The 108,367-nt window shown below is 33.8% G+C and overlaps 6 protein-coding genes and 1 pseudogene across 17 annotated transcripts; 4 read left to right on the top strand and 3 right to left on the bottom strand.

The window, feature by feature from the left end:
• Positions 1-6,177: 6,177 nt before the first annotated feature.
• On the top strand, positions 6,178-9,612 carry LOC148206621 (PCNA domain-containing protein). 2 transcript variants are annotated; one of them, XM_088104454.1, is made up of 7 exons: positions 6,178-6,502; positions 6,572-6,661; positions 6,747-6,901; positions 8,311-8,431; positions 8,747-8,866; positions 8,954-9,020; positions 9,116-9,433. In XM_088104454.1, the coding sequence occupies exons 1-7, from the start codon at positions 6,392-6,394 to the stop codon at positions 9,193-9,195; spliced, it is 744 nt and encodes a 247-aa protein (XP_087960580.1). In that variant the 5' UTR covers positions 6,178-6,391; the 3' UTR covers positions 9,196-9,433. The 2 variants fall into 2 exon arrangements, with proteins under 2 accessions (XP_087960580.1, XP_087960579.1); XM_088104453.1 differs by having other exon boundaries at positions 6,180-6,502; positions 8,950-9,020; positions 9,116-9,612.
• Positions 9,613-12,793: 3,181 nt separating this feature from the next.
• On the top strand, positions 12,794-26,010 carry LOC124841334 (lysine-specific demethylase JMJ13-like). Of its 2 annotated transcripts, none has more exons than XM_088104456.1 (11): positions 12,794-13,204; positions 14,640-14,988; positions 17,537-17,693; positions 17,780-17,999; positions 22,081-22,134; positions 22,212-22,291; positions 22,739-23,016; positions 23,145-23,540; positions 24,136-24,449; positions 24,601-24,879; positions 25,246-26,010. In XM_088104456.1, exons 2-11 carry the CDS (start codon positions 14,664-14,666, stop codon positions 25,567-25,569), a joined length of 2,427 nt encoding a protein of 808 aa, XP_087960582.1. In that variant the 5' UTR covers positions 12,794-13,204; positions 14,640-14,663; the 3' UTR covers positions 25,570-26,010. The 2 variants fall into 2 exon arrangements, with proteins under 2 accessions (XP_087960582.1, XP_087960581.1); XM_088104455.1 differs by having other exon boundaries at positions 12,796-13,204; positions 24,136-24,515.
• Positions 26,011-31,442: 5,432 nt separating this feature from the next.
• On the bottom strand, positions 31,443-36,669 carry LOC124841335 (putative transcription factor KAN2). 2 transcript variants are annotated; one of them, XM_088104457.1, is made up of 6 exons: positions 35,744-36,669; positions 35,501-35,577; positions 34,272-34,317; positions 33,948-34,107; positions 32,370-32,430; positions 31,443-31,984 (listed from the first exon to the last, which is right to left on the bottom strand). In XM_088104457.1, the coding sequence occupies exons 1-6, from the start codon at positions 36,276-36,278 to the stop codon at positions 31,862-31,864; spliced, it is 1,002 nt and encodes a 333-aa protein (XP_087960583.1). In that variant the 5' UTR covers positions 36,279-36,669; the 3' UTR covers positions 31,443-31,861. The 2 variants fall into 2 exon arrangements, with proteins under 2 accessions (XP_087960583.1, XP_047173542.2); XM_047317586.2 differs by having other exon boundaries at positions 32,370-32,433.
• A 14,441-nt stretch (positions 36,670-51,110) lies between these two features.
• Positions 51,111-80,063, top strand: LOC124839208 (uncharacterized). Of its 7 annotated transcripts, XM_088104461.1 has the most exons (25): positions 51,112-51,444; positions 51,526-51,559; positions 51,668-51,756; positions 53,077-53,160; positions 53,270-53,404; positions 53,483-53,551; positions 53,718-53,809; positions 53,883-54,000; positions 60,048-60,136; positions 60,579-60,708; positions 61,129-61,220; positions 61,293-61,410; positions 66,769-66,857; positions 67,265-67,388; positions 67,606-67,697; positions 67,772-67,889; positions 70,920-71,008; positions 71,228-71,336; positions 75,544-75,635; positions 75,707-75,824; positions 77,119-77,204; positions 77,633-77,717; positions 77,855-77,946; positions 78,260-78,339; positions 79,768-79,904. In XM_088104461.1, the coding sequence occupies exons 1-24, from the start codon at positions 51,415-51,417 to the stop codon at positions 78,288-78,290; spliced, it is 2,205 nt and encodes a 734-aa protein (XP_087960587.1). In that variant the 5' UTR covers positions 51,112-51,414; the 3' UTR covers positions 78,291-78,339; positions 79,768-79,904. The 7 variants fall into 7 exon arrangements, 6 of the variants coding, with proteins under 6 accessions (XP_087960587.1, XP_047170910.1, XP_047170911.1 ...); XM_047314954.2 differs by lacking the exon at positions 78,260-78,339 and having other exon boundaries at positions 51,114-51,444; positions 79,768-80,063; XM_047314955.2 differs by lacking the exon at positions 78,260-78,339 and having other exon boundaries at positions 51,114-51,444; positions 53,083-53,160; positions 79,768-80,063.
• On the bottom strand, positions 56,042-58,669 carry LOC148206622 (uncharacterized; annotated as a pseudogene).
• A 667-nt stretch (positions 80,064-80,730) lies between the features above and the next one.
• LOC124839211 (DNA binding protein) lies at positions 80,731-91,864 on the top strand. 3 transcript variants are annotated; one of them, XM_047314958.2, is made up of 14 exons: positions 80,731-80,896; positions 81,265-81,372; positions 81,491-81,625; positions 82,377-82,874; positions 83,174-83,321; positions 85,825-86,157; positions 86,322-86,789; positions 87,355-87,923; positions 88,101-88,186; positions 88,263-88,481; positions 88,974-89,102; positions 89,811-90,185; positions 90,478-90,593; positions 91,509-91,864. In XM_047314958.2, exons 1-14 carry the CDS (start codon positions 80,765-80,767, stop codon positions 91,616-91,618), a joined length of 3,426 nt encoding a protein of 1,141 aa, XP_047170914.1. In that variant the 5' UTR covers positions 80,731-80,764; the 3' UTR covers positions 91,619-91,864. The 3 variants fall into 3 exon arrangements, with proteins under 3 accessions (XP_047170914.1, XP_047170915.1, XP_047170917.1); XM_047314959.2 differs by having other exon boundaries at positions 85,918-86,157; XM_047314961.2 differs by lacking the exons at positions 90,478-90,593; positions 91,509-91,864 and having other exon boundaries at positions 88,974-89,043; positions 89,811-89,978.
• A 797-nt stretch (positions 91,865-92,661) lies between these two features.
• On the bottom strand, positions 92,662-103,555 carry LOC124839215 (DNA-directed RNA polymerase 1B, mitochondrial). The gene is made up of 19 exons (XM_047314965.2): positions 102,760-103,555; positions 102,367-102,606; positions 102,145-102,278; positions 101,985-102,051; positions 101,771-101,829; positions 101,415-101,532; positions 101,203-101,316; positions 100,417-100,548; positions 99,892-100,308; positions 99,057-99,107; positions 97,637-97,707; positions 97,327-97,411; positions 96,938-97,090; positions 96,769-96,843; positions 94,823-94,912; positions 94,642-94,689; positions 94,203-94,317; positions 94,000-94,103; positions 92,662-93,534 (listed from the first exon to the last, which is right to left on the bottom strand). The coding sequence occupies exons 1-19, from the start codon at positions 103,456-103,458 to the stop codon at positions 93,424-93,426; spliced, it is 2,883 nt and encodes a 960-aa protein (XP_047170921.2). The 5' UTR covers positions 103,459-103,555; the 3' UTR covers positions 92,662-93,423.
• Between the last annotated feature and the right edge of the window lie 4,812 nt (positions 103,556-108,367).

Here is a 108,367-nt window from a genome sequence, read left to right on the forward strand (position 1 = left end):
GACATTGTTAATGCCGAATTTGTTAGTGCAATTACATTTCATTTAATTAATTTGGACAATATGTTTATGGTTATTCGTACTTTATGGTGTGATATTTTATTTGTTGTTGTTGTTTGTCCCAATTATCCATGACGGGCATTGGTGGTGCTACGCTGTGAAGATTCCATCACTGCAAATGTTTGCCCTGGACTCTTTTGGGCACAAAAGAAAAGAACGACAAAAGATTGACAATGTCATTGTATGTGTAGTAATTGATGTTTACTTTGTAATTACAAATTTATAAGGGGAGTATGTTGTGTTCCAGGCACATAATCTTGCATTGCTTTTTGGACATTTGTTGAATTGTTCGGAAGACAAGAAACCATCATTGGAGGTACAACACTTGCATACTCCAATCCAACCAAACAAGTATGTTTGTAATGTTGATTTTTGTAAATATAATATTTTATTGTATAATTGATATGTTAAATATCATACTTACGTTGTTGGACTTGTTTTGTTGTAGATTTGATTGTGGAGTAATTGTTTTGAAAATTATGGAGTTGTGGGATGACATTGAGAAATATGAAAGAAACACAATGCCCAGTTACACAACTGTAAGCTGTAAAAATTTATATGTTCTGGATCTTTCATATAAATGTTGCATTTGATTCATGTTTTGTGCATTACTGTCTTTGCAGGAAGAACTACAACAAGTTAGGGAGCAATATGTTTGTCAATGGATTTTGGATGTGGACAACGTGCGAAGGAATCAAGTGTTGCAAGATTTAGGCATTTTGTAGAATGTTGGGGATTATTGATGAAAGAACACTTATTGTTACATTTCATATTTATGTATTGGTTGGACATGAAATTTGATTTCAGAAATTGTTGAGAAATATATTTGGCAGTTGAAATTCAGTTTGTTGTACTTAATTGACTTTCATCTGCAAAATGTTATACCCAAGTACCAATTTGGCCTTTTTGTGCAAAAAGTTATACCCAAGTACTCTCTTATTTAGCCTTTGGTACCAGTTGTGGTCCTGCACCTGGAGCGTTAGCCATTGTGCTTTCTGTGGCACGAATTTGTTAATGAATTCCTAAATAATTGTTTCCAAATTACTAATAAATAGATCAAATGAGCGAGAAGACACGAGGCACTCCAAATTGAGTGTGGTGTACCAAGTTGGCCTTTCTGTGCAAAAAGTTATACCCAAGTACCCACTTATTTAGCCTTTGGTACCAGTTCTGGTCCTGCACGTGGAGCGTTTCCAATTGTGCTTTGTGTGCCACGAATTTGTTAATGAATTCCTAAATAATTGTTTCCAAATTACTCAGAAATAGATTACATAAGCGAGAAGACATGAGCCACTCCAAATTGAGTGTGGTGTACCAAGTTGGCCTTTCTGTGCAAAAAGTTATACCCAAGTACCCACTTATTTAGCCTTTGGTACCAGTTCTGGTCCTGCACGTGGAGCGTTTCCAATTGTGCTTTGTGTGCCACGAATTTGTTAATGAATTCCTAAATAATTGTTTCCAAATTACTCAGAAATAGATCAAATGAGCGAGAAGACATGAGCCACTCCAAATTGAGTGTGGTGTACCAAGTTGGCCTTTCTGTGCAAAAAGTTATACCCAAGTACCCACTTATTTAGCCTTTGGTACCAGTTCTGGTCCTGCATGTGGAGCGTTTCCAATTGTGCTTTGTGTGCCACGAATTTGTTATTGAATTCCTAAATAATTGTTTCCAAATTACTCAGAAATAGATCAAATGAGCGAGAAGACATGAACCACTCCAAAATGAGTGTGGTGTACCAAGTTGGCCTTTCTGTGCAAAAAGTTATACCCGAGTACCCACTTATTTAGCCTTTGGTACCAGTTCTGGTCCTGCACGTGGAGCGTTTCCAATTGTTCTGTGTGTGCCACGAATTTGTTATTGAATTCCTAAATAATTGTTTCCAAATTACTCAGAAATAGATCAAATGAGCGAGAAGACATGAGCCACTCCAAAATGAGTGTGGTGTACCAAGTTGGCCTTTCTGTGCAAAAAGTTATACCCAAGTACCCACTTATTTAGTCTGTGGTACCAATTCTGGTCCTGCACCTGGAGCGTTAGCCATTGTGCTTTCTGTGGCACAAATTTGTTAATGAATTCCTAAATAATTGTTTCAAATTATTCAGAAATAGATCAAATGAGCGAGAAGACATGAGGCACTCCAAATTCAGTGTGGTGTACCAAGTTGGCCTTTCTGTGCAAAAAGTTATACGTAAGTACCCACTTATTTAGCCTTTGGTACCAATTCTTGTCCTGCACCTGGAGCGTTTCCAATTGTGCTTTCTGTGCCACTAATTTGGTAACAAATTCCTAAATACTATTATTTCAGGAAACAAGTAACCATGAGATAACGCAGGTCCATAATGTTCAGGAACTTCCAACTGAGGATATGTTTGAATCTCAATTCACCCAATCAGAATTCATGTCTTTATTGACATTCGGAGAATACATTGTTCACAATTATGACTTCTCACCAAATACTTATACACACCTTTAACCCATGCACTGTGGGAATAAACATCTTTTTTGGGGTATGTATGTTGTTCAATATTATGTGTGTCCTTTCATTCAAATAAATAACATAAATTTATAACTTGGTTACATTTTTTTTTCATGAATATGTACAATTAAATATAGTTTACATATAGTTCATTATTATAATATAATAATTTTAATATTTACCAATTACTGCTTACGGTAATAATTACTATTAACATTATGTTATTGACAAATGTGGCCATTTAATTTCTCATTGTTATTTCATTCGAAGCACCGTTTCACAATTTATTCAAACGTTACATTATAAATTATTTTTATTACTGATCAATGCTAATTAGTTTCGCCATCAATCGTTACATCCAATAATGTGAATGATATAAATTACTAGATTACTATTAATTTTTTGTTCTCTTTTGCTTGTGTATTAATAAATGTTCTCTTTTGCTTGTGTACACTACCTTTTTCATATACGGTTTGAACTTGTAATATTCACCATCATGTTGAAAATTATTATATTTTAACAAGGCTGGTAAATTATGAATAAATAACACAACCCAGGTCCCAAAATTATGTTAGAAATCAACAAATGCACCTAACAAAACACAAATGGGATCACCGTTCAATTAAGTGAGGACTAATGTTATTACTTTTGCTCACCACGGTTACCTGAGTTCAACATCGACTTAATCAATTTGTAATGTTCAGTTTGAACAATGATGCTGTATGACCAACAATATATTTCAATTTAATTTGTTTGTTATGATTTCCAGTGTAACAAAAATAATAACCAATTCCAAAACCTAATTTCTTTCAACAACCATGCCAAAAACTCCATAGTCATGCCTCAAATTCCCCATCAATACCATACAAACTTCATTTCAAATAACTTTATTTCATGTTCATCCCACTTCATTTGAACTCCCTGGTTCTGTCATAAACCATTACAGACAACTAAAATCAAATCATGACAATTCAAAAAAGGATTCCAATGTTTTCAAAATTCAAACAACTTTTTCAACAAGATTCCAAACATCATAACATTATCTAAAACTTAAATTCCTAATGTAATACAACTTATTCAAGTACTCATTGTTTTCTTCTACCACCTGTAGTATAAGGACTTCTTTTTACGACACTCTTAAGCCGTATTCGGGGTTGCGCTTTCATACGATCATACATTGTGCTTTGTTGCATTTCAAAACCACCTTCAAACACCGGTTTGCTGCTCATGTTGAACCGGTGTACTTTGACAACGATCTTCACTTCCCCACAACGGTTCTTCCACAAAATCTTCATTCTTATCTTCATTTTTTGCTTCAACCAACTTTCTTAAATAGTTAATACTACTTTGCATGTCCGCAATTACCCGTGTTTGTTCTTCTACAACAGAAATTAATTTTTCCTTATCTCCTCTATTTTGCTTCTTTAATGGAATACCAAATTTCTCACAAGCGTCTTTCACCATACCATAACAAAGCTCCTCTTTGGACACACCAACATCAATAACAGCCTGCAATGTCATTAACAATTTTTATTTCATAATAACACAACTCATAAATTACTTTGCAACAACACATTCGTCTAATCAACAACTACTCACTGATCCCTTTGCCAAAGCAGTTTTGATAAACTTATCCCCAATATTCATATCCATCCAGTTCAACAACCTTGGGAATTTTGTTACCCGTGTACTATAAATGGACTTCGATGTCACAAAATGGTGACAAAACCATACCTGCAAATTTTTAATCCATCAACAATGACAATAAAAATGATGAAAACAATAACGAATCATTGTCTTTGATTACCAATTACATAACAAACATGTACCTGCAACAGGTAAGCACATCCTTGAACATGAATATGGCTTTTGCTTGTTTCATTCTTCATTGTTGTTGAAACACTACACACACTTTCAACAAAGTACTGAAAAACTAAATTGCCCCAATTGTACTTAGCCACACACCCCAACTCCCAAACAAGGTCAAAAATAATTGGAAATACTACTCCACTTCAATTAGGAAGCAAGAACTCTGATATCCCTACCAATAATTGGAAATACTACCTCATTTGATTTACTTCTAAGTAATTTGGGAACAATTTCTTAACATTTTATTAACAAATTCATGCCACATAAAAAAACATTTTGTAAGACTCATGGTACAGGAACAGAACTGGTACCTACGGCAAATTAAGTAGGTACCTGGGTTGAAGTTTTTGCACAGCGAGGCCAACTACGTCCACCACACTAATTTTGGGGTGGCTTGTTTGTTTTCCCTCATTTGATCTACTTCTAAGTAATTTGGGAACAATTTCTTAACATTTTATTAACAAATTCGTGTCACATAAAAATACATTTTGTAAGACTCATGGTTCACCAACATAACTGGTACCAAAGCCGAATTAAGTGGGTAATTGGGTTCAAGTTTTTTCACAGCAAGGCCAACTAGGTCCACCACTCTCATTTTGGGGTGGCTTGTTTTTTTCACAACAAGGCCAACTAGGTCCATGACGACCAATCCAACAAAATTATAAAAACAATGTAAAATTAAGCAAACAACATCTATAAAAATCAATAACACTACAAAATGCAATAGACTTCAATTATATGTCAAATTGTAAAGGATAAACATGAAATGGACAACCACACACACAATATCATTAATTATATCAAAGGACCTTCTAAAATCCCAAGTCATCCCACCACATTTATTTCATCTAATAACTTATCAAATATCTAGATTACGGGTAAAGCACAAAAACTGAAATTTATTCCATAAATATATTCCCACTTTTTCCATAAACATTTTCAGTATCGTCAAAGGAATAATGTTTATGTTCTCATGTCCATAGTATCAATCACCACACAATTTATTTATCCAACAAATACTATTAACAAACCACCTCCATCATACATAAACAACATTCCACCGCCATCCAACAAGTCATATTTTTACAGCTTACAAACAACGTATCAAACATAACCAAAATCATCCACAAACAACATCATACATATATTAAAGCTTCATTCCACTGAAATAAAAAAAAAACGAACCTTGAGTGAACACAACGTGTGCCGGTTGGAAAACCCCTCTTTTTAGTCCGCCGGACCACTACCACTCCGACGACACTCTGGCGATGCTCCGGCGGCACTCCGACGGTGAATGCAAAGGTCCGACACAGGGAGGAAGCAGGTGGGACGAAGCGAGACTCAGAACGCGCCCCTAGTTCGCTGGGCCGGAGGGAAGACGACGTCGTCTTCGGTTCGTTCGCCAACGTCGGAGCTGCGACGGCTGTGAATCGGAACCGGCTGGAGGGATTCAATAGCTCCGAGACGGCCTTCAACGTTGTCCGGCGGCACTCCGGCATGCAGTCCGTCGGACCTATCTCTCTCTCGAACTCCCTTTCTCCAACTCTCTCGGCCTCTCTCTCTAGGTTAGACTTTCTCTCTCTCAACCTTCACGTTTCTCTCGTTCTTCCAAAATGAATTTCAAATTTGAAACGCCCCACTTCAAACCCCTGCCCACTCCCTTTCCACGTCATATTTCGTTTTACTTTTATTTTTCCACGTGGATCACTCTAAAGATTGTAAAAAGAGGTTATTCAAGTATCATTTTCCTAATTATATAGAATAAGATGATAACAAAATACCGAAACCCAGGTTTCTTTAGACAATGAAACTACCAAAATCAGGGGAAAGTTGAACAACAAAATCTTCTCCATGGCGTCGTTTACCACTGTAGCAAATTTCTACACTGAAACTGTGTGCTTCATAATTTAGGTTGTGACTTGCATTCAGTAGTAGTGAGTGGAGTTTGTAGCGGAAAGGGAAAGAAGGGTTTTGGGAAGGGAAGAAGAATGAGCCATTCGGACATGGAGGAGGAAGAGGCCCCAGACGTTATCTGTGAGCTCGAAAACGTTCAAGGCTTAGTAGACGCCCTCACCGCCGTTCGCTGGAAGCGCCACCAGGTGATAATTACCACCTTCTCTCCCACTCCTTCATTTTTTTTCAAACTCACTCCTTAACTGCCTTCCTAGGATGCTGTGTTGGAGTTGTCGGAACACGGCATCGTTTTGATCGTCGAAGAAAGCAGTTGCCTCCAAGCCAAGGTTTATCTCAAACGAGAGGTACCAATTTCTTCATTTGATTCCATTATTATTTATTGTTTTTTTTTCTCGCCATTTCAATGGAGTGTGTGTGGTGTATTTGCAGCTTTTCGTTCGCTACGATTACAAGTCACGAGGACGACCTCGTTTTGGAGTGAGTTTGGGACATTTCGTTGATTGCTTGAACGCCTTTTCACTTCCTGGTCAATCTAGCGTTATTCAGATTCAATATCCAGGTCCTGATATGCAGCTTCTTCTCAAGTGTGTAACTAACTATTCCCTTTCGTTTTTTTTTTCATTCATAATTTGGAATCAATCCTTGAAACTGTGGTGGTTGTTGTTAGCACTATTTCAATGGGTAGAAATGATAACATACATCAAAATGTACACGTTATCATGATTTAGCACATACATGGGTGGGAGAAGAAAGATTACTAAGTTTCTGGTGTAGTGAGAATAATAGTATACATCAATTCTTGTTCCAAGGCTCCTTATATCCCCTCCGACACACAAACAAAGAATGCTCTGCCTTTTTCACTTGTCACGCGCATGGCAACTGAACAAACTTCTATTTCTGCTTGCTATGTTAAATGACCTCGCTTGAAGAAAAGTAGCTAAGCCTCAATCACTGACCAACTTGAGGAATATTACTAACAAATCATGTCAGTGCATTCATGGAAGAAGATGATACAGCCCATTAGTTCTATTTCCTATACATCTCCATCTTGACTTGAATTCTGCCATGTCTTATTAGAACTTAATCCACATTTTACTAACTCCTAGCCAAGTTTTAACTTTCAAAAGCATCATGAATGGAATCATGGTATGTTTGGTGTAAATTTTTGTTTGCAACAAACGAGGCACTCGTGGGTCATGACCATTAGCTTATATATATAGTTAGACATAAGTTTAACCCTGCATAATTTTGAAGATTATAGTCAAGGAATGAGTGTAATTTAACCAGTTGGAATCGGAACAAATGATGAGAGTGATGATAGTTTATTGGGGACTGGAGTGGCATTGGAAAGTTGCCAGGTCATTTGTAGTCTGTGGCCACTAAGGCAGTTCCTACGCAAAAATTTGAAAATAGAAAGCAACCAAACAGAACTTTTGTTTCATTTTCATCCTAATCTTTCTAAAGCCTATCTTAGCAAACTCTGCTATTGTGCTAGTGAAAGATGCTTTAATTGCATCCTACGTGTAAGCAAACAGGTGTCTTGCCAATTAGGGTTTCTATTCTAAAATATGTAATAGTGACAAATCTTGGACGGAAAGGAATGTTGTGGTTAGTGTATGAGCCCCATCAGCATATAGTCCACACACAACACTCTGTTTTAAATATAGGTACGTAAGTCAAATCAGCAAGTTCGGTATGCCTATCAACTGTTGGTGACTGGGAAAAGATTTGGTTGGTTATGGAAATATTTGTGACAGAAAGGAATCTGAATTTAGTTATTGGACAAAAATGAATTCACATAATCAAAGGATAACTTCTACATTTCTTCTTTTTATAATTTTCTCTGTTAAGTATGAACTTCTGGTTGAATCTGTTATTCCATTATGTGATAGCCATAATGATGATTTATTCAATAAGATTCTTGATAGATCAATGAAACATTTTGTAGAGTTTTCTTGGCTTTTTCTTCAATATACTTTTTCCACTTCTTTAGATCTGTAGATTCGCTGGATGCCAGTATTTGTGCAGAGATCAGAACAAGGATTCCAGATACAGCTGCATGGAACTATAATTTTGAACCTGCAGGGGCCACCCCTTTAACCTTTACTGTTAAAGTATGCCATCAATTTCACACATCAAATTTACATCAAATTCAAATTCTGTTTCCACGATTTATTATCTTCTAAAATTGACTCATTTTTAACACTGGATTCATAAAATAAAAGTTGTTGCTTATGAATTCTGCTATGCAGTCCAATAAGTTGCTGCCAGTGAACCCTTTTATATGATGAGCATGTTTATGCTTTTGTCAACTCTGAATATATACTTCATGGAAAATACACGATTTCCTAAACTTGTCACTTGTGAAAAAAACATATTTCTTTTGTATAATTTTAACTAATATTCTGATTATTAATCTAAAAATCCAGTCTGCTGCACTAAAGGAAGCTATCGAGGATCTTGAATGGCCTGGGTCAAGCATCCAGATTATTCTAGAGCCAGATCCTCCTTCTGTTACATTAAGAGCCGAAGGACATGGAGACTTGCAGGTTTGCGTTTTTTTCACCTGGAATGATGAAATGCTGGTTGCTTCCAAATATTAAATGATCATATACATAGTTTTTTTTTTCAGATAGATTTCATGTATTATGTCAATTCTGAACTCTTGGCAGCATTTCAGTGTGATCATCGAACTTCTTTCAAGTACTATTTTTTCCCCTTTTTTATAACTATTGTTTGTATTAGTTGTCCTTTTTTGCAGTCAACTAATCTGTGATTACTTTGCATTTTATCAACAGGTACAAATATAAGTTCCTCAGAGCAACAACTTCTAACATGCCTAGCAGTGTTATTAAAGAAAATAGAGGAAGTAAGTTAAGCATTGGGAGAGGTGGAATGTTAAAAGTTCAGCATTTGGTTTCAATTGCCAAACCCTTACACACACATGTCGATGCAGTTGGCTATCAGCAACCAGGTAGAATAGCCCATATTGAATTCTATGTGAAACCAGAGGAAACTGAGGACTAAACGAATGATTATCACCTCATTGATTTTCATACACTTTTTCTAACGAAATCGAAAATTTATGACCGGATCCGTCAAATTTTCTATACAAATCATTATTGTCGCAGAAGGAAATAGTCTTCCTCTGGGAGCTCTTAAGAAAGTTGCAAAATGATTTGTTTTCACACTGTTTTTGTTCCTATTACGCGGTCTATTGAATGTAGTTTTGGCTAACAGAAGGTTTCAATAGGAATTCCATTTGTCTCCAATGGCCGAAGAAGTTGACACCGAACCACATGTACCGAATTTTAGTTCCTAAGCACACTTGCCTAAACCACTATCACCAAGAGAAGGGCCAATATTTGTTTCCATGTTTGTCCACATTTATTTATGCCAAATCCGTGGCTTGCATTGCTAAGATCAACCAAACTTCTCAAGCATGATATCACCAAATCATAATCATCGAACTGCCAATATAACCGGAAGTAATATTAGTATACATTCACATAAAAGAGGTAACATTCATAAGTTTTCATACCAATTATTCATAAAAAAAATACAACCAACATGTTCTGACAAAAATCGACAACTTTCAAGACTGCGTTTTATCTACATGGATGAACTAAAACACAGTATAATAAATAAGGCTTAAATATGCAATTGATCTTAAAAGTCACTTTTACTTTTATTTCTTCAAAATTTTCTATTGAATTTTAAAAATAGTTATTCTTTTTTTAACTCACATAGACATCATCACTAAAACAAATGGAGCAGCTTTCTAGTTCGCAATTTGTGAGGATTTTTTTTTTGTAATTTAATTTAATATGATATTTGGCGGTTTATAATTGTAAGAGAATAAAAAAAAGAGTGTAACCATCATAAGTGCATTGCAAAGCCACTATGGAGAACACCGAAAACTTTGTACATAGTCTCACTACTACTCAACTTTGCCAGAAAATCCGTAGTGGTCGTGAACCATTTTATTTGTTGTTATTAATTGACAAATTATGTATTTGATTGTATTTTGAGTTATCTTTTTTTTATGTGAAAAAGGGCAAAAAGGTTTAGCTAGATTTACATGTACTTATTTTTGGTAGAATATTTTGAAATTAGACATAGATTAAATTAGAGATAGCGGTGTTCATAACAATGGCAAATTTGGACATAAGTTTGGGATCAGTAGAAAGTAATGTTGAAATTAAATTAGTGAGAGAATATAAAATTTTTAGTGTACCTATAAAACCCAAAATTGTCTAATAATAATTAGTAAAACTCTAAATATTGTGTTTAGTTTTTATAGACACGGTATGAGTTGAGGAAATGATATGAATAATGTCCTAGGTATTCGGGATTCAAAATGTAAAATTTGAAATTTCAAAGAAACCTTGAGTGGGAATACTTCCATTTTAAAATCCACACATTACACCGGAGTCTCTTACATTTAAAGGGTTACCTCTTGAAGAATGCTTGCAAAATACATAGATTCTGTTGATTTCTAAATGTCAAACAAGACAATGCCCACACTATCAAAATTGGAAAAAGATCATGTTAGTTAAGGCATTTGGTGAAATGGATGTCTTGCTTTATGTCAACCCTTGTGTTAAGTCAAAGCATCCAAATATTTAGAATCATGACCTAACCCAAACTCCTTATTGGGTTAGTCCACCCAATACAAAAAAAATGTCACTTTAATGAAAGAAATATAATATTTAATTTAAGATGAATGTTAAGACCATTGTAGACTATTAGTGACGTTAGAAACCTTGGTCCATATATTTAAGTGGAAAAGGAAGGAGAGATAGAGTTTAAGTCAAATGAAGTTGTGTATGTGAGTATTATCTTAATTTATTTTTATTTTGATGAAAAATTCTTTTATAGATTGAGAATATATATATATATATATATATATATATATATATATATATATATATATATATATATATATATATATATATATATATGGATAATATTTAATTTTTTTAACTTTTTTTAATGTGAAATTTAATCATATTTAAATCTTATTTTTATGATGAATATATACATATTTATCTTACCTTTCACATTATCGTTTAAACTTATTTAAACTTTTTTTTATTTGATAACTTATTTTTAAGGTTCATATTTGATACTTTTGTTTTTTAGTATTATTTGACAGTGTTATTTAACACTTTTATTTAATATTTATATTATTTTAAATAAACATATATTTTTTAATATTAAATATTTGATAATATCATATTTTTTATATTAACTTTTATATTTTATAAAAAATATTTACTTAATATTTATAATAATAAAAGAAAAGGTGTGAATATAATCTTTATTTAATAATGATGAGACAAAAATTTCAAATTTTATATTTAATATATGAATGAGGATGGATTTTTATTTCAATTATGAAGATAGAAAGAAAAATTGATATTCATCTCTCGTGTATAAGAAAAACAAGTCAATAGAGTAAGAGAAAGAGTTAATATATATTTTTATTAATGACAGAAAAGTGCAGATTTAAGTTAGATATGAATGAGAGACTTGAAGACTTAGAGACTTGCTAGACATTACTGTGATTAATCATCGTATGAAAACAAAAAGGTTCTTAGATTATCTAGATGAATATGACATGGAAATTTGTCAACGGGGGCATGGATAAGCCTGTGTACTTCTCACAGGTCCTATGAATGAATATCAGCTTCATAAAATGTCTATGTAAGATTTTGTATTACATTATTTAACGAATGCTAATATATAATAAAACTATAACTTAAATAATCAATATTTATAAATTTTAATTATCAATACTAACGGACTAATTTAATAGCTAAAAGTAATTAATTTGTCACTCTATTCATTAAATCAATCTATTCTAACTAAAACAAATACTATCATTCCATTCAACCCATAGATAAATACAAGAAAAACTTAATTAAGTTAAATTGACCCATTTTATCATTTAATGAAAAAACATATGAAAATATAATCATGAAATAGTTAGTCAAATTATTAATATATGTACGTTGAAAATAAAATAAAATATATATGAATTATAAACTCGATTATACCCATTCACCATACAAAATATTTATTATTACAAGAGTCAAATCCTAAAAACTAACAAACTTCAAAGAATCTTATAACTTACACTTTAAGACACGGGTCGTTGAATGGTTCCATGCTAGCCTCGTGTCAACATAATATAGATTTTCCAAAATACCCTTCCGCGCGCCAATAAATGTCACGAATTATAACGGTAGTGCCGTGATGGTTCGCGTTTCAGCGTATTTCTTCAGAAACGCGTTTTGGACGGCAAATTGTTTGTTTGAACCGTACCAACCTTGCAACTACCGCTATGTGCTCACATTTATCGTCTGAGATTATTTAAATTAAGGAAAACCGTGATTAGTCAATATTATAATAATATTATATTATAATAAAACTATAAATTAATTGTCCCTCTCTTTTACTTTTTCGGTTTTCTGAGCATTCGCTGTTTCCTTTTCTCTCTTACCGACTGTTTTCTCTCATTCGCCTGAAAACCTCTTCACCGGCCGGAAAATTGATACTATTTCCGGCGATTTGTCGCCGCTAAGAGGAGGATTAATGTTGCCTCCTGATTGAGCTGGTTACATTATCTCACAATTTGCTAAGTTTGGTTGTAGAAGGCTTTGGATTTCTCGGAGACCTGGTTTATACCTTCTACTCGCCGTTTTGGGAGAATGTGGCGAGGCTGAATATCTTTCACGAGTCGGTCTTAGTCTCCAGGACGGTGATCTAGGGTTTGACTCGGCGATTTGGATTCGTGTTTGTTTCATTGTTTTTTTGTGTGAAGTTTTTCTTCCGAGTAAACGAAGACGGAGCGTTATAGGGAGCGACTTCGTAATGGACTGGTAGGTCGATCGTGCTTTCTGGACATTTCTTCTGTGTAATTTTGGTGTTTTGATCAACTACATTTATTCAAACTCTGTGATGTGCGTTTTGTTCTGGCTTGCCATTCAGATCCCGGGCATTGTTCCATCTCCGGAGGTTCGGTCTCGATTGATCGTGCTTTGTTTATGTTACCGTGAATATGATTTTTCCAGTATCACTTCGTAATTTGATTTTTCCTGTGTTTCTTTACATATACAGTACACTTCTTACCTTTTAATTTTTCTATTTGGTTAGAGATTCGGAACTCGTCTCTGAAATTTTTAAGGAAAATAAAAATAAGAGAAAGGGACTTATTTCTCCCCGCCTTTCTATAATAGGAATTTAGAGGATTATGTTCTGTCAAGGATTAATAGATTACTAATGTTTTTGTCTAGAAGTTCTTTTCTTCTTGGAATATCTTGTATTGGTTCATTGCATTCCATGAAGATGTTCGATACCACCTTTTGTTTATTTGGTTTATTTTAAGGTGGGGGGAATGATGATGTTGAGAAGAGGACACTGTTCGAATTTCAGCGCGTGCTTACGTTGAATTTTCATATATGTTTAATTAAAAAATAATTTTCTGTCAACCATATTTGGGGTTTCGCTTCGCGAAATTCCGATATAATTCAAATGCTTCTGTTTGACAAAATCTCCAAGTCGGCGTTGCGGTCATTCAGTCGGTGGGTCAATTTTTGTTGTCTTAACGGTTCGTACTTAAAGTTATGACTTCCGTTTGGCCCAGGGTGGAGTTCTGACGTAACTCTTTCATTCTATTTATGACTTTCATTGCCCCACAACACACAGAGGAGGCATCTAGTTGTTGACTCCTCAATGGTAATATGCCAGAGTGACATAGCACTCCCCGGGTCCATAGATTTTTTTTTTCTTTTCTTTTAAAATACATTTTTTTGTGGGGTCGGGTTGTTTTAACTTGTTGGATTTGGACACTTTTGAAGTGGAGAGGTATGCAAAGTAAGAAATTCAGTATGTATTGATTTGAATTAAAGTACCTCAGCACTAATCACTTTAAGTAAGGGTGGATGTACGTGTTTTCTCATCTTATAAATCTTTTCACTTCAAGAGGGTTAAAATCCTAACTTGTTTATGTTTTGAAGAACGTTCCTTTCTGTCTATTTGTCCAAGTAGACAGTTGATGCATCAGAAGTGGTTTATGCATTGACACCTCTTTTTGTTTATTGTTAAGTGAATTAAAGTGCAATGCTTTGTTTAGCTTATTTCACCTTACTTCAGACTTCCAGTGATGCTTTTATTGTTATATCTTTTGTCAGTCTATTGTGAGTAGATGAAACTCGTGAGTTTCACTTTGTTTCTATACTTGTGGTTTTTGTGCATACCGTATGTCCTATTTACTTACTGGCTGATCTGGCTGTTAAATGATGAAAACAATAATAGGTGGGAGGAAGAGTACGTGAATCTATGGAAGCTAGAAATGGGTTAGAATATTTGAAACAGAAAAGGCTTCAGCGAGCGAAATCTGCTACTGCCAGTGCCACAGCAACAAACATTGCTAACATGATGAACAGAAGTGGAGGAGATGCTCTTAGTACTTCTGCATCATATGGTATGAGGTTGCCTGGTGATGCAAGTAGCTTTTCCCGGCGGAAGGTGGATAAGTTTGACACAAGTGATCTGGCATGGACTGAGAAAATTCCAGAGTGTCCTGTGTATTATCCAACAAAGGAGGAATTTGATGATCCCTTGCTTTATTTACAAAGAATAGCTCCCGAAGCTTCTAAATATGGTATGAGTATGCCCTATTGAATCTATGATTTACTTTGTATTCAATTTAAGATTTTGAGTTGATATGGTTAACTAGGGTTCTTAGATGTATAAGACCGGCATTGCATTGCCTGTATCACTTCTTAAGCTGATGAGAACCTTCACCGTGATAAGTGATGAGGATAGTGTATATTCCAAACTAGCCATTTATACAGCAAAGTTATGGTCTTAGATGTCTTCATTTTTGAAGTTGATATTCTATCATCTATTTTAGTTTAACTATATTTTACACTGAAAGAATAATAAATTCTGATCAATTGGTTTTTATTAGTCAGTAATCATAAAACTCATTCTGTTCAAAAATAAAGGTAGAAACCGGATTTACCTTCACGAACGTGCGCATGAAGACCCTAGTTCATCTATCTTACAATTTTGTTTTCTCTTTTACCTGCTGCTAATGTTGAGCCCATTCTCCAAGGTTGCTTGCTGCATCCTTCACTTCTTTTATTGGTGCATAAACAAGAAGAAGATTTTAGTAATTAGGAAAAAGAAAGTTGAAGTTACATCTTAGAAATGAAAGTTCTTTCCTTGCATGCTATGTATCTAACTCATTGAGATGAGATAATAGAAAATATTAAGCTTTTTTCTTGTTTCTAGTAGAAGTCCTTAAGAACCCTATCTCAGCACCATACTTTGTTCTTGAGAGTGAAAGATTATGATCTTGTGACAAAATACCATCATGAAAGGTCTACGTGAAAATGGTGTAGAACAAATGGCGGTTGAATATTTGGACTGTGTTCGGAAATTTTCATCTTTGTTTCTTTAATAATGTATTAAGGTTATGCCTACCGACATTGGCGTACGGAGTTGAATGTTCCCCCTCTTAGGTTTTTGTTTACTTTGTTTCTTTTCCTCTCACACATGTTCATCTCCTATTTTGTAATTAATTCTTTTTTATATAAATAGTATATTAGTTGTATCATTCAATAGTACATTTGACTAGTGTGTTTTTATAAAAGTTTCAAATATGACAGTTTCTCATATATGGCAAGTTGAGCGAACTCACAGATGAAATCTACTTATGAGAAGTACAAGTGACATTTGCTAAATTTACATCAATTATGCCAAGATTTTGATTTTTGATTTTACAATTATCATTCTCCTTTTCAAAAGAGTAACATCATTTTCCAAATTTGTTTTTCTTTTCATTAATCATGAAACCTGAAAACCTTCTGTCTAATCCCATTGAACCAAATGCAATTTAAATTCATTTGCTATTCACCGAATCTTTGTTGAGAATCTAGATTCTCTAGGTTGGATTCTATGAAATAAATAATGCCATTGTCTTGTTGAACTACTGCTTTCTTTTCATTCTTGTCTTTGGTGGGTACTTCATTTTTCATATCCCTGTTTGTATCATTTTGGTTTTCCTTTTCTGAGCTTTCCATTTTGGTAAATGGTGGAGATATTCTTTCCCTATTTTTTTGTGAGAAATAACCTAAATTTTTTTATTGAGTATCAAGTACTTTAGCTTTTGTGATTTCCTCAGTGGTGTCGAATGAGTCTTTATTTCCTTCATGACCATAGTTTGGAAGCTATGCTATTCTTTTTTTTTTCTATCCTGCTGTTCACTTCGGTTGGAACACGTTATCTGAGTCCATCTCTTGTTTATAATTTCATGTATCTTTCCAATGAGGGCAACAGGAGAGATAATGGGGATGACTTTGGTTTCTTCTGTGCCTTGAGCTTTCAGCTACTCTTAAGCACTTCATTAATTTGCTAGAACGCTTCTCATTCGAGTGAGCGTACTAATTTCACATGCTAAAACTTCTGCTGCTAATATTACGGTTGATAATATAAGGTAAAGAGTGATTACATTTAAAGAATGTAATCTAGAGGTTCAGTCCAAAGAGGATATTTGAGGTAGTTGGGTGTCATTCAATCCTGAAAACTAACCTTTGCTTTTTCAAGCTAGAAGGTTGTGTTTGAATGTTACAGTGTGATTCAAATATATTCTTTTGTCTTAAAAATTGGAGTGCTTGAAGCCCAGTATTTAAACAGTGACCTGGTTTTCCTCGGAACCATGTTTGAGTATGGAATTCAAATATCATATTTTAAGTGGTAGCCTTTTCTGGGCTTTTTTGAAATCAAATACTTGAACATTATGAGGTGGAATAAAGGCTCTTTCAAAATTCAAAAGCTCGCTAGAGCCCAAATATTTGAATTCTTCATTGTATCCTTGAGAACCAAAGTTGTTTCCTTGAATACATGGTTTCAAAATATGTTAATTTTAGCTCAAAATACACTGATAGACTTTATTTCTTTGGGATTCAACAAGTTCATACAGTTGCCATATTTTGATTAGAAAGGTTACAAGTTCTTAATTCTGTAGCTCTTTATGAAGTGGTTGGTCTTGATCTCTAACCCTTACTTCAAGTTTATCATTTCACCATTGTTTAGATGTGGTTAAATCTTTTACATGACCATGCATCTTTGGAAATCAGACATTTGATTTATGAGGAACCTATTGAGTGATTGAATTGAAGCTTAACTCCATTTGAATCTGTCAGGCATATGCAAGATTATTTCACCTTTGAGTGCTTCTGTTCCTGCTGGGGTTGTTTTAATGAGGGAGCAAGCAGGGTTCAAGTTTACAACTAGAGTGCAGCCCCTTCGTCTTGCCGAATGGGATACCGAAGACAAAGTGGTGTTTTTCATGAGTGGGATGTCAGTTTTCTTTCTGCGTATGTCATTGTTCTACGTTTCATTATCTTTATCACATCTGGATTTTGATATGGTTGTAAATAATTCAGAGATTATACATTTCGTGATTTTGAAAAGATGGCAAACAAGTCTTTTGCACAAAGATATTGCAGTGCTGGATGTCTTCCTGCCTCATACTTGGAGAAAGAATTTTGGAGTGAAATTGGTTGTGGGAAGATGGAAACTGTTGAATATGCATGTGACGTTGATGGTAGTGCCTTTTCATCTTTGCCCACTGATCAACTTGGGAACAGCAAATGGAATTTGAAGGTTTTAATTCAACTAGTCTTTGTTTTTGTTTAAATGTTATGTTCCTTTCCTTGTTTACTTCTCATTTATTTTTTTACAGAAGACTAATTAGAACTAATAAAATGCTTTTCGTCCTTGCTTTAACTCGACGGCCTTGTGATAGCTCTTAATTGCTTTTTTCTCACTGAATCACAATCTAACAAAATATTTCCAATAAACATGGTTATCAAACTCTCAAGTTAACTCGTAAACTCGTATGAGTTTACGTACCCAGACCTGGCTTTCGAGTTAACTCGGAAGTAAACTCGGTAGAATTGACTGTGAAATCGGTAGGATCGTGTAGAATCACGAGTTTGGAGCGATTCTGCAAGCTTAAAAGTTATATATTTAATGAAATGCATCAAAATTAATGATAATAATCCAAGTATTTATGTTTTACAATATTTATTTTTATGAACAATATAACTATAAATTTTATTTATTTAAAGTTATATAATTTTGTAGACCTATTTGAACTAAGATATTATTTATATAATTTTTTTTATCTGAAGTAAACTCTTACGAGTTTTCGAGTTGAGTTTCTTCGACTCTCACGATGTAAACTCTCGAATTTGATAACCTTGCCAATAAATAAATGTAGTGTTTCTAGAAAAAGAAAATGTTTCTGATTTTCTTGTACATTTTACTGTAATCTATTTTTGTAAAATTCTGTTCTTAGAAAGTTTGTATCTGTTAATTCTGTCAGTTAATTGGCCACTGTTTCAGGTTGCTGAAATGGGAATGAATAGCATTTACTGACTTTATGGGCCATTAAGTCATTATGTATTATTTATTAGTTTTACCTTGGTTGCCTATCCTGGAAACAATGTACAATATGTAATGCGAGCCAGAGGAGTGCAATGTGGGAATAATAGGTTCTGGACAAGAAAAAGAAGAATTAAGAATTGAAATAAGGAATTTTTATTAAGAATTCATTCCTGATCCTCCTGGTCAATTTGGCAGCAGCATAAGGTTGGGAAAACAATAAAGGAAACTAACTTTACAGGGATTCCCAGAGCCCTGCATCCTCCAGCAACTAGGTTCTATGATACTCCAAAAATATGTGTCCCTCTCCTCTTTTAATCAGGGTTATGATTCCCTGCATCCCGCTTTTCTTTTTCCCTTTTATGCACCTTATAAATTTTGGGCCTTTGCTTCTTAGTAATACCCCTCTCTTACAGTCTCCTCCTCGTCCTCAAGGTGAAATTCTGGAAATGCTTCTTGTATTCTGGATGTTGGTTCCCAACTGTTCTCACACACTAGAATCTTCTTCCACTTTATCAAAATTTCCAATGATTCTCATGAACCTTCTCTGATGTTCAATACCGATTTTGTCTGACCCTCCAATGTTTGTTCCTCAATCAGCATAGCTGGAAGAGTTTGGGGTTGTACATGTGACTTCACTGATTGCTTTAATAAATAGACACAGAAAACTGGGTGAATTCAGCTGGATTTGGACAGCTGCAACCAGTAAGTCAGTTCTTTCTCCTATACTTTTTATTACCTGATAACAGCCATTGAAGCATGGACTCAGCTTCACATTGGGTCTCCTAGCCAAGAACTTCATTTTATAAGGCTGTAGCTTAAGATAAACCGAGTCTCCTTCCTTAAATGTAACATCTCTTCAGTGCTTTTTGGCATGTATCAAATTCTGGTCTTGGGTTTTTTCAAACTAACTTAACTGATCTAGCAATTTATCTCATTGCTGCACTAACGGATTTACTTCCTCAACCTTGGATGGATTGTAGTTCCCTTCAATAGTATTGGATATCAGTATAATTTGGATTGAACCAAAACCATGCCCAACTTAACCATTATGACCAATTATGACCATTTGTCCATCTGTTTGAGGATGATAAGCTGAGCTATATTTCAACTGTGTTCCTGCTCCTTTAAGCAACACCATGGAGTATCTGCTTAAGAAAACTTGATTCCGGCTTTAACTATAGAGGCAGGGAAACCATGCAGTTAGACTATTTCTGAGAAAAACAGCAGCCACTTTGCTAGCTGTAAGGATCAATGCTATGAGATGTGAGAACCAGAACAAGGATTGTTGTATGATGACAAAAGAAATACTTAAATTATAGGGTTATAGAAATGCAAATTGGGTTGGCTGTCCCATTGAGAGTAGACTAGATACTGTGTTGTCATTGGAGGGAACCTGGAAGGGCAAGAAACAAACTGTTGCCCGATCCAATGCAGAAATTGAATATAGATCTATGGCTTTAGCTAGTTTTGAACGTGTGTGGATTAAACAACTTTGAAGAGTTGAAATCCTGTAAAGTTGAGCAGATGAAGTTGTATTATGATGATTAGACAGCCCCAGTCACGTGTTCCGTGAAAGTACCAAACACGCCAATTGTCATTTTATCATGGCAAGCAACTTGCAAATATTGTTACGAAGTCCTGCAGAGGGCCTGAAATTAAGTTTATATATTTCAGGCTTAGTGCATACAATTTACATGCTCTACCGTGAGGTGAGTGTTAAAATGATCATTTCTATTGTATTTTACAACATTAATAAAGCTACTTTTTTGGTGTACGTACCTAGCCTAAGGATGAAGTGTTACAGGATATGACTTTCCCTTATAAGTTTAATCTTCCCTTTTTCATACACACACACACACACACATATATATATATATATATATACATATATATACATCAGCTTTGATATAACTCACTTATTCTTTAATCATGTCCTATTAGCTTGGTAACCGTATTAGCTTTTAATGAAAAGTAATGAACTTCAAAATCACACCCTATTAGCTTGGTAGCCCACTTATTTTCCTTTTCCCCTATTAATCTCATGATAGAAATTTAAGGCTCCTTCGATCAATAAGAATGATAAAGTGATGCCCAAAAGATAATGTCTCCACCTTTGGACAGCAAGTATAATAGCCATCATATCTTTCAACTTGCTCGATGTATTCCTTAACCAAACATGTTTGTTTCAGGCTCAACAAGCGTTCAAAAGGACTATGTATCATAGTGGGTTGAAATCTTTGAATCATCACTGTCTTGAGTGCTTCCCGAGAAGGATGAGTTACTAGACTCTCACCAACGGAGCCAACTTAGTGCCTTCCCTCCATAGCAAATAATACTACCTCCATCCTTTCTTCTTGGTTGACACTCAATTTTCAAATATTTCTCCAGGAGATGCAGCCACCCAAAAGCATCTTCCCCGTGAACATCGGAATCTGGTGTTTCTTCTACTTGTCTGGTCCTCCACTATCGGATGGGTCTTTTGACCAAACCCCCTCTGCTTCAGGATAGTCCTCCCTACGACCTTTATAATTCCTCTAATTTATCTTTCATCATCTACTTTATAACGTCAAGAATTCCATCCATCTTGAACCTTCCATCTTGCAATTCTTTGAGTTTCTTGCTCTTCCTGGGTAGCCGTGCTAACTTTTTGTAGGGAATTCTGTTGTGTTTCTGTTCTTGTCTTCGTTGTTATATTGTAATAGTGCTTCCTGAATTGGGAGTTGTGATACCAGGTGATTGGTTCTAGACGAGAAAAAGAAGAATTAAGAATAAAAATAAGGAATTTTTATTGAGAATTGATTGGTGATCCTCCTGGCCAATTTGGCAAGCTTTATAGGGATTTCAAGAGCCCTACACCCTTTCATCAGTAGGTTCCAAGAACACTCTAAAAAAACATATGTCCCCCTTCTCTCTTCTAATCCCCTATTTATAATGTTTTTAACTATCTATATCAGGGTTATGATTGCTGAATCTCTCCTTTTTCTTTTGTAAACCTTGTGACTTCTGGGCTTGGACCTCTCAGCAGCCTTTATAAAGAAGGTTGTATCCACTCCTTTTGAGCATTCATCTTGGGTTGCTTGGGTGATGAACATCCAAGCAATGCCCCCTGTTTACTATTGTAAAACTTTTTCAATTTGTCCATGTTGATGTAATTTTTTTGACACTTTTAGTGAGATTTTTATTTTATTTGTTGGAATATGATATGATTTTTTTCGTTGTTTTCTTTTTGGTAAATGTGATCTAGTAGTGTATTGTTGTTTAACTTGGTGAAGTACATTTTTTTCTATGATCTCAGAAATTTTCGTGGTTGCCCAAGTCTATTTTGCGGCTCTTGGAAACATCAATTCCGGTATAACAGTTATTTTCTTTGAATGACCAAACCCATGTCCATAGTTGTCAATAACGTATTTAGGGTCTTTATTCCAGGGAGTAACAGAACCCATGCTATACATTGGAATGCTGTTTAGCATGTTTGCTTGGCACGTGGAAGATCATTATTTATACAGGTAAATGTTGCTTACTACATAACATCATCACAGGCTTAATAATGCTAAGGGTCTTGCTAACCAGTGTCTTGAAGGGTGCTAGATAAGAGAGTAACAGGTAGAAATTAAAAAGACAAAAATTGGGCAACATGAAAGTAGGAAAGATTTGAAGGAGAAATCTGAATGATTTATTAATCTGATGATTACAAAATGGATGAAGTCACTCGTATATATAGCCTTTGTTACTTTTAATCCAGGAATTTCAAGAGGCAAAAAAATTTACAATTCTCAAGAGTTAAGAATCTAAAAATACTAATATTAAATTCTATTAATTGCAACAAGCATTTGGAAATCATGGTAATGGAGCATCAGTAACATTTTTATAAAAGCTTTATAGGTTTGAAAACTTTGGGCACTGGTTAGCATTTGCTGCATGTTTATTTAATCATATTTATATTGTTATGACAGCGTTAATTATCATCACTGTGGAGCATCAAAAACTTGGTATGGCATTCCAGGTCACGCAGCATTGGAATTTGAAAGGGTGGTGAGACAACACGTGTATACTAATGATATTTTGTCAACTGGTGGAGAAGATGGAGCCTTTGATGTTCTCCTGGGGAAAACAACTATGTTCCCACCAGATATTTTGTTGGAGCATGAAGTCCCTGTCTACAAGGCTGTTCAAAATCCAGGGGATTACGTAATAACTTTCCCGAGAGCATATCATGCTGGCTTTAGTCATGGTAAGATTTACTTGTATATATTCAGTACATTTTAGTTCCAAAGGATATGTTAAACTTGGGGTACCTACCCATAGTCCAACCCACTTATTGTATCAAATACATAATTTATATATTCCGTCAAATTTCAGGCTTCAACTGTGGAGAAGCAGTGAATTTTGCAATTGGTGATTGGTTTCCTTTAGGGGCTATTGCAAGTCAAAGATATGCACTTCTTCACAGAGATCCTTTGCTTCCCCATGAAGAACTTTTATGCAAAGAAGCAATGCTTCTGTATGCAACATTAAGACTTGAAGATTCAGACATTTTCCCCGAAGAGTTGTTATCTCGTGATTGTGTTAAGATTTCTTTTGTTAATTTGATGCGCTTTCAACATTGCGCTCGTTGGCTGTTAATGAAATCAAGGGCTTGTACAAGTGTTTCTTCACATTCTCAGGGTACAATTCTCTGTAGCCTCTGCAAACGGGACTGCTATGTAGCTTATGTTGACTGTGAATGTCACCTGCACCCAGTATGCCTTCGCCATGGTAAGCTTTTGTGAATGCTTTTTACTAATAGATCATTTGAGTTTTCTCAAGTTAGGTAATGAAGTGCTTGTTTGATATATCATTTTCAGTATAGGTTTAGAAACGAATGCATTACAGAGAAAGTTGGGCTGCAACCTAATAACCTATTGTTAAAAAATAGTAGAATTTTGGCTAGTTTGGACACGTGTGGAGAAGACCTGGAGACGACTTAGTCAGGAGATAGTAGATCAGATGTAGGGTAGCCGCATTGCTACAGGCAAAGAACTGAGAAAAATTATAGGTTAGACTGTCAAGAAAGATTGTAAGGTCAATGATTTTTTTAAAAACCACAATTTATGATTAAACTCTATTGTATTTAATTTATTTAGTCGACCCTATGTAGGTGGAAAGGTTTGGTTGTATATATTTTTGGTTGTTAAATAACTAGTCAATTCCTCATTCCATATATTGTTCATAATAAGATAAGCATTATATTTTTTTTTCTTCTTGGGGTTAAATATGTAATGAAGTGACTTTTCAATTTGATTAAAATATGCACAACTTGTTTAGTGATGGAATTTTCGTGTTTTTAATGTCTTTAAATGTGATAATCTAGATGTAGAATTTCTTGACTTCACCTGTGGGACCAAGCGCACACTTTATCTTAGGGAAGATACTCCAGACATGGAAGCTGCGGCCAAGAGATTTGAGCAGGAAGATGGAATTTTGAAAGAGATACTTAAGGAGATGAAAAGTGAAAAAAATATCTATTCATGCCCTTTGTCGAACATGTTCCAGATGGCTGAGGCTAATGGATATACACCGTATTGTGAGATGAAATTTGATTCTATTGCTAATTTTTGTACCACCTCAAAGCTGTCAACAAACAATCAAGAGCATATGCGAAGTCAATTTGTTTCAAGACCTGAGGTATCTTCTGCTTCATCTACGCTATGTTCTCTTTCCAAACCTCCTGAGATCTCTGCTTCCAATATCGTAAGTTACTGTCTATGGATTTAAGATATTATCATTTGCATACTCCTGCATCAGGAGTCATTTTTTCTCTGTATCCTTATTGCAGGATGAGGTGAATGCTAACTTTAAATTAGGCAGTCCTGATTGTGAAGAGAATTGTGAAAGAATATCCAATGATACTTCTGAGTCTTTTCAATCCTCTCTTCAGTATGAATGCCCTAATAAATCTATGGGTAATGTGCGTAGATTAGAGAAGAAGCTTATTGTGGATAACAAGAGTGACGATTCTGATTCAGGGATTTTTAGGGTTAAGCGCCCTTCTTCTCTTAAGGCAGAGAGGAGAAATATAAGAGGTGCTACGTTTTCAACAAATTCTGGACAGCAGGTATTGTTACATATTTGAACTATTTCTAAAAATGAGTTTTAGATATGTATTGTCAGTCTATAAGTTTTTATAATGTCAACCAATAAAAAATCATGGTATTTCGTTAGTGAATGATTCTGTTGTTTATTCTAATAATTGTGCAGACCAATTGAGTACATTACCTAAATGTAAAATAATTGTGACACAAGGATTTATGTGAATTTGTTTAGTATAAATATGTTAAAGATTGAGTGGTCTAGTCCCAATATCTTGTGCAGATAAGATCTAGCCAAGAATTTAACCTTTCCGGGTTTCAGCATTCTCTATATTTCTTTCGCACGAATGCAATTTCCATGATGACATATAGTACTGTATGTATATGAGCAGGAACTCAAACAATTGAAGAAAGACCTTCACGAAGGAAGGAGTGTGCCACAAGTAGATATGAGAAAAAGAAAGGAAAGGAGTTACAAATATAGTGACGGTGTTAGTCATAAGGTTAATAATGGCAAAATTTCCTCGAGGGACAAATTTGCAAGGGGAAATAGCATTCCCGTATCCGTAAGATATAAGAAGCGAAGTAATGGGGAAGTTAATAGACGACGACATCATTGCCGGACAGATAGGTTGCTGCATTCCATAGAGGTTGCTCCAAAGCGCCTTAAAGCTCGAGACCCTTCATTTATGGGGATAAACAGCAGATTGAATTGAGTTTTTAAGTTGTTGGCTGTGATTAATGGAGAACCATCTACAGTATTACTTTCTAACTTCATTAAAGCTAAATGGGCTTTCTAACAACAGGCAAAATCCTGGAAGCAATGGTAAAATAGTTAACCAAATAGAGAAGAATACATATTCTTTGTGCAGGCCTGACATTTGGCAATCTGCATGACAAGGTGATCTTTGGGTTCTCAGGTCAAGGTTTTTCCAGCTTTGGTGGAGATCTAGAGCATAGAAGTAAATGTAAATGATCATTTTTTTTTCTGATGAGTCGTTTAGGTCAATTTAGGGACTCTGCTCCCCCCCTCCCCCATTGTTTTCTCAATTCAGGTCATTAGCCTCTTGCCGTTGTCCACGTTCATTCATTCTTTTTGTAGCCTTGTACCTAGGACTACTGGAATAAACTTCAGAGAAATTCTTCATTTCTTCTAATTCGTGTTCTTTTCTTTTTTATGGTTTCGCCCATTATGGTTTCGACGATTAGGATACTTTTAATGTTAGTTTTTGTGATCTTAGTAAGAGGAAGTCGTCATAAATATTGATTACACTTTAATTTCTCATTATGTCAGTTCTATATCATTTGTTACAAGACCTTTATCACACTTGAAAAGGAGAGGAAATGGAAAGAAGTTATAGTGATTCGGCGAATAAGCTTACGACATTTGTGATCTATTTGAACTTGATTCTTTAAGAGGGTAAAGACTTATATCTTGGTGTATGTCATGAGTTACACACTTTCTCTCACAAAAATGAATGCAATTTTTGAAGTTTAAAATAATTGATTTTTAATCCTAATGATTCAGAGACTTATTAATGTTTAAATTGAAAAATGTTGTTCATTATATCAATTTAAATATTGTAACATCAAATTGCCTATAAACTTAATTACTAATGAAATCACTCTAAATGTAAATTTTTTCCATTCTTATTTATTATAATTATGAAGTGTTTGATATTAACTTTCTCCTTTTGACATAATAAGAAAGTCATACATAAATTGATTGAAAGTCAAGTAAAAACAAATTATATTTTCTTAAACTTACAAAGTAATAATTAAATAACTAAATAAAACAAAAACTGTCTATTTAAATCCCACACATACAATCAAAGGATAGATTTGTTTCACATTTTACTCCTTTTCTTTTTATGTTTATGTCATTACAATTTTGCGATTTTTTTTTTGTTTATAATGGTGACTATAATAAGAAAAATATTAACTTGCAACTTTTAACATATTATAATTAACCAAATAAATTTAATTACAATTTTTAAATTGGTGTACTGAACTGAACCATATAACTTTAATATTTTGGGACAATATCTCTGAATTGAATTTGAAAGATTTGATATAGTTGTTGTTATTAGAAATTAACTATATTTGATAATTACATGCAAATAAATTGTATTTTATAAATATATGCATTAGTCAGTATAATAAGAGATAATTAATTGTATTTCATAATTACATGCAAATTAATTTAATTTTGTAAGGACATGCTTTAGTTAATATAGTAGAAGAGGATCATAATTAATTATGGTTGTGGGTGAAGGCATAATCTTTAAAGCCATGCGTATTTCATAAAATCCTCTCAAATGTTTATATAACCTGATATATTAATCTAAACAAACAAATGTCATAAAATTAAAATAAAAATTAATTTTGATAAAAAAAAGTGACATAAAAATATTTTAGTACATATATTTTTTAATTATATAAGTTATCTTAAATTTTTAATCACTCTGCTTTATTTTATTTTAATTTAATATTAGTGATATTTATTTTTTTTTAAAGAATAAATATTAATAAGATAAATTAATGTTATATTGAATTTTGTGAGATGTTATCAACAAAAGAAATGTAAACATTATTTTTAATTATATAAATTAATTAATTTATAATTAACTATTTTAAAATATAAATCATACACATTTTTATTAAAATGAAACTAAAAGTGTTTTTGTAATTTATTATATTACCTTTTTTTTTATCACACTAATAAAATCTACTTCTGACTTTTCACTTATTTTCATTTATTTTTTACTCACTTTTGTTTAATCAAAACATTATTTTGTGAACTCTCTCAGCTCGTTCCCTTCCCTTCCCACTGACTGAGTCCAAACAAACAAAAAGTTTGATAGCATGCATGATAATTTACATAATTCAAGTTTAAGCTTTAATGAAACAGGAGGGAATTATTCCAGTGTAAATATATAAATTACTAAGAAAATATACCATGATTATAAAAAAAAAGTTAGTGTCTATTAAAGCGCTAGTATTTTTTAAATCATTAACAAATAATAAGTGAATTATATATTGTTATGATAGTCATAATTTCATAAATAAAATTAAACTTCTTCACTTTTATTTTATCAGTTAAAACTATTATTATCTCTAGTAGTACTTAATGCAGATTTTTCTTCATTTACCACGAAAAACGATAATATCTCTTTTCTTTTTTTTTCTTTTGTTTGGTACACTCATTTTGTCTTTTATTTAGGTTCACATCTCCTTTCTTCTTACTTTCTTCCTACTCAATTTGTTCTTTTTCTTTAGTTAGCCCCTAAATCCTAGACTCTAAATTCTTGTTTATGTTTAGCTACTTATGTCACACAGTGATCACCTATATTATTAATACCCTTATGCATGGTTGGGTTGTTATCCACATTGATGTTATACTCATGTTCTTATTCAAGCATGCTCTCTTCACCTATTTTAGTGCATTTTAAAAAGAGCTTGTCTTTTTTTGTATTAATTGATGTTATTATTATTTTTGGCATTATTTCAACTATGTTCAATTATTGGACAATGTATTTTGTATTTTGTATTTTGTATAATTGTATAATTGTACAACACATTAGGTTGGATGACTTGAAAATTTATTTATTTTATTTACATACACATTCTTGCCAATTGTAATTATCCCTCAACGTAGTTAATGATATATATATATATATATATATATATATATATATATATATATATATATATATATATATATATATAATGGTTTATTGTTTCTGGTTTTGAGATCCTCTTATTCTTGGTTGCTTAATTAGAAATAGAGGAACTAAAATGAAACAATTATTAAAAAATTCAAAAGGGTAAATAAACTATGATTATTGAAATAATCATAGTCTATAAATGATAATAGGCCATAACTATTGAGAGAATCATAATGTACAAGTGAAAATAGATTACAATTATTAGAAGAACTGTAATCTAACCGTGATAATAGACCATAGTTCCAAGCATAATCTAAAAAACTTGTTTTACACTAAAATATAGACTACGATTTTATAACCATCAAGTAAGTAGTAAAATAATAGTAATTTTTAGCCTTGTAACGATGATTCTTCATTTTTTTTCTTAACCTAACAAATAAAAGTGATTTACTTATCATAATGATCATATTATATATTTTAAAAAATAAATAATGGAAACTAAGAATAGCTCAATACTTGATTTTTTATATGTTACAAATATAATTTTACAATGGAATATAACATAATCTTTACGTGTTATTTGTTGAAGATGACATTTTATATTCCTTTCATATAGTCAGACCTTTTTTAAATGCATAACCTTGGAGTAGGCTGACTACATTATCCAAGAAATGCACAAAAAAATATGTGGCTATCACTTTGGGACACGAACAATGACGACCTAAATCCTCAAAGTCAGATAGATTTGGCCTACAATGGAAGTAGATTGTGCTGCTTACATTCGAAGATGTAAGACTTGTCAAAAGCACGAGAATTTGGTTCATAACCGACAAAAGGAGCTTCACAACATCTTTTTCCGATGGCCTTTTACGAAGTGAGGAATGAATATCCTAGGTCCTTCTGCTCTTGGAAAAGGACAAGTTAAATTTTTCTTGGTTCAGCAAGTGGATCAAGGTCGAGTCCTTAGCCACTATCATGGCACAACAGGTTTAGCGGTTTGTATGGAAGAATATAATTTGCTAGTATGGGGTCCTTCATACAATAATCACAAACAATGGACGATAGTTCATTGATAAAGTGTTGGCCAAGTTCTACTCAAGACTTGGTATCCACCATATAACAAATTTTAGTGGAGTACCCTTAATGTAATGTCCAAGCCAAGGACGCCAATAAGGTCAATCTCATGGAATTGAAGAATAGGTTAAACTCAGCCAAAGACAAAAGGGCTGGAATAGTTGTTGGAAGTGTTATGGGCATACCAGTGTACGATGTAACATCTCATTTTAGGATGCCACGTGTATTTAATTAAGTTAAGAAAAAACAAACTTTGATACCATCACGAAATAGTGAAAAATTAAAAACTTTATTTCATTATCGTGAAAATAGTTAAAACTACGTAGAAATAACAATTAATTCAATTACAATCTAGAATGTTAAAAAAATCTAAACATAAACTTTTTTACTTTCTCAAAACATTTTGAAAATTCTCATACTACTTTTTCACGTATATCCTCACTCTACACAAGACCAGCATCATCTATAGCATCATTTGCTATCGTATAAAAACGATCATTACAAGTGAAAACCACAACCACAACATGTAAGAGTGAGCTAACAGAAAATAATACAAGATAATACACAATAATTTTTTAATATTTATAAGATACTGAAAATGTTGCTAATATATATAAATAATATATTCATCGTAAAATTATTAAACAAATAATATTTTATATATTTTTATGAAGTTGGATTGAGCTAGATTACGAGATTTAGAATTCACCAATTCTTCATATAACCATTCTTTGCTTTCATTACTTGCTTTCAATGATAAAATACCAAGCGTCCTTGAATTAAGGATACTATTATTTTGATACTTAATAAATTTTTACACACATTTTGTACACATTATTTTGTTTTTTTAATTTCTCTTTTTTATAAATACAAAAGTTATGTATGAAATGTTTGTGTATGCATGAACCTCGCAAAAATTAGTACTTGAAAGATTTTTTAATTTATAATAGTAACCTATCCACCTTTTTTAAGTTATAGTACAAATTAGCCTTATGTGTAACTAAGACTACATTTTCATAATCCACTTGGTATAACAAAAAAATCAGCTAAATGAAACAATAAATAATAAAAATAAATAAATAAATTGAAATATGCAGACGAAGAAAAATAAAAATATAAAAAAAATAACTGAAAATGAAAATTTATCCACTCTTTTTCTATGTCATATTTTCATCACTTTATTTTTTTTCTATGGAGAGAGTTTTTGTACAGTATTTACCGACTAACAATTACAGATTAACATGTGTTGTTTAGTTTACGAGCTTAAATGAATTATTAGTTATCAATTATAAAATACTGTCCAGCTTGTTAATGTTAATAAAAAAAAAGAAAAGACTTGGTCATGCATGTATTAAATCAATCAACTTTTTGACAAAGTTGCCTATATATAATACTTTAAATCGTCGTTGTACAATTAATAATGTCAAATTAATCATTATTGTGGACTTTGTTTAAGAAACAATGAACGGCATAGAACTACCATGTGTTGTAGAATAATTAAGTCAACTAATAGTAATTAGTAAACTAAAACAATTAATTTAGTAGGTTTAGTTAATGTAAGAAAACTGGGGAAATGGAAAGACAAATGAGATTACTTGATTTTAGGTACAGAAACCAAATGATTTTGCCATGATTTGCAATTTCCTAGGAAATGAAGAATATTATTCTTTTATAAGATCTCACCTTATTATTGTCCCTTTTGTACCTTTACTATACTGGTATTCTTTTTATCACTTTATTCCAATTTTTTAACCATTTCCCTATGTTCATATTTTCTTGCTGACTGTGCCCAGATTGAACATCAGGAACCCAACTCCATATTAAAATATTCATAATGTAAAGTCCTGTGTTGCAATTATCAAGTATCATTTCATACTTTAAGATATCTAAAGCTCTCTTTTTCTGCACATTCGTTTGTCAGATTGCAAATATACAATAATAAATTAGAATTAATATACTTACTGAGAAATTAATATATATTTGAATATCACAAAGAGCTTTGATTGGAAGGACGTGCTTTTCTTTCCCACCCTCTTCTTTGTTGCTTTCTTTCTGTCTTTCTTGTCTCCTTGTCTTTCTTTAGCTACTTTTACTTTTTTTAATCCTTTCTTTTCTATTCTTTTCAGCTTTCTTTTTCTCTCATTTTCTTTGCGGGTACCTGATTCTTATTCCTGCTATCTATAGCTCTTGTGATTCTAGACACATATATATATAATAATGATTTATATATTTCAAAATGAATATAGCATTATTCACCAGAGAGACCTCAAAGTGATCGACCTAAGGTGAACTCCAAATCCAAATTTAGCTTCTTGCCACTTGATTCTGCAATGTCTGAGGATGAGTTTCCATCTGATATTTCATTGCTTTGGCCCTTTGGATCCATTCCCTTCAATAAACCAAAGAAAATGAAGATCAGAATTTGCATGTTTCATGTGCCAGATGCAACCCTTTATCTGAGTCAAGTTGGGTAGGTTTAAGTTTCTGTAGTGTTTTTCAATAAAGATTGGCATAAATATGAATTTACCCTTGTAATTAGCATCTCTGTGAAAAAGATAGGTCTAGCAGCAGGTTGAATTTGTGAGCAAGAAAGCAACTTTTTGAAAAGTGTGTAATTATTCCTTTCCTTGTCTCCATAATGTACAAGGCTAAACGAAAAGAATAGAACGTGTTCTCTTTTATTGTGAACATATATATGAGTTCAAAGAACTACTTAATCCTAAACAAAAGGACAGATTTTGTGATAAAGGGGTGTTGAGTAACATTATACAAACCTCAACAGAAGGCACGTTCCCAATGGAATCAAGGTTTGGCTTCCCATGCAAGAAGGCTTGCCTGCTACAAGAAACACATGGAAAGAATATTTCCCATTACTGAAAGGCATGAAGAAGAAAAGCATTCTGAGGAAAGAAAGCAATCTTTTACTGTCTTATTTATAGCTTCTTCTGCTCTCTGAAATAAAGTTGAAGCCATGGCATGTGATAGCTAACGCATCTCAAAGGGTAAAATGACTTTGTTTGGCACCATGATTTGTAGCTATGGTGATTGGCTTTAAGACTAAGTTTCCTAGTTGTAGGACCCCACCAAATCATAAGGAAAGAGATATCTCTCTTTCTGAGGTGGATTTATATGCAATCATCAAAATCTAATGTCTTGGAATGGGATTCTTTTACTTCCTTTTTCACCCACTTGCTTGCAGAGAGAGTGTATTATTACCCCATCATGGAGTTTTGGACCTCATCATCGTTTCAGAACAGATACAACAAAGCAAACTGACATGATTTACACCTTTTCTGATTTTTCGACCCTTGCTTTCTTTGTATCAATGGGCTAAGCTCAGAGACAGATTTTCTGATGCATGAATTCCGCTCATTACATTAGTATTATTTAAAATTAATGGATCATAACACGTGATAAAATAATTATAAAAATATAATTTTTATATTTGTTCAAGAAAAAAGAAATTAAAAAATAAATAAAAATAGTATTAAATGAATATAAAAAATTTAAGTATGTTAAAGAATAATTTTTCATTATTTAAAGATAAAATGAAATATATAACGTTTTACTTCCAACAAATAAATTCAAACAACCAAAATATATTACTTTAAATTTTGGTCATGATCATAATAAAAGACCCACTAAAAATATTCTTTTTTTTTTTTGCTAACATTCACAATAACGTGTTATTTGTAATTTTTTTTAGAGGAATAGGTAATAATAAATTATTAGTACGTTAGGAAAAACTTTTTCACAAATACTTGAGGAAAAATTCCTCATAAACACTTTAGGAAAAAAAATGAGATATTTATTATAAGTTCAAACTGTGTTAGGTATGAGTTTAATGATCATAGTTTTTATTAATTTTGATTATTTTTAACTTACATAACTAAAACAACCACCTCCTATATACTAATATATAGATGAGCATTCAATTTAAGTGAAGAAACAAACACATTTTTAGTGATTAAATTATTCACAATTTCAGACGTATAATATATTGGTTTTATACAACTTGAAATGTGGTGACCTGTTCATGTATTTTGAATCCAAAAACCGTCTATTTACATATTGCATATATACGACGATTGATCCTTCGTACATTTGCTAAAGAAAAAAGCACACTATTTTATATATAACTTTGCAATTACATTGTCAACTGCAATTGCATATTTGCAAGTGAAAACGATGCATTTTGCAACACCAAAATCTCAATCTAAAATCTTTCAAGGGTTATAAGAAGGATAAAGTTGACAAGAAAAAGTTCTCAAAGTAGGCTTATATAGTTATATAGAACTTTCTAACTAAGTATCTTAACATATTATTCATCGTAATTAGCATAACGCCATTACCTTGAAGAGTTGTTCCAAAGGCCACCATTTCCAATATCTTGATTAACACTTGTTCTTGCCTGCCTAATGGATAGATCAGACCTCCTTGGAGAGTTTCTATCAAACACCAAGTCTTCAGAAGTATCTCCAGAAGACCCATTGTCATAAGTATCAGATTGCCCTAATTATAATTAATTCAAATTTAAACAAGAAAATGAAAAAAGAGTGAGAGAAAAAAATTAGGAAGAACAAGGTTACTACTTACCAAAAATAGTATATACTAGTAGATTTGTTTTCAAACTAAATACAAGTTCTATATATATATATATATATATAGTCACTTACCCGATGATGCCGCAGCTCTATCAGTAGTTTTCACTGTTCGGTACATCTGATTTGAATTTGTGAATAATTAGCGCAGGAAAGAAGCTACATTATGTAAGTTATTTAGAACATGCATGCATGTTTAGGAAATATTTTTGCATTAATTAATATTTTTAAATAGAAAATATATAAAACAAAAAGTATACAACAGTGAGTCATGTTTATTTAATTGTATAATACATCACATAAAAACATTAATTTATAGGCACTGGAAAACCTTCATCATCAGAATATGTTCTTTAGTAGATATCTCATTGAAGAAATGAGAGATAAGAAGGCAAGTGAGAAAAATAAAGTGTATGATAAGAAGAAAGAAAGAAAACCAGAGATAACAACAACATTGAAAACCTGTGTGAGAATAATATCAAACTTGTTTTACTAATCAATCATTGAAGTTCTAGTACATATATATATATAGAAGCATTGAAAACTACAAGGATTGATATGTTTAAGCATACATGAATTTAATTTCAGATTATGGAAATAAAGCAAGACCTAAAAAGAAAGGGGTATTTTACTTTTTGAAAAGATTAATCTCGTGACTTTTATCTGTGAAAAATCTTATTTTTAAAATAAAATAGTTATGTCGAGGACAGTGACTTGAGGAACATGTGAAGTTGGGAAGGGAATGCATGGAAGCATGTGACTAACCATGGTTAGAACTGGTGTGGTTAAAAAACATAACTGAGGAAGGGATCATTGAGAAATGATGGTGTTTTGTACTTGCTATTATTTTTTTCCCCATTTTCTTTGGCAGTTTATATAATAATACTAATATATGTTTCTTTATAGCTATGGACTGAAGTCTCGGATTCGCTGCGACTCATTTTGAATTGCAGGGTTTTGTCTTACTCGTTTATGGAAACCTCTTTCTGACTCTCTCACTCTCTCTCTCTCTCAACATGGATGGTTCATTCTTCCAAGGAAAAAGCTGTTTATCAGTAGCTTGCAGAAGCAGAGGCAACAGATGAAATAGTAAATGATACGAGAGACCCTCTGCAAGGAAACCATTGGAATTTGCGACAGATATAATGTAGGTTTTTTTACCGAAGTCAATTAAGAACTGTACCCAACTTTAACTAAAGTGAATAATACAAAGATTAACAATGAAAAGAAGTCAAGATTAAGAGAGATGGGATTAATTAGTAATAATATAGACAGATTAATGATAAACTTAAGTTTGAGATTACCTGCAAGTGAGATTTAACATGGGCTAAAGTGAGATCCTTTACATCCATTAGCTCGAGAACTGATTTGGGTGTAGCCCCTATACCAAATTAGAAAGAAAATGCAGTGGTTAGAAGGAATGAAGATCCATATATTTTATCTGTTTGTGTGTTTTGACGATAAAAGAAAGTGAAAAGCAAAGTTATGGGAGATAAAGAGGAGGGAAAAGGAAAAGAGAACAAGGGAAATAATGAAAGGATGATTACTTTCGTGGCCACCCAAAAGTTGAACGACATGGACGAAGCGAGCATGGAGTGCAGTGGTCCAACGCATCCTGGGAGCCCTGATGTTACGCTTGGGAGGGAAGCGTGAGAGGAAGGCTGGGTTAAGGAAAGGGGTTGAAGAAGTGGGAGGAAATGAGAAAGGAGGATTTTGGTAGAGTGGGATTCCTCTTATGGGTCTGAGAAAACCTAGGTCTTGGTGCTGAAAGAAATGGTTTTGTTGGATGGGGTTGTGTTTGTTAGTATTAGCAGTGTTGTTTTGGAAGTGATGATGGATAAGGATTGGGTTGGGGTTAGGGGTGTTGGTGTTTGAAGAAGAAGAAGAAGAAGAAGAAGAAAAAGCCCTTGGATTAGAGAGGGAGAGGTCTGTTTTGACTGTTTTTGATTCCAAAGCTCTCTTCCAAAACCCCAAATCCATCTCATCTTCTGTGCTTCTCTTGTTCCAATTACTTGATGTGGGTTTGGTGTTTGGAGGGTTAATTTTCAAGGACAAATCTGGCTGTACTGGGAATAGTTCCATCTTTTCAAAGGACAAACTCTCTATCTATCTATCTATCTATCTATAACTATGTGTGTATAACAAATATCTGTAATATTGTGGTAAGTACTTCTTCTCCTTCTCCTTCTTTTCTCTTCTCTTCTTGTTCGAAGTTGTTGTTTCTCCTAGCTCAATTTCCTTTTGTTGTGCTAAGAAAATTTTGAAGGATGAGGAAGACGAATGAGAGGGTGTTTTGATGTGGAAGAAAAAGGTGAGTGAATGGATATTCTAAAGGTGTTTGATTTGTTGCAGTGCAGAGAAGAGATTTGAGATTTAAAAGAGAAACTGTAAACAGAGAGAAAGAGAAAGAGGTATATGGAAGTGAAATGTTGTTTGTTTCGTGTGAAGTATGTGTGAGAAAATGACAGTTGAGTTGAGGAAGAGAGAGATTGAGTGTGTGTTATTTGCTTTTGTGGACGTGGGGGTGGGGTAGTAGGGTAAGAAAGGAAGAAAAGGGTGACAAAAGGAAATGGAATTAGGTTTTTAACTTTTATTCCTTTTTATAAATATTGCATTTTTAAAATATGAAAACTAAAATAATTTCCTATATCACATGCTTATTACTTAACTTTATAACATACAACTTAACTCTGCTTCTCTTTTCTCAGCTAACAAGAAAGAATTACATTTCTTATTTTACACTTGAGACTCACATAGGAGAGGAGGCTAATAATAGTCCTACATAGATATAATTCATATAAAATATTGATATTATTTTAACTTCAAATTTTAAAGATTACTTTATATATATGTTCAATTTTCTCATCTTTGTCAATATAAAACGTAAACTAATACTTATATTTCTAACATTTTTAATGTTATTTTTTACTACATTTTCAAAATACACTAATATTAATATATTATAAATGTTACCAATATATTTTAAAATGTTAAAAATCAGTATATTTTAAGAGCACATCTCAGGAAAAAAACATGCTAGAGAATATAGATTCTAAAAAAAACACCAAAATTTATTTTTTTGTTATTTATAAAAATAAATTGGAACTATTATTTTATTCTAGTTTTATATTAAATTATGACATAATAAAAAAAGTATGACTATATCAGTCCTTATTAATGTATTATATAAATTCATGAACGATTTTTTTTTTCATAACTTATAATTAAAACTGTTTATTTATCTTTTAACAAGAAACACAAATAAAAAAAATCCAAATTATGTAGAAACTAAACTATTTAAAGATACATGTGCCAAGTTTCAATATAATATATATTTAAAGATAAAAGCTGTTTTGTCCTAAACTATAAATTTCAGGACCAACCTACCACTCATCTGGTCCTAAAAAAATGTGGTTGTTTCATGAATTGAAAATTTATAAGTAATTATGCGAACTTGGCATTATTGTTGTGTTTAATTATTGTGAATTTTAAAAAAATTTATTTCTGAATATGTATGATATTAAGTAGTAAGACCGTGATTTTCTTACACAATAAAAGAGCACTTAAGTTATATTACAATAAAAATGTGAGAAAATATTTCCCAGAAAATTATAACTTTACATAAATTATTTCAATTTTTAAAAATATTCTAAAAACGTTAAAACTTAACCAACATATTTAGAAATGTTGCTAAATATAAATTCTTGATAAAAATATTTCTCTGAGAAAATGTCACCATGGAAGAACTTATTTTCGAAATTTGATTCCTGAAATAAGCAATACCTAATTCTTTGAAAATCACATCATGCATTCTTTTATATTGTTGTCACTTTCTCTATTATAATGAACCAACAAATCAAAGGTATATGATTATTATACATACACGTATGCGTTCAAATCGAGGACAAAATTTTAAAGTCAAATATACCCTCTATCTTCTGTACAGAAAATTGAAATTAATTATTTTAGAAGGGTAAATTTGTCTTTCCATTATAGAATGTACCTGCGACTGCACGTATATTTGACTTCTATTGAGACACACATACCAATAAGATAGACATAATAAAAGAGACACAAAACCCAAAAAGAAAACATTAATATAAGAAGATTGTTTTAAAATTTATGAGTGAGTTTGGTTTATCATGCATTTAATTTGGATCAGATGGAAAAAAATTTAATTTTTTTTAAATATGAATTAAATTCAACAACTTACTTAATATTGATTTAAATGAATTTAGGTTAAATATAGATTAATCTATAATAATAGTATTTTATTATTTTTATTAAAATTATGTAGGTTAATAATATGATTTTTTAAATATTAAAATATTATCTAATAATGTTTATATATTTTGGATATTTAATTTATTGGTTTATCAAATTATATAAATTATCATTTTAATTATATTTAAAAAAATAAGTTAATAATCTAATTTTCCTACATTAATAAAATAAATCAAATTAATTCACTTTAATTATATAATAATAAATATAAAATAAATTAAAAAATAAAACATGTGAATCAACTTATCTAATCTATATCGTTGAGGAATTAAATTAGATTATAAAAATTTTGATTTATAACAATCAGTTAAATCCACCTATAAACTAACTTGTACAGAGCAGATTAACTCACTTGACATTCTTTTGTAAAAAATGAAAATTGTATGAAATCTTTGGATAAAAAATTCAAATAAATTGAAAAAATCTGGTTATATCTGATTAACTGTTAACTAACTCTTGAATGGAAAGCAAAGTATTAACTGAAGGAAGAAGAATATATAATTATATATGGTTAGAACATTTATGAGAAAAGAATGGCACTGTTCAGAAACAGAATTATCCAGATTGTCCACTGTAGATGATATTTACTTATATAGAATGGTTTTGCTTGCAAGTGAGAATTTGGTTGTCAGGAATTCCAAACCTAAACAGGATTGGTTTCGTTTTTTTCCTGAACTTTTTTTTTTCATTTCGAGTTTAATTAAAAATAGTATATTTAAATAAAGTAATATAATATTTTAAGATGGAGAAAAATAATGTAGTAATATTTGCACTGTTTTGTAAAATTTTGGACGATAAAAAAATTATATGTATATAAAATGAAATAATTTTTATATTTATATGTATATAAGATGAAATGATTTTTATATTTGTGGGAGTCCAGCCAAATTCGTCTGAATGAAAGTTATATATACATAAGATGGGGAAACATGCTATATTCTGAAATGAAATTGGTTGGATTATAGTTCACAAGTCAGTTTCTCGAAAATTAAGTTTTAAACATGTATTAAGTTTTTTTTTTTTCAGGTTAGAATTCACTATTTGGACAATCGAATTTTGATCTTCTATTTCATGAACGTTGGCTAGGCTATAGTTCGAAATTCGATTTCTTGGAAATCAAGTTCCGAACATAAATTTGGTGAACATTGATCCAGCCAGTGGGAACTCAGTTTCTGAAAAACTGACTCCAAATCCATTTGTATTTTAATTTTGTTGATAAGAAATCAGAATTTGATCCTTAAGCAGTGGAATTCCGACGTACTTTATGTTTAATAATGGTCATGTTGGTAATGGGAACTTAATTACAGGCAACCGATTTTTGAATTGGCTTTTTTTTAATTTCATTAAAATAAAGGGAAGGAGGGGAAAAAAATAAAGTTATATGTTTTTGTAATGAGAAAATATTTACCTATAGTTTTTAATTTTGTTAAAACTTTTGAAATAATTTTTCTAACTTTTATTTATTAAACAATAGGAGATGGGAATAAAAATTACAAAAGGAAAAAAGGAAAATTGTATAAGTATATGAAAAAAAATTGATTTAATCTTACTTAAAACATTATATGTAAATGGATTTATGCATCAATGATCTAGATTTTACATTAGTTAACCTAGAAAATGAATAAATATTGAAGAGTCATTAGTCATGGCATCTCACAAAAAACAAGTGTTTTATGTCATTGATCCCGTAAACAATAGACAGTAAGTGGTGCTCCAAGACAGAACAATGCATGATTTTGATGATAATAATGAAGTTATTATTGATATTAGTGAAACTCCATCTTTCTCATCAAATATGTCATCCTTGAAGTTATTATTACTGCTGAAGTCCCGGTGCCTACTCAGGAGGTTGAGACAGTGGGAAAATCTCCGAAAATTTTATCATTTGGCCAAATAGATTAACAAAAACAATTGTAAAGAAGGTAATTGTCCTTAGTATTTTCAGTTATGCACTTTCTTTTTTTATTGGTGTATCTAATCTTATTTAAGTTTTAAAATATATATATATATATATACACACACACACACACCAGGTTGGAGCATAAAAGAAAGATGTGAATGGATTGTTGTCAGAACCACCATAGTCGCCACAACCTCCACAACGGAAAATTCTAGAACTGGGTGGATTGGCAGCGAAGATCTCTTTAACACCTGTAGAGTTATAAATGTCTCCTGAAGTCACAAAGAGGATATCACGCCTCCCTTTTTTATATGTCAGAAAGATGTTTTTGAAGTTCTTTCTAGCATTAATATGTTATGTACATTAGTATTACAAGTTTGGTTGCAGTAAGTAAATTTTTACCTTTATCAAGTTTGAATATATTCAATATGTTATTCTAATATTATTCATTTTCAATGTTTAAAGTATTTACATCATATATGCATTGAGAGGAAGAATTATAACATATATGGATTTATTGACCTTTTATTGTCATTCAAGGAGTTGAAAATAAAGGTGAAAAGGTGCAAAAGTACCCATTAGAGGCCTTTGAAAAGGGAAAGAAAATCTACTTAACACCTTATTTACAATAATAATTATGTTTTTATTACTTAAATTATATTTATGTAAAACTTATTTGACACTCGTATTGTTTAAATCTGCAGGGGTCATTGGCAATTGCTAGTAATTTTTCCTTAATAATTTCTTGTGGTTCTCTTGTGTTCATTACATAAGAAACCTAACACTTTAGCAATTAAATTACACTAATAGCGTAAGTTTTTCTAATAATTATAATTTAACTTTACTAAATTTCATACTAAACACAAATTTCAATAAACATTTAACTTTTACAAAGTGGTTAAGACTTATTTGAGGTTGTAGGAGATATATATCTTCTCTAAAAAGAAGTTGTAGTTCACTGCGCCAACGGTAAATAGTTAATATTTCAGACTATTGAAATACAATTATAATTTATGATATTCTATGAATTTAACATATAGTTCTTGTGTCAACCCAAGTGCAATATAACTTCTCTGCAACAAAAATGCAAAAAAAGAATAAGGAGAAAAAGAACGCAACTTCTCTACAGTGAGGCAATGCAACATGAAGATGGCATGAGTGTAAATTTTCACAAGAATTAACCCTAATGAGATGTTTAAGCTTTGGTTTTAAAAATAATTGAAGTCTAAACCTAGTAAAAAATAAAATAAAAAAGTAACAATGACATTTTTTTAAACTAATGAGAACTTTTAGATGCCTATTCTCATATAAGTGAAGCCTAAACATATATATGTTTCATTTTCAACTATGTTGAATAGGGTTTTTGCATCAGTGAGTTGACTATTGTTGTCACTTTTTGTTCATGTTGTAACTTAAGATAATTGTGAAGAACTAGGGCAGACACCATACCTTGTCTAAGTAGCTCAAAGGCCTCTTGAGATTTTGTTGTATGCAAAAATTATCTTTCTTTAATAACTTTGTTAAGGGAAATGTGAAGCATGTCCACAAATGAACTTATCATAAAACCCTGGAAGGCCAAAAAACACCTCAAAGTTGTTTAATGTTGGCAGGGAATGGCCAAACAGTCATGACTTTTAACTTTTCAGGATCAGCCTCAGCTCCATTTCTGGAGGATTGGCCGAACCTCCATGGGTTGCGGTTCGGCTTGGCCTACCACCATTGAAAAGGGTTGGACTGAGTATAGTTGCAAAAGCCGAAACATTTTGCAACCCTAATACGACTTAACCAGTCTCGTTAATTTTTTTAATTTTGTCCATTTGCATAAAAGTCAAAAAAAATCACCATTTTAGTAAATAAACAAAATATCTAATATGTAATTCATTATAAGCATTTCATGTTTATAAACCTCAACTTCATAATAATAAGATGAATTCATTATACAAAACTATAGAGCGATTTTGGAGTGGAGTTTTAAAAATCCAATCTAAATCAATATATAGTATGAAAATAATTTAAATAGTTATAAATACAATTAGATTTTAAATCTAAATCCTATTTTTTTTATAGAAGTAATTTAGATTCTTACAAATTTAAATTCAAAGATTTGGAATATCTTAAAATAGAGTTGTCAATATATTTTAGTCAATTGTTCATAATTATGTTCAAAAAACGTGTACAATTTTATAGTCACATTTTAAAACTAAGTTATTCCAAGACAATAATATTTTCTTTTGTCATTTGATAAAACTGTCTACTCTCATGGATAAAACACGATTTAAATTCTTTTGTTTGACCTATTACTTGGTGAAATTTTAAAATATTTTTATTCAAATTTCAATATTAATATATAAAGTGGATTGTCAAACACGTCGTATAAATTTAATTTTGAAATGAAGTCTACATGCACTGGTGAAACAAATTCTTTAACAATGTTGAGAAAAAAGTTCTTCAAATATACTTTCAAAGCATTTAAATACTTCTTTAAGTAAGGCACCATACAAATGAAAAAGAAAATTCAGCATTTGACATTTAATATTATTTGTTGTATTCAAGAAAAAAGATATATTATATCAACATTTATCCACTCTCCTAATGTATTTGACTTCTTTATAAAAAATGAGTGGTACGTCTTCCGTAAACATTTCTTCCGTAAACATTTCTAAGGTCTTAAATACATCGATTTGACGTTTTAAAGAAAAAAAATAAAAACTGAGAAGATGCACTTTAAATGGTAAAGTGCATTTATGTTGTTGATAAATTTGGAATTGATTCTTATAGATACTCACTTCCCATTAAATTGCATTTACAATTGTTGATTAAAAAGATCAATCGCTTAAAATTGTGATAAAATTAAATATATATTTAATAAATATAAATTTACAGTAATTACTTCTACTATTTTTTAATTTAATTGTCTTTATTGGACTTTAACTTTTTTTAAGTGCATCACTCATCTTACATGTGACAAATTTTTAGGTTGAATTATAAATTATGATATTTGCAAATTAAACTATGTTTAGCATGTAACATCCTAGACTATTTACTTATAAACTCAAAGACTGATACAAAACTTATATCAATAAAAAAATATAATTTAAATTTACATTATATATATATATATATATATATATATATATATATATATATATAAAAGATAAGTCAAATTAAAAGCAAAATTCTATATATTTTTATTAAGAAAGTTGCTCTTATATTTTTTACCTATACTTTGTTTGTGTATACAGTGTTCGTGCTTTTTCACCTATATTTGTTTATATACATAGTATTCTCATAGTAGGTGATATCACAATAATATATGCAAAGATAAATTATTGAACAAATTTTTAACTTTGAGAATATATATAGAAAACATTATAATTAGACAACTTAAAACAATTCAATCTCATGAAAACACCGATATTAAAATAATCATAAAGATCACATATGGATATTATTCATTAAAGATATTCAACAAGCAGAATATCAATTCATGTCTTTTAAAACACTCGTAAGTACATCCTACTATATATTAATATCTTATCAAATTCGAGATATAGATTTACAAACAAACCCACAAATCATGAAATCAATATAAGTTTATCACAACCCAAGTCACACATTTACACATGTTATGGGTGTAAAAACTCATACTTCAACTTTTCACCATCTAATCTTGTTTGAGCGAAAATGTGTTTATTTGAGTAAAAATGAGGCAAAATTTGTGTTGAGTTGTCCTGCTAGTGAAAATAAGACTAAAAGCAAAGTTATTTTCAACTATATTTTCGCTTGAGTCAAAAGAGTATCGTTTAAGTGAAAATATCAACAAAATCAGTTCCAACAACAAAATCAAACAAACTTTCAAGAATAATTTCTAAAGCATTTTAATAATGCAATTTTCTAAACAATTCAAATGATGAATTCAAATTATAATTTACTCAATCATCATTTTTTACTCAAATTAAATCTTTGTCTCTTAATTTAATGTATGCTTATTTATACTCATCAATATTGTAAACTATCATAAAGAAGATTCTAAACTTAAATCACAAAAATCATTTAATTCACATGCATATTTTAGTTACCATATCAACGTATCAACAACAATATCAAATTCAAAACATTTTAAATAATCCTTCGTCAAACAAAACTTAACAATACTAAAGTTCAAATATTTACATAGATCTTCAATCAATCATGATCACTGTATATGAACATAAATATAGTTACCAATTTTCCTTCATATGTAGTTCACCTATCCTAATATTCTATAACAAAAACATAATAACTTCTCTTACTTACTATGATTATCCTTAAGACAAACATTAAAAAATACAAACACTAGTAGACCACTCAAAACTAAGGACCTGAAACAAAATATCAAAATATAACAAAATTTTAGTATGTAGTTGAGATTATCTGTTTTTCAACTAACTTTACTAAAATTGATAACAAAATTATATAAAAAAATAAAATGAGGTAAAATCTATAAAATAATTAATAACTTACTGTCTTGAAAGTGGATCACATATTAATTCTTAAGTGACTAAATACAAAAATAGATAAATATTAGAAAAAAATGTTTGAAAAGAAGAAGAAGAGAAAAACGAAGAATAGAGAAAAAATTAAATTAAAATATTTTCTTTTATTTCAAACCACATTAACTTTGACCGGAATATTTGATTTATAATAATTGTTATACCGAGAAAATAAAAAAATAGTTCTATAACAAAATAAATTTACTTTTATTTTTTGTTTTTAATCTTAACAATGATTCTTTTCACTGCCTTTGAATAAAAATGAACAAATTCTTAATTTTCAACCATACATATATAATTATTAAATATGGTTCCATAAGAAAATACAAAAACATTGATTTATCGATTTGAAAGATATGGTATATTTGCTTTATCATTAAAATGTTGTTGAACGGACTTTTTCACATTCCAACCAGAAAAGGTAGAAGCTGAGAGTGGTGTTGGATTGAGGTAACAATAAATGTGCCTTCAATTCCCAAAAACACATTAATTTCGTAGGTTCATTTCCAATGTATACTTTCAATTATTTCGAAGTAAGCAAAATCCATTCTGTTTATAATTAATTTGTTTGAATATTAAAAATATGTAATTAATATGACAAAAGAAGTTTCACATTAGAAAAAAACTAATTTTATTATTTTTGTTATGTTATAGAAAAAACACAATACGTTTTGAACGAAACATCCCAAAGTATCTGTTTTGTTTATATTTTTTTAATTTTTATTTTAGTTATGAGTATTTATATTATTACTTAAATACAACAATTAATAGAAAAATAATTTGAATTGGTCCTTCCTTTTTACATAAAAACATCTAAAGACAAAAAGTATAATTGAAACCAAATGAAAAACAATTTAATTATTTTTTCAATATTTTCTTAATTTTTAAGGTCTATTTAATGGAAAGGATATCATAAGTTAAGAAATTATCTAATTGTAATATTTGTTCTTTATTAAGAGACTACTATAATATAATATTTTAACATGTCAACTATATTCTTTTAATATATTTCTTATAATGGTAGTGCTGTGAGTTAGGTTAGGTTTACGTATTTTTTGTTTACATACGTAAAATTGATATATAAATTTAATAGATAAATATATTTTTAGTTTTTAAATGTGAAATTGAATTTTGTTTATATCTCAAATGTTTATGCAGTTTAATATATATATTCTTTTAAAAGTTATGTTATTATCGTTATTAAATAATATTAAAGATTTTTTATATGATAAAAATGTTATTTACTAAAATTCGCAGAAAATAAAAGTATTTTATATTTTATTTTATATTTTGTGGCTTAAATAATTAATTACGATGTGTATTAGTATGTAGAAAGTATTAAAAAAATGAATAAAAATTATTTTATGTTAATTTTTATATTAATTTTGAAAATGCATGAAATAATATTTAAGTAGTATGGTTTGCACTTTATCAACAAAAATAAAATAGTGTCAATTCCTACCCAAGACCTTCATTGGCTCTAATTTGGCATCGGTGCACATAGTAATAGATGGTGTTGCAAAAAAATTTAGGATTCATAGAGTCCTCACACCATCTTGGCACCACCGCCATGGACCACAATGGACAAATCGTGACAGTTATTGTGAAAAAAAACCTTAAATCGCATAAAAATCCCTAATCCCAAATCACGTGAAACCTTAAGTTTTGAAAGAAAAGAAATCATGCCTCCTTCCTTCCTTCGGGGAGATCTCCTTCAACCAACTCATACTTCCATGAAATCCAAAATGTGAAGGCCACCTTGCCTAAATCCACTACGGCAATACAAGAGAAACCTCGCTCAATCCCTAAAACAATAATAGGAAGAACCTCGCTCAATCCCTCTCCATTTTGATCCTCTGTCAATCCTAATTTAGTTGTCTCTCAATGAATGTATTCCCAATTTGGAATATTAGAACCCTAATTTCATGATTTCCAATTTCAATTTTTATCAAAAATCTATTTCTTTAATTGTTTAATGTATCATATTTCACTGTTTAATGTATCATATTTCACGTATCATGCCCTCCATCTGTTATTTAATTTAATAAAACTAGGTCACAGCGACAACTTATTTTAATTTTAACCTCGTTAACTAAATTTAAAGACAAGGACCGATTGCACTGATTTTTCACATTTGGGGACTCAATTGAGACAAAAAAAGAAAGAAAGAGACTAATTTGACAAAACCCAACACATAAACAGAGACTATCAGAATGATTAAACCTTTTATTTAAATGTATTTAATTTTAGTTTTGAAAAAGACAATTAATATTTGTCTTGTGTGATGTACAAACATAATATGTTTATGATTTTGTTCCGCGATGCTATAAAAATAAAATAAAAAAATTTGACAAGAACATTTTTATAAAAATTGTACTATATATTTGTTTACACATAATATTTCATTAAGGTGTTACAAAGTACCTGAAAACACACATAATAATGTTGTTTATCACATTAATAAATATTTAGCACATTTTGATAACGAGATGTAATGAGGACTAATTCAAAATTTCATACTAACAAAATTTAATTTGTATGAAATTAAGAGACTAAGAGCAAATATAATTAATATTAGATTATTTTTATTTTGCTGGAAAAAATACATTATATATAATATATAATCTACATATATAATATATAATCTACATATATAATATAAAAATATAAAGTGAAAAAACTTGTAACAAATAATTTATTTGTTTACAAGACCATAGAATAAAAATAAAAATGTAAGTACAAAGTATATTGTTATAAAATTCAAATGTTTCATTTATTTTCTATTTCTTTTCTATTGTTATAAAATTGAAATGTTTTACTACATTATAAATACAAAGTATCACTGTATTTGTACTATATATACAAAAATATTTTTTTTAAAACAAGTCATATTAAGTTCATTTTAAAAAAAATAGGTTTATTTGCATTTTAATTAAAGAATAATATTAATATAAAAATTTATTTTATAATTAACTAACACACACATATATATACACACATATATATTACAACATTTTATTGAATTAAAATATAATTTTTGTAATAAAATTTATTATTTTACATATTAATTTACATATTACTTATTATTTTATTTGAAATTTAGTTATTATTTAAGACATCTAAACTTAAATTAAACTTTGGAGCAAATTTTGATAATTATTTTGAGGAGAATAAGGTATCTTATCTTTTATATACACTAAAAAGTCAAATTTTAAATAATTCTTTTAAAAATATTATCAATAAATATAATTATGGTGATAAAATAATGTTAATGTGTGAAACGACATTAATGTGTTATGCCATCTGTCAATACACAAGTAAAAACACAATTTGCATATTAAGGGTTAAATATGTTTTTAGTTCTTAAACTATTAAACGAATTTGTTTTTAAGTCTCTTTTCCAAACTAAGCTACATTTTGATCATTCTCCTTAAGGAAACCATAATTTTTCGTCCTCTAAAACCAATGACCTTAAAAATAAACTAAGATGGCTAATGGTGACACGTCATTTTTTTTTCTGACACTAATTAATCTTTCCCAGCTCCTCTCCCTCCGACTTTACCACAGCCACCTCCGGCGTCACCTCGAATACCTCCGTTGTGATAGTGAGTCATCCCTTCTTACCACAGTCGTCCCTTGGAGCCGAATCTTGAAGTCCTTCACCTCCGCCACCGTGAAACTCAACCCCCTGGCTGCCGCGACGATCTTGGCCATAATCGACACCGCGGAAGACTTGGAAGTAAACATTGCGGTCGTCTTCCACTTGGTCTCGATCAGGCCAGAGAGATCAAAGCCTATTGACATTGGTTGCACTATTTGAAGATTTTGGTCTTTGTGGCTATGATTTCTAACCACGTTTCTTAAATTTGTACTATTTGAAGCTCTAGCTAGATTTCTAACCACGTTTCTTAAATTGGTTGCAGGCACAAACATAGGGTATTCTACAATGTTTATCGGCACACTTCTTGAACTTGCTTCCTCGTTTGGCAAATTATTTCTATCTGCACATATAATTGTGTTTGATGGATGATTGTTTGTTGAGCTGGAACCTCCATCATCACTTAGGTTCTGCCATTCATGGTTTATAGGATTTGCGTAAGACGGGTTCAAATCACTGGGGGAAGTGCAAAATGGTTTTCTACGGGATTTCACATATTGTTCTAGAAAATATGTGGATCATGGAATACGTCCGTGGCGACGAACTCTTTGCCAAAATCTCCAAAGGCAAACTCAAAGAAGATCAGGCCCGCAAATATTTCCAGCAATTGATTAGCGTCGTTGATTACTACCACGGTAGAGGGGTCTCTCACCGCGATCTCAAACCCGAGAATCTACTCCTCGACGATGACGAAAACCTCAAAATCTCCGACTTCGGTCTATCTCTTCCATCACGCACATCCCTTGGTTCTGCAAAGGCCTTCTGTTGTCCTCCGTTGCCGACACATGTCAGGTCGACAACAAGCAGAAGACGATTACGGAAGAGGCTAATAACAATTCCAAGGTCCCCAAGTTCTTCAACGCCTTCGAGTTCATCTCCTCCATGTCATCGGCCTTTGATCTCTCAAGCCTGTTCGAGACCAAGCGAAAGACGGCCGCAGTGTTCACTTCTAAGTGTTCTACAATGTCGATTATGGCCAAGATCGCCGCATTGGCCAGGGAAGCTCGTGATCACAGCGGAGGTGTTCGAGGTGGTGGCGGAGGTGGTTGTGGTAGAGTCGGATGGAGAGGGAGGGAGATGAGCTGAGAAAAATTAACTAGTGTAAAAAATGACGTGACATACCACCGTTTAGTCACCTCAGCTTATTTTTAACGCCGTTGGTTTTGGAGGACGAAAAATTATAGTTTGTTTAAGGAGAATGATTAAAATGTAGCTTAGTTTGAAATAAAGACTAAAAACAAATTCGCTTGATAGTTTATGGACTAAAAATATATTTAACCATATTATCAAATGGTCAATATTGTTGAGTGACAATAGCTACATTAATTATTTTTAAAATTGAGATCAAATTATAGCAAAGTTTGGGATAAAAATAAAATTTAATTTTTCATTAGAAAATATATTTAACCTTAAATTTAAATTATAATAATAATTAAAGTATCAAAAATTAAAATTTACTACTTAATTTTTTAAAATATTTGAATCAGAAAATTCATTTTATAAACTAATTTAAATCATTTATAAGTTCTAAAAATACTGTGTAAATAAAATATAATTTTGTATAATTATATTAATATTAACTCATAATTTTATAATAAATTTTTTTATTTGACATATTATCTTATATGCATTTATAATATGTATAATTATTGTAACACATAATTTAAATTATATTGTTTATTAGTTTTAAAATTAAATAATAATTATTTAAATATTTATTTAAGTTACAGATATTATAGAATTCCTTATAATATACAAATTTTCTTTATAATTCAGAGGCTTTTAACAAAAATATAAATTAAAAGTAAACTTTAAAATTTATATGTAATTTTATATAAATATTGTTTCTCTATCACAAAGCACAATAACAACCCTTTTAGTAAACAAAATGACAAGTAATTAATTAATTATTACCACTCATAAAACATTGACGTTATTTCAATAAAATTAATGAAAATAGTTTTTTATTGCACATTTTTGAAAAAAAAAAACAATTAAAACTACTCAAAATATAAGGATGAGAATTATAATTTTAAAACAAATACAAATACCATTTAAAGTTGTAAACTTTATATAAAAGTGTAAACATAATTTTATTCTTATTGAGTTTATTATATTGTTTGCTTGGAGATAAAGTTATAACTTATTCTATTATTGTTCTTAAAGTGATTCGTGTCTTTATTTTTTTAAAAAATATTCTTTTATTTTTATCTTATGATGTCTTTATATGTTTATATTTTATTCTTTTATCCTACCTTATTATATTTATCAAAGAAACCTTTTTTAAACTATGTTTCTATATATTATATGTAAATATAATTTTAATTTAAAGATTCTCATCATTTATTATTATTTTTTGAAACTCGTTATCTTTAATTAAGACTGATTTTTTTATTCTTTCTTTTTTTCCTCTACATGGTAAAAGTATGAGTAATCACTGTTATTTATCAATTAAGTGTCATTGTATAGAAAAGAATTCAAGATTTAAATTAAGATTCATCTTTCATTTTTTTATTGATATATTAAGATTATTCAACACTTGCGGATGGTACTGGGAAACTGCATCATCAAATCCCAAAACATTAACGGCCGATGTTCCAAATGATCGGAAAAATCAAAACCACTGCATATGTCCTTCCTTGTACTGCAAAAGTAATTAGTGAAAAGAAAAAACTAATAAAGTGCTATCCAAATTGCAATAAAAAAAGCTGAATCAGTGAGAAACAGTATAGCACACACCAACACTTTCGCAGATTGATTGCTTAGTTCCCATCTAAAGCAAAAACCCTAGTGGTTTACCTAATCCCTGAAAGTAATCCCTTTGCTCTCTTCATTGAAACCTAAATGGAGGATAAATCTAATCCCACACTCCATGTATGGATGCATGTTTTGTTGTGAATTCTTTCTCTTTTATCCATTTGTAATTTGACTAAACCCGTTTTCTTTGACTTGTAGGTTGGTACTACTGCATTTCCACTTCCCCAAAAAGGTAATTCTTTCTTTCAGTGTTCCTTTCCTTTTTCTTCCACTTTCTTTGTTTGTTTATTGTTGAGTTGTTTTATGATTTTCAGTTTCTTAAAATGTAAAATCTATACAGGCAGGAGGGAAGACGGGGATGAGCAAGAGAATCAAGGAAGTCCCAAAAGGCAGAAGAGAGATGAAGTTGCTGAGGAGCTCAAGAATGAGGTATTATCATATTTGCATAGCTCAAAAAATTTCAATTTAATCTATGCATCATGGAAGCTTCAATTGAATAACATTCAAAATTTGACAACTTTACCTGAATGCATTACGTACAAATGTATGTTTATTAATGAGGACCCATTAAATACTACTTACATGTTTTCTAATGAGTTAGGAATTATTTGTCAATTAATGCCACCCATGTTTATAGACAGAAAATAAGAGAAAATTTATCGACCTAACGACCTATCATTTCTTTTCTATCTTAAGTCAGAAGCACATTGTTGCTGCCACTGTAGCACATAGCACATGCTTGACATGTTACTTAAATAACAAAGTTATCTTAGAAGATGCACAGATCATGTTATCATGTCATGACCTGTTTGCATAAGAGATGTCAATTTGTTTGTAAAAGTACTCTGGGCTTTGTCAAACTAGATTTAGTTGTTTTGAATATTTTAAGAGTTTTCATTATATTATATGAACTTCCAAATACCAAGAGTAGTTGGTTCGAGTTCTACTAAACTCAATTCTCTTAAGCAAGAAGGTCTTGGGTATGAGTTTTGGGATGAGAAATCGTGGTTGGTAGGGGATACCACACTAAAGGTTACCAGCCTGGACCAAGATTAGTTATCAGCAAATATGGTGAATATTGCATACAAATGGTATAAAAACAATATCAGCTTCCATACGCTTTTTTCTCAATTTCAATGATAAGCAGGAAGGTTATGGTTTGAAATTTGAATTGATGAGAGATAGGCTAGAGATGAGAATTTGATAACTAAAAAATAGTCTAACATGATGGTGGCTACGTTTAATTTCATATCAAACTAGTAATTAAACCTGCTTATGAACATTTGGGTTTTATAACAAACAGTTCAAGTGCAAACAAACAAAACCTATTATTCATTGGAATTTTAGGATATGCAATTAGTGCTACAAAAGAAAAAAAATTTGCCATTCCAATCAGCATTGAAACTGAATTATTATTCACTTAGTGAAAATTAGGAGTAGCCAGGTATAGATTTATACAAAATGCACAAATGGGCTTATGGGCCCAGTACTCACTAAAATCTTAGTTCATTTGTAATTCATCATTAGAGAATAATAGATTTAATTTTGTTTGTAAGGTACTAATTATTGAAATAGAGACCGATCAAATATAAACTACCAAGAATAGGTCATTGGTGGTGGGGATTCCTTACCTGATAACAGTTGATCTATTTGATGCTTTGTTTTGCACTATATAACTATAATGACTATAGGTAGTAGAAGAGTATGAACTGATCGTGTTGATTTGGTAAATGTTTTATCATGTGTTAGTTTCAGGAGGATATCAATATCTACGAGGGTGATAACTCTGAAGAAAGATATGAAGAAACAGAAGAGAAAACAATGGAAGTTTTGGTATATAAACTGTTCACTCAATCAAATTTTACCCACTATATTTGTAATTTCATTTTGTTATATGTTCATTTATTTTAATTGTTTATCAATCAAATTTTCTGTTCTGAAGATGGACACCACATTAGATGCTCAAGAATGTGACTCAAAAAATGTTGAAAGTGATTCTTCTAGTGATAGTTCAGATGACAACAACCATGATGACGATAACTCTGATTTTATTGACGAGCCACATATGGCTACATATGTGAGAATCTTGGACATTGTGCATGTAATTGTTTATTTTGCAAAATTTAATACTTTAGCATCTTTCTTTTATTTGCAGCCTTTGAAAAGTTCAGAGAACAGTGAAGAAGAAATTGAGGAAAATGCCTCTAAAACTCTGCAAGTAAATGTATTATTTCATAATCCATTTCCATAGTGTTGCTAAAATTTTAAAGGTTTATGAATTATTGCAATAGTGCGAAAAATGTTAAGGATGTTGATAATGGTTAGTACTTCCTCTGTAAGTGAACAATATCAAATCAGTCATATAACATGTTATTTCCTGGATTTTGCAGCCTGAAATGCTAACTACTTTGAAAGAACGAAGTGCCGGATCAAAGACAATATATACTAAAAACTTATCATATAGTGTGGAACGTGCTGATCTGTATGTATTACTTTTATGGTAGGTGCATATCAATTTTTTTTTTTTTTTATTTTTCTAATTTTGAATTTTTCAGGGAAGATCTTTTCAAAGAGTGTGGAGAAATTGTTGATGTTCGTCTACATACAGATGATGAAGGGAGGTTTAGAGGCTTTGGTCATGTTGAGTTTGCGACAGAAGAAGCAGCGCTAAAAGTAAGCTGTCACCTTGTGTGGTGTGTGCAAATAGTTTTATAACGGCTGGAAGGTTTTGGCAGATGGTTGCACCTTTGAAAGTGGCAGTTACTTTTACTTTTCAGGGATAAAAAGATAGCAATTTGATTCAGTGAAATATTTGTCTCATTCCTAGTGTTTTCAATGAATTTGAATCGTGAAGCAAAATGCCACGGTATACTTAGTTTTAGGAGACATGGTTTCAAATTGGGGTTGTCTTCAAGATGTATTGGGTTAATCTGTGAATACAGTGATAGATTGCCCTTGTCATTTAAATCTCACGATGGTTTGGCATCATAATTGTGCTATATTTGGTTAATATGTGAATAGAATTGTATTGGGGATGGTGGGTTCATGACTATGCACTAGAAAGAAGTTCCTGCCATCTGTTTTTAAGAATGTATAGCACCTCTAATTTTAAATGTTTGATTGAGGTCAGATATCGACGTGTGTGTAACTTAAAGCTTGCAGTGCAGGTCTCTTATTACTTCTATTAGATACCTTTCAGTACACTTCGGACAGAACCTTCCTCTCTTATATATATATATCACTACCATTACTAAGTTTCAGTTAGAAATTGATAGGTTCCTGAATTGGGAACCTAGTCAAAGACTCTCTCACTCACCAAGAAGACACAAGAAAGAGAGAAACTGAATATTATTTCCAGTAAGAGTATCTGTATAGAAAGAATTCAGAGGCTTAACCCTCTTCACAGGTAATAACCTATCTACAATCAACTCACAAAGCAGGTGCTGTTTTCAACTAACTATCCTCTATTTATAACTATTCTCTCCCGCCCCCTCTTAACTGTTACAAACAGTTAAGTAATAACAGCTAGTTAGTTTTCTTTCTCCTTTCATATACTATCCATTTCTGCTTATGCATATCAATACCCTTCGCCTAAAGCTCAACCTTGTCCCCAAGGTTGAAATCGAGGTACTGCTCCGTGATGGTTACTTCATCATCCCATGTTGCCCCATCTGGACCCCCTTCCTACCACTCTATCAACAACTGTGGCACTGTCTCCCCACCTTGCTGTGTCTGCCTTCTTCCCAGAACGCCCACTGGCCAGAATGACGGTCCTTCCGCCTGCAAGTCTAGCGGCAACTCCTTCTCCACTCTTCGTTCGCCTACAACCTTCTTCAACTGCGACACGTGGAAAACTGGGTGGATCCGCGCTGCCTCTGGTAACTGCAGCTTGTATGCTACCTCCCCTACCCGCTGGATGATCTGAAATGGCCCGAAATATCTAGCCGCCAACTTTGGGTGGAGCCTGGTTGGCATTGAAGTCTGCCTATGGGGCCTTATCCTCAGATAAACCCAATCTCCAACCTCCATATTCGTTGGTTTCCTTTTTTTTGTTTGGTTGTCTCACCATCGCCTCTTGTGCTTTCTCCAAATGTACCCGCAACTGTCTCAAAGCTTCACCTCGGGTCTGAAGCTCTTGACTCACTGCCTCAACTAACGTTTCTCCTGGAATGAATCTGTGTAGTGAGGGGGGTGGTCTCCCATAAACTGTATCGAACAGGGTGCACCTTATAGCTCCTTGGTAGCTGGTATTGTACCAATACTCAGCCCAAGGCAACACCGTCATCCATCCTCGTGGCTGTTCCGAACAAAAACACCGGAGATACCCTTCCAGCACCCGATTCAAGATCTCCGTTTGCCCATCCGTTTCGGGATGGTAAGCGGTACTCATCTTCAACTTCGTCCCCTGACCCTTAAACAATTCCCTCCAGAAAATACTTAGGAACAATGGGTCCCAATCACTCACAATGGATTGAGGAATCCCATGCAACCTAATGACTTCTTTGATGAAAACATCCGCGACTATCCTGGCTGAGTAGGGGTGTTTAAGTGGTAAGAAATGGGCGTATTTGCTCAGTCGGTCCACCACCACCAATATAGCATCGTGCCCCTGTGATTTAGGTAGCCGCACGATGAAATTCATGCTCAATTCCTCCCACACTGCATTCGGAATTGGCAGAGGCTGCAACAACCCTTGAGGTGAGGAGGATAAATATTTATGCTGCTGGCATACAACGCATCTGGCTACGAATTCCGTCACGTCTTTCTTCATTCTAGTCCAGTACACCGATTGGGCTATGCGTCTGTAGGTTCGGTACACCCCTGAGTGGCCCCCTGTCTGCGTGACATGGAATTCCGCTATTAGCTTGGGAATCCATGTAGACTGTGCCGACAGCACCAGCCTGCCTTTTTGGTGGAGTCTCTCGTGTTCCAGGGTGTAAGTTGGGTGAGTATTAGGATCCCTTCTAATCTCTTCTATCACTTTTTGTAACACCTCATCCGCCTCCACTTCCCGTACTATCTCTCCGAAATCCTGCCAGAAAGGTCTGGCCACCACACACAGTTCTTTCTCCTCTTCATTTTCCCCCTCACTCTTCCTTGACATAGCATCTGCCGCCTTATTTGTAGCCCCAACTTTGTATACTATCTCGAAATCGTAGCCCATCAGCTTGGCAATCCAGTTCTGCTGGTTTTGGGTTGTGATGCGCTGTTCTAGCAAGTATCAGAGACTCTTCTGATCGGTGTGGACTACAAAACACTGCCCTAAGAGGTAAGGCCTCCAATGCTGTATGGCCATCACCAGGGCCATCAATTCTTTTTCGTGAATAGACTTACTTAACGTCCCCTCAGATAAGGCCTTACTATAAAAGGCTATGGGTTTCCTGCCCTGCATCAGAACTGCCCCCACCCTTCGGCCAGAGGCGTCGCATTCGATGTGGAAGGGCTGCTGGAAATCTGGCAGTGACAGCACTGAGGCTGTGGTCATTGCTCTCTTCAAAGTTTGCCAAGCCTCCTCCGCCTTCTCATTCCAAAAGAACCCACCTTTCTTCAGCAGCTCGGTCAACGGTTGGGCGATCTTATCGTAGTCTTTCATGAATCTTCACGGTTTGGCCTCTCCCATTCTAGGACGGCTGCCACCTTCTAACCATCCATCTCCACCCCTCTGTGGGAAATAACATGTCCCAAATATTTTATTTGAGTCTGCCCAAACTTGCAATTTCTCTTGTTTGCCACCCAATGATCTCGTTCCAGTGTTGAAAGAACGCTTCCCACATGCTCGAGGTGCTCCCCCCAAGTTCGGCTGTAGACTAGGATGTCATCAAAGAAAACCAAAACGAACTTCCTTAGATAGGGCTGGAAGAGGTTGTTCATCGCGCTCTGAAATGTCGCCGGCGCGTTAGTGAGTGTGAAAGGCATTACAACAAACTCGTAATGGCCTTGGTGCGTTCGGAACGCCGTCTTCTCGATATCCTTTTCACCCATACAAATCTGGTGGTACCCCGCCTTCAGGTCCACCTTAGAGAAGTAGTAAGCCCCTCTCAACTCGTCCAACAATTCTTCAATGACCGGGATGGGGAATTTATCCGGCACCGTAGCTCGATTTAGTGCCCTGTAGTCAATGCAGAAGCACCAGCTCCCGTCCTTCTTCTTGACCAAAATGACGGGGCTCGAATAAGGGTTGTGGCTCGGTCGAATCACCCCCGTTCGGAGCATCTCGGCGACCTGTTGTTCTATCTCTCCCTTCATTACGTGTGGGTACCGGTAGGGCCTAACATTGATGGGATCCACCCCCTCCTTAAGAGGTATATGATGCACCTCTTCCCGGTCCGGCGGCAGCCCAGTGGGTTCAGCAAACACCTTGTCATATTGGCCCAATATTTGCTCCATCTCTGTCCTCTGTTTCTCAGTGAGGCCTTGGCGATACTGGGTACTCTCCTGGGCCTCCAACGAGCCCAATTCCCACACCAGTAGCCAAGCTTCCACTTTGTCTATTTTTAATAAAGCGTTGGGCCCCACCACCTTTCTTTCTAACGTGGGGTCGCCCTTCACTGTGACCTCTTTTTCTCCTTGTCGGTACACCATGGTCAATGTACCCCAATCTACTGTCACTTTCCCTAGTTTCTCCAGCCATTTTACACCGAGAATCACCTCCACTCCCCCTAGCTCGAACAAGTAAAACCGTTCGACCACCGTTGTATCCCCCCAGCTCCAATGCCACCTGCTCACAGCAACCACTGATCTTCTTCTTCTGTCTGTCCCCCAGGCTTACCAGATAAGGCTGAGTGTCCACTACCGCCATCTCCAATTCCTCCGCCAGCCTTCGACTGATGAATTTGTGGCTCGCGCCACTGTCAATAAGCATTAACACCTCGCGTCGGCCTATCCGACCCCGTAGCTTCATAGTTTTGGGAGAGGTTAGCCCGCCGGCAGAAAGCGCCGATAATTCCATCTTGGCGAGGTTCAGCTCGGTTTCCTCCTCGGCCCCATCTTCCTCCTCCTCTTCGGCCATGATCATCATTCTCAAACCACGCTCTGGGCATTGGTGGCCTGGGCTGAACGGTTCACCGCACCGGAAACATCTCCCTTCCTCCCTTCTCTTCGCAAACTCCGAATACGGCAAATTGCGCGTATTCCTCTCCTTTCCGTTGCCAGTGGTTCTGGCGGCGCCGCCTCCTTGGGTCGGCCCTCTCCTTACGGACCCAACACTTTCGGCAGTCCCTCCCCGATTCTGCATCTGCATGTCGCGTTGGGTTTCCACTCACGCCACTATCCTCGCCGTTCGTCCCCACGAACTCTGACTTCTGGACGCCGATCCTCCTCCCGTCGTCGCGACCGTGCATAATTTCTCCACATCCCGCGCAACTCTCATGGCCGTCATCAGGTCTTGGGGATCGTGTGGCCTGACATGGTCGCCCACCTCCTCCCGGAGTCCCGCCATGAAGTAACCCAAAATCTGCTCCTCCGGAATCTGGGTCGTCTATCCCACCAAGACTTCGAACTCCCAACATAGTCCTCTACCGCCCCCGCCTGCTTGATGGTCAATAGCCTCTCATATACCGTTCCCCATGTTCCTCCTCTGAACCTAATTCCCAAAGCTCTCTTCAACCCCTCCCAAGAATGGTTCTTGGTTTTCTCCCTCCAAAAACGGAACCAACTTCCCGCATAACCCTCCATGCTAATGAAAGCTAGTTCCAACTTCTCCTCCTCAACCTTTTGCACCTCGAAAATTTTTTTTGCCCTACCAATCTAATTCCAGGGTTCGCCTCCTTCGAACATGGGTAACTCCACCCGTTTTCGCCAATTCGTCATGCCGTCCTGACGCTCTACTCCCTGTCTTCCTCTTTCCCCTTCCGGTCTGCCGTCGTTATCATTTACGGAGGATTCACTACCCTCACGGCGCGGCCCGTGTGGGTTTTGTTTGCGATCTCCCAACAATTTTAGAATCGCTTGGATGTCTCGACGCATTGCCTCATGGTTCTGTCGCAAGAAGACCGTATCCGCCTTCGTCTCGGCCAGCGCAATCTCTACCGCCTCCAGCTGACCTTCTACCACCAACACTCTGCCCTCCATCACTTGCGTACGTCACCCTTCCGATTGGGGATCCGGCAGGTTGGACCAAATTGATAGGTTCCTGAATTGGGAACCTAGTCAAAGACTCTCTCACTCACCAAGAAGACACAAGAAAGAGAGAAACTGAATATTATTTCCAGTAAGAGTATCTGTACAGAAAGAATTCAGAGGCTTAACCCTCTTCACAGGTAATAACCTGTCTACAATCAACTCACAAACCAGGTGCTGTTTTCAACTAACTATCCTCTATTTATAACTTTTCTCTCCCGCCCCCTCTTAACTGTTACAAACAGTTAAGTAATAACAGCTAGTTAGTTTTCTTTCTCCTTTCATATACTATCCATTTCTACTTATGCCTATCAGAAATTCTCAATTTTCTTCTAAAATTTCTTTCATTTTCTCGCATCATTATGTTCAATGGTAAAAACCGAAGCTGTATTGTCGTTATCTTATAAATTATTTTTTGTACATATATGCATGCGTGGGTTTATACATGTACACATGTATGCATAAACATGCATATATATATGTATGCATGGCCTTTATTGCATTGCATTGTCATCATTTCTTCTTTTATGTTTGTTGAACCTCTGTTTCTGAGTGAATACATTGATTGTCCTAAGAATCAATTTTTGCTTTTGTAATCACAGGCACTTAAGTTAAATAATACAGAATTATTGAGATGTCGCATCAGAGTTGGTGTAGCTCGAGAAAGGCGAAAATATACCCGCAACAGAAGGTAGTTTACATATAGAATGAAACTGCTTAAGAACTTGCCTATTGTTGCTGTCTCATTACAACTTTTCCTATCCAATAGCATTGATCTAAATTTCTTACAAAACATGTCAATTTGAATTGGAGAACATTTCTGTTTATTTCACTGCATTTGCATATGTTGCCATGTCTGGTGTGAATATACTTGTTCAGGGTGTTTGGACGATCTTTAAAAAACAAGTCTGTGGTCATGACATTTTTTAAACTTTGTTTCATATGCTTCCTTTTCAACCTCATGAGAAGGAAATTTAAACAGATTTGTTCATCATAAGCTGATCCCTTTATTAAAAAAAAAAATAGAAATGTTTTTAATTAAAAATATATTACTTTTAAAGCACAAAGGAGCCTATAATCTCTTATGTTGTCTCATTTCAAGATCTTGTGATTATGCTCTCTTCTCTTTGCAGTTTCCATGTTAATTATTTTAGCAACAAATATCAAGGTAGTGAAAGAATTCAGCCGGTGAGATGTTCAGAGATTTCAGAAGATTGTGAGCAAGAAACTGAGGAAAAAGACTCCAAAGCTGTTCAGACAATTGTAAGTGTTAAAATAGAGAACACAAAGACATTATCAAATACCTATACCTGAATACACAATTATTATGAGTTTTTATAGATGCACTACAATTATTAGGCTTAAACAGAGGATATTTTGTTTCTTATAAAATAAAGATCACATGGCTATAATAATAAAACAAAATGCATTATTCTGATTCTCATAATCTCCCCCTCAATTTGGAGCATATAGATCATATGTGCGCCAAGCTTGCTACAAGTGTATTCAATTCTTGGATTAGACCCTTTACAGATTTGATAAAGACATCTGTCACTTGGTCATTTGTGTTGACAAAACTTGTACCAACATCTCTTTTGATGAAACGACATTCAACCTCTATGTTTGGTTCTCTTATGAAACCTATCAAATATGTTATATAATGTATTTTCTGAAAATTTTCAGCCAAAAGATCAAGCTACTTGGAAGGAACAAAAAGCTACTTCGAAGACAATATATGCTAGAAATTTGTCTTATAGTGTGGAGAGGGATGATATGTATGTATTATTTTTTGTTCTGGTGGTTATTAGTTATTTTGTGTATGTTTTTCTAATTTCAAAATTGTTCAGGGAAATTCTTTTCAAAGAGTGTGGAGAAATTGTTGATATTCGTCTACAAAGAGATCATGAAGGGAGGTCAAGAGGCTTTGGGCATGTTCAGTTTGCAACTACAGAAGCTGCACAAAAGGTAGGCTTTGTGTGACCTTGTGTAGCCTTTGCAAATCATTTCAGAACTGCATCATGATTTCAAAGAGTTGTACCTTTGGAAGCAACAATTCCACACAAATTTCAATTGTGAAGTTTTAACAATTGGTTTGTTGAAATATTTTTCTCAATTGTTTTTTTATAGAATTTTTTTGAATTTAATTCCTGATGCTAGTTGCTATTCTTGTACTTATTTGTTGTTGAGGGAGGCGCTTTATTGTTGGTGAAATTATTAAATGTAAAAAGGAAACCATGTGTTTTTTAGACAACATGTGTCCTTTATTTATATTGGTAAGAAGGAAATAATACAATAAATAGAGGAACTGATAACTGTTAGGCAGTGAGGCCGCTGGACCATTATTATTTTCCTAAAAATCTGTTGCTATGTTATATGAAGATTTATTTCCTTCAGCCAGCCTAATAATTGCATATATTTAGGATTCCTAATTTAGGTTGTAAACAATCAGGAATTAGGATCAACTATCACTAATAGTGGTAAATGCTATGTATTATTTAAGGAGATGAATAGTGAAAAGAAAAGGGCAACGAGAGAAAAACCAAATTTCTGACATGTTATCACGAGCCTCCTTTGACATAGACATGACCGTTTCCAATTTAGTGTTTGCACTTGCTTCTTGGTACCTCCCCTTTGTGTTTTTTTTTCTTTTTTGTGTTTGGCCCTTGCACCCTGCTTCTTGGACCGGTGTTGCTCCATATCATGCTTCTGTTTCCGTTCTTCGTTCTTCTTTTTGGGCACTTGCTCTTCTCTCTTTGTTTTCATGACTACGGAGAATCTTTGTATCCACTTTAACGGTAAGAACTATGTTGCTTGGGAGTTTCAATTCAAGATGTTTGTGCAAGGGAAAGACATGTGGGGTCATGTTGATGGGTCCTCCTCTAAACCCATGACCACGTCTGAGTTGGCTATTTGGGAATGCTCAGGTTATTTCTTGGCTTTTGGGTTCCATTGAGCCTCTAATGGTCAATAACCTGCATTCATTTTCTATTGCCAAAGACATGTGGAATTATCTCAAACGCGTTTTCAATCAGGATCATTCTGCCAAACGCTTTCAATTGGAATTGGACATAGCCAATTATAGTCAAGCTAATTTCTCCGTTCAAGAATATTATTTTGGTTTCCTAAACTTATGGGTTGAACACTCTGCCATACTACATGCTGTTGTTCCAGGAACCTCTTTGATTGTTGTTCAAGAGGTTTATGAGGTCATTAAACGGGACCAATTTCACATGAAGCTTCGCCCAAAATTTGAAGCTGTATGTGCTGCACTCTTAAATCGGAACCCACTCCACTCTTTGGAGGTATGTGTTGGCGAACATATTTGGGAAGAACGTCTTCTCACTCAGGCAGCTTTGTCCTATGACTCTTCTGTTTTGGAAGCTATTGTCGTTGCCAATACTGCCTAAGATAAAAGCAAAGGTCGTGATACACAACAGGTTAATGTTATTCGTGCAAACTGTTTGGTCATAGTGCTTGCTATTGCACTCAAAAGTTTTGAAACTATTGTAAGCAACATGGTCATATCATTACAGACTGTCCCACTCGACCACCATGGTGTTTGGTTCTCTCATGAAAGACAAGAGGATAGGCAATGTGTAATGCTGCCTGGTTGTTACATTGATGGGGACGTGACCATGAGCAAGGGAAAGGATCTACTTGAAGGACTTGCAGAACTTATGACAAGGGCCAAAGTAAGGAAAGCAAAGGAAGCTCTTCAACAATTGTTGTTCATATTAATGGAATACAAGCCCAAGGTTCAAGGAAAAATGACCAAGTTGGTTAATTGTGTATCATGGCCCATTTGGAGGAAGACTAAAACACCACTTGGCTGCTCTCTTTTTTTCTTAAGTAATTAGTTTGCTCAAATAATAGCCCAATCCTTTGTAAAATTGGCTGACCAAATTTTGTTTTGGGTTAATCAATTAATGGGCTTTATTTTGTTTTATTTCAAGTTGTAATAAAGGCTCACTTGGCCACTTAGTCATCAACCTTTGAAAAAACTAAATTTTTTTGTGACTTTTGGTTGCCACAAATTGTAGTTACAATCAATCATTAACTCTTGTGATTCTGATGGCTAAAGCTTTAATAAACTTAACCATTTTCGTCAAAGAAGACTAGTGAAGCTTTTCTGCATAATATTAGAGTTTTTTATTCTTTTATCTTAGTGAGAGTGGTTGTCCTAAGTTCTTGAGTGATTCAAGAACCCTTGACTGTATCAAAGGACTTTCCATCTTTTGTGTATTGCCTCCCTTGAAAAGAGTGATTCTTTCCTTCCATTTTTCATTGTCACTTTGTTTTTCTTTCTTTTGTCAAATTATAGAAACTCAATTTTGTCCAGTTTATCTCGTAGTCATAACTTATGTTTTACATGTCCAAATTAAGTGCTTCTTGAGCCAAAATTGAACTTCAAAACGTGAGCTTTCACCTCGTTTTGGAACCACCCCAATCAGAGTTTTGTAGCTCGAGATATCAATGTTTCTAAAATTTTGTTTGAGAGGAGTGAAAGACATCATGGAGGAAAGAATGAATGCAGTCGAAGGGAAACTGGAGAACATGGGGTTGAAACTGGGGAACATGGAGATGTCCATGCGGGGATTGGAAACGATACGCAAAGATTTACAAGAACTGACGAGGATGATGGGAGGGCGAGCCCAACAACTAGATGGAAATTCGGATGGAAGTTAGGGGTCTGTTAACGAGAATCGGAGAAGGAGAAGGGAGAACTCGGAGGAGGAATTGGATGAAGACCGAGGAGACACCCAACCTAATTAGGTAAAAGGGGTAGAACTACCCACTTTCGAAGGGTTTGATCAATTGGGGTGGATCTCTAAGGAAGAGAAGTTCTTCGAGTAGCAAGGTGTGGCAGAGGAGGAAAAGGTGCGCCTAGCCGACATCAGTATGGAGGGTAGCGCTGGCTACTGGTTCAGAGCCTGGAAGGAGAAAGCCAAGAATCGTTCTTGGGAAGGTCTGAAGGGAGCAGTGGTGGTGCGATTTGGAAAACGGAACGGGGGTACCATCTTTGAAGGGGTGGCGGCCAAAGCAGTGGGACAGCGGAAGAACACGTCCAAGCCCCGAATGGGAGAGGACTGCCGAATCCAAACGTGTGAAAACTGCCGGAACCGAACGGGCTAGTATTGCCGGATCCGAACGTGCGAGGACTGCCGGATTCAAACAAGAGAGAACTGCCAGATTCGAACGGAAGAAGACTGCAGGATCCGAACGGGGGAGAACGGCCAGATCCGAACCAGAAAGGACTGCTGGAACCGAACGGGAGAGGACGGATGGACTTGAACGGAAGAGGACGGTCGGAGCCAAACGAACGAGGAGGGCTGGATCATTGGGAGAGAAGCGTGATGGAAGGAAGAATGAAGGCTTTGAAGGGAAGGGTGGATGGGAGAATCAATGCCCCGGAGAGAAGGATGAATTCAGTGAAAAGGTGGGCGAACAGAAAAGGGGCCTTGCAGTTCTTGATACATCTGTAGAGGGGAGAGAGCTGGTTGAAGTATGGAAAGACATCGAAGACCATTTTCTCAAGGCCTACGATTCTGGAAAAAAGATGACCAAAATGAAGGAAGAATGGGAGTCATTGGAGGAGGAATTGCCCCCACCCAAGCCTCTAGACCTGAATTGGAGGGCTGTAGCCAGTGGGTTCCCTTCATATGATAACACGAGGATGAAAAGGAGCCATGAGATCAAGCTACCCGATTCCAACCTTGAGGACAAGGTTGTTCTGCAGCAGGGTGTAATGTAGGGTATAAGGTAATAGATGTTGTTAGGGGTTGGAAGGTATACAAGAGAAGAAGAAAGTATATGAGAGAAGAAGGGTACCGAACGGTGGAAGGTGGTGAGGAAGAAGAAGGGCATCAAATGGTGGAAGGCGGGGAGAGGTTAAGCCGAACGATGGAAGGAAGTGAGAAATCGAGCCGAACGGTAGGAGGCAGGGGGAGGTCAGGCCGAACAACTGAAGGCGGTGAGAGCTCGAGCCGAATGGTGGGAAGCAGCGAAGAACCTGAGCCGATCGGTTGAATAGAGCTATATCTTAGGGAAATATTTAGTATAAGTTAATTATAGTAAATAGAGCTATATTCCAGGGAAATATTTAATATAAATAAAGCTAGACGCTATTGTTTAGGGCATGCTTTTGATTATTGAGTTCTGTTGATAGGCGGCTACAGTCCTGTGAGGGAGGTTATGCTCCTCGACTAGGGAGGTTATGCTCCCAGTTATCTTTGTTTACTTTTGTTTATTCAGAGAGTTCCATCACCATCAATAAAAGAAATTCATTCGTTCATTGTTCTGTTGCGTGTGTGGGTGTGTGAGAGGTTGTCTGAGTAGGTTTCGTACTCAGGTACGTAACAGAAACATCTACTGCATCGTGATCCTGCCCAAACAGTGTCAAAATAACCAAAATTTGAGTATTTCCCTTATCTTCATAATTTTGTCCTTTTCTAGGGTTCTTCCTCATATACTTTTTTATTTGTATGACTGCATCCTAGTGTTCTTTACAGAGAGTTTATGAATTTAATTAATATGCTCAATGCAAAGGTGGTGTCAAAATGAGTCGCAATGAGGTGCCAACTAACATTTTATATCTCCAAAGACCAAAATAAGGTTCTCCTTTATCAAGTACAAGTTTGACACTTGGATCTATTGGTGTGTCTACAAGCTTAGCATTTATCATCCTTATTTCTTCTAGAATGTCAAGAGCATATTTTCTGAGATATCACCAAACCATCCTTGGATTGGATTGTGTCACTTCTATACCAAGAAAATACCTCAAGTGTCCAAGATGTTTTGTATGGAACTTCTGAGAAAATTTTTTTTAGTTATACAATACCCTTATCACTACCTGTGACAACAATATCATCCACATAAACAGTTAGACAAATACATTCTTGGGGATAATATTGATATAGTATATAATGATTAGCATCACTTCCTATCATTCCAAACTGCTGAATAATATATAGTTCGAAAATGCCCAAACCATACACTAGCTGATTTAGCTTACCAGCTAGCCATTTGTATCTCCCAGGATTTGATTCCGGGGTTTGGTACAAATGTGACTCTTCAATTGCGTTAACAAGTCTGTCACACATCCTATATAACACTAACTTTTAAACCATAACATATATCGGACTATTGGGAAATTAACTTACTGCTTAGTTCAGAACATGGCCTATTAGATTGACATTGTTTTTTCTGGGATTTCTTATATATTGCCTGTTTTGCTGTATTTCATCATCTGCTGTCTATGTTTGCTGAACCCCTGTTCTATGCAATGACATTGAGCTGAAAATAATTTTTCTTTTGTACTCATAGGCTCTTGGGTTGGATAATAAAAAATGGTTCGGACGATGCATCAGTGTTGGCATAGCTCAAGAAAGGAGTGAATATGCCTCCAATAGAAGGTAATGTACATTTATAATGAAATTGTGCTGTTGTCTTTTGTTGACAAAATTTCCCACTTAAATCCATTAGTGTAAATTTCTTCATAACGTTGGGTTACGGTGTCTAGTCATTTATGTATTATTTCTGTTAAGGTGATTGGATAAACCATGAATAAAAAGTGCTTTCATGACACAATTATCTTTATAAAATCGTTCCATCATAAGCTGCTTTTTTTAGCTTATATGAAATGGACTAAGGCCTTTTTTCTTCAGAAAGTTTATCTAATTATTAAAAGAAAATTATCAATATTTTTTAGTTATACAAGCACTATTTTAAAAGCACAGATAAGTGAGTCTTAAATCATTTGTATTTGTTCATTTCTGTATCTTGTACCGATATATTTCCTTTGCTATTTCCTTGTTAATAGTTTTAGCAACTGGAGCAATTCATTCAATAAGCGCGAAAGAATTGATCCCATCAAAAGGACATGGAGTTCAGAGTCCTGTGAGGAAGATATTGAGGGAAAAGCCGTAAAAGATCCTTGGAAAACTGTATGCATTTCAGGATGCAATTGCTTATGATTGTTGAATGTTCATTTGTTATGAGTTATTGGAGGTATAAAGTGGACTTGTTTGAAATGATTAAGCATGTGGAGATGCTTGGTGCTGTTTCCATCGGAAAGAATGCTGTTATTGAGCAATATGCTCACCCCGTATAGTTTAAATGATCAAAAAACTTATGCATTATGTTATTTCCTGGAATTTGCAGTCTAGATTGTTGGCTACTCTGAAAGAAGAAAATGCTTCATCAAAGACAATATATGTCAAAAACTTGTCATACAGAGCGGAAAAGGCTGATGTGTAAGTGTTATTTTTCATGTAATTGATTATTGATTATTTTCTGTATGTATGTTTACAATTTCAAAATTGTTCAGGGAAAATTTTTTCAAAGAATGTGGAGAAATCGTGGAAGTTAGGCTACACAGAGATAATGAGGGGAGGTTAAAAGGCTTTGGACATATTACGTTTGCAACAGCAGAAGCTGCACTAAAAGTAAGTTGTGACCTTGTGTGGTCCGTACTAGTTAGAACTGCCAACAATATTTCTTAGATATTTGTACCTTTGTTAGTGTTAGGTTTCTTTTGTTAAGAAACCAATCTTCCACTCCTCACAGTGTACCCACTCACACACAAAAGAAAGAATATGAATGAATATTGCATATGTAATAAAAGAATGTAGTGTTTACAATCTTTCCCCAAGGGAGCACTCTCCCTCCACAGAACAACTTCCTGTCAAATACATTGAATATAAAAGCTACCTTCTACCAGACCCCCCTTGCCTCCTTATAAAGGCAATCCACTTCTAACTACCCAACAACAACTAATTCCTAAACTGTTCTTGTCATGCACCTATTACCTATTATAACCTATCATATTATATCCTATCATTACACCTTGCTGCAAAACAACCTTGTCCTCAAGGTTGGTACAGTAATGCTTGTTCCCATAGCTCATCTTCATCATAGGAAGGAAACCCACTGGCTACTGCCCTCCAATTGAGGTCTGGAAGCTTGGGTGGTGGTTTATATGAAAGAATTGTTGACTCCTTTAAGAGTTGCTTCTTTTCCAGAATTCCCATGGACCATATGATTGTTCTATACTGTCTTCTGACCTGGTGACCACTTACATGGGCCTGGATTTTAACTATTTTCTGATGAATGATCAAGAATTCTTTTCTCTTCTTCCAACCCCAAAACCTTTTTTGTATATTTTTAGCAGCAACACTGGCTAAGCCCTTTCTTTGCCCAGATTTGTTCGTCCTGGAAGCTAAAAAGGAAAGAACTTGTTGATCTGACCATCCAATTTCTTCATCATCATCATGTTGAGCTAACTGTTTCATCTGAATGTTAGATTGCAACCCTGCAAAGAAATATCCCTACCGTTGGTCTTCTGGTGTTTTATATGTTGGTGACAACCATATCTTTTCCCCACTCAAAAACAATTGCATCTTCTACTTTATTTCCAGCCATAATAGTCACCCTATTCCCACCATATATGCTTTCTTTCCTCTATCTTCACCCTTCTTCACTGTTTTGACATACACATCACAACCTACCCCACTATCTCCCCTAGAAACAACAGCTTTTGTCACTTTCTGGGCAGAAACGCCAACAATGTCTCCATCACAGTTTTTGTCTTTTGCATTGATATCTCTTTCTTTTTCCTTCCCAGAAACAACAACTTTTGCCACTTCTTGAGCAGCAATATCTCCATTACAGTTTTGGAGAACCCTGTCCTCTGCGCTGTTGTCCATTTCTCTTGTCTTCTCACCATCGGTTGAGTTTTCTCCTCCATATGAGGTTTTCCTTGCTTTCTTGATGTCTAGCAGACTACCTTTCACAACATCCCTCCCCATTTTTTCCTCTTTCTTTCCTTTCTTGGCATATTCCTCACTTCTTACTAAGCCCCTTATCTGAATCTTGATATCCTGCATCATTTATTTTATTTCTTGGGTAGTTCTTCTCCATCTTGCACTACTATGTGGAAGTCTTTCTTCCTTCTTCTCTTCGTCATTAGCCAAGTACTCTCCTTCTTTAGAGAATTTCTTGGCTTTCTTGATGTTTTGTAGACTGTCTTTCACATCATCCTTATCCTTCTTTACTTCTTTCTTTCCTTTCTTGTTGTCTTGCAGAAATTCCTCTTTCTCTCTCTTTCTTGCTCCGTCAAGAGATTTCTCCCTTCTTTTTGAGTCCCTTTTTTTATTATGGTCTTCCAATATCATTTCTTTCAATTCTTGGCAATTTCTTCTAAATTTTGCCATCCTCATTTCCCTTTCACTGGTCCACTTCTCCCAGGTATTGTCTCTTCCTTCCATACTTCCACCTCTTCCCTTATCCTGCACTCCTCTCCTAAGGAGATCCGACAGGTCGAACCAATTTGTTAGGTTTTTTTTGTCAAGAAACCAATCTTTCACTCCTCACAGTACCCACTCACACACAAAAGAAAGAATATGAATGAATATTGCTTTTGTAATCAAAGAATGTAGAGTTTACAATCTTTCCTCAAGGGAGCACTCTCCCTCCACAGGACAACTTCCTGTCAAATACATTGAATATAAAAGCTACCTTCTACCAAACCTCCCTTGCCTCCTTATAAAGGCAACCCACTTCTAACTACCCAACAACAATTAATTCCTAAACTATTTTCTCTGTCTTGCACCTATTACCCATTATAACCTATCATATTATATCCTATCATTTAGGGTATGTTTGTCATAGAGAGGAAAGTGAAAGGAGAGAATAAAAGTAAATTTTAGGTTATTTGGTATGAAAGGAAATGGATATATGAGCGAAATACCCCTAATTAGTAGATGTGATAACTAATATTTTCATAAAATTTGATTGAAGAAAATACCTTTTTATATGACAGGGGTTTTATAGTGTAGAATAAAAGGAGTTATTTCTCTATTTAATTTTACGAAGGAGACTAAACAAAATTAAAATGAAATAAAAGAATGTTGAATAAATTCATATTATTCACCATTGTTTTATTCATATGCCTATACATATAAATTGAAAATCAAAAATAAATTATAATGAAAAAAAGTTTAATATTCTTAAAATATTTTTCTCTTGCCAGTGTCTGAGGATTATATTTATTAACTTGCCAAATCCTTTCCTTTTTTTCATTTATATTTTTATGTAAGAAATGTTGCAAGTATCTCAAAATAAAAACGTTCTCCCTCCCTTGTAGTATGCAACTCAAAGCCCATTCCATACAATAATCACAAACTTCAAACTCTTCTCCCTGATCAGTTCCCTTTCTTCCCAACATTGGAGGCATTATTCTTTTCCTGTTTTTCTTTCCTTCACCTTTATATACTTTTCAGGTGCTGTTGACTACGTGCATCATTTGAGCCTATGTCTTTGTGAAGCAATTAGTTTTTAACTGATGCAGGGCTGAAATTGATATTTCTTGGCTTGTCTATGTTGTTCATCATCATCTTGTGTACTCTTAAGTTTGTTGAAACCCTATTCTGTGTGAAGATAATGAGATGTGCATCATTTTGCCTTTGTATTGTTAGGCTCTTGAATTGGATAATACAGAGTTTTTCAGACGTTGCATTGTAGTTCAAATAGCTCGAGGAAAGGGTGAACGTACCTGGAATAGAAGGTAATCATCATGCATAATAAAACTGTTCAAGGGCATGCCTCCTACTACTGTTTTTTAACAATTTTTCCTGCCTAGTAGCATGAATGTAAAATAATTCTCATGTGAGTTTGCAGTATTTGGGGTGCTTGGATAAGCTTTGAAGAAAAAATCAGTCATGATATAATGTTCTTTCCTTGCCTTTTCTCACCGTTTTTTTGTTAATAATGGTATTAATTGTAGCAACTCATTCCAAAAGCATGAAAGATTTCAGCCCATGAAGGCTACAGAGCATTCCGAGGACTGTAAGGAAGAAATTGAGGAAAAAGCCCACGAAAGTCCTCATGAAAGTGTAAGCATTTCAAAATACATTTACTTAAGCTTGGCGAAAGTTTATCTATTATATGACTCGTTGGAGTGTGTAACTTGTGTCAAAGAAGTTAAGATGCAAATGAGGCAGCTTTTGAGTGAATGATTAAAATTGTGTTAGTTATCAAGTAAAGAAAGAAATAAGAAATTGAGGATACTATGGTGAACTGAATTTCAGTTTACTTCCTGCCATTTTGAAAGTCTCAACCTATAAAATACTCAAGGAAGGCCCTATCATGGTCAGAAACAATAACTTTTGGATAAACTTGACAACAGGAATTTCCTGCTTTGGAAACAATAATTTGGTCCTGTTTAAATGGACTTTGTTTCAACAAGTTTCTTCTGAAGTGATTGCTCTGCGATTTCTTAGGCAAAATGTGATTCTGAAATTGAGAATACAACTTACACTCGCTGGGAATGACAAGATCAGATGCTGATTGCTTGGCTTCAACCTTCTGTCTATCTCTTTTACCTCAAGTTATTGTCTGCATGCACCTTTGGAAGCATTTGTAGAAGAACCATATTTACTTTCAAGCTCACAGAAGCTAAATCTCATTTTTCCGAACTGAATTAAGGAACATGGAGAAAGGTGATTGTTCTGCCACTTGTTGAAGGTCTTGCTTATATTAGGTCATATTTCTATTCAAGAAAATGGGTGTTGTTGTGGATGGATTATCCATTGAGTTGAGTATGAACCTTTTGTCACACTTGTTCATAGTATTGGTCTTATTGTTAACAATACTTGGTTGTTGGTTGATTCACCCTCATTGCTATCAAATGGAAGCAATGGAAAAATTTGTGGTGGTTTTTTCACAAAATGCCATGCAATGGCACTAGCATAGTAGGTTGCAAATGGTGACCACTAGACACATGGCATTGGTGGTGAACATGTGGGCATGAAAAAATTTACAGTTTTTTTCTTTTTTTTTATAAAACAAAGAGACAAGAAATATGATAGGGACTTGGGTACATGTGTTGCTTTAGTCCCACATTTGGCAGTTTCAGTAAGTGAGTTTATGCTTCTCTTAAACTCACAAAACCAACTTATAAGATGAGATATGCACTTCATTTATATACTAAAATTTGGCTTGAAATCCGCAGTCGACGTGGAGTCTCCAACATACCTCTTGCATTGAAGAATAAACATTTCGAGCATGGGATTATATATTTGTGAGTAGTCTAGTAGGAATTTGCCTAGAATATGCTTTGAATAGCTTTGAATAGCTTTGATACCATCTCAGTGAGTTTATGCTTAACTCAACCTAACAAAACTGACTTGTAAGGTGAAGTTTGCATCCCACTTATTTATTATAATTTGGCCTGATCTCTAATTAATGTGAGATCTCTGGGAGGAAGTATGGGATAGTCAATGGAATATTTAAGTGTTTAGTTCTCCCTCCTTAACAACTAGGTTTCAAGGGTGAGTTTCCTAAGTGCTTGTTAGTTGATGTCAATGTCTCAGAAAGGGATGAAGGGTTTTAGCCAATGTAGAAGTTGAGTAATGTAGATTGAGCTACCTCAGCTCTTACAGCCAATGCTATTATAGGACTTAAGGTATTGTCCTTATCGGAGGCCGGGTAAGAATAGAAGACAAGCACAGAAGTTATATTTCTTGCATGCTTGTGTTGGTGTTGTAACATAGGATCATCTTGTGTTTGCACTTTTTGTTTGGTCCAATAACAGTATATTTTGTTGTGATAATTTCTGTTCCAATTTTCTATTTTATATTAGAAAAGAGAAAGAAATACTTGATCTCTTTTATATATTTTAAATGATACATAATATATAGACATTAGTGGCAAATTTGTTGAAGATTGCATGCCTTGTTTCTTTTATTTCAGACGTTATTGTTTTGTTATCTTTTTTAACTTTACATTTAATGTCAGATTGTATCTTCCCTTCAATCAAGGGATTCTACTATTTTTCCTCAAACATTCATCATACCTTGTTATCATTACAAAAATAAGAATCATATCTTTATAATTGCAGATATCAGGAACATATCTTCATACTAAAAAATATCAATATCATAGATGTATTATTCCAGGATCTTATCTTTATTGTTAGAGGATTTCAAATGTCCTCTATTTATTGAATTGATTTCTTTTGTCAATATAAATAAATAAATAAATAAATAAATAAGCTCAATGCTCTTTTTCTTGTATTTATCATGGTAGTTAGAGTCTCTCGAAAACTGTGTTGGCCTAGTGGACCTACTATCTTTGGAGGGATTTTTTTGAGTCCATTTCTTCCATGTTTGCATACTATTCTGGCAACATCTTGGGTGACTTTTCCAGTGACCCTGTTTTTCTCCATCAACCACATGGTAGGGATCACATTGTGCTGATCAACACCCATCCATAGAAGGGTCCAAAAAACCAAGCAATGCACTCACCGACACTTGAGGATCGACCACCTTTCACCCAGATTCTGAGAAAATGGATTCCAGCACCAACTCAGCGTCCCAATTAGATGAAAAAGGTCACAATTTCACTTTGGGCTTTCAGAGTCTGGATATGGTTCAGGGGTTTGTGCCACAGATTCGGTCTCACTGCCAGTCCTGAATCTGTCCCAACAAAAGTCGAAAACAATAGGTAAATATCGATACTAAAGTGTGCAGTGTCAAGAAGTCCACTACCCACAGCTCAGTAAAACATGTTTTCCATTCTTATGAAAAGTGTGCATGAGTTAGGAGTGAGGCTTATTCCCTCTATACTAATGATACCCAACATCTATACAATGTTTGCCAAGATCTTTTGACACTACTTGCTTCATGCCGATTTGATGTCTGCTTGGGCAGATTCTTGCTGCCTTACATGATTATGACTTTCTACCTCCATCTACGGATATGTCAAAATAGAACTTGAGAACTGCACTGCCTTACATGATTTTGATGAGTTCCTAGCACCATCAACAGATGTAAAAAAAGAATTTGAGAACTGCAGTATATTTTTTATGACTTCAGCCTTGTATGACTTGCTTCACGAGTATGTGGTTACATGTGATCTGATTCTAGAATCACCAGTAATCCTATCTATGACTTATGTTTCTTCTATACTCCTCCATATTACTCCAAAAGTAAATATGGAGTCGCTAAACTCTTCTGCTGGTACACTAATGTTATATCACTTCCACATCTTACAACACAACTTGAAGTTGCAGATGTCTTCACCAGGGTTGGACTGTGACCCTGCCATCAATTTCTTGTTAGCAAATTGATGGTCCATTACTATTTGGATTAATTTGAGGGGGAAATCAATCAGGATCCTGTTTTAATGTTTCCAATTAAATATTGATTGTAATCTGTCTATTTTAAATCAGAAATATATGTTCATTATATTACATAAGTATGGGAATTAGAATAATTGTGCCATTATTGCTATTTATGGATGTAAATATTTTTATAATATTTATAGATATGATGATCAATGGAAGGGGCAGATAAACAGAAATTCTGACATTTAGAACTTGTTGATCAGCCCGTCGGTCAAAAAACTGCATCTTCTGGCTCGTAACCTCCCTACTCTTATGTCCTTCAGTTGTGAGTTGTTCAGTTAAGAAAACAAGTTCATCATTCATATAATTCTGGTGCAACTAAAAATGTTGAGTGACCCTTACTTTTCTTTGACATTTGGGGTCCTAGTTGAGTTTGTTCTACATTGGGGTTAACTTCTTTGTCACATTTATTAATGCTTTGCCTTGGTATACTTAGGTTTTCTTAATGAAAACCCGTTCTGATATTTTCTGTCTTCCAAGACTTTTCATGTGAAATTCAAAATTACCTCTAATTAAATTTTTATGCACCATACTTGCAAATATTTGTCCTAATTTTAGTCTTTTCTAAGCTCTTATGGAATTCTACACCAAGGATCTTGAGTCCACACCACAATAAAATGAGGAGCCTAAGTATTCTATAAATGTTTCTTTCCTCCTGTAACACACCACACAATAACAATGTTTTTCTTTCTGTCTGAATTCTCCCTGTCTATTCAGCTATTGGAAACTATTTGATCATATGCTTTTTCCAAGTCACTGAAAACCATATGGTGGCTCGCAGGTTTTATAGTAAATTATACCAGCACCCCTTAAGGTGCAGAAACATAATTTCCAATATGAATATGACCGTTATCTTGTCTTGTAATGTCATATCTGAATCATTTATATACGTGTTATTTCCTGGAATTTTGTAGCCTAAAACGCTAGCTACTCTGAAAGAACAAAATGCTTCACCAAAGACGATATTTGTTGGAAACTTGTCACATGAAGTGGAACAGGCTGATGTGTATGTATATTTTTAATAAAGTTGCTCATCAATTATTTTCTGTACATTTATTCTAAATCAAGATTGTTCAGGGAAAATCTTTTCAAAGAATGTGGAGGAATTGCTTATCTTCATCCACATACAGATCATGAGGGGAGGCCTAAAGGCTTTGTACATGTTGAGTTTTCAACGGCTGAAGCAGCACAAAAGGTAAGCTTTTATGACCTTGTGTTGCAAATCATTTAGAACTGATAATAGTAAGTGAATGACAATTGTTATTCTGTAAGCAACAAAGCCATATACTTTGTTAGCAATTTGTTTATTGAATCTTTCTTATATAACATTTTCAATTAAATGTATTGTATATGACTGCTATAGTAAAGCGAAACCTTGTGCTTAGTTGTGTTGAGGCCTTATTGTTGTTGGTTTTGTTAAATTGTGCAATTTTGATGATCATGTTATCAGTTCATGGTTGCTTCAAGAAGTGTATAATCTTATCTTTGGAATACAATGTTGGATTGACATCATAAATCTACACACACACAAATATATATATATATATATATATATATATATATATATATATATATATATATATATATATATATATATATATATATATATATATATATATATATGTATGTATGTATGTATGTATAACAAATTTTTTTCACATTCATTTCTTTTAATTTGAAAAAAAATAATCTTTTTTCTTCTAGGTTGAGTTTAGAGAAGACTTCTAAATGAGAGTTTGAATTCATGGAAGTAAATTTGAAGAGATATTTATGAGTGAAGTTGGAGCAGAAGTTATAAATAATTAAATATATAGAACAAATTGAGAATTTATTATCTTTTTTAATTAAAATGGCCAAAGTATTAGTATGACCCCTCCTATGTTATATGCTATGCGTAAATTTTGAAATCCATATCTAAACCACTCTATGCTTCTACAGCAACAACTAACAAAGTCCATGTAATTTTATGACAAGTCATGTATATGACCACAATAATTCGGGTGGGAAAATTTGATAGGGCTATAATTTTTTACTTACGTACTTTATTTATGAGGGTAAGAGAGGTTTAGAACTAGTAGAGAATTAAAGTACAAAAAGTACAATATATCTGTCAGCTAGGAGTCCAGGACACCTATGATTACTTTGAACAGAATGAATATAATTGGTATGCAACAAAACATAGTTTTTATAATAGAAAATAAGCAGTTTTTCTATTAAGTTCACCCAAACATTCTTAACTCATGCATTGTATATTGTTCTAGCCAGCTCATAGGTTGTAACTTCTATACTGCTTCTTAACCTGGTCAATGGTAATTTGTCGTAAACCTAGTTAGTCTCAACTCTCAACTAGGTGCTCTTGGCTACATTCATCGTTAGAACCTTTGTCTTTGCATATTAGTTTTGAATTTATATCTGTGCTTCATCATCATCTGTTTGTTTATGCTTATCGAAGACATTGAGCTGACAATCAATTTACTTTGGTATCATAGGCTCTTAAGTTGAATCATACAGAATTTTTTGGACGTACCATTACAGTTGAATTAGCTCGAGAAAAAAATGATAACTACAGTAGAAGGTAATCTACATATCCAAAGATGCATAATAAAACCATGCAAGAGCATGTGCATGCCTCTTTTGTGTAAATCTGTCATTGTTTGGACTTTCCTGCCTAATTGCTTTAATGTGTATTTCTTATGAAATGGCCATTTTGAACTGGAAAACATTTTACAGTCTTTCATTGTGCATTTGCATGGGTTACTGTCTCTTGTTTATACTCATTTTGTCCAGGGTGTTTGGATAAGCGTTGAGAAAAAAAACGCTTTCTTGATATAGCTTTTGTTCATCTTTTTTGAGATTTGTGTTCTATCTAATACAAGAATTAATTAAAAATGGACTTTTTAAAACAAATAGAGATGAGTCTTTAATCTCTCGTATTTATAGATATTTTTTATCTTGTATTATGCTCACTTCTTCCCTTTGTTGTTTCCATGTTAATAACTTTAGCAACAACTCATTCCAGAAGGGTGAAAGAATTCAATCTCTAACTGTATTTGTCAAGGGTTTTGATACTTCACTCGAGGAAAAAGAGGTAGTTCTTTTTTTCTTATCTTTTTTTTATTTTTTACACCACTCCCCGCACTGATTGCATGAATCTCTTTCTATTGACTCTTTGCTTGGTTTACCAGGAGTACTTAACTGTATTTAATGCCTACATTTTTCTTTCAGATAAAAGCTAGCCTGGAAGAGCATTTTGGTTCTTGTGGAGAGATTACCAGGATATTGATTCCGAAAATTTATGATTCTGGTGCATTTAAGGGGTATGTGTTCTTGTTTTGATGCAAGTTAGTTTATAATATACTGTTAAATTTTTGTTTTCTCAACATCATTCATCATCGGGACAAAATCACTTTGTTTACACAACTGCTGAAAGTCATCTAGAGATAATTCAGGAATCTCCACACATATTGTGTGAGACTTATTTTATTTTAGAAATAAATATGCTTTTGGTTCTTAAAATATTAGGAAAAATTAGAAATGGCCATGCTCAAAATTTTGATATTGTTTGGTCATTTATACTTTCAAAAGTCATTTGTTTCAACGTAGTTAACTTTTATCTCACATGACAAACAGCGTTTCACAGAGGAGGCGTATGGACTGCTGACAGATAGCGTGTTACTTGTCTGACTTGTGTTGGTTTTACTTCTTTTTTGGTAATAAAACATTCATTTTTCAGGATTAATTTATGAATTTATTTCAAAAAATCAAAACTATTGCGTTGGTTTATTTAAACAGTTAAAACTATTGCATTGGCTTATTTAAAAATATTAAAACTATTGCATTGCCTTAGTCCACACTTTTCAGGATTAATCAAAAATAAAAAACCATTGTTAGAATGTAACCATTGCTACAAAGAAAAATAAAAAAGGGAAGACGAAGTTATGCAGGAGGAGAGAGAGTATGAAGTTCCAATGTAAAAGGAAAACCAAAAGGCTTGCAACAGGGCCATCTAATACAACAAACAAAAATTTATACGTGAATTGAACCTTTTCTAGAGAAAGGGTAAAAGGGAAATGCAAATTGATTTAGGCTAAGATATGGAATTTATATATAAGAAGACATAAATGATAATTAAAACAAAAAAGAGTAAAGTTTATTTCTTTCATATTCAATGTAAAGGAAAATAGTAATTTGGAGAATCTCTTCTGAAGTTTCTTTGTGTGCAGCTTCTTCTCCTCCATTCCAGGGCCATCCCCAGCCGCAGTTTGTTGAATCATACCCTTTTTCTTCTTTACCTTCCACGAAACGGAAACAAACAATTCATCTTTCAGAGCATCCAAGGTCTACTTCAAAGTGCAATATCACTATTAACCTCAAGTTTTAACCCTCCTTTGCTTCCTTCTGTTCCCGCCACACCATACAAGTAACCTAGTTTGGAACAATGTCAAATCTTTGTAGCCAAAGAAAACCTTCTGAAAGTTGCTATCACCAACTCTTGGGCAGGCAAACACAACGGCAGTGATTGGGGAAGAGCGTCGCCGGAGATGCTGGTGGCAGCCGGAACCTTAGCCGGCGTCATTTGCCTCTCCCTCTTCATCCACGCAAGACGTGAAACAGGGCTCGCCGCCACCGTTTTTGTCTGACGTTACGTCGCCACTGAGGGCGCTTCCGGACACCACCGCTGGTGCTACCGACGCTTCCATCACTCGTTCCCCTCCCCTGCTGATGCTCGTTAACAAAAACCCTAGGCCCCAATTTCTGATTTCACAATCTCCTCACGTTTCAATTACAGTTCAATAGTTGCATTTCACAGATTGAATTTAATTAAAACGCTGAGTTTTACCAAATTTTTCATTTTAAATAAAAAATTAAAACCAACACGTGTCAGACACATGACACGCTACGTGTCAGCAGTCCAGATGCTTTCTAAAAACAGTGTTTGCAACGTGGGATAAAAGCTACTTAGAAATAAGAGACTAAAACCAATAATGTTTTTAAAAATACTTCCAAATTGAAATAAAAAAATATTTATTATCCCTTTATTTTATTTTTATGTTACTATATTTTTTAAACTATCTTGTTTAGACGAATAGAATTAGGTGTTTCTTGAATATATTTTTCTGTGATTGGAAAATTTGCAGGTTTGCTCTGGTAGAATTCAAGGATGTTGAGAGTGTGAAGACAGCTGTAGATCTTAATGAAAGTGAGATGGGAGGTTATACCTTGTTAGTTGAGAAAGCAAGGCCTCGACGTGGTGGAAATGGCTCTAAAAATGGTGGTGGATGGCATTCTGGTGGTGGCTGGCATTCTTTATTTTTCTCATGAACCCATATCTATTTTACTTTTCTACACTTAGCTTTTTGTCTATTTACTCAATTACTTATAATAAACTCTCACAAAACTATTAATAAAAAGTTATTCAATGTTCAAAGTCTTATTTTTCTGATGCTCAAAATATTATTCAAATCTATTTTATTATGAATAATAATTCTTGATGGTCTTATAAAAATATGTACGAATTAGTTATTCCTAATCACATTATTTATTTTATGTGATGAATATATTGTTTTCATGTTATCATAGGTTTAAGAGTAATATTTGAAAATAGAACCATAAAGTAGTAAAATAATAGGTTCATTGGATATCAAAATAACTAAAAAGATCTTCCTGATCAATATTTTAAATAGATGAAATAATTTGATTTAGTTAAACTTTGGATCGTTATAACCCAATTTAAAAGAAAGCGAAATTTAAAAAAATAATCATAATTTCAAAGATAGTTTCTTAAAATAATAAATGAAATTAATTTTAATATTTTCACATATAAATGTTAAGACATGTATATATTTTTTTGCATTATAATTATTAATTTTAAAATTTAGTCTATTCTTATATTACCTAAATTTATTTAAGACATACTAGATCGAGTTAAAATTTGTCTCATTCAACTTAATTCATTAATTGTTTTATATAAATTATTCATTTTACATAATAACTAATCCGTTAAATAGGTTCATAAATAAATTAAAATGGAGGGAAACATTGGTGAAATTGCCGAAAGCCAAAATTTCCCGCCATATATAGATAATTTTTTGCACTCTCTCTCTTTCTCTCAGACGTGTTGGCGCTTCTCACTCAATGGCGAAGACTCGAAGAGGTGAGAAAGCAGCGAAAGCAGAAGCTGATGACAGTGGCGATGGTCTCGAAATAATCTCCGTCGGTTCACTCTACAAAGGAGCATGGGACAAGAAGTACTGGACTACCTCTAGGGTTTGATTCCATTCCCTCCTTTTCTCTTTCCCGCCATTTCTCACAATCGATTCCAATTCTTCAATTTCTTTTACTTTTCATCAACTTTTTGGGTTTCTTTTTCTCTCATAATAACCATCTTTGACGAAATTTATAGATTACTCTAAAACTGCGTTGCGGTATAGCTTGCTTCAATTCAACAACTGTGCGGTGTGGAGTTGTTTTTTGTTCTGCTTTTGCAATGTAGTTGAAAATTGTATTTTGTTATGTTCTGAAATATCAAATATCATTGCATGGGAAATCGGGATTTGTGCGGGAGAAACAATTTGTTTTTGTTTATTTTTCTCTGGTGACTGATGTAATGCATTTTTACGTTGAGTACATTGCAGGGAAAAGATCGGTATCCATATCCTGTTGGTTATCAGGCTGTTCGAGCTTACAATGGGATCACTTTTAAGATGGAAATTTGTGAAGGTGTCAATGGCCCTAGATTTTTGGTTCGTATTTGGGCTTCTATGTGTTTTATTTATGTTCTAAAGTTTGATGTGATATGGTAAAGGTTCACATTTTGCTTTGGGTTTTATGGAAAATATTTAGTTGTGTACTGTAATGCAGATCTCTTCTGATGATGGGAGTTCATGTTCTGGGAAAACGCCTGACCAACCATGGGAGGAATTTCAGAAGAAAAGTTGCCCCCGCATCAAGATTTGGCATGGAAAGAGACTTTCACCTAGGATGGATGGCTTGGAGGTAGGAATCTGTGATGTTGACTAAATCATTTTGTAAAATTCCTGGTTTTTCTGGTTTTTCCAGAAATTTTCCTTCCTATCTTGTTGTATGTTACCATTTTTTTGTTTGCTATAATATGATATTTTATCCATACTATGCTTTCTGTTTCTTATATCTTACATCTTACCTTAGTCAATCACGGACAAAATAGACTCTTCATCAACAATGATATTATTGTTGACTTTTAGGAGAAAGTAAGAAACAACTAGGATTTAAATGTTAAAATATAAAACTACATGTTTTTGTGGACTATGATCAATTTTCACATAAAAAAAGGTTAGAGTGAGTAACCAGTAGCATGTTGTGTCCCCTGCATTCTCTGTCAATCATTTATGCTATATAACTGATCATAGGTACTATGCATGCAATGAAGACTAAACTGGGACAGTTCTTTTTTTGATGAATTTGGTTTTAAGGAAGCATATCTTTACATTTTGTCTCAACAAGTAAACTTCTGTTAACAGATAAAACCATTTTTGAATCACTACCTTCCTTTTTTCTCTTAAATAAACTTTCTTCTTTATAAAGATACCTAAGAACTTGTGTCCAGGATTTGTACCATTCTGGGTTGATCAATATCCTAATTCTCCTTTTTTTCTTTTAATTCCTTTCTGTTATTTCACAATCACGTATATTTTATTCTTACTATATTGTTTTTAATATAGTTGTCTGTGGTGCATAGTGTATTTTATTTTATTTTCATCATATGCAGTTTTTTGGGTTCAAAAATCAGTCTATCCAGAGGTTGCTCCGTGAACTGGTAACAAATGTAAATGAAATAGCAGAACGGAGCTTGGTATCCCCAAACACCTATGAGGGGGTTGCTAGAGCAGATCATGATGATTGCTGCCCAAATGTAGGCACATATCCTGATTTACTACTTTACCTCGGAAAACCACACGTTACAAGGAAGAGAAGCAGATGTGAACTCAAAAACAAAAAATTAAATGTACGAGCTAGACCTCAGTCTCCAGAATTCATATGTAGTGAACCCTCAAATGTAAAGAACGAGAAGAGTTGTGGTCAGGGGAGTTCTACAACCCATTATGGTTCAGAAGTACCTGAGGTCCACAATCATATAAAGAATCGTCTTGAAATTTCTAATAATAAAGAAGTGGGAGCTATGCCTTCTGAAGGGACAACTGGTTTTCTCTTTTCTGAAAGTTGCAGGGCTAAAGAACTAACTGAAAACTTGTCCACAGAAGAACCTGTAAGCATGCCTTTAAACTTGTGATGTTCTAGTGAACACTATTAATTGTGAATATGTTGCTTCATAAAACACAATCTGTTGAGTGGTTATCATTAAAAACATGTTCTTTCCTTTTCTTGATCTTCATAAACTCAAAATCATAAAGTACTTGTAAGTGATATGTTTTACTTCTTACAACCGATTTATTTTTTCTCTTGCTTGAAATATTTCAGATTCAGTTAAAAATTTCCCAGAGATAGGAAATAAATCAAATTTATGGTCCATTTTGTTATAGAAGAAAATATCTTAACTTCTTGCAGCTTCATAGGTCGCGTTATGTGGAGTTGAAGATGTCTAATTTGTTGGTGAAATCAGAAGACAATAAACTAATGCAGTCACATTCTAAGGAGTCTGTAGGTTGTATTGACATTGATCTGTGTGCTCCTGATACCCTAGATTTTGTGCAAGGTACTTGTATTTTGTTTGTACTATAAAACCTATTACTTTTAACTTTTAATGATTTTCAATACGTACAATCTTATATCCTCATGCTCATTTCAATTGATGGGTTGGAAGACTTTTTGGCTAAGATGTTGGCATACTCAGTTATTTTACTTTTTCAATAATGTTTGGGGTTTATATCTAATTTTGAACCTTTCCAATTTGGGTTATCAAAGTTGGGTGATACTGCCTAATAACTTTGCCGTTATGGAATAGTGCAGTGTATTCTTTGCAGAATGAAAGTGTTAGGAATAAAATAGGAGAGAAGTAAGGGCCGAACGGGTAAGAGGAGAGAAGTAAGGGTCGAATGATATATATTAAGACCGAACGGTGGGGAAGAGAGACCGAACGAAGAGGACAAGAAAGGATGAGGAAAGCTAGACCGAACGATATTAACTGTTAAAGGCCAAACGGTAGTTTCAGTTAGGAAGGAATGCGGGAATGAGATATTTTAATTTGGAACTCTAAATAATCTTCTTTGATTTCTGTTCAGGGGAGGATTTCATTTTTGAGTTTAGATTAGGCATATTAGCCAGTGGAGGGAGATAGGCTTCCGTGGGGGAGATTACACTTGTAATTTTCTACACTTTACAGAATCAATAATACATACATACTTTCATTTTTGTTGTTCGAGTGTTTGAGTGAGAAGAGAGCATAGATTTAGGTTACTTGCATAAAGTAACCTAACAATTGGTCCGACCTGCCAGATCCAAATCGGAGGGAGAGCAAGATGGAAGGGAAGTTACATGCATTGGAGAACCGAATCGAAGGGAGGATGAGTGTGTTGGAGCTTGTGGGAGAAGAATTGAAGGCAGACAATATGGGCATTCGCCAAGACTTGAAAGAGCTTACGCGAGTGGTAGATTGGTTGGCGCGAAATTTAGAATGGAATTCGGAAGGAAGTCAGGGGTCCATTAATGGCGGAGGAGAAGAGAGAGCTCAAAGAGGAGAAGAAAAAGCTCAGAGGAAGAATTAGAGGATGACCAGGGAGATGCACCACTTAATTGGGTGAAATGGGTAGAATTACCCACTTTTGATAGAAACCATGACTTTAGTTTGGAGCTTAGGCCAAGCAAAAGTGACTGAGGGAGACTGGGAAGCAGAGAGACTGGCACCAGTGCAAGAAGCGGGGTTGCAACAGATTCTAGCATATTTCGAGGGGGTGTTTCGAGAACCCCAGGGGCCGCCTGAGACGAAAATAGACCATCGAATCACATTAAAGGAAGATAGACTTCAAATTCAAATTAACTCAATGCAGTTTGTGCGTGCAATGGAGGTGCTGTACACGAAACTCCATGACAAGTACACCGAAGTCAAGACTAAGAAACTGGCCATGATGACTGGCTACGCTGTTGGAGTGCGGTAGCAAGGCTAATGTTCTATCAGGCCTTGATTTATAGGAAACTGGCCATGATGACTGGCTTATTCCAATTCTTTTTGAATATGCACTGGGAATGAAATTTTTCATTTTTGTCAAACCGGACGGATTTGCCTTTCTGCAATACATCTATCAAGTGGCTACTCCTTCAATTTATCATGGATTTGCAAAGCCCTTGAAAAGTGCTACAGCAAAGGAACCAGCAGCAGCAAGGGGAGGAGATACCCAAGTCTTAATACAATGGCAGCAAGGTGGATTGGAGGACGTCACCTGGAAGAGGAGCATTAAGTCAAATAACAGTTCCCTGACTTCAACCTTGAGGACAAGGTTGATTTTGAGGGGTGGAGTAATGTTAGGAATAAAATAGCCAAACAGTAAGAGGAGAGAAGTAAGGGCCAAACGGTTAAGAGGAGAGAAGTAAGGGCCGAACGGTATATATTAATACCGAACGATGGGGAAGAGAGACCGAACTGAGAGGACAAGAAAGGCTGAGGAAAGCTGGACCGAAAGATATTAGCCGTTAAAGGCCGAACGGTTGTTTCAGTTAGGAAGGAATGCGGGAATGAGATATTTTAATGCGACACTATAAATAATCTTCTTTGATTTCTGTTTATGGGAGGATTTCATTTTTGAGTATAGACTGGGCATATTAGCCAGTGGAGGGAGATAGGCTTCCTTTTGGGAGATTACACTTGTAATTTTCTACACTTTACAGAATCAATAATACATACATACATACTTTCATTTTTGTTGTTTTGAGTGTTTGAGTGAGAAGATAGCATAGATTTAGGTTACTGGCATAAAGTAACCTAATAGAAAGTGTGAAATGTTTTGTGGTATTGTCAAAGATATGACATTTGTTGATTCCACTAATTTTAATATAATATTTATAAATTCATGGGTGGTCTCAAAAAACACATCTTGTAAAAAACTCTTAGAATCTTTTTATCACTATGTTTAAGCTTTTTTCTATTTATTAATATTAGTATTTCTTTATTCTACAAAACTCTCCTTTAATATCTGTTTTCTCTCATTTATTTTTTCTTCTCTATATTCCTTTTGAACCAAATCACTTACTCTAGTACACTGCAGAAAATACTCTTGATTCTGGCCCAAGTGAACCAGATAAAAATGCTTACATTAAGACAGCTTGTGAGATCACATCTGGAGAATTGTTAAATGCAGAGCATGAAAAAGTGGTCAAATCTAATTCAAATCGCTCTGAAAAAGGTGACTTTGGTTCAGCTGGCCATGATGTAGCAAACTCGATGATGTCACTTCTGCTTCCTCAGGCAGTTCCTCTACTGAGGTCTGTTTCAACAGATAAGGAGCTTATCATTAGTCCTGCAGATATGCCACCTTCTCAGGTCAATTCGAAGGACGAACATGATAAAGTCGGACATAGTTTGGAAGTAGCCTCATCTGGTAAATATTACCTTATCTAGAATATTGTTTCTGAGCATTTGTTATTACTGCCTGTGTGTCAAAACATTTGATATAGTATGTTGTCATTTCAATCTACCTTTTCATTGTCATGTTTGTGCATTTATATATCCTTATGCATTATCAAAAATATGTTTATATGGCAGATGTAATAATGATAGAGGCTGCACAGGTGGAACATGGAGAGACGATACATGGGCATACAGACCCACATTCAGACACTCCTAATTCTGAACATATGAAGTGTATCGTTCCTGACAGTTTTGAATATAGTCAATGTGATAATTATAAAACTAATCAGGAAATGTTATCTACTGATCTTGCTGAAGCTGGTCGATCTAGTTTCAATATAGAAGTGTGTTCTCAGCAGTTTATTGGTCATGACATGCCAAACATAACATCCACAAGTCATGCTTCTGTGATGGACTTTGAAGACATTCCTCAGAATTTTGATGTATGCATTCCTGAATCTGTTCTAGATGACATGTCTCTTGAGGATCGGGTTAATTCTGGAAGAAGGGAGGATAAGTATATAGATGTGAAAGAAAATTCAGCACATGTTAGTCTCAGTTATGCACAAAAGGACTCTCCAACTGCTCAGGATTTTAGTGGAGGTAATGTGTTTATGATATTTGACATTGACAAAATTATTATAAATATAGCATATTGCGAAATAATTTTTCCGTCTATTTTGAACTGAGATTCATGTCAAGCTATGATGCTCTGTCCTCCGAAGTAGTTGTACCCATACTGGACGCAAAAATTGGTTTCTCTACTTAATGGTTGTGACCAAGCATAAATTGGTCCATGCAGAATAATTCGCTAGTAAATGAAACAAATTGCTGTTTCACTCACTCTTCAGAATTTGTGCCGTTAAATATGTTTTGCTCACTGCGTGAATACTAGGAAAATTGTATTTATATTTTATATGATATATGCTCCCACACACCTTAGATTTAGAAATTTTTTGTACCCTAATACCTGTATTGATAATGGTATTCATACCCCACGGTACACTGATCTTGAGCTATTGCAAACCCAACCCAATCACATGATCCAGCATCACTGGTGATGGTTGCGGCAAATTATAGCTTAATTGCGTTGGGACTGTTGCTTACTTGAATTGTTCAGTCTGATTCAGTGATTACCAATTCTTACAAATTGTATAACGCGATGCAGGTGTTAGCAATGCATTCTCTGGGGACAAATTTAAACTTTCTACTCCTCAAATGTCTACTACCAAAGACACTTTACATTCCTCGGAAGTTATTCTAGTAAACAATTCAAATGATAAACAACGTGAACCAGATGAGGCTGCAGGTTTGTGTGTTCAAACACCTCAAACTTGTAGGGATGTTCTGATTGGACATAGTAATCTAGTGGAACAAAGCCTAGCAACATCTCAGAATCCAACCCCGTTTGCTGAACAAAATAAGTGTCTTGGTACCAAAGAAGCTCAATTAATTTCAGAACCAATGCCACTGCAAAACGAGGAACTTAAGAGTAATATGGGAAGCAGTGTTAAGTTTGTGGGATGTTACTTGCACCCAATGCCTGTTTCATCATTATTTTTGAGCACAAGAGAGGATGAAGTCCATGTTTGTGTCTTATGTGGCCAACTGACAGATCAGTACAGGACCTTGTTTACTTACAAGGTAGCCATTGCTGGACCAACACTAGGATGCCCTTCTGTCATGGCTCACAGCTCAATACTGTTACCCGATCCAAAACATATGTTCATAAAGGATGTAAGTTATTTTTTGCTTGGTCCAATCTCAACCGTTTCTTCCTTTTTTTTATTCTAAATGTTTGTTTGGATAAATGATCACTGACAAAATCTGTTTAGAGTACAGCTGTCATAACAGAATGTAACCTAGTTATACACTACTACATAGTAAGTGACAAAATCTTTCATCTTATGCTAGACTCTGGTGGAAACATCTGGGGTGCAGTTGACTCCTGGTGGACAGTATATTGTCTTAATAGGCAGCATAAAGACCCCCAATTGCAGGTTAAATGTTTCTTCATGCTTCAATTGATATGTAATATCCGTTTAAGTAGAATAACTAAATAGCGTGTCATCCCAGGGAAGGAAAAATTGATTGTTCTTGCTCAAAATGTACATCAGTCTTGTATGAGAAGAATGCATTGAAGATTGTCCAAGTAGAACACGGTTATGTATCAGTTGTAACAACATTGAAAACGGTTGACAATGCGCATTGTATATTGGTGTGTGAACCTAACCGACTTGTTTCTGTTGGAGAGAGTGGGAAACTGCAGGTGTGGGTCATGAATTCAAATTGGAGGTGATTTTAGTGACTCTTCTCACTCTTTAATTTCCTAGGGGCCATTTATGTCCCTTTCGGAGTATCAATATTTAAAGTTTTAATTTATTTTAATCGACTTGCTGATTTATTGTACTTTTGCTTTTGTAGCTGTTAGCATGGATATGAATTCCCTTTGGTTTTCCTCTAAGATTGCATGAGAATATTTAGCAAACTGTGTTTTTGAGATGTTATGACAGATTGGTCTTGGTTTAAAAGCTTCCTAGTTTTTATTAAAGTTAATTTGCTCAGAATCTAAGATCTGCCATCAGTTTTGCCGACCTCTTTTCTAGAAGAGCAAATGCCACAATTTTATAGAATTTCTTCCTGTTTGTCAATGACGTCTGTGTTGCCAATACCCGTTAAATTGTTGGTTTTATAGCTAGCTTAATTAAATGTATAATATTTGGTTATCTTGCAATTGTGCTTGTGCATACAATTTAGCTTGTTCACTCTTTCATTCATATTTGGCAGTGAAAAAACAGAGCACTTCATTGTTCCAGCTGATGGCACGGCATCTCCTGGCATTGTGGAGTTGAAGAAGGTTCCTAAGTCTACTCATTTAGTTGTTGGTTTTACTAGCTATGGGGAATTTAGTTTATGGTATGCTATCTCATTCACCTTGAAAGGGTTTCCCATTGTGTTTGCATCACTCAACGTGCTTTAAACCTCAAATGTTTTTCATATGAGTTCTGAAACACCTAATACACCAGTCATTCTCAAGGACTGTCGTGTTTTTTGGGGACCATGTTGAGATTTTAAACATTCTCTAGACCGAACAGGTCTATGCCAAATTATTCGGGAATAAATTTGGGGGTATTCATGTGGGACTTTTGCATTTTTACGAGTGTGTTATCAATTTATCATATTTGTTGTACGAATTCACTTGCACTTTTTGCCCATTATGTAGTCAGTATCGTTTAGGGCATTAATTAATGTTTTTATTGGATCTTATTTTATTTTTTGAGTCACAAGTTATTCAGAACATGAATTTTGTCTGTTTACTTCTTCCATAATGACCCCCACTTCTGTCTGCAAATCTTCAACATAAGGAGGTTTCAAATCTTAGTTTATCTGCTTCAAAATTTAGAAAATGTTACTCCTGACTATTCTGCCATTTTTTCATCCCATTATTTCGTATTATATTCCTATAACTATTGAAATGACCTATGGCCTAACCCAGCAGTTTAAAGAAATGGGAAAGAGAAGGGAGAAATAATCACATTGGAAAAGTTCAAGTATCATTTAATCTGGGTTACAGTTATAGTAATATGATAATATCTCATTCACTATTTTCAACATTTTTCCCAGGGATATTGCAAATTGTAATTGTGTAGCAAGATTCTCCGCTATAAAAAGTCCAATAAATGAGTTCTTTCCAATAAGCTTGTTCCAGTGGAAAACAAAAGACTCAGGTACTCACAGCTATGCCAGCATGGAGGAGCAGGCTGATAAACTTTTAAAAGCAACCAATTCGTGGTACACACAGCAAGGAGAGACCTCTTGGTTTTCACCATTAGAGGAAGATGTTGCTATGTGGCTTTTTGTCTCGACTTACTCTGATCAGGATTGTTGCCAAAATCCTATTTCAACTTCAAGCAGTTTTGATATACATACAGCTAGAAGTTGGAGGCTTGCACTTGTAATGAAAAATAGCATAAATTTTGGAAGTCCCTTGGATATAAGGTGCTATAAGTCTTTTTCCGAGTTTGATGTAGTTTGTCTTGTACTTTATTCCGTTGAAATTTTTTACTATTTTTCACTTCCATTCAAATCTCAGATTAATTATGAAGATTGTAAGGAGCCATTAGTTATAAATATTTTTTACTGATATGGATAGGTATATGAAATTGCATCTAAAGAAGGGCTGATGATATCTCAGTATAATACTCTATTTAATAGCTGCCAAGTTATTGGTTATTCAATAATTCAAATTTATCATTTAATTTACATCTTTTAATGCATTAACCCAATGCAGGATTTGCGGTATTGGTGTTTCCTGTGGTTATGGAATCGTCGGTACAAACGAAGGCGTGGTGTATATGTGGGAGTTGTCTAAAGGATCCAAGCTTGATACTCTGCATCATTTCCAAGGTATGTTCAACTGTTCCTTTTTCACTCCTTTGCTTTGACCACTTAGCACTTGCACCTGACAACTACTACAGAAGCACCACTGACGTGTTAAGGTTGATTTTGTTATTTAATCCTTTTTTGTTCAGTTATTAAGAACACTATTTTTTCTATGAATCTCGTTACTAAACATGAATTTTTTAGATAGAAAAACACAAATTTTTGTAATTTTTTTTTTCTGAAGTCATTAATTTTTTTTCTTTTTAGAGGCGATATGCCCGGTGGATTTGTATGGCGGTTTCATTGATCGATCTGTTTCTAAATTAATAATTATACCTTTCCAAACTTGAACGTAATATTATTTTATTAAAATATACATATATACATTTATAATTTATAACAATATACAATGGTAATTCTTCCATTTCTTGTGTACATTTCATTTCTATATTTCATCCTCAATTATATTTTAAAATTACAATTTATATTCAATTATATTTTAAATTTATAACATTTTGATTAGTATATACAAACTATTCATCTACTAAGTACACGTTTCAATCTCTTCACAATACAGTTATTATATTTCAAATTTGTAATCTATATTTGCTCTTCCAATATTGGATATATGAAATAATATAATTATTGTAATATATATATATATATATATATATATTAAACATAGTCAAATAACAATTTGGGCACATTGTTGCTTAATACAAGAAATAAATCTAATTTTTCTAGGCATTTCACCGTTTTGTTGATCATCATTGAAAATTACATTCATTAGCTCAAGTTCATCTAAAGCCAAATTAGCAACTTCAAAACGCCCACTATCATCAAGTGAACCAAAATCATTTCCAACTACATCCCAAATTGTGTTCTATCAAGTTATTTCTTTCTTTTTTCTCCAAATTTTAAAAATGTCCTTGATGTCAGATGGCCATGTTGCATGTGTTGCTACCGATAATTCGAGAGGTGCCTTAGGAGTGGCTGGTGGAGGGCAGTTGTTGCTTTATCTACACCTTGCTGAGCTAGACTCAGACTAACTGGTGAACACGAAAGTGTTCTTTACCCACCGATCTTACGAACTTGTGTTGATATTTGGAATCATTTGTTTGTATCTGAATTGCAGCAATGTTCTTCATTTTGAGAATTGCTAATAGTGTTCCAGCTCTTCATCAAATTAGTGTTTCTAATCTGTATGAGCGACTGTATATTCAATTTATTGTATGTATATATCACCAGGGGATGTGAATTAGTAGTACATGCAATCGATTTTTATTTTCGTTGAAGTTGCTGCTTTGGTAAAATTTAAAAGTCAATTTGATTGTTTAATATCGCATGATTTTTAAGTACGGGATAGATGCTGCATTTATAATAAGTTGATTTTTAAAACTTTGAAATTTTAATTATTCTTTTTCTAATAGAAACTTTTGATACAGCTTTACTTTATGGTTGACACTTTGTAACCTGAAATGAGACGGTGATTTTAGGGACGATTGCAGTTCGTTTAGAATAATGTTAAACGATGTTCTTAATATTTTATACTTTTGAAAAACATTAATAAATATTGCCTACTTTTTTATTTTATTTAAATATATTATATTCCTTAAAACTTCAATAAAAACTATGAAAATTAGAAATTAAAATTTTTAAAAATGAAAATTAAAGAATATTTAATAAGTTAGATTTTTTACAAATAAAATAAGAGAACATTACTTTAATAAATGAGATAGATAAATGTCAATAATTAATTAAAATAGAAATTATATGCAAATTACTATATTGATCGATAATATACTTACATATGTTTAAATTTTATTATACTAGGTCTCACCTAAAGGCTACATAGAAATCACGTGAAAATGATAAACATCATCTGACTGTCAACGTAAGCTTTCACTAAGTAACAAATGTCAAAAGCATACTACCATAACATTTAAATATTGAAGTCAGCTTTTCTTGAAGTTTTTATTAACGAATGAACTTTAATAGATGAAAAAATATTAAACTTCCATGAAATAATATTTAGAAACCTATCAATCATTAGTGATCAAATTAGATTTTACACTACAAACCGAGAGGTAGATAAAAGAAAAAGACAAAAACACATGTCCATATAAAATTTGAAACCGTAAGTGTTTTTTCTTTCGGTATTTATTTACATGTATCAATTCAAAAAATGAAAAAACCAACATAAGAACAAATGACAGTGACAATGACAGTATTACAGATGCTCCCAACCCCTTACTAAAAAGAATGAAACAAAATACAAAATGTATAAAAGCAGCAAAACAATGGATCTTGCGATAACTTTGATTTTGGCTGCTCCGTAAGAGGGAAAGCCACCAGATCTGTAGCATCCAGCAGACTGCAGCATCCAGATCTGAGAAGTCACTAGAAATTATTACCAGTGCTCCAATTCTTCATTTGTTTGTCACATCAACCACGAACTACAACAGATTGACTGCTGTATATGCTTCTTGTTTTGACAGTCCACGTCAACATATCCTAAATTTACAAAACCATATGTGAAGACCCCCTTTCTTTCATAATTCCTTTTGTATACATAAGCCCATTTGGAAGACAACTAGAGTACTAACATGGGACATCTCGTGAAGGAAATATGCCTCTGTTTGAAACAAATGTATAAATAAAAGAAGTACAAGATTCTTCAAGTTTGGCAACCCAATTCTTGCTCCACGCAATTCTTCATTCTCCATGAAGGTTTTCATTGAGGCTTTCACAATCCCATGCATGTAGAGATATATACCAATTTCATCAATTAGACTTGTCTCCCAGGACCACAGGAAAAGGTAGTACTAGGCAAGTAACCAGAGTTTCTGAGAGTCTAGTTAAAAAAATATGTAGACTCCAAAACCTCGCGAAGATCGAAGTCTCCTCGTTCTGGTAAGGGAGGAAAGTTCAATGTGGGAAAATTCTTTTGGAAGCTCTCCGACAACTGCATTTACAAGTAAAGAATGAATTATTAAACAACCAAGTCATTTGGTATACAATGACGAGTTTACTTGTAAACAAAATATGTCAAATAATAAATCCGAAAGCAACATGCATCCAAAGATACTAAAATTGAGTCTGGTACGTCGATTGATTTGGTCAAGTAGAAAGGTGAGTTAGATGATGATTCACGATAAACCATGAATAGTTACAAAATGCATCAAAAGGCTTCATAAGCAAATGGTCAGCTTCACATTAATACAACCCACTACGTAATTCCTTTCGGAAAGGAAGCCAAAGAACAAAGTTTGAGTGGATTGAATGACATCAGAAAAGCATTTACCAAAAGTTATCAGTATGAAAGGAAAGGATTAAGTCAGAATGGATTGATTTGAAGAAAATGCTTCACGCTTGGCAATCAAATATCCAAGTAAAGAGCCCAAATAGTTAAAGATACAAAATACTTTACATTTTCCAGTACTGGAGCGTCGTAGAGTTCAACAAACTTTTCCCTGAGTATCTTGTTCATTTCATCAACATCACATGCATGTGTCCAGTATGAATCATGAACCCCTGCCATTAAGCATTGGTTTACAAATTTAAATTCCTAATGGATACTCCAATTGCATTCACCTAAGACTGTTCATGTTTTTTATATAAACCACTAAGCACCTGCAAAGTTCAAGCCCGCTTTTTTACAAGCAACTGCAGTCATCATCATGTGAGAACCATCAAGAGAATGAACAAAATTTGGGGGAAAAGCTGTTCTCTGCCTTTTAGCCATGACCTGTAACATTAGTGTGGATATTCTATTAGATTAACAATAGCATGCTTAGGGAAAGACACCTATATTGTCCCAAGGGCATTGCAGGTTTTGACAAGTAATACCAACAAAATAACAAAGTGATACATACAGCAATAGGAACACAAATTAGATAGTTCAACTAAGCCCTTCAAAACATAAACTACAAGTTGATATGGTGATGTGTCAAGTATCTTACAAATATAGGATCTTTTTCAGACATGAAAGTGTGACATTAAAATAGAACAGTTACTTCCAAACACAGGTCTACATATATGGTTGGTCAATTTCAATCAAATCAATGCTTACCTTGTCAGTCTCTCGTTGTAATGTCAAAATCTGAAGGGAAGTTTTGATCTGTACATCATATCCAATTACCATATTAATGACAAGAAATGTGTCAACTACTTCTAAGTTATTTGACTAGTAGAGAGGAAGAAAAAAGAGACAATGGAAAATAAGAAAAATAGGCCATCAGTTGAGAAGTTACAAGATGCCTTCCTAATTGTCGATAGGGTTGTACTACAGGTAGACCGAGGGGAGTGATCCACCGGACTGCTTGGTTAGTGGAAGCAATCACCTATTCCATGTTCAAAATTTAAATCATTAAGACGATTGAGATGTATACAGTAAAAAACATGGGAACATAGTATTTTAATAGCCACATATAATTCTTGAATAACATGTTCAATGCCTATAGCACTTTTGGAGAGAAAAAACGGCATGCTGAAAAATATGTGCCTATATTACGAAATAAAACTCAATTATAATTCCTCAGAATAATAAATACAAGGATTTGCAGTTACCCTAACAACAAATACATTCTAAAGGTCCCACGTAATATGGAGCATATAAAATATATGCACCACACTTGTCACATATAACTTACCCTTAGACATCTCAATGACTTAAAGAATACATATTCTAGCTGATTATTTGAATTTACAGTTGGAAATGTCCCCTAATTTCAAAAAACCGTGACGCATAGGGGCATCAACAGGCTTATCGTATAACAGAACTGATTCCTTAAGGATTCCCATTGTATACTTTCCCTAGAAAATTGTGATACCATCCTTGGATTATGCCATCTCCATTCCAAAAAATATTGCAATTATTAAAGATCTCTTGAAAAAATTATATAAAAGAAGTTTCACCTAAATGATGTAGGTGATTGTTGGAAACTACGCATCTATTGGGATGTGCTGCATTAAAAGTTTAGGTTCATGTAACTTTACAACTGTATGAACTTTACTTTAAATTTAAATTTAAAATAATGATTCTAGAAGATTCAGGTAGTTAAGATTAAGGGATAATTTAGATTTGAGTTGACCTTATTCGCTTTTACTTTTTCCCTGCCTCATCTAACATCATTTTTGTAAACATATTTGGACCTCTCCTATCTCTTCCTATGTAACTTCTAGAGGGGTCAAAACTACATCAACATCACCAGTGTCATGCTTTGTCCTCGGAGTTTAGTTTACAAGTTATAATCCAGAAACTGAATGGAAGAATCTATATTTGGATGATCATTGAAGAAAACCATGAAATGCAAAGGCTACTTGCCGAAAATCCATTGCAAGCCACCCAACAGTAAAACAAAATTTAGGTGGTAGGACACTTCAAGCCCCCGATGGTAGGACACTTCAATCCAGAGTAAGTGACACTTTTTTAGATGTTACAAGGCCATGAATAAGTTAGTCTTATTTCCTAAACACGCATTCCAAAGAAAACTGAACCCACCTGAGCAAATGTGATTATTCTAAGACTACCCCTTAGCCCAAAACTTACTATGTATTAAATGTCACAAATAACACTAAATCTTCAAGGTCACTGTTAGGATGTCATTTGGCTGATATGTAGAAGGTTACTAAGCACCTAATCATAGAGAAGGTAGAATAGTAAGAAATCAACACCGACAAAGATAAACAAAATCTCCAATTTTTGAAAAATAAATACTACTTATTAAGAGCCCAATGAGTGTTGTCTGCCACAAACTTCTAAAAGACTTGAAGGTCGGCTTGTGTTCCTTTTCACACACACATAAATATTCATTATAGATAACATCTTACCATAACCCTAGACTGTCAAAATTTTCTAACAAATTGTATCAGAAAGAGACATATATTAAAAACAATAAGATAACACATACAAAATTTAAATACACTAGATAGATAAACTATGAAAAGTATATCATGATAAACTACTAGGCATTGGTTCATATTACCTATATTTCACAATAAATTAGCACGAGCCAATCATATGCAGCATTCTTAATACAATTAATAGAAAAGCAAGAGACAGACGTAGGGGGATCAAACCAAAACCCACCAAGAGAATCTAAAATAGGGGACGCCACATCCTTAAAATTTAGAGACAAAAATGGAGGCACTCGCTCATTCATTTAATCAACGATAACCAACAGAAAATTAGACATACCTTTGCACAATCACCTAGCCAATCCATAATACTCCTTGCAGCCTCAAACATCTCTTCTAAGGCAGTGAGAGTGGTCTATAAAACAATGACTAATAAGTAAAAGTAAAATAGATAATGGAATAGATTTAGAAATGTTAACATACAATTCCACTAAATCAAATTTTCATACTCTTGCAGCATAGCAAGCAGCAGTAAACAGCTCTATATCATCCTCAATGGCACAACGCTCCTTTAACCTCCTCTTTATCTGCTCCCTGGCCCCAATGTAAGTCACTCCGTAAACAGATGTCATCACTGTTTGCTTTACCAACTTTCGGTCCACCTAATGTTAATTATGATAATGTTTAATGTTTGTAAGTTCAAGGCTGGCAAAATTGTATAATTCTTTCATATTACATTATAAAGAAAAAATATAAAAGCCACTTGTAATGTCGGATGAGTCAACAATGTAGTTATTAATAATAGGTCACAAGCTCCTAACAATCAATCTTCAGATATTCCAAGGGAAAACATTCCAAAAAAAAAGTTAACTGTTTTAAACTTGCAATTAAAAGAAACCTGGCTGATTAAGCGCCTAGCATGCAACGCATTTGGATTAGTTTGGGGATCTTTCTCTGCATCACTTTTCATGATTTCAAGTACTCTGCACCATATTGCCAGAGCCAAAGATGTCAAAACACATAAACTTCTTTCCAACAGCAAATAAATTTAGAGAGTATCCATAGATAGAGAGGAATAAACAAACAGTAGTGATAATTTAATACGGTCTCCTCAGTCATTTCTGGGGGAAATACTACAATGAACCTATAGAATGAAATCAAATAATTAAAGAGAAAATGAAAAGGCTAGAAACATTGGTAATAATTACCTGGCCGCAATTCCTGAGTAAACATCAGCAGGCTGGTCTCCACCAACAAGATTGACTGCAGCAGCTCCCAACTTCAAATACAAGTGAAATTGTGGATGAGGCAGAATTGAAAAAGAGGGGGAATTGATGTAACACAACGTTGTCATGCCAAAACTACAAAAACTTACCCTACTTTATGTTAGAATGGATAATTTTAAATGAAAAATGATTAATTTATAAAGAATTAATGCAACGTGCTGTCATTAACATTGATAAAAGTTTAAACCAACTATTCTTATGCGGGCATGGTGCAACCTTTCTAAGCATATACATCAAACAATAAAGAAAACATCCTACCCTCAATACAATGTAAGAAATCCAAGCGCTACCTTTATCTGGTTATGCTAGATATATAGAATAGCAAATGATGAATGAACAGGAAATCAAATTAGTGTAATATTGAAATTAGTGGAGTCTACTACCCTACTTTCTCCCTCCCTTTCAAATACTTATATATGCCACAAATCTTCAGAAAAACCCTCTCGCACTACATTGCTGAACTTAGACAGTAATAGGATTTTAAAATATTTCAGCATCCCCAACTTAAACAGAATTCAAAAACTACCTCAAAATCCATGTTATTGAAATTCAAGATAGCACTTGTAAGTTTCCAAACATTAAAATGAAGGAAAATATTTGAGTTGACTGGTAAAAAAATCAGCTTTAGGTCACTTTATTTTGGCAATCAATGTAAAATGTGAATTCATATAAAATAGGCAATAAACTATGTTAAATGGAAATTGAACTAGCCCATTGCATTTCCTTGGTTTCAGTTATTGAAATTCAAGATAGCACTTGTAAGTTTCCAAACATTAAAATGAAGGAAAATATTTGAGTTGACTGGTAAAAAAATCAGCTTTAGGTCACTTTATTTTGGCAATCAATGTAAAATGTGAATTCATATAAAATAGGCAATAAACTATGTTAAATGGAAATTGAACTAGCCCATTGCATTTCCTTGGTTTCAGTTTCTAGCAGAATCAGAAAATTTGAAGCAGTTGAGAAAAAATAAATACGAGATGTAAAGTTAATATTTTAGTTCTATCAACCAACCTACATTAAATACCAATCCCATGAAAGAAATAAAGTCTTGCTCTCACAAAGAAGATGGCAAGGGAGCTTCAAAACCATTTGCATGAAGGGTTGGTTCATTATTCAATTTCAACTGGGTCTAACTCAACCCCAGAAACTAGCTAATAAAGTGAGGATTGTTCAAGCCTTTATGATCTACTTTGGCTATATACATACAGTTGATGTTGGACCTCAATAATAGTGACAAGGAACATCCCAACTAAACATCTCTCAAACTCTCAGACTCCCACACGCCCATTCAATACACAAAAAACGAAAATTAAAATAACCAATGCAAAATGCAAAATACCTTGTCTCGCCCAAGTGCGGCATAGTGTTGTAAGCCATTGCATGAACCATCCTAGCAAGCATGGGGAAAAATTAAAATTAGGAGAGAAATACTAAAGAATGGATCAGTGGCCTTCCAGCCTCAACTTCATCAGCATGCATGCTCCAGTGAGTGACTAGGATATGTCAGAGGAATACTGTTTTGGTATACAGTTTAAGTATGCCAACTTTGTTGGAGTATGAAATTAATAAGGTATTCAATACCTGAAAACCTTGCATTATGATCAAGCGTTACCTCGTCTTTTTATCTGGGCTTGTTACTAAAGCCCAATCCAATCAGGGTTTTCAATTATGTATTCCTAGGTACAGCCAAATAAAAGCTCAACTTCTTACACATCGAATGAACATCATGTTGATATATACCAGTTTGCAACAAGCAAATGTGACTATAATATAAATCTAATTTTACATGTAATATTGATACTGATTAGATATTTGTCACAACTCAATTTAAAAATGCACCAGGGACAAACTTCCAAGATAGGTAAAAATAATCTTAGTAAACATATTTTAAAAATAAATAAGTTGCCTGAGTGATGTGTGACACGTTTCTTAATTAGCAAGAGTAATGACTATGTTTCCATGCGTCTTCCTCCCAAAAGGAAAATAAAAGTTATCCGCATGAATATATATGATTCAGATGCAACTTTGCTTCTGAAAGAAAAGATTATAGTGTTCCATTTAGAAGAAAATTTCAACTAAAAAAGGTAGCTGAGTTGTCCTTGTAATATAAAATGTAGAATCAGTTAATATATATTGTTCCCAAATAACAATTTCGGGCATCCCACAAAAGGTACCTGGTGTACTGGCATGTGAGAAATGGTAGTCTCAGGATTAGGGCTCCTCAATGCTTCAGAGAGATTCATGCATGCTGCCAAGCACTGAAAAGGATCCTCTGCTTGCAACCACCACCGATTTCCTTCAAGTGGCCTGTCTGAAGAATCAAATATGTCATCCAGGTGGTTTTCAGTAAATGCTATTCGATCATTGTGAGATAACTTGTCGACACCACCAGCATACAAATTTGCAAGATGTATTTTTAACCAGTGCAAGCCTGACTTCCCTAGAGGACGTCCCTCTGCAAACTCAAGTATGCCTCGGCATAAATCAGAACCAAGATGGTTCAAATATGGGTGCATGGGATAAGCTCGTCCTCGAAAATCAAGATTATGAGGATAATAGAAGCCTTCTTCATCCTTCATCTTTCGTGCAACCTACAGCCAAAAAAGCCAATGCAATGCAACAAGGATGAGTGTATGCAACATCTCCCGGACAGTATTTGTTATATAACCCAATCTCTTAAAGAGTAGCAGATTTCTTACAGCAAGTTTAAGTTCTATGTCACATCGCTGTGAATGTTTCTCACTATTCTCCTTTTTCACAGCTTTGACTTTCCACTTCCATTTTCGGATTTCTGCTTCATCTTCTGTATCTGGTTCTTCAGGGAGGGGAACCTTTGACATTAAAAGAGAATCCAATCAAAAAGCCATAGTCAGAACAGTAGAACCACCCTTGTATCTTGAGTTATATTTGACTACACATTCAAAAATCTATATCTAATAGAAACTTTAAACCAACTGATACAAACCCAGCAAGGATACTCAAATTTTACGGTAAGATATCATTGACATTGATATCACGAAGACATCAGATTGGTATAAATGTAGAAGAATGAAATAAAATATAAAAAGTGAACCAAGGCAATGCAGTACTTCAGGGGACTGCTTCCTCAATGCCCAAAGGTCCCAATTTCGTCTCAATGAGTAGAAACTCCATACCTCAATTAGGATCCTCTTTCAAAAAGACCTAACTACATTTGTAAGTTCAGTACAACTATATCCCACTTATGCCCCTTGTTCTCTTTTCCCTTACTCCTCAATTGATAGGAAAATGTAAAGTAAGAATTAAGATGTTTTTATCCATTAATACATATTAAACCCTAGCATTCAACGAAAAATAAAAATGATGTTGGATTCCGAGAAATATATACTGTTGTGCTGGAAGCTACTCAAGTGGAATATCACTTCTTCCAATAAAGTGGGCCAAGTTTTGTGAAAATCTAGGTATTCAACAGATAAATTTAGCAACAAGGTTTATCTAATGCTCACATCTTCACGATCCACCAAATCAGCCAGGCCTCCTCCATTAGCCCATATTTGATCTATCACACACAGCACCCTTTTGTTTACCCTCCATTTGGTATTGCCAAGAGTATCAAGGGCCTAGAACAGAACAAAACCAGAATTAATTTCAACAACTAACAACAGCAGCCCATGAACATACTTAGAAAAACACATAATTTTAAAAAGAATATCCAAACCTCAAAAACAGGTTCAAGTTGACTCTTGGTAGCCCTCTTAACTGCTTCACGCTGCTGCCTAGCTCCATGAATTCTCATAACATACGATGGCAGAAAAAAGTATCCTCCTTTGTCATACCTACAAAAGATATTGCAATAAGCAAAATGTAGTCATTACTCAATCCGAAGTGGCATGTCAAAAGGTTCTCATCACAAGAAAAAAAAACAGTAAAGCATACAGCAAAGTAATTAGATGTTTGAACTTGATCATGTGATTCAAATTATACTATCCAAAATTGTAGGTATTAAACTAGAGAATTAAACTAAAGATAAATCTTTATAATAAGAAAACAAAAATGTATTAACATTTGCAGTACCTTGTCCAGTTAATGGGTGGCACCAACATTGGCATGTAAGGGATGACGACGTGCCTTGCCTGTCAATATAAACAAACTTCTATGTTAGCATCAATCTCATGAACTTAAGATTGAAGTATAGCTGAAAGTAGAAAACTATACTAATTCTGCTTATAATCTACTTAAAGAAAAGGGGGCATGAATTCAAGTAGAAGCATTCCCTAGAGTTACTTACAGACTTCTCAAGGCCATTTTGCACCAGAGGATCACATTCAATAACACCATATCTCCTAGTTTCCTTCCTAGTTAAATAGAAAGCACCGATTGTTAAGTAATGAAAAAGTAATCGTTTAAAAGTACAGATATTGATTGTGAAAGAGTGCTATCAATCTCACTGTGACTCGTTTGAAAGTGTTTTAAGGGTATGCTTAAATGCTGGGCGTATATCTGGTGGACCATCTCCAAACTGTTTGGCAGGTGGTTGAATGAAAGCCGTTTCTATTAGCAGATCAATTAATCGAGCGCCAACCTGGAACGTACAATAAATACATTGCAACACAAACTGAAGAATCATTCCATGTTCACAGGTACAACTTACAAGTACAAGAATCACAAACCTTTACTTGAGCTTCTTGCCCCCAAGGTTTCCAATCATCTTGATCCCGAACTAATCCCATCGCTTGTTGCCTCTTCTGTTTTTTCATCAAACCAGCAACTCTTTTCCGAAGCTTGGTCTTCTTCTTTTCCGTTTCCTCGTCCTCTTCGATCACTCTTCCTCTTTGTACTGCAGGAGCAAGATGAGATGAGTTGTCAGAGGCGGTTCTCTTCTCCCTTAACATAAATTGGTATATCCTAGCCTGATCCACATAAAGGGTAGCATTTCAGTCAACGAACACTTGAACATTACGAATTCAACATAATAATGCCCAAGTTGAACAATAAAACCCAAAATTAATCACACTTGTGTTATTGAATTAATGACACAGCAATAGATAGATAGATTCATATACCTCTTGCTCAACCGCTTCGCCTACTTGGCAAGTGGCTTGGATGACTCTGGCGGTGCCCACGCCATTCGTATTCGTCATCAACAGAGCCATCAACTTGTGCATGGTGACCACAGCCATCATATCCGCCGGCAACTCGTTGAAATAAGGAGCGTGGCTCAATCGGCACTTGCTCTCTTTACAAAGCTCCTGATCAGCGAGAATCGCATTCCTTAGAGGCTCGAACCAACCAAGGAAGAGCGACTTCATGTATGGCAAATTGGGAGCAAGCTTTTGCACGCGCATGTCCTCCAACAGCTCCTCGTACTCCCTCGCAGCTTCTTCCCACGCCTCCGTCTCCATCTTTATCTGCCTCTTCTTCAGCATCTTGTACCTGTAGCTGTTGCAGTCTAATTTGTGTTCCGCCTTCGCCATTTCCTCCAACAGTTCCTGAACCTCCTCGTAGTCGTCTTCGGTGTCCGTCGATTCAATAGCCTCGGCCACCGTTGCGTAACCTCTGCCCGCCACCATCAAAGACGGAGAAGAAAAACCGTCGTAAAACATAAACGATGACCGACTCACCCCAACTCTGGCGAAACCCTGACATGGGTATATGTTTAGTTTTGTACTTGTTTGGGACTCGATAATTCTCGGAGATAACGTAGAAAGACGGAAGCTGTTCCTTACGGTTGAGGAAGCTCGCTTGGCGAATTTGGTCCACATTTTGGAAATAAGAGGCGGAGAAAGAGAAGCCAAAGTGTTATATAGTGTTCTGTTAACTAAAAAAGATCTGAGACAAACGCCACAGCCGCCTCTAAACCCTCCATAAAACCTATCTATTTCCCCTTACTGGTATGCTTTTCAAACAGGGTTTCGGTTTCGGTTTCCGTTTCGGGTTCGGGCTATTCCATTTCCTTCTCGGATCTTAATCATAATTAGAGTAAAATTTTAAATAAAACAATTTAACTACTAAGAAAAAGGCATTTGAGTCCATATTTTAAATAAAATAATATTAATAAGAGTAATTATTATATGTTGTTAAAGTGGTGTTATACTATACTTTCATTTGAATAATTTCTTTTAATTCTTTTCATTTTTAAATTTTAAAATTTAATTAAAATTAAAGTATAAATAAAATATGTAAAATAAAGTAAAAATCAAATATAAACGAAGTGATGTTCTATTTTTATTTCTTTTTCTTTGACTAGTTGTACAAGTAACTTTTTTTTTAAGAAAACAAATATAAAATAATTTTTTAAATTAAATATATTTTATATCTATAAAGAATTCTTCTTTATATTCACATTTATTTTCCAATTTATTTAAAAGTGATTATTTGTTAAAATTTAACCGTTTTTTCAATTTAACTATTTTTTTAAACTTCACTATTTTTTAAATTAAAATATTACGTACAAAATAAATAAAAATTATTTATAATAAAATTATAAAAATTTTATATTTAATTTCATAAAATTAATAATAATAATAACAATACTAATAATTTTATTACTTTTTATTATTGTAAAAAAAGGAAAACATATATACTACGGCATGTGTTTTTATTATTAAAATTTCACTAGTAAAACTAATATAAACATGTTCATATGATATGTTATTTTACAATTTAATTATAAATAGTTTTTATTTATTTTGTATATAATTTTTATTTATTTAATTCAAAAAATTAGTAAAATTCAAAAAATTATTAAATAAAAACGGTTAAATTTAAAATAACAGTTACTTGAAAGATAAAATTGAAAAAAAAAACACAAAAAGATGAGTCATTTTTATATAATACTACAAGAAGTATGGAATTTGACATATTAATAAATTTTATAATTTTTTATTTCATAAATAGTTTTTTATTATAAACAATTATTTAAATTTAAAAATTAGCTATTAAATTAATAGCCTTATAAAATATATTTTTCTCGTGAGTAATTGTTTAAATATGAAAAAGGTGGTTATTAAAGTATAAAATTGAAAGAGAAAATGTCGATATTAAAAAAGTGGATCCTATAGCTTTTATTTTGTATATAATTTTTATCTTTTTAATTCATAAAAATAGATAAATTTAAAATGGTTAAATAGAACATGTAAAAAAATCACTTGAAGAGTAAAATTGAAAAAATTTGTGGACAACAAAAAGATAGATGATATTTATTTATATAATTTTTTAGCCTTTATTAAGTTATTGGTGATGTTGGACAGTTGTTTGAGTTGTTGACCGAGTTAGTTTGTGCGTTGGTATAGTTATTCGATAGGTGGTTTAGGGAATTTGGCTTTAGAGCTCTAGATACCGTTTATGGGTGATATGTAGGTCAACGTGGAGTTTTAGACCATGGTTGAGTTGTTTCTCATAGTGACCAAGCTGATGGGTGTGAGACAAAATTATTTATTGAGTGTTCTAAGAACTATGGATGTTGGTCGAGGTGCTATGACTGATTGTTGAGTTGTTTATCGTATTTAGGTATGTGTGTCGAGCTATTGGATATTGTGACGATGTGTGGTTGTTATATCTCCTTGCCATACTTCATAAATATGTGATTGTACCTTTTATCTTATGAGTAGGTAGAAACGTAGTCACATTTTCTCTTTCGAGTACTATTCTTTCCTCATTCAAATGGGTAAAAAGGGATTAATGTCTCGTTCATATGTTTCTGGTTTGTGCTGAGTATAGTGCTTGTTGTAAACAATAGTAGATTTTTACTCGTAAGTCCTTGAGAATCAGGGAAGATAAGTCCAAAGATGTAGTGGATGAACACTCAAACTGTCTTGTTTTGGTGAACATGTTTTGGTACAATAAAGTACGGAAGGATGATGCTTGTTTTTTAATTATTTGGCTATGGTTTGTTGTTTGAGTGACTTACCTTTCAGATGATACAGGGTCTTGGAGATTATTTGAGGTTAGTGTAGTTTGTCTTTTATATAAAATATTAAATTGGAGATTGATTGAAAAATATGTTTTTTTTAATGGGCTTTGGTGAGTGTGATAAAATCATAGTATTGCTTGATGATTGAGTTCAATATCTTGTATTAATTTTTGGATTTTTATTCTATTAGCTCACTCTTGCTTGTTTGTGTTTGTTTGATGATCATATAACTCTTGTTGTTGTTATAAGAAGCACATGATCTTACAAATGTTCCAGTTTATGAGTAAAGTGGCGGGATTTGAAGAGTAGTTGGAGAGTTTTCTGGTTATTTTAAACAATTTTTATTTAAATGTTATGTGACACTATTAGTTTAGTACTTAGAGGTTTTAAACTTTTATTTATGTTTTTATTTAATTCATATTAAATAAATTGAGATTTTCATTAGGCTAATTTAGATTTTATTCGATTTTAAATTTTCACAAATAAAAATATTTTATACTTTACTCGTGGCATTCTAAATTAGGGTGTTACATTTGTAGTATGAGAGTTTGTTTTTTGAAAATCTGTTGAGGATTTTGGGAAATGAGGTCATTTAGTTTTTGTTGTGTATCTCTCTAGTTTGTGGTGATTATATGTGAATTGTTGTAAAGCCTCTTAGGGAAGAGTCTTAAGGTGTTATAGTTATGTTATGCTTGATTAGTATATTTAAACTGATTTAAATTTTTGTATGTGGTATGATAGATTGTGATTCTTTTGCTTTTAAGTTTGATGTGCATGGTGGAACATGACCTAAAACCCAAACCTTTCTGTTTAAGTTTATAGGGAACTTAGACAATCATTTATATCTCTTGTGAGTTTGAAAGAACTTAAAGGGCCTGTTTGAGAATTGGTCTTCCCAAATTCAGATGGTGTGAAGATGATTAGTTCCGAAAGTTTTGAAAGACATAAGCAAAGGGGCAACTTGTTTCGCAATTGACTCAGTGTCACGAGCTAGTCCAACATTTATGGCTTCATACAGGATGACCGTTGTTGAGTTAGCGATATTGAAAAAACAAATAAAAGATATATTAGAGAAGAAAATCATTCGACTGAGTGTGTCACCATGAGGAGCTCGAGTATTGCTTGTGAAGAAATATGGGAGCTCAAGGTTGTGTGTTGATTATAGACAACTAAACAAAGTGATGATCAAGAACAAGTACCCTTTTGTCGAGGATTGGGGATTTGTTGGATCAATTAAGGAGAGTCAATGTGTTTTTGAATATTAACTTAAGATCTTATTATCATAAGATTTTAGTCAAGTCGAAAGATGTTCAAAAAGTTACGTTTTCAGTCACATATTATGAATACGTAGTAATGTCTTTTGGTATGATAAATTCTCATATAATCTTTATAAACTAAATGAATTGAATTTTCCAGTCTTACTTGAATAAATTTGTTGGATAAATTTATTGTCATGTTGACGACATACTTAGTTAAGATTCAAATCCAAATATTTATAATAACATACAAGCATAAAAAAAAGAGTGTATACATACATACATATATATATATATATATATATATATATATATATATATATATATATATATATATATATATATATATATTATTTAAACCAACTACAAAGCGTGAATGTTCGATGTTATTTTTTAAACATCGAAATCAAACACTTTTGATAGATTTTAATTAAGTATGCTTCATTTTTTGTGCAAGCACACTTATTAATGGCAAAACTATAATGAAAAAACTTGTTGAACATAAAAATCAAAACATGGCATGCAGTAAAAAGGTAGTAAGTTTCCCAAAGAGTGAAAAGACAGAGAAAAAGACAAACAATAATAACGAGAGAAAGAAGAAAAACAATCGTAAATGTTTTTACATTGATTGATGAAATGAAATAAACGATGAAATGAGAGCAATACATATATGCATGAGATGACATAAAGGAAGATGATTATTTACTATGTTGTAAAATAGCTTTTGTCTTCCTCAATAAAATAAGGTTTAATGTCTCGGTAGGTCTCTACTTTCGTCCAGAATCTCAAATAGGTCTCCTTCTTTTTCAACGTTTCATTGGGTCCTTATTTTTGATAAATTAAAACAAATACACCCTACTGTTAAATTGGGCATAACAGTGTTATTGTTAAGTTGACATGACATTGCCATCTTGGGTTTTAAATGACGTGGAATTCATTATATTCTGACATGTCTGTTTTATTGATTTTTTTTCAAAAGAAATTGGCAACCATCATCGTGTTGTCGTCATCTCCTCCGCGCTGCCACCATCTTTGTCACACACACAGAAATCACGAAGTAGAGAAACCCTTGCGCAATTCATCTACACTTTAGGGTTTCGCCCCTTCATTCACGGCGGCCAACGGTGGATGCGAATGGTCTCTCATTTTACGATTTGAAGGCGCGAAGATGGCTCTCTGGTGGCTCTATGATTTTTTTTTTATTTGCAGGGTTTCCATGGAGGCTTCAATGGTGTTTGGGTGGCGGCATGGTGGCCATGGAGGCTCGCGGCTGACAGCGAGGTTGATGGTGGCTTTTCGCAAACTAGGGTTTATCGCGATTGGGGTTTAGGACGAGCTCTTTCTGATTTTGTGGTTTGTAGGTTTGGGCTTGGCGATGTCAAAACTCAAAATCCTAACTACCACCACTCGGTTTTGCCTTCCACCGCTTCACTGTTCAACCGCTCGGTCTCGGTCTTGCATTCCACCGGTCGGTTCCTCTTTTATTTCGTTCTATTGTATTCT

Source organism: Vigna umbellata, chromosome 1 (genome assembly GCF_029865625.1).
Source record: "Vigna umbellata cultivar VRB3 chromosome 1, Vumbellata_1.0, whole genome shotgun sequence".
Lineage (NCBI taxonomy): Eukaryota > Viridiplantae > Streptophyta > Magnoliopsida > Fabales > Fabaceae > Vigna > Vigna umbellata.

Coding starts and splice junctions, on each gene's coding strand:
- LOC148206621 (XM_088104453.1), top strand. CDS start 6,392: ATGAGCCATTCGGACATGGAGGAGGAAGAGGCCCCAGACGTTATCTGT. Junction 6,902..8,310: donor GATATGCAGCTTCTTCTCAA/GTGTGTAACTAA, acceptor CCACTTCTTTAG/ATCTGTAGATTCGCTGGATG. Junction 9,021..9,115: donor GATCATCGAACTTCTTTCAA/GTACTATTTTTT, acceptor TTTTATCAACAG/GTACAAATATAAGTTCCTCA.
- LOC124839208 (XM_047314954.2), top strand. CDS start 51,415: ATGGAGGATAAATCTAATCCCACACTCCAT. Junction 53,810..53,882: donor AGTGTGGAACGTGCTGATCT/GTATGTATTACT, acceptor TGAATTTTTCAG/GGAAGATCTTTTCAAAGAGT. Junction 60,137..60,578: donor AAATATACCCGCAACAGAAG/GTAGTTTACATA, acceptor TTCTCTTTGCAG/TTTCCATGTTAATTATTTTA.
- LOC124839215 (XM_047314965.2), bottom strand. CDS start 103,458: ATGTGGACCAAATTCGCCAAGCGAGCTTCCTCAACCGTAAGGAACAGC. Junction 101,533..101,770: donor CCACCCATTAACTGGACAAG/GTACTGCAAATG, acceptor TATCTTTTGTAG/GTATGACAAAGGAGGATACT. Junction 96,844..96,937: donor CTGCTTGCTATGCTGCAAGA/GTATGAAAATTT, acceptor ATTGTTTTATAG/ACCACTCTCACTGCCTTAGA.
- LOC124841334 (XM_088104455.1), top strand. CDS start 14,664: ATGGAAGCTAGAAATGGGTTAGAATATTTGAAACAGAAAAGGCTTCAG. Junction 22,135..22,211: donor TCTTGGAAACATCAATTCCG/GTATAACAGTTA, acceptor TCTTTATTCCAG/GGAGTAACAGAACCCATGCT. Junction 22,292..22,738: donor GAAGATCATTATTTATACAG/GTAAATGTTGCT, acceptor TTGTTATGACAG/CGTTAATTATCATCACTGTG.
- LOC124841335 (XM_047317586.2), bottom strand. CDS start 36,278: ATGGAACTATTCCCAGTACAGCCAGATTTGTCCTTGAAAATTAACCCT. Junction 34,108..34,271: donor TAGAGCTGCGGCATCATCGG/GTAAGTGACTAT, acceptor AATTATAATTAG/GGCAATCTGATACTTATGAC. Junction 32,434..33,947: donor CTTTGGAACAACTCTTCAAG/GTAATGGCGTTA, acceptor TGTTTCTTGTAG/CAGGCAAGCCTTCTTGCATG.
- LOC124839211 (XM_047314958.2), top strand. CDS start 80,765: ATGGCGAAGACTCGAAGAGGTGAGAAAGCAGCGAAAGCAGAAGCTGAT. Junction 86,158..86,321: donor TTTGGAAGTAGCCTCATCTG/GTAAATATTACC, acceptor TTTATATGGCAG/ATGTAATAATGATAGAGGCT. Junction 88,187..88,262: donor ATAAAGACCCCCAATTGCAG/GTTAAATGTTTC, acceptor GTGTCATCCCAG/GGAAGGAAAAATTGATTGTT.